This window comes from Bombus vancouverensis, chromosome 11 (assembly GCF_051014615.1).
Source record: "Bombus vancouverensis nearcticus chromosome 11, iyBomVanc1_principal, whole genome shotgun sequence".
Lineage (NCBI taxonomy): Eukaryota > Metazoa > Arthropoda > Insecta > Hymenoptera > Apidae > Bombus > Bombus vancouverensis.
In genome coordinates, this window is record NC_134921.1 from 4,319,387 (window position 1) to 4,452,797 (window position 133,411).

Consider the following 133,411-nt stretch of genomic DNA (forward strand, 5'->3'; position numbering starts at 1 on the left):
CGTTTGAAAATCTACAGTAACTACGCATATCCTTCTAAGTATCTGCGCATATCCTTCTAAGTATCTGCGCATATCCTTAATTAGTGTTAATGAACACGATGCAATTTAGAATCTTTTACTAAATAATATTGTTAAGAAAAAATCTTGCTTCTTTAGGTTTACAATCTACATACAATATATGTTTCAAATTGAGATCTTTCGATAAATTTCCCAATGTTTAAGACATGGAAAAGCGACAATGATGAAGACTATTTTAAGAACTAAGCTAATTTCTTTAAAATCAGAATTGAACTTTGACAGGAAATTTTAGAAAAATAAAGTAATGATATCGAAACAATATTATTTGATATATGTATAACTGTAACTATAATGTAAAAAATGCAGTAATGGAAACTGCACGTGAGAGGATGTTCGACAATTGTGAAAACATTGGCAGCTGTACCAACGAAGTTTCAGCAATTAATATTCGATGATCATCAATCATTTTCCGTTTTTCGAGTGAGCAAAGTGTGGGTCATTAAGAAGGGTGAAATTCCCTGATGAATTTAACACGCGCTACAGGTCTGTTTTTACAGAATGCCTAAGGAAACATTTCACGGACTACTTCCTCAGGCAATTAATCAATCTCCTCCTACATCGAGGAAATCTTTGTTTGATTTTCGTTTTTTGTCGTGACAGAAGCAATGCTTGTTCCCAGAAAAAGTTTACCTGACCCTACTCGACGACTCTAGCAGATATTTTTCAAAATTGCAATCTATTCTCCATTCGACAATTTTATTTATCATTCACACAAAAAATGTTGCTCCCACAAAATGCAAATCATACTACATTACCGCACTACAGCCGAAATTCTTCACTGGAACAACGATAAATCTATTCATTAAGAAAAATTCTAATCCCCTAAATTGCGGACTACACAACTATAATCTCTAATCTTCTTTTATGTTAAAAATCACACTTCACACAATCAGAATTCATTGATGCATCCTCCATGGAGTTTAGAAGGGTTTCCTAAACTCCACAACGCGGACAAAACTTCTCATCAGATACATTTCTCGTTGCAATAAATTCATTCTTCACGTCTATTGACCAAATTCCCCCTATTTTCCCGCATCCTGTGACCAAAGCGACCGAAGGCGAGTGCACTTTAACGTCAAATAAATATCACTCATCGCTGGAGCCGTTGGTTTGGAATGAAGGGACCGCGAAGCCTCACGTCTCGAACGACACGAGCAAACATTCATCGTGAAACCGCCCGCTCGTTCATGGCCGTGGAACACGTGCAGTCACACGGCAATAACTCTAAAATTTGATTGCACTGGGCATCGGGGTAGTCTTACCCCCAAGGCAACCATGGTAATAGGCGCTCAACCCTTGCATCAACACCCACGTGTACGCACACCAGCCTGTGGCGTCTCAAGGCAGCGCCACATCGTAAATAATGGCGAAAATTGTTGACCGCCTGCCTTTCGGCTTGGTTTAAGCGTTAAACAAAGGCCCACGGTGATGTCGGTCGCCGTATCTTTGATCTCTGTTTGCCAACGCATGCATCAGCCCGCGAGATAATCGGGAATAATTATTTGTTAGATAAATACGATCCCAGCCGGCGATAGGAAGCCAAATTTATGATGGACCGCTTGCACCGCTTGTAAATGACGCGAAGGGAACCAGCTCGCGCCGAATCTGCGCGATCCTCGCCTATAAAAAGTTCCGCGTGTTTAAGCGCGAGAGGGCAGGCACGATTTTTCAGATGTTGGCGTTTATCTGGCCCTCGTGTGCAGCCTCGATCAGCATCCGCTTGTTTATGGGACCACGGCTCGTCGCGATTTGAATTTCTAATTAATTCCAGCCTTGTTAATGATCTTTTTGGGAGAACTTGGTTAGAGGGTTAGAAACTGCAAGGTATGTGGCCGGGAAGGAGTGGTTTGAAAGGTTTTGAAAGTTGTAGGACGAATGGTAGTAATGGTTAATATCACTGTTTCCTTTCTCGAGGAATTTATGTACTTTTTGTAAGATAAATAGAGATTTTATAAATGTCTGCTACAGATTTAGATACTTAAATAGATAAACGAATATTAGATATATGATCGACATAATAATATCAATTAAAATAATTAGATAAAATTAAAAAAATGTAGTAATCTAAATTTAAAAAAAATTCAAAATGTAATAACTTGATGTAGATCTAATACGAATGCCATAGCTCACCTGTAATATTCTTGAGATATACATATGAATAATACCACATGTATCCTCTTATTACATCCTTTGCAATCGCTCTGATCCCCAATACAATACCCAATTCATCAAAGCTATAAAACTATGCTTATCTCGGAGTCATGCTAGTGGAAACATTATAGAACACCTCGTTATTTTCTCGATCGACATATCGTTTCTTAGATCGATCTAAACTATTCAAAACCACGATCTCGACCAATTACCGAGAACATTTCTAATTACACAGTTTTTATCTTGCTCGTATAGTATGAAAGCCACGGTACGTGAAATCTATGCGAGTAAGCGATGAAAACGTTGCGTGTTGATGCTTGCGTAACGACAGGTTAACCTCGATCAACCACCCTCCCCGATCGTGCCTCTTTCTTCATAGACGATCTTTAATTCTTCCCGCCGCACCGCGCGTAATTCTTTGGAACGCGATACACACAAGATACTTAAGTTCGCTTTTCACTTGCGTTCAAGGAGTTTCAAGATTATATTACCAACGTATAACGTCTCTAATATCTCGAATTTCTCATTAGATTTAACCACAATGTTTCTATTTGTAAATGAATTCATCTCATTTCAAAAACAATTAGTAAGCTGTTAAAGCTTAGTTAAGTTGCTATTGTCGTAATCACTAAATTGCGGATATTTACGCAAATTTATATTTTTATGAATATAAATAAAAAACTGAAACCTAAACAGAAAGTTATTTGAGCTATTAAATGTTACAAGCAGTAATTAATACTTTAGCAATACTATCCTTGTATATTATCTGCATTATCTGAATTTTCCTACCTTCAAATATCGCATAAATGCTTTTCATAAATGCTTTCACATAAAAATGCACTCTTTCAATCACAAAACAAACATTCGTATTCTTTGATAATCAAAAAGTTTTGATTGTGATTTTCACTTAAGCCTGTTTTTCCTCGGACACCGGTGGAAATCGAGCTTTAAACGATCGAGGACGTGATCCGCTCCCGTATACCTTGTGAAATGTAGATTGTGAAACATGCACGGGGATGCGTCTTTCTCACGGCTGGATCCTAAACCGCTCGAGCTACCTCGCAAGATATTGCAACTCTTACTGGCCTGTCCGTGTCTTAATTAATGCGCCAGGCTGTATATACCTTCACTGGTTCAGGTTTTCTACTGGACTAACAACGTTGTTTCATGGAACATTTAAAAAGCGAAGAGTGCGGGTTTTCAAAAGATCGATACGCTCTGGCGAGCCTTTGGCCGCGATCGTTCGGCTGTGGGAATGGTGGCAATAGAATTTCTTGTGCGAGAAATAAAATAAAATTTATATGATAGTTGTAAAATAGTTATAAAGGTATCACTAACTTTGGAATCTCATAATGTGTTATTTTAATATAAAGAGCTTGTCAATCGTACAATGTCTTTCTTTATACAGATTGTACCCCTTATTCCCTAAATATGTATTATAATTTCATATTAGACGAGATGTTGGTATTATTTTCGGTGTTCACGTTAAAATGAAACATTCTACGTTGAGAGAAACATGAAATTGTGCTGAAATTACGTTAGTCATTTCATCGATACAACACTTTTATGATTTTGCCGCTACAAATTTATGGCTTTGTGGTGAAATGCAATGAGTATCCTATTTAGATAACGAGTTGCATGATAATATCTTGAAATGAAACATCTTACAAGCTTCTTTATTTCCTTCAAAGAAAGGTCTTATTAATTTTGCTAAAAGTCAAAGAAACTATGCACATATAATATATAGGAAAAATTATTATATATCGCTTATATTGCAAAACATCATATCTTCTTTAATTACATACTTTCGTATCAAAATCGTACTACTCAACACTTGGCTTTAAATCGTCCTGTTCCACGATTGGCAAAACTTGTAAAAATTTCAAACCATTAAACTACAAAAGCAACACTTCATCTCCACCCTCTTTCCTCACGGTTTCAATCTCTTCTCGGCCAGCTGAAACCGTCAGCGGTATCCAAAGAAAGAAAACGAACGCGTTACTTTGCAAAGCGTTTACGGGTCGAAAAACAATCCGGTCTCGCGCGAATCTCCCGAAGTTTCACGCGTCCGGCCCGGTGCACCGTATCGTACATCAACGTCCCGCAAGAAGGTGGGCGGACGTCGCGTCAGCGTGCTGACGCCCCGCGAAATTGAATCTAAAGGGGTCCAGGGGGAGAGAAAAAGAGAAGGCTGGCCCCGGCGTTCCTTCCTTCGAGCGTTCCACGTTCGCTGCGGGGAGGTCGCAAATCATCACCTCGCTACGTTTACAACGTTAGATAGCCCAAGATTACGGTCGTTCGGTTTCAAGCCCGAGAAGACACCAGGAATTCTCTCCATCGCGTCTTGCCTCCCTCTTTTCGTCCCCTCTCCACCTCCTACCACGAGGTCCAGTCGAGCAACTGCTTATGGCGCCTTTCGTTGAAACCGATCCAACCGTGGTTGGTACTCGTGGATGCCCACTTACGCGAAACAATGCGGCTGCCTTCTTCCCTCGTCGTTATTTATCCGCCGGCGGAGGACTAATGAGCCCGTGATTACAGGGACCGTGCGAGAAGGGAACTTCTTGCGGCCGTTCGTGCGTCCCCGCTTGGTCTGTCGTCGCGGATCAGGCTCGTTGTTCGTCGCGAATGCATATTATCAAGCGCGACGCCCACGCGCGACTCAAGATTTCATTCGCGAGTACACACGAACGCGCATTGTTTCGCTCGAAGCCTGTTGGGCTTGATTGAGTGCTTAACGGTGACAGGGGTCGGCCCGAGCTCGGATCATTGAAATGCCTCGCGAGTATGCTCGATGATGCTACGTTCGCATCGCCATAGGTTGGAGGAGTATTTCACTTTGCTGAAAATTCAGCGGTGGCGATGGAGGATTAAAGAAAGATGAGAAATGGACATAGTACGGTTATGGTAAAATTCTATTAATCTTTACATCGTTAAAAAATGTTAAGATACGATTGACAGGAAACAGTAATGTTTAGATGAGATTTTCGAAGTGAGCGTAAGTATGTGACAAAGATGGAAATACATCAAGTAAGATTGACAATTTATAAATTGAAAATAAAAGAACATTGAAAAATAAATTGAAATTTCTTGTTACTTTTATTTTTTGAAAAATTTCAAGTTTGTTAAAAGGATTCCAAAAACGAAAGATATTAAAATTTTAATTATTCTATGCTGCACAAATTCGCGATTAATTTCATGCAGCTACTAGTTGCATACAGGTCTTGTTCGTTCATTAATTCCAAGCACAATCCATTTCTTCCTCAATTATCCCACCCTTCACGGAATCACAATGAACATCGCGTAGCTAGCTTTGCTCAATTTATATTCATTCACAAGTTTAGCTTCATTCACATAAAACTTCAACCTTCCATGCAACCCTGCATAAATTCTTAACCTCGTTCTTCCAAGAATCTTAATGTATATCTTACTGTAAATCTTCGTCCTACGTTCAAAGCCAAGTAACCGTCGGTTTCTAACATCACGCGACAATTCGCATGTGACAGGAGAAGGAGCCAAAACTTCGTATTCTGTTCGTTTATTCCCATAGGGCCTCGAACCCCATATAATATTCCAGTCCTGTATCTCCAACCTCTTCTACATGGCCGATGTCCTCAGAACTCCATGGTCACCTTTGCGGATGTTTCTTAAGTCGTTTCCATGTTTTTACACGATAAACGAAATTCTCATGACGTTGTGTATATTCCGTGGTTCATCCAAATGATGTCATTAGATATACTTAGGAAGAATTTTGTTGGCGTCCCTTTATAATAGTTGAACAGTTTCCCGAAACAAATACGAAAGCCAAGCGGATGACCGATCATTGGTCTTGCTTTTAAATTTATTTTTCACTTAAATATCGTAACCACGTGAGAATCTTTTATGATCTTTCTTATTGTGAGTTATTTCGCGGCAACTTTCCACGTGAAACTGGACACACTTTTATGGTAATCTTTCTTATGACTTTCTGGAAGAGAAGGATTAGGTATGAATGCTTGTGTTGGATTTGCAAGCCAGATATCGCAGCGAGTTGGGTAATCGAAGTTTCTTATCACTTTCACGATAGAAGATTGTGCAATAGTATGTAGCAAGTGAGAGTCATTTAGAGGAGATAAAATATATTGCAGATATTGAATTTTGAATGAACGTAGTACTTGTTAATAGAAGAAACTCAGATCTCCTTACATAAGATATACTAGATTCAATGTATAAATGTAAATTAATATGAGTAAACCACGAAGCGCTATTTCAACATGCGGTAAAGTGCAGTATACATTATTACAGTAAACCTTCATTTCAAGTGATTACTTTTCTTCTATCTATATATCTATGTATTCAAAAGCATTATAAAATTATTGCTCAAATTGTTACATAGAAAATTATAGCATTGGATGTTAAATAAAATTTAAAAAAAGTAATTTGGCCCATGAGGGGATCGAACCCGCGACCTTCGCGTTATTAGCACGACGCTCTAACCAACTGAGCTAATGGGCCGCTGCGATGTCTAGTGCGTTTCTACTTGTGATAAGTGGAATTGCACAAGTAAACTTTAATATAAGAAATATATTTTATAAAATGTTAATATTTTGTATATACAATAAAAACTACACTATGCTGTCTCTACAATTCTGTCAATCTCTGACTACAACTTGATACAGTAAATTCGCTGTTACAAAATGCACGGTTCTCATTGCCAAGTCAATGAGACAGATTCCTTCGTTGTTCTTCGCCCGTTATCCTATACCTTTGTATATAAGATGTTTCAAGGTAGTGGACTTTTTCCAGTTGCTCTCGGAAAAGCGTCAACATGCGCACCGATAAGTGCAGAGTCATTCGTTGACTCTGAGAAATATTTTATCCTTACATTAATGTCATCATCAGCACCAGAATACATAGAACACCATGAAATTAGAAAATAATAGAAAAAATCTATCGTAGTGTAAAAACAAATCTGAAGATACGTGACGTCGTTCAAGAGATAACTTGCCTTTTCAAATTTCGTGACCAAAATTCACAAGTATAACTATTCAAAATGCCGGCAGAACAGCCAATAGATATGTTAAATGACACCTTGGCAGAAATCGTTTACAGAACGAAAAATATGCCAAGGTTCAAAAGATTGGCACGCAGTACGCACTTTGATGTGAGAGAAGTTGAAGGTTAGAAATTCATTACGTCACAATTTTTCATGTTTTTTATTGGTCTGATTAATTTATTGGTAGCTTTGTCAATTATCCATCGTAAATGCGTGCAAATGCTGGGTCCAATAAGCAGATTAATATTTCGAAACATTTTCCACGCTAGTTTGGATTTCACAAAAAATATTCGTCATTTATTGATCGACAGAATGTTTTCCGTCGTCGACAAACGAAATGCCTTGCAGGTAAACAACTGTTTAAAAGTATTAAGTATCGATTAATTATTGTAAACTATAATTTAGATATACTCTGAACAATGGGTCGAAGGTCTGTCGGTGATTCTTCGCGGAACTTTAGACGAAAAAATTCATTTTGCTTATAGAGTATACAACCATCTTTCTACGCTCAACCAATATTATTCCCTTAATAAATTTTCTTACCGTCCTTCCCGAAATTCAATTCTAGGTGTACGATAACATGAGAACTCACAAATTAAAAAAGGAGCATATATTTCCTATGATGCGCGGATGTTTAATTAAATTGCAGAATGATGAAAACCCAGAAGAAGCTGTGAAGGTATAGTAATCTATATATGTTCAGGTATCGTACTAGAATGCTTTAATAATTGAATCACAAGAAAAATAGTATATTTTGCTATGCGAATTTCAATATCTTTTCCTTTTACCTTAAATTCTCAATAAATTCTCTCGATTCAATCCAATATTTGTAATATATTTTTCGTTTTATAGGACTTGATAGATTTGTTAATAAAAAAGCTAGACGTGGATCGCGATGGCGCGGTATCAGAGGAGGATTTCAAAACCGCCGTAAAAGAGAGAAATCAACTTCTTTTAGAATGCATGGGTCCAGTATTTCCTTCGAGAAACGCACGTCACGTGTTCCTGTCTACTTTTACAGATCGTGTAGGAAGATACTGACAATCTACGGAGCTATCCATACCGAAGAATAATTTCTTAAGAGGAAATACATCGTTTATGTATGTATCTTCCAATTCGTCGTAAGATTTTGTCAAGCATAATGCTCGTCGAGGAAAGCTAACAGTACATTCCGAAAGCGGAGAGGAAAATGTGCCAAATCAGACAGAAGATATCCGTCTAGGGCCTGTAAACGGTTCACTAAGTTTTCTAGACTGTCTGAACTGAATTTCTCACGATTCATCGAACGCGGAAAATTGACTTGCTGTTTCTTACAAACAATCGCTAATGGACCGCGATAATACCATCTCGTAATCGCATCAGATGCAAAGCGTGATGCAATCGTCGATAGGATGTGATTAATTGCTCAATTGAATTTCGTGAGTTCAATTTCCGTCCATCACGCATTATCGTTTCATTCTTATTCAAGTTGAAAAATACATATGATAATACGAACGCCGGCTTTTGCTGTGTAAATAGTTGCTTGAATATGCTAACGTCTCTTAATTATTATAATTTATATAACATTCTGCAAGCTGTATGAAATTTGTATTTAATAAATTTGTATCTTCTTAATTGTACATACTAGTAATGAAATAGTAGAGAATTGAGTAAAAAATTATAAAGTTCAAGATCTAGATGTAAAACATAAAATGTCTTAATTGCAGCTGTTATTAAAGCTGTTCCTTACTTTCTAAGTGAAAGAATCCTGGAATATTCAGAGATATTTAAGTTATTACATCATTAATCGCTTAGTATTTTCAATCTCTTTCCTTAGGCAGTGCCCACATTTCGCAGTCCGCAGTCCCCCCCCCCCCCACCACACGCACAATAGCAACCCCATAATCCGCCCTCGTATTCCCTCGATTAATAAAGACGGTTAGCAGGATGGTGAACGCGGTGAAATACAGATCTTTGCACAACTGGAGAGCAAACAGGGTGGCGTGCAAAAGCCGCAATTCTAGTCGCATTGGTGGATGTGTTACAAAAAAACATAATGAATGTTTGAGGATCGTAGACTGAGCGAATGGGCTGATCTGTGCGTCTCAAGCAGCTATAACAACAAATTAAACAAGAAAATCTCGAAGCTTTCGTCGAAACGTCCACCCTGCCTTTAGGCTCGATTCACAAAGCGTAGGCGTATGTATATATACACGTGTAAAACACCAACATGCACATGATCAAGCTGAGAGTCCTCCTTTTTCTTCCTTCTCTGCGTTTTCTACCTTCTCCTTCCTTCTAAAAGGGAAAAGGTGGAACGATATTCTGTAAAGAGTATAATAACGTGCGTATGAAAGGGCAGATCCTTTGTGGGTAGCCGACCGTGTCTTGAAAGGATCCACCAGGTCTGCACCATAGCACGGAAGACGGGGAAAGGAGGATCGTTCGAGATCGAGAGTTAGGGCACCAGCTGAGAAAACATGCCCGTGGCGTGTCGACAGCGAAATGTTCGTATTTGTGTCGGCATGGATGCGCTACATGTCCAAGTGGAGGGAAGATAGTGGTAGTCCAGGATGTTCGTAAATTCGTAGGTCGCGCACGCGGAAAGTGGCCATATGCATTGCTCTCCTCTGTGCTATATGTAGTTGTACAGCAGTTTGGAGAGTTCTATGGAATATTATAGTCAATTGTAGTGGAAACACTAAAAGTTACTTTTAATATATTTTTTCTTCTCAAAGTAATATTTATATTTAATACGAATATTCATACGATTGAATATTCCTCCAGTTTTTCCATTAATTAACGTATTTTAATTAGAGAAACAAAGAACGCTTTTCTAGGACGATCTTTTCATTTGACATCTTTTATTGAAATTAGCTAGCAATAGCTATGTGAATATAATTAAATAACGTATTATGTTACGCCACGAGGCTTACCACAGGCTGTATTTTCTAACCGTCGCTCGCGGTCCTACAACGTCGCAGACAGACCGTCTTATCTGCCCGCCGGATCATATATAATGTATCGACGAGAGCATAGTTGTCGCCAAGCAGCGAGCTCTAGAAACGTCGATTTTTAACCGTTACGTTTTCACACAAGAAGAGGCATACGTGATCATAGACGCGAGCGGTGGCGTGACCCGAGCAGAGTGGGGGTCGTCTTCCAAATGAGACAAAGGAATAATCGAAGGGCGTTCAGTTCCTTCTGACGAGTCTAACGTGACACTTTGACAAATCTGACGAGCAAACGAATTTATCTAGAGATATCGCAAAGTCGAGTCAAATTTCTGTAACATATTCATCATATTATTGTAAAATATATTATTCTATGTTAACCTGTTAATACAGTGTTACATTCATTAAACCACCTCTGTTATCTTAACCGAAACAGGGGAACGACTATTTCGCGGCGTTGATTAACATAATCGTAGCGAGAATTTACGCCTCTCGCTGACGCGTTTTCCTAGCGACCGCGTCTCTCCGCGAACGGTCGTAACATATTATAATATTCATATTAATAATAGTGATTGTTTTGACAGTATTAATAATATTAACAATTCCTAAAACATATGGATAATAATTACTAATTATAATAATCTATACTTATGAAGTATATATTCTGGAATTATATTATATAAAAAACAATTTCTTGCTTATGTTTCTCTAAAATTAATTTTATGTACCTTTATTATTTCTTAATTTTGTTTATTAGACATTCAATAATATAAAATTTCTACGCGTACGGAATTTCAATTCGACGCGCGGTTTAAGAGGTGCACCGGAATCTCCACCCATTAAAAGTTCGCGTAGTGACGCCATGATGAGGGGCATCAGTCAAATATCGAAAATCGGGCCGATAAGACGTATTGTTTTGCTCATGGTACGTAACGTAACCTAAGGTAACTTATTACATATTTAAGTGTTACTTCCCTTGTTATTTCGTTACCGAGTGTATTTTATTATATATTAGCTTCGCTTCATTAATACGCGTTTATTTGGTACTTTATGGAACATTATTATAACAAAATCAGTCACTCGACCTTTTTTCGTTCTTCGGTCATGAATGGTTTATTTGGTGGTCAGAATCCTACTTTCGAGACAAGATTCGAATGAGATTATTATTTTATATTAATATAATTGGTATCAACATTATAGGTTTGTCTTCAATTCTTGATTTTCTTGCATAGAGATTATTGCTGACATGGATGATATAAGGAGGTTAATGTAAGAACGTTATGGTGATTAACGAACAGCCTGATGCTTTTTCATGGAGGTTTAGTAACGTTAAATTTATTGTAATAAATTCAGATATACGTTTTCATTGGGGCATTGATAATATTTGGTGTACTTTTTCTATTTATTTCATGATATACATGCATGCATACATACATACATATGTCTGTCAAATCAGTCACACATCACACAATCACTTAATATGTAAGATAACTAATTATCATAAATAATTACATAGTTTATTAAAAATACCAAGATGAAGCTAGAAAAGATTCCAAGAACGTTTCTTTGCATTAATTTTAGTACTAATATTAATTAATTATCATTAATTCATTTTCTTATATTAAATAGACTAAACGTGTTATTTTATTGTTTCAATTTATATTGTGGAATTTTAAATATGTAATTTGAAAACAACTCGAGTAAGAAATTGAAATAACCTTTACATTTCCATTTACGTTTCGGTGACGTTTTGGTTGTAAATTGCCTAGTAACGTGGTTCGTAAATATTATACATAACCTTTTTCTACCATGGTTGGGAGGAAGCGCGATAACATGGATAAGGTTAGACGCGAGTTTGTGTGGTGTCATTACGCTCAAGCATATTTAGTTCGGGAATTTTTAATGTTTTACAAGTATTTTGCATATTTATATAAGCATTCATAAAACATTACGTAGTTTATTCTTACAAAATGTGCTTTTGTCTTTGGTAAGGAACAATCACGATATAATTTTTGCAAATCAATTCAATTACATCTATTAAACCTAACCTCTTCGACTATTTTAGTTTTATTTACAGAAAATTTTTGTGACCGCGCGCAATGCGATCAGTAGAGTCAGTGCTTCTTGTGCAATAAATTCTTAAATATTTTTCAGAGTGCAATAGCTCAATTAAATTATATAATTATTAATTATAATGATAAATGATATTAAAGCTTTTGTTCGTCGATTACAAAGTAAACCGAACGGACGAGCTTGTAGCCTTTTATTTTTCTTTTCTTTCATACATATCTTTTTTTGATATTCGTTTTCGGTATTAGAGTCAGTGTTTTCTCAAGAGGATAAAATCTCTCTAGGATACAAGAATATGTAAGTATCTCTATGTGTTATACTTCAATTAATTCCATTCTAAGAATAAATTATAACATTTCCCATTTTGTTTAATTTTATTGTTCTTCTATTGAAATGAAATGTAGAGAACCTACAATTTCAATATTAAATAATAAAGTAAATTGATTTCAAATCGTTATCAATGTTCCAATTTGTATTATTATTAGAATTTCAATTCTTACTATTACTACTAATGTTTCAAGTATAATAGACCTCTACCTTTCATTATCACTAATTTATTAAATGATCAATATTGTGCTTTGAAGAATAAATTATAATATTCCATGCGTCGTTATAGATTTTCTACAATCTCCACGTCTATAATGGGGTCCTATAGTTCTTACTCGATAAAGATCTTTGTGACGACTTCCTCTAGTCTCCTGTAGCACCGATAACATTATAATATAATATAAATGTTTGTTCCTCCGATCATTTTGTAGGATCCGAATCGGCATGGGGAGTGTTGTATTACGTAGAATTTTTTTGCGAGCATAATGACCCGTACTATTTATTATACCCGTGAGTAGTAACTAGTAGTAAATAATTCAGGGTATTTAGGGTTTATTAGCTCTTCCTGCACATTGCAGTTTTAACAATTAATCTGGATATACATACATATATTTGATTTGTGAGAATATATTGTTTATAAAATTAAATTATAAAATCAGTATAAATATTTGCAGAAGACAGACATCCATATGAATATATCAGTATGAATTAATGAATCACGAATATTTCAATTAAAGTAATAAATATTGAAGTAACCTCATTTCAGCATTTCATAGTGGAGGAGTAGTATGTCCTCCGACTTCGTTGCTATGAAAGCTGCAATTATTACATAGTCATAATGACGATACAGTACAATAAAAATTATTTATTATTAATTATTTGTCATGCATATACTTGCATATAAACTGCAATAGAATTTAAAATATAAAATATTACGATTCAATTATTTCTGTTGATTAGGTCATGAAACGATTTTTAAAAAATAATTCAGACAATGTATCGAAGAAATAAATACTTCTTTTAATATGATTAAACCGAGAAATAATACTTAAGAGAAGATATTTATTTCGATTTGAGGAAGATACACGGTATGTAACAATAAGTAAACCATAGCAGGGATTCACATTCTACATACGGTGAAATCACGACTTATGATATATTGCAACACGATCTCGAAGATAGACTATTTTGCCGACGACGGAAGCGTTTCTGCCTGGGACCGGAATAAATTATAATCAACGTCGGATGCGCGGAATAACCCAGATTTCTATGGAATATCTTTTCCACGAGGTGCACGCGCTGCACGATTCATTGCACACGTTCACGCTATTCATAAGACAGCATCTACGCTACGGGAATTAACCGTATATATATTGCGAAACTTCCAGAGCATGCTGGTTAGAACGTAACCAACCGCTCCGTTCAACTTTCAGTATCGCGTTTAATTACACGATTTACCATACGTAAATACTGCAAGGATGGCATGAAACAAATATGTCAGTTAGCGATAGCTTGTGAACTTTTAGATAAAATTAAATCAATCATGACGTAGATTCAGGAATGTATAATTGCTCGGTTATGTTATTACCAAGAGGTCGTCATTTTGTAATCTTTAGCAAAATAACCTAATAATGATTTATAACGTTTCGAGTGAAAGTGAGTCAATCAAAATTTAGATTCGGAGAGTGACGACTTTTCATTGCTTAATTATTTAATTACAAAGAAAAGGTCACGTTATATTTTTTATTAAAATAAGTAAGTATTTAGCAATAAGTAAATTTAATAGAACTAATGGTCTTCCAAAATACCCAATCTAAAAGAATTTTATTTGACTGCAGCTTCGATTACAGCTACTGCTGTTTCAAATCAGGGAAATTGACGTGTAATTATACATATAAAAAACCATTTTTTATGATCAAAAGTGTTGATCATACGACGGAAGTCGACAAGGTCGATCGAAAAAAGGGCATAAATTATAATCACATCCGGTTACGTGGAATGGTTGTGATTCGGACAGAACGTGATGAGATGACGACCGATTCGATTTGCGTGGCCCACGCCCACGCATCAAAGGAGCCGCCATCGTGATCCACGCCAAAGGATTACGAGAATATCTTACGAGCCTTTTTCCTTGGCGATAAATCCAACCTGGTGAATTCGTGGAGGGGCACGATCCATGTCAAATTCAATGCGTAGACCGCATTCACGTATTCATATGCGATCGGGGAGGGTTTAGGAAAGGTGAAAGATGAGGAAGGAGAAATAAAAATGTTTTGCTTCTTGTTCGCGCAACACGTGACCTCCTGGCCTTCGAATCCAGTCAAACGTGCAATTTGCGAAAATCGATTTTGTCTTGTGGAACATTTCGAGTATTTTTAAGGTACTTTATTAAAGATTAAAATCTTTAGAAGAAGAATCACAGTTTTTACAATGTTTGTGTAATAAGAAATAAGAATTTTGTGCTTCTATGGAAAAGAAAATTGGATGCAAGATATATTATATATGGAGAGTTCAAAGGAGAACCTTACAGGAAGTTTTGGGAAGCTAGAATTACAATTTTTGTGACACTTATGCAAATTTCCATTTCGACAGATAGAAAAATTTATTTAACACGTATTATTCCTTATTCTTAACTACAAAGCGGTACAATAATTTTGTGTAGTTATACTTGTCATTTATCGTATTATTGGTCTTGCAGGATCTTAGATATTTGGATGTAATTGATCTAAATTCTAATATTCGCAGCCTATATGAAATATTCATCTTTTTGCAATCCCAATTACCCACAGTAGTTCCAAAGTTCTAAAACAATCTGGAAATCTCGCAGGATGGCTCCTCCCACGAATTCTACAGAAATCGGGACTGCTTAATCGTGTAAATCGATAAATCAAGCATCCAGAAATTTATGATTGCCACGTATACAAACGTGGGGACACGCGTATGGTGGAAGCAGGCGAAAGGTCGGCCGCCGCGCCACCAATAAATTTAATTAAAGGATAGGGGAAAGCGTGGACCATGAACCGGCCGATCGTTCGCCAGATTGTTTAGTTGGCCAGAAAAATCACGGCCAGCTTTCGGTCTGCGTGTACATGAGATCCATAAATATCGATGCAGCCGTTATGCTCTAGCTGAGTCGCGACGGGTTGCACAATGTCTCGCGCGTGGAATGTTCAATGAAGCATGCAGATGCACGTACCACCGGTCCAAAGGGAGGAACGAGACTGTCGGGAGTCGGTCTGCTACTCTGAAGCAATAGAAGGGACTTGAAAACGACGAGGTCACCCGCTCGAACACGACACCGCGTTGTCGAAACAGCGGGATCTACTCGGCTGACACAACTGCCGGACAAATGGATTCAGGAAGATTCCGCTAACGAATCCGCTGATTTATCGTGGCGGACCCATTTCCTTGGTAGATTGTCAGTTTCCACGTACGGCGATCGGAGAGCAAGAATTATGGTCCACGGAAATACGAGAGCGGTTTGTTTCTGGTGCAACGGATGGTAAATACGGGTACACGGCCAGATTGGGAACAATGCCGAGGATTGTTGCCGGGATTAGGCGGTGATGAGTGTTTGCTGATAGAGAGACGGGATGAAGGAGTGGTTTGTTGCTACTGTTACAGGATAGAATGGATTACAGGAGCTTCGTAGATTTATTTCTCGGTTCTTCTGTAGTTTTTGTTATCTACTCTTTAGCTTTGTTGATTTTTCGGTTCTTACTTCTTATAACATTGTTTTTTTGTGAATAGAATCGAGTATCGAGAATTTATTACGTTCATTTTCCTGATATTTTGTGATTTTTATAGTTTATCCTTTAGTCTTTTTGCTTTCTGAACACCCATTTCTTATGGTATGGTTTTTAGGTGAATAGAATTGAGTATCGAGAATTAATGATATGCTCATAGATTGGTTATAATAATGTCTGAAAATTAATTATTGGATGTTGTTAAATATCTACATATTTTGTGACACACTGTATACCCTTAACAATGCTAAAGCACAAGGATTTTCATTTTAAATCTTACACGGAACTTCATCACTTCATTATATTTCCAGAAACACGTGTCTTTAAGCATCGGAAACTGCTCCTTTAACCCTTTAACAGGTCTCGAGCAAAAAACAGGGACGTTGAAGTTCCTTGTAAACGTTTCTCCCGAAAATAGTACTACGCTAGTCGGAGCAGGAGAGGGAGTTTCTCATTTCGCGTGGCACGGAGTTAATTAGCTCGGCGAAACGGGACGAAGGGAACGTCAGACAGGAACGATAGGATCTTTGAAAGGCGTGCTTCGGGTAACGCCCGCGACTTGCCACGCGACTAGACAGATTTCCAAGAGGAAGAGGGGAAACTGTCTGTCACGCGTGGCCTCATCTCGTCGTATAAAACACGCGTCGTGACGGACGACCACGTTAAACCATCCCGCGTCACTCAAACTGTTTGTTTCTGCGTTGGCCAGATTCAATTTTCTTCCGGACGTCTCACAAATCGAGCGACGACCGAAATTCGCACGGCAACTGCCTGCATTTCTGCCCCAGTGGCGTCGTTGGCGGTCTTCGTTTGAATTACAGGCTTATCGTGATATTGTTAATTCTCGAAACGTGTCTTTTAATGGTGGAATTAAATTCAGGTTCGTGAAAAGAATTCGGTTTATTTAAATTGGCGAGTTAGAGGATAATACAAGTTCAAAATCTACGTCTCGAGATATTTGAAAGAATAATATAATAGTTTCCGTATGTCATTAATATTGCCCATTGAAGAGTACTGTTCTACAATGTTAATCCAGATTTTTTTTCATAATTTTTCAATAATTAAAAAAGAACCTTTTTCAATCTTTTATCGATGCAACAATAAAAGAAACAATTTTCATATTATCAAATTTCCTGAGTGGAAATAAGATTAAATTTTAAGTAGCTGAAGTAATCGAAGTATTATCTTGATGTTATCTTGCATTTAACTTTTTCTATTATGCATTATCTTTTTCTATTATGATTATATTATGGTTATTAAATTACTTGATTTAACTTTGGATCAATATATATTATGCATTATCCAAAAATACATTCATGCAGCTGTTTGCACGGATATAAAAATGCAGTTAGATAAATGACTTTTGAGAGAGTTATATGATAAATATCTTAATTTGGGTGAAATATTAAACGTAACTCGAATTGAAAAGAGATAACGGAATTTAAAGAAACGCGACCTCAGATTACGCACCTGTCGAACAGGCTGGATGAACATGTTCAATTTTAATTCAAACTGTATTACATTGGCAGATCGGAATATTTATGAATGCATGTTTAAAGATAAAATCTTCCTTAAACACTTTGAAACTTCCGTTCTCGTTTCAGGTATACGAGAAGTTCTCCATACAAATTTCTACGAATCTCTCAAAACTCCATCGTTTCTCCAACGACACGTTCCTAATTAATTATCCGACGCAAATGAGCGAAGCAGTCGTTTCCTGTATTGGGTTCCATCAAGATAGCCGCGAATGTTTTCCTTCAAATATTTATCAAATCTGACCGGTCGTACAAAGGAAGATTAATAAGGGACTGAATAAAAGGCGCGTAAAAAATGAACGACCGATATCGTGGCGCCTTATTGAACGCTCACCCTTGAGATTCGATCGGCGTCAGCAGATAACCAGGTCAATTAATGAACGCGAGAAAGAAGAACGCGCGAGATTCGCCTCCGATACAAAGGCTTGCCAGCAGCAGCCTGTTCGAACGAGGCGCGCAAAACTTTCGAGACAAGCGGTATGAGATAATGGCGAAGCTACGCTGGATCCTTGGCTCAGGATCGAGCCATCGCCATAAACTATCTGTAGGTGTCGAGTTTGTCACGGTCATGCGAGACCGAGTTTTCAAAACAGGATTAGGCGTCGCATCGACCGGATCTCAGCGCCGTATCTCTTCAGACTGCGAAACGTGCATCGTCCATTTTTCAGCGACATCCTCTCGTCTCTTTTTCTCGTTGCTCGTTTCTTCGTCCTGTTTTCTTTCTTTTTTTCCCCTTCTTTTTCTTCATCCTACACTCTCCGCTACGATTCGTAGCCGTGGGTAACCGGAGGGATTATCCACATCCGGTCATTTCTGTCTAATTTTTTTTCCTTTCGCTACCCCTCTTTGGTGTCGAACGTCTACGGACATTCGAGGGATATCGAGAGCGGTTTAAACATCCATTGCACGACCATTCATTCACAAGGAGCGAGCTAGACTATGCTTCTTCACTGGCTTTTCGCATTGTTCCCTAGGGGAATCTTGGGAGAGATCGTAAGAACGATCTGATTCCAACTGCACCAGGATTCTCGGTTTTTTTATTTTCGTCTTTATGTGCTTGAAATTTTTTCTCTCGAGTGCCTGCTCTCGTACGATGCGCATTTCTGCGAACAGTACTCGGCGAGACGGTGGTGTGGTATATTTGAGGAAACTTTTGTTTGAGAAACGGAAGTTTTAAATCTATAATAAATGCTGCAACGAGGCGTTTGAATTGCTGGATCTCTGTTAATTATTTTTAAATTACGTCTACTATGTTTAAAAAATATTCAAAATAAGAAGTAATAATATAAAAGTATTTAAAAATATTGAAAAATATGTTGCGCAATGTTATCAATTTTTGTTCGAAATTATATTATAAAGAAAGTAGATTTCTAGAAACTATTATTTGCAGTAAAAATATCCCAAACAATCACTACATCGAAAAAGGTAAATTTATAGAGTAATTTCATCTTGATACTTAACCGTGAAGAAATTAAAAATATTATTTCTACTTTTTAAACCTTAATGTAGTTTTACAAAAATATCGTTCTTAAAAAGGACAAAGAAAAAAATATTAATTTATCTTTACACTCTCTGATGGATTAGCAGAATCTTATTTAATTTATTTTCTCATGAAATCCAACGATACTGCATAGTATCGTGTCAACTCGTTTTTCCTCGTTTCGTTGAACGTAAGCCGATGCTCGCAGGATGGCTCATTATCCTGTCAGGATACCCGCGGGGAAAATGACAGGTCTCCACAAAATAGGTCGCATAGCCGGCATGAAATTTAAAATACGGTAGGATTAGCATAATGACGGGGATAGAGAAGAAACATTTTGACTCGTCAAAAAGATACGGCTGACTTTATCCTCCGTCGATCCTCGACGTATAAGATCCAGCTGGTTTCGATGGACTTAGCCAATGTCGATGTTAACAACTTTCCGCGTAATATGGTGAAAGATAATCGTCGGTTCTTGTTCTTTTCGTTTTAATAGCAGTAATAACGATTGCATCGTTGCGCGATTATCATGAAGATTTGCATAGTGAGACGAGAAACTTCTTGTATAATAGAACGGGTTAAATAAATGCCAAGCTGTTTCTTTAACTTTTATCTTCTTCTGCAGTTATTACTTTTAGAAAGACAGATTTATCATTGAGAAATATATTAGAAATTGGTCAATGATTATCAGAAAATGATTATCAGAAAAAAAAGAAAGAGTCAAGAAATATAGAAACCATATCAAATTGAAAAATGGATAAAACGAAATAAATAAAAACCACAGATCAAGAGTGTTGCAAGCAATCTTAAAATTCAATAATCAGTTCTCACGAACTTTTATAAAATTCATTGATTTCTATTTTACTATAAGTATTCATGCAAAACTTTTTCGCTTTAATCTCCATTAAATTTGAGAACTTCCACTGTTATACTTCTTTTTACGGTACGTAGCTTCTTTCATCATTTTTGAATATTCGTAACGAGGGACGTTGAACTTTTCCTAGCAATGGCAACTGCTAACGAGCTTCTTGCTTGGAAATAAATGTTCTTAATTATTCCCAAGGAATCTCTTACTTAGAAGCTAGTATTCCTCCGTGTAATGCACAGCCGTGACCACCTGTGTTTTCGCCTCCGCAATATTCCGTCCGCCATTTACGATAAAGTACGTCGGGAAACCGAGTTTATCCATCATGCTGACGTGCGCCATTCTTCACGCTAAATACCAGAAGTGCGTTTGTGCTTTTCTCGTCGTCACCGGCTCTCTTCGGATCCGCGATGAAGCTGTAGGTACTTATATTAATCCAACTTGAACTTGATGGTAATTATATAAGGACGACAATAACCATTGGAGCGATCCTTTTGTTCACGTCCCATTAAGTCTTCCAAGCAAATTTCTCCTTTACATGAAAATAATAGACTTTAGCTAGCCTGCTGGAATATTTATTGGTGTATTTAGGAAATGTTGTTATATTATATTTTCTATGAAACCGGAAGGGTATTAATACATGCGGTTGGTTGCATCTGTTTGTTCTTTATGTTCTATGAAGCTTTCCTTATTGCAATATCGTAAACCATTGAACGATTTTTAAAATATTTTTGTCTGTCATAATTATTGAAATAATGTTTCTTGAAAAATTAATTTGACATATGAGCTTCCAATTCCACTTTGTGATTCATGTATTAGCGACGAAGAAACTGATTTTTCTTTTTTTTAAAAATGCTCCTTTTCTTTTTAGGATTTAATTTGGAACAAGTTTTATCAAAATCGAAATTTCTCGAAGAATTTTCAGAAATAACATCCACTCGCCTCTTCCGTTAAATTCGCATGGTTCCATAATCACATCCTAATTATAACAACCTATTTACGTACCAGCATATCGGTTACGAGAATTCCATTTCACCCACCCTTTACGTCGTTACTTTCTCACCACGACATCTCGTCTCTAATTGGCTTGACCCCGTGCAGCTGACCATTCTGCAGATGTAACCGTTTGAATTTGAATCCGGGAAGAAGGGAAAGAGAGGATCGTAGGAAAGCATAATTTTTCACTTTAACGACCGATGACCATCCGTGTCTCCTCCTTTCGAGAGTGAATGTACGACAGCGTGCACCCTTTGAATCCTCTTTCCTGCAATGGTCACACCTCCTCTTGCTTCTTTGCCGGCGCACGTACGCGCCACTAATGATGCGACGAATTTGCATATCAATCGCGATTTACCAACCTCCTCGCCTTACGGCACCGGTAATGGTTGTTTCGTATCGCTTCGTTGCGAACACGACCAGATCTCGCTTTCACCGTCTTTGACGTAGCAGTATGAAACCATAGCAAAAATAGGAACCATAAAAAAATGAAACTATAGACGTTATTCTATTCCTGCACGCAAACGTGTTTCAAACAATTTCGCTGCTTTATTATGGAACAATTTTGTAAATGTGGAATAGGTAAGTAGGAACTGTTTGTTGGTAGGAATTGAAAGAAAAATGTTGCAGAATCTGAAGAGCTTCTTGGAAAATTTTATAGTAATTCTATTTCCTATTTGTTTTCTTGTCTTCCATACGATAAGTTATACGGGATGAAAATTAAAATACTTAAACTTTTTCGATATAAATAGGATAATAACTTTTTATATTAAAATATATATGATTCCATTTGAAAAACGATCAAGATCTTAAAATCTGATAAAAATATGCCTTCCAAGAAGAATGTCATTTGCCATTGCATGTGCATCTTCAAGCATTGTCCTCTGAAGTTTTTCATATGACCATTAATAACAGAGATATTTAGGTACTCCATCCTGTATATTTACGATAGACCTGTAGGTTATCTTTATCAAAAGTTTCTCAATTTCGATCTTCTTAAAAATATTTTTTTTTGTTTTTTAAATTCTTAATTCGCCTATTTTTGCTATATATGTTACTGCCATATTGAATATTTTTTTTAAATCGTTCTATTGTTGTAGAATAATTTGGATTTAGAAAATTAAAGAATTTGGGATGTATTGGCAAAGAAGTACATGAATTTTCCCTGGGAATTATTTGTTAATTTTTCGTATTGAGTTACGAAATAGCGTCGGATTGCTACGAAATGTCAGTGGAAACTGCGGAAGAACGTTCAAAAAGTTAGATGGATAGATCCTCGCTCTGCGGGAAGGCGTCGGAGCGTCATTTGCCTCGAATAACTACACGACAGATGTTGAGTCGTTAGCGAGCCATTATACGAGTGTCGTCACGCGTTTCAAAACTCGACTTTCCATGTATCCCATGGAATCCACGAGCCTTCCACGCCGACAATGGAATCACGTCGTTTGCAAATATTCTTGTAAGGCCATTGTCGTCGTCGTTGTCGGTTCTAATGCAGCACGGACAATCGAATCAAAGAGGATCCGCCTTCACGATCCACCGCTTTCAAATTTTGATATTCAAAGTGTGTTTTGAAAATATTTTCTGCGCTGACTCATGAAGGTATAGCGGAGGTAGTTTTGTGAATACGACACTGTGTCTACATATTGTAAACCATTGACTGAGTTAAATTCGTTATTAACATATTTTTGTTGAAAATCGTGAGATTTTTAATTTCAGAATTTTCTTTTGTATAGTATTCATACAAGAATTGGCACACCGATATAGATTGGAAACACTGCATTTGCAAAGTCTGCACTATATCTGAAACAATTTGTTCACAATGCAATGGTTGAAAAACAAAAGAATTTAAGTCAATTTCTTCAGATCTAAGTCGGCGTTCTATTAATTATTGTTTATTTACTTTTTAGAGGTTTTCATGCAGATTCATATTTTTGTGAATGCAGCTTAAGGAATGAAATGTAAACACACTCGCTGATCGTTATAACGAGTGCCATACTTTGAATATTCTATATATTTTCCTGTATTTCATGCATGTTTTTTTAATTTTAAAACTATAAATGCATAAACATCAGAGTCTCTTTACGTAACATCTTCTTACGAACGTAACGTAAATACATTCCTATTATTCTAATAAAGTGGAAAAAGATCACTAAGATGATATATGTAACTTAATTTTTAGAAACCAATCGACTTGGAATATTCCAACTCTCAAGTACAAATTTATCATCCTGACAAACCAAATCTGCAACTCTGACTCTTATCTAACACTTTCCACCATATGATACATCACGAACATCGAAGCAAATCATAGTGAACGTGCAGCAGTACGAATTGGCGTTGATTTTGCATTAACTTTTGACCCGGCCGGGCCAGCGGCGCGGAAATGATCGATAATCGTTACGAGTATGGCCGATGAGTGTATACGTTTGCCGGATATCGGCTATACCTGGGTAGATATTTATCGATACGGATCGATAGGAGGCTTGTACATAAAAGATATCTTGATATTCTCGGTGAATCTTCGGCAACTTTGCCAAGCAACTGGTACCGCGTGGCTGAAGGCGATATAAAGCCCGCGAATTACTTGATTACAATACATGGGAATCGACTGGTCTATAACGGCGGTCGTTATTTAATACTCATTATTACGGCTGATTTGCCGCTGATCATAGTTACCGTGAATTACGAACGGATCAATTTCCGGACAACGATGAATCGCTGACAGGTGCGTGCTTAGAGATAAGTATTTATGGCTTGGAGGAGTGTAACGCGAGAGTTCATGGGATATTTGTGCCTGCTTGAAGCTGGTTCGATCTTTCATTACAGACGATGATCGAGTCTCGTCTAGTTTGCATACTTGGTCGTTGTAGATTTATCGACTTTTCAACACCAGACTACTTGTTCTCCTTATGCTCGTAACTAGGCTAGTTATTCGATGAAAATGAAACTGTATCGGTTTCCATCTATTATTAGAAAGTGAATGAAGTTTTAACTCTTTCACGGTGTAGAGAATGATGTGACGAGGAGAGAATAGCTTCGAAACTAATTATCTTTTTATTGTTAAAATTGCATATATGATGATGCTCTTGTGCACGAATTGACCAACTAATAATAACAGAGAATTATCAAGGTATAAGTTATAGCATATAGACTTCTGTTTTATGATCTTATCATTTTTCGCTAAATAGGATAATCGAACAGCTCGTAACTTGTAAAATATATTGGTCAAATTTCATTTACTTCGTCGCCAGACTCGTACCTGTTTTACAAGAACCTCGTAAAATTTCACTAACAATATTAAATCAATGGTGCAACACGAGTGAGATCGTAGTAAAATATATTCTTATACTTTCTGCTTCGTTACTAACAGCGCAGTCTACATTGACGATGTTGCATTCAAAGCATATATATATATTCAGAAATTTTAATAGATTTGCATCGACACTTTAGCCGAGGGGGAAATGACCGGTTTGGGTAAAACGATGCCGAGTTTACCATCACCTGATACGTGGTAAATAGGGGGCACGATGACGCAGGTGTCGGCTTCGTAGAGCGAGAATTCTTCGCGCGTGATCGTGTGACTTTATTAACTGATATTCCATTGAATAACCAAAAGGTCTGTACGCAAAATTGTACCTCTCGGTCGCAAATTTCAATAATAACTAATAATTTCCCAACTGACATGCGGTACAGTACCACACGCGTGTGTCCCCAGTCGTGTCAAAATTCCTATGTCTTCTCGTCATAACCGCCATCCAGAAAATTACACGGTGAATAACGACGAGAAACTGACAAAGAAAGATGAAACGCATACCTCGAATTTCTTTACGTCTTTAACACTCTGCTTCGAGAAGATGGATTTATATATTTTAATGCATGAAAATTAACAGCAATAAAGATGAAACGGCACGGCGACGGAACAGGTGTACGAAAAATTATTATCATTCCACCGAATGCAATCACCGTCACGATGCAAAATTACATCCTACCTTCTACTAATTCAATAAACCAATTATAAAAGAAGATACAACGAATACTTTCATCGTTGGGAACGAGCAATAAAGAACCTGGAGAACCATTAACCAACCGTTTGCTTGTAGCACGATACTCGATCGAGAATAATATGAGAAAGAAGAACCGATTGAATGTTCGACCGGCACGAAACGCTCGATATCTCGTCCATCGTGTAATTGCCGCAATAATATCTGTGATAATCCGCCATTAAGATCGGACGAGCGACTCGTGTGGCAAATTCCATGCTGACTTTCTCGCGTGGACGCGAAAGTCCGACGCAGAACGGTGCGCTCGTTCACGTGGGTCGCTCAATTTTTCGTCTACAAGCTGGCCAGGATGCGGTTTCCCGGGATTGCAGTCGGCTGCAATTACTTGCAGCCTGGCCGGTAAGCCGAGGCGGGACGACCCCTAACCCCTGGGCACTGTCTGCTGCCACGGAGGCTGCTGGTAATCACGTATCCTACCGTACCCTTCGTGCACGCCGCGCCGAGCGAAGGGAGAAAAGGGACAAGTTTGCGAAGGAAGGTGAAAGATGAGGAATGAACGAGGAAGGAACCTGAAAGGTCATGGAGGAGAGGGACGAGGCAGAGGAAATTGAAAGAGGGGAAGGAAATGAAATTGTTGGAGGGAATAGAGTAAGAATATAGAGGCGTTGGGGAAGAAGGGTGAAGATGCGAAATGTTTAGGGAAGTGGAGTTGTGGAATTGAAAAGAGAAATGTAAAGGTTGAAGGATAAAAATAATAAGAAAGATGATAATAAAAATCATCGTCGTCATATGTTACATCGAAAATTTTTCTTTCGATTGTTGTATGACTAAACAAAATCTGTTTCCAGTTTTATGGACTTGTAAATAATACATGGATCGTGACTAACGCGTTTGGTTTGAAAAATATCTATAATTGATAAACGTGTCTTTCGATGGAGGATGGTTTAATCTAATTTCCACTTATGCTTTTTGTCAAAAACATTGTTAGGCATCTTATTTTTCCAATAATTGAAGTAATATTTTTTGGTCCATATGAACATACAATATCAAACAATGAAATCCTATGGAATAATACAAAAGGAACAAGCAGTTTTTAACAGGGAAGTGAAATAACGAAGAGATTTTGAAGTTGAGGAACATAATTGAAGACGAAGGGAGAAACTGATAGGGAGGGTAAAAAAGGCTGTTAAAGGAGACTAAAAGAAGAAAGCAATTTATGCGTGCGCTACACGACGCAGCAACGTGCAATTTTATCACATGCTCGCGAGAATAATCGTGTTGGAATTGATACTGCGATCCATGGTACTTGCAGAATATAAATTAGAAGTAAGAATGTATCGCAAGTGATGGGTATGCAGTTTCGTGAAGTGGAAATGCAATAAGTTAATCTTGATGGGGCGAGTGAAAAAAACTGCTCACATTTCGCCTTTAACCACATTTCAGGTAAGACCAGTTTTAGTTTAATATAGAATTTTGACATTTTATATAAAATATTACACTAGCTGATGCAATATATTTTCCATCAGATTACAAGTCAGTATCTTTTCATCCTTTGGATTACCTTAATTAATCCAGTATCCTTTCGCCTGTAAACGTTTCTCTATGTACGCACTTGAACAATTAATTTATCCAATGCCCTTTCGAAGACAAGCAACAATTTTAATTAGTACTCTTTATATGCAGACATCCTGCACAATAATGCCGATAATTGCTTCACCCATACATCTTTTCATTTGAATGTGTCTTACATAACACTCATTTCAAGACTCAATTTAGATAGCAATCTCCATTTGAAAAGCATAGATATCAAATTACCCAACATCGCTGTATTCATAAATATTTTATACAATCCTGTGGGAGAAGAAACCAATGTTCCATGTTGTAAAAATTCTCTTTGTACTAAAAAATATTCTCTCCACACCCACGTTTGAAAAATTCTACGAAGTTAAATGTCATTTCTTCGCACGTTATCATCGGTTATTTCACGTAATAAGACCTTCCCTTCCCACGAACACTTTCAACATTGTAACGATTTACGTTTCCTGCTGGCACACGCGTGTAACACGAAATGACAAAGTCCGGGGAACCTACCGGGTTTGACCATCGACATTTATGACGCGGCCCAGTCGGAGAGGCAAAAGAAAAAGTAGTCATATGCGGTTTCGCGCCTCTGTCGTCCGCGATTCTTGTCTCTCCCATTCGGGTCAGGTAAATTTACGTCCGTGTGAACTTACGCGAGTGGTCCCGCAGGTCAGACGACTTCCTCATTGCCGTCTCGCGGTACCACGCAACGGAGATTCGTTATTGACAGCCGTCTCGTGTTTTTAAACTGTCACGCGTTATCAGTCGCGGCCATCGCTTGCGCGTTGACGGGCGATGTCCAATAAATTTTATTGAAACGACAAATGTTCAACATTATGCACGGTAGGTTTGTCTACTGGAAACGGAGGAGCATCGACGAAAGGAATTGTACGATAAAAGAAATGTTTAAAAGAGGTTTTTTACACCTACATTCATAAACATAATATCAAGCTGCTTTCATTTTGTTTGTACCCCTATTAGATAACGATCCGCAATGAAGGACAAAACTTTGTAAAGATCAAACAATTTGTAAGGATTATAGAAGAATTATGTGTTGATATTTACTTTTGCTAAACTTTATTGATGTTGTAGTATCATGGATGAGGGGCCTGAGGGGTGTTGTGCGGATTATAAACAAGCGGTTACTGTGCGTGTATGTAGTGAGGCTAAGACAAAAGACAAGGGGTTGATAGGGGACAATAAACGAATTAACAGCAGTGTGAGTTGAGATGTCAGAGAGTGCGGATTGCGTTGATGAGAGTCGTTGATTAATTATTCAGTTGTGTTAATTATTATACGTTTGCTGCGATTGATTCATGTTTAATAAACATTATTCTCTGTTCAATTAACACCTGTTCAATCTACTTATCATTAATAAACTAATTAAAGTAGTTATGATACTACAATATAATTTGTGATAAATAAGGGAACTTTCAGAAATCTGATCAAATTGAAATCATTTTTTATGATTATTAGCAACGTGAATGAAACTATTAATAAATAGAGTAGATAGATACTAAATCTGACGATGAAAAAGAAAATTAAAAGATATGATAAATAGAGATAATATGAAAATATTTAATTTTATTTGAAATAATTGATTTTATTATGATACGAAATATGATACAAGATAGCAGTTCTGAAAAGTTTTCCTAATTTTTCCATAAATTTCTCAATACTCCTGAACAAGGGTGTATATTCGATTCAGGATATTTTGATTCTAATTCATCACGCTCGATCATTTCGAAATTTAAGCTTCTCTATGTCGTTTCAATTTCTCGGAATCTACCCGAGGACCTCTTCTCGAAATGACATATTTTTCAATCTTAAACCCAGCTTCAAACCAGCCCCGAAATTATGATATCCGTTTCTTTTACTTTGAAAGAATTTAACGGGTGGCCCTCCTAAACGGGACAATAATGGTTATTTATGAAATCATTGAATAGCCGTTGGGTAGCCGGTGTCTTCGGCGTGGAACATTGCTCAATATAGCGGAAAAGGGACAGAAAGCATCAGCAGACATTGATCTCGAAAGAAAACTCAGGTTCCTCGACTATCCCGATGAAATGACAAGAAATTTGAAATGAGAATTGCAAACTTACGAGCCATCTTAGTATAAGCAGAAACCTTTTGATCTTTCGAGTGATTTTATGAAACGTCAAACGTTGCAGCTGTTTCACGGTGACTTTGTTCGATAGGTAATTCCAGCGATGATACAAGTGGATTGAGTTCTCGAGGCTCTTCTCTGAAAAAATCTGTACGTGCAACTGCGAGCTACATTGTCGATGGCCAAGAGATGAAACACAGGGTTGCTTGGTACCGGAAGATTATTCATTGGTAGCAGATAATGAATTACAAGGCACTGTGGGTGCCGTGAGATCGATCCTGTGCGCTTTTTTTCTTTTCCGAAAGCGATCGTTATGATCGAAATGGAACATACGATCATCTTTCGCGAATGAAAACGGCACAGTGTATACGCGATTAACGTCGTTTTAGTCTTCCCTTTGTTGTGCTTAAAGACTTCGCTTATATTTTATTCGCTTCCTGTCGTATCTTACGCCATTAAGTTTATGTTCTATAGAAAGTGATTAATCGGCTGATTATCTGCAATATGGTATACGAATGCTACATTAGGATGTTCCAGGAAATGTGCAACTGTGATCACTCTGTAAATTGTTGAAGAAACTTTCTTCGTTAATGACGATAATGTATATCATTCAATTGTACTTTCACTGTTCATTTCGTCTGACTAAAACACATCAGATAGGTATGTATGTAGTCGTTTCGATGTCCATTTCTAAAATCTTCAAGTGTGGATACTTACGTAATATTGGATATAGTATGTCAAAATTTCTGCAACTTTATAAATTATAGCATTACATCTTTAATAATAATCTAAAGCACTATAATTACAAGAATAATCTTGATTGAAAGTTGTACGCATTAAAATGGACGATAAGTTAACTGACGACATCTCTCAATCAAGAAGCAACGATCTTTCTGTCAGTGATGCGCAGAAACCTGGTGGATGGCTCTGAAACCTGATTGATTTATTCACTTTAGTGGCCGTGGCAGGTTCGGTGGCCGAGAGTCTGCTTATCGATTCAAGATCGCGCCCAGTTTGCCGGTGAAATTATCGTCGAAATTACAGTCAACGGTTAATTTATTAAACGCTCAAGTACATATGAAATTATTTCAATTACATCGGGCATTATTTTATGAATTATTCGGGAAATTATAGTCCTGGTCGCGGCTTTTAAATGCAACCCTCTCGAAACAGAAACGCGGCACCGAACGTACCACGATAATGATGATGATGATGCTGCCGTTGCTGCTTCTGATGAAGGTGGTAATCATGATTACAACGATGAGTACGCTTAATTGTACATAGTGCGTAATTATGGTAATAACCGAGGTCGCCTCGTGGTCTTCATAGGCGTCGTCGCGATTTTTCATCGAGAAATAGATATCGAATACGTCGAGAGAAGATTCGACGAGAACGGCCAAGCGACCAGTAATGATTTCTTGGAAATTGAATGTAATGGTGAGATCGCAATTATATACATTGTTTCCTGCGATTACTTTTATCTTTTTATCAAGCGAGCACACTTTATCAAACGAGATACTTATTTGCAGTATTCAAACATATCTTTATATAAGTTGAAATAACTCGAATGCTGCAAAAGAATTAATCTTTATCGTGGACTTGTTATCGAATTTTGCTTTTTTCTTTACACTTGATACAATTTCCTCTTTTCAATCATAGTATGTTATTAAATGATTTCAGGTAATAAAGAATACGATTTATTAATCATTATAAACTTCCTGTACTTGATTGTATTAACATATTCTGTATACGATTCATACATATACCGTATTCTACGTACTCTTCGTCATTTGTGTTCATAAATATAATAACATTTACTGTATATAGATAATTCATTAATTTCTCTAAACTTCTAGGTGCAACAGAAAATAACGATCAAAGAATCATTTGTTCTTTTTGGTGAATTATAAAGAATTATTATGTCAATTCTTCCATTTATTCTCAATTTATTATGCTAACTATCAATTTTATTCGCATTTAGTAACCAAGCTCTCCACCTCAACATACTTTTCCACCACACAATCTCGTGTGATCACGGTCGACTTTTCTCAAAGGATCATCTCCTCTGGAGGCTGCATTCGCCTGGAAGGCAGTCCGAGGTCAGGCATCGCAATAATGCCTCGCGGCTCCACAATAACGGCGGTATCATCTCGCGCTCCCATTACACCATTATAAATCATGCCTCCTCTCATTTTCGTGGTCCAAGGCCGGGCCTGACTCGACGTACTTGACGTGGAGGGTCAACAGGTCGCCAGGCCAGGTGAAACGTTTGGGAATCGCAAGTGCAACAGCATCGATGGGCCGTGTCGATTTGTTCTGCACCGTAACATACCTTTCGATGCACGTGGACCAGCATGAGATACCAAAACGATACGAACTCTCCGAGACTCGTGTTGTAAATCGAACTTCTCGTGGTCGTCGTGGCAAAAGTTATACTCGACGAACGACGGTGTAACGACGCGGCAATAACGAAAAGCTGCCACGTGAAATTGCGTAGAAGTGGGTCGACTGAATTTACTGGCGGTTCGCATTGGACCGCAGAAATTGCGTTGACCGTCTGCGACTGATAATAAACATAGGCAGCGTTGGATATCGATGGGAATAAATACACCATGGGTAACAGTCGTTATTGCACGCTTGAATATTTTAACGCGCCTCTGGGCATTCGCCGAACCGATCCCAGAAAATGGGTACATGCCTAATTTGCAATTGGGAAATTGTGTATTGGCTTTCAAGTTTCATTTGAACGATTGACGATGTACGTGAAATTTGTAACCATTTCTTGATTTATTGTTTTGTTTTTTGATAATTTGTTCTATGATTTTTGTAGAGCAAATTTTCAATTTTTGTTACATAATGATCTTTCACACTAGAAATGGTTTTGTAATATTATAATCTCCCGAATTTTACAAGAAATTTTTAGTAATGTTTTATCGAACTTATGATATCTGATACGTAATCACGTATTAAGAATTGGCTTAAATAATATTTAAATTCACGTTAGTTAAAATAAGAAATAGAGAAGAGTCCAATTGATTATTTTCGTTAATAAATTAAACAAGTTCCTGAATTAGAGATAGCACGACTGCTTGTGCGTGCACCCGGTTGCAGCTTCCAAGGGCGGTCCTCTACTACCAGATTCAACCTTCTAGAATCAAGAAACCCCATGAAGAATATAAATTCTAGTTCCAGAATTCTCATACCAAAGATTCCCAATCGATAACTATTAAAGGCAACTTCTCTGTAAGTCCGCGTGTCCACGCGCCCAGATAAGATCCAACTGGTCGTAAGCTTTTAATCGATGTTATCCTGTTAAAACAGAATTTATGAGATGTGTCTCCGATAAGTACTCACTCACACGTACACGCATATACCTGGTCAGTTTCACTTTTAATAGCAAGACTACGACTTAGAGGAGAATGTGTAATGGATTTTTAAACGTTACATGGGTTGTTAGTTAAAGTCTCGAATGGCGTATAACATTGAGAAAAGTTATCTAGTTTCTTGAGCGAGGAAATGAATTAAGAATTAAATAGCGATGCTTTTTAAGGCGTAAAAAGCGTTCAGTGATATTATCAACCGTAACGAACACGATATAAATCCTAGACCTGACTTTTCCCTTTTTTGTTTTTTTACTCACATCAAGATCAAGTTAAGGAACTGAAGCTTTGAAAAGATGGTCCATCGATAATGGTAGTCACGGCGTTTCTTACATCGGCGTCACGAGCGGCCAACTGAAAATTAACCGGCATAAAATTTTAATTAAGATTTCCTAATCCAAGCCGCCTCGCCCCACCAATTGTTAATTACAACGAAACGTTTAATAATATCGGCTTCGCGCCGAGATTTACACTTCGTGGTTGGGGCATGTTCCGTAAAATTTCAATCACCATAAAGTCTGCTGTTTGCCCGCGCTCGGGGAATCCCCCCGGTTTTCATGATTTTTACGAGCTGCCCAGGTAATTTCAGCGTCGCCCGGCCAGCCGCCGCGCCGCTTTAATCGAACCTATAATCTCATGGAATCGACTATTTCTGAATCTTGACCCCACTTCGAGCCATTCTGCACTCCGCCCTAATTTTCATCGGTGCCTGATCGATAAAGGAAAGCGAAAGAGGCATATTTGAAGGAAAGAAGAAACGAACTTTCGATCGAGTAATCTGCGAACAATCACGGGTGAAGTTTCTTGAAGATGTACCTTTCATACGGAATTACATTTTCTTTTATTTCGTTTTAACTTCTTTTATTTGTAGTATTGAGTACTTGATTCTACAATTAGAAGTGTATTGTGCATTCGTATTGGGTATTTTGATAACTTTAAAAATTTTTTAATTTGAAGACATTTTGGGAATTAAAATTTAAGATGTAGGTGAAATATTTTATACTAAATCTTGTGAATTTGTTATAGAAATATTTAACGAATAGATACATTTTATTTAGTTGAATTCTCCTTGCAACCACTTAAAATCATAAAAGAAGGAAGGTATCCATGTTAATTTTGTAACTATAAAATAAAATCATTGTTGTAGCAATTCAATCCTGTAATCGTAGAAAATACCTTTAATATCGGAATTCCACAAATAATGTAACTCTCAATATTGAAACTCACAAAAGTTTACAATCACAGCACAAAAGGAATCGTTTACAGAGGTATTCAATCTCATGTTAAGAGAAAAGATTGCCCCATGTTATCGCAAATTGGTTCGATTATGAAAATAATTTGATTTTCACAATTTACGCCGCAAAAATTTCTCTTGCTGCATTAATATTTCCCAAATTTAAGAGTCTAACCTTTCACGGTCACTTTCGATAAACACGCTACCAAATTTCACTTATTCCAATATACCAATCGCGTCTTACTCAATCCATACACTCACCTTCAGATCTTTCGGCATCTCCATCATGCCGATAGCCAAATAATTTCAGGCGGATCCTCTCGATCCTTGCACGTTTTACGGTCATTTCGCGGCGAGTACAGATTCAACGCCCTTTGCATGCTCTTTGGAGATATTTCAAGAATTGCATAAGCGTTGCGTAGAGGCGCGTGGGTAGTGTGCATCGCGTTGGTCGAGTGCATGTGGTCGGTCGGCCGGGGTCAGGCAGGTGCGTGCCATGGGGTCATGCAAGGGAACGTTCACTGTCACGTTGCGGATATCACGCTTGCTCGTCGACGTGTATACGCACTTTCACGCGTTGCTCCAACGAGATAGCCACCATTAAACAGCGGATGAAAAACCAGCGAAAAGAACATGGTTTGTTTAATTACCGAGCCGCCTTGATTATCGCATATTGATGAAGGCGTGCCGATTTGCTTTTAATTAAAGAAAATGGAGAACGTATGCTGTTTCTTTGGTGATGAGGAGCCGAGAGGTTTGGGTGGTATCCAGTGCAGTGTCCAATATATCGTTGCGTTTCTTTTGAGAGCTTTCTTGTCGATGTGGGTGTAACGAGTTAGTGCTTGGTTTGAATATTGGATGCGTGTTTAATGTTAGAATCTCAGATGTGATTGTTGTAAGGATTATTGCGTTCTAGTTTCTCGTTAGTTAGTTTAGTTAGAATTCGGTTTGATTGCGTCTGGGGATCTAAATAGTTGTACTTTTTAGGAATCGACACGATTATGTATGAATTTTAATTGATGTAAAGCATCGAAGAATATAAACAAGAAGTGTTTATATTTTATCGCTTAAAATCGTTATTTTTTATAACTTGATATTAAGTTACTCTAAAAAATACGCATAAAATGACAATATATCCAACATTTCAGTAAAAACCGATGACATACCACAGGTGTATATAATGTACAAAAAGTTAAAAATTCTCGGTCAATAAAGGAACTTTTATAGCATAAAACCGTATCGGTGGTAATTGCAATTTAAAACCAGTCTTAAAATTGGTGAGTGGTAGGCAATTTAAAAGCAATTTGAAAATTTCCGAGGTTCACGTTTGCATAAGAGAGAAAAGATTCAAGGTTCTTGAAATTACAACGGTGATAACCGGGTCCGTTGTATTCAGGCGCACCGATACACGAAACAGACGTAGCTCGATCTCTCCTTTGAGGCACAGCAAAAATATCGACCGCACTGAAAGTAATACATTTTTTATAACTCAATTACGGCACTCGTATGATTCTTCATTAATCAGATCCTTGGCAGTTTAATGTATTAACTTTTTCAAAGCAATGGTATTAAAAGGACTGTAAAATTAATCCAAGCAACAAACAATTAATTTGTATTCGATTTAAACAAAATGCGGATATATTTATTCGAGATATTTGTAATTTGTAACTCCTTTAAAGGCTGAATATTCAACAAGGCCAGCCGATTTGCTTGGAAGATTCTCAGACGTCTAAGAACGTTGCTCTTGAAACGTCATATTTGGAGTCTTCTAGAAAGAGTTTTGCTCGAGTCAGTTGACCGTACATTTTAATTACAACCGCGCGATCGGATGGTATGTTGGATAAATTTTAATAACCCGGTTGGTTGAGGATCAAGGCAACATTTTTCAATGGTAAGACAATCGTACGCGAAGCGAACCGTAATAACAGAAGCGAAGCATGCCCGAGTTCCACGCTCTTAATCATTAGTCTGCTTGTAAAAAACGAAGGAATCCCTTTGAAGGAACGTGCAACAGCGAACGTCCGGCTACCCTTATAGCCGCGAGTAAGGAATTAAATTAATATTAATCTGGAGCACATAGCCATCAAAATTCCGGGTTATGGATGGCGATCTGCATAATTTCAGATTTCACAGATGCCCCCTTTTTATTTCGGCAAATCCTGCCCTCTCTGTGTTTTACTTTGCGCAGACGAAAGAAGAAAATTCTCTTCTGTAGAGAATCTATATTTTCCGATTATATAAACCGATTACGCGGTTAATAAATTAAATTTTTACGTGTTTTATGAGTAATTTTTATTGGCATGTTTTTTGTAGAATTTTGAGAATATTATAAATCCGAAATGATAAAGATATTAGGGCATAATATTAGAGTAAAGGGACATCTTATTTCTTAAACCTGTCACCAGAGCGCGTAAGTTCCTGGTGCAGCTTATTATATTTTTCTTTTAATATAGGGCTACATGTACTTTATCCTTATGTTATCACCACTTTAAAAAAAAGCCCGACGAGTATTAATATTCATGACACGATGGACTACTTTGCAAGATCTATATACGTCATAAATTAAAGATACGGTTTGAATATATCAAGAAGATAGTAATATTAGAAGAAGATAAAGTAAATTAGAAATAAATTTTCTTCCCCCTCCCTTTAATAATATTACGAAGTTTGGAATTTATGATTATGATTCTAATCTAAAAGAATTTTCTTTCAGAAGGGTAAATTTATTTCAGTATTCTAATCAACGTTCAATATTTTTGTAAGATATTTTTAAATCTTAAAAATGTTAAATACAGGAATGTTAAAACATAGAGATAAATTACTCTTTTTCCTTTGCGAAGAAATAATTCTATTTGAAATTCTACGTGAAATTCCACTTGAAATTCTACTGCTTTAATAAATCCTTACAACAATGTGCAAAGAAGGGAACAGGAGAAACGTGCAATTAATCTTCCAGTACTTGTCTGAATTAACTCGTTCAGGCACGATACTGCCTGCGATACGGGAACGTTCCTCATACTGGAGCTCTCGGGCTCGTAGAATGTCAACGACTGGTCGCCTCTGTCTACGCGGCAGAGATTATAATTGCAGATCGATATTGGTGTTGTGGAACCCTGCGGCGACGAGATTTACAGACGAATTTCGCGTTCTCCAGTTTCCTACGCCTATCGGCGTTTACACCTGCGCCCCATCCTTCTTCGTTTTCCACGAAGAACACGCGCCTGCAATTCATTCTCGCGCGGCGATCGAGTTCTTGGTTTATCGCGGCCTGTATCGCCGTTAATTTATCGCCCGGTTTCCAGCCGCGGCATTAGAAAACGAGGAATCACGCCGCCACAAATCATCCCGCGGGGACAACGCGTTGTCGTCGTCGCGGCATTAAATGGATCAAATACGGCGGCTTCTCCGCTTTAACGTTGAGTTATCGTACCTGCGATAAAGCACATTTCGGTGGCTGCTTCTTGCATTCAAATCGAACACAATGAGCATCTTTCTTTTTGCAGAGATTCAGGTAGTCGATTGCAAATGTGGTCCATATGATACTTTTCTTTGGTTGTCAGCTCCAGATTTATTAGCCGATAAGCCGACACGTGATTTAGGGAAGAGTTTTTCTGCTTGTAATTGAAGCGTTAACCGAGTGGCAAAGAGTGATATAGTGTAGGAATATTTTTATCTGAAGACATTGAGTGATTGAATTGCTACTCATAAAATGAACTTTTGAAGAAATTAAGTTGGATAGTTGTACTCGTTCGGAAATGATAAATGTGTAATCGAGTATATGCTGAAAGAAAGGAAGATTTAGTTGAACGTTTTCTGTGTCTACTGTAAAATACTATTCTTAAATGCAATTTTTCAAGAACGATTTATGTTTTCTCTGATTTTATTTCTTCGAGGAATTTTAAACTTTTATAAGTTTATTTTAAAAGCAACGAAGGAAACATCAAATTAAATTCCAGTCACTTAGAAAACCTCCCTTAAAGTACCTCGAATAAGTTAAGATCGGAAACAGTCTCGACACGCAATTAATCTTCAAATCAGATACCCACGATAAGAAGAATCCACGTTTCTCCTGTTCTTTCGTTCTTTCTCCTACTTTCTCCATGTAACCTCAGAGAACACTAAACGATCGATACAACCTTATCTCGAAGATCGAGATTTTCCGGCTGAAATTCCTAACGAACCTTGCTTTGATCAGGCTCGTTCGTCGCCACCGATCCATGACTCGGGACCACCATCGGGGTTTAGTTCGTTTTTCGAGGCGATTGAAATCGATTCGAAGCATCGTCGGCCGATTTTCACGGACCTCGTGCTGACACCGTGGGAGAAATAAGCCGACTATTGTCACGGATACGTTGCCCTCGGCCGTGATTCCGCTCGCTCGATTCGGTAAGCCTCGATAGTCACGTAACGTACTTGTGGCGTGATAATCACGATTCCCAGGTCTGTGTCTCGAGATTCGAGCTCGATCGTTTCGTGTCTTCCCTTAATTGGAACGCTCAAACAGCACATCTGACTTCCAAGAACGAGACGCAACAGTTCCGAGGGCGTAAATCGAGCATTCGAAGTTAGGCGACTGTGTTAACGAGACCCGATTATATCTCATTCGATGAAATTTGTTCGAATCTGTGTAGGTATTGGGTCCAGATGGTGTCTGGTATACGATGTAGAATGTGGTCTTAACTAAGCAGGTTATTTTGGAATAGAAACTTGATTTTTAGTATTTATTTTTAGTATTTTTATTTAGTTAATGGATCGTAAATATTATTAAAGACGATGATACTAAAAGAGGCGTGAACTATTTGAGCTTTTAAATATATTATATTTATCAAATTCTAAAATAGAAAAACGTAATAACTTATTTTTGTACCTTAGACACACCACGTTATCAGTTCATAAATTTTTGTGCCCTCTTCTTTTCCTAAATCTTCAATGAAAAGGTCAGAGAAAGTTCCTAAGAAAGTTACTCGCAAAACCTCTTCATCAGAAGCAAAACCATAAGTTTAATTCAAAGAGTACCTCTAATCACGACTTCGAAAACTCGACGATTCTAATTACCAGTTATACTCGCTCCAAACTTAAAACTTCTGAACAACCCGCAATTGGAACGATATCACGCGTCCGCGAACGAATAACGATTATCAATCACATCACATTTAATAGATCGCCCACGCATCGCAACGCGAACTTCTTGGAATTGAATCACGATCATCAATTGCAAACACCAGGCTGAGAGAAACGTTGGTCCTCTTTTGTACCCCGGAGGATGGCACTCTATTGTATCCGGTCGCTTGCGCGTTATATCACCGGCGCTCGTGGATCCGAACGAGAGTCCTACATCGCATAAAGTCACGTCCGCAGGCCACCCGCCTGCGATGCTGGACCAACTGCTGCCCACTCGTGTTCACCGGACCGAGTCGTGACTTTAACTTTTCTCGCGAAAAGTTCAAACCGGTCAACGAATCGACCCCGTTCGCGCGGCCGATTGCGTTCCACGTGAAATGCTATTTGCCCGCGGAACTCTCTGTGTCTTGCCCGTCGGTTGAACGGACAGAGAAATGTTTCGAGGACGATAAAACAATGTGGGTTGATTTGTATTCGGGGATTCGTAGTTGGATGGAAGTCAGCGGTTCTCGTGGTAATATCGAGTAGAACAATTTGGTTCGAGTTAGGTCTTAGTGAAATTTATTTTCAAATAGGTGAATAGAATTTTGGAGTTTCGAGATTCGATAGATTGTATAGCGGGAAAGTTGGATTATAATATCGTAGACTGGGGATATAATTCCTGTAGAGAACATACTGGTGGATTAGTTAGTATGAAAGTCGTTAATAGACTGCGGATTTCTATGCATTTATGGGAAAATTAAATAATAGACAGGATACGCATGATATATCTATTACTCTAATCTAGTTATTAATTACGATACATACATGTAGATTAGTATCTTTCTTTGGATATCAGAGGTTGGCTGTGGAATTACCAGATTGTTTAAAAGCTTGAATCTTGTATAGAGTCTAGGTTTATTGTAGATTATTTTTTATTTTCACGATCAAAGAATTAATAACAGTCAAAAGTAAAATCTCTTTATAGTGCAAAGATACTCCGCCTTGGGAAATTATTAAAAAATATTCCTTGCATAATTTTTATTGAAGTAACGTATCCTAAAGTAATAAGTGTAATATACGTAAACATCGCTGTATTTTAACGCTGACTCTCTTAAAGCTTCAACACAGATATTTTTCATGATGAAAATTCGAAAGGAGAATCTTCGCCATAATGAAAAGAAACATAATCTTGGAAAATTATTAAAAGAAACGTTACCGAAACAACAAAGTGCAGTTATATTACAACATCGCAGCGACACCAGGGAATCACTTATTCTCCTGTAAATTCCCAATCCGTCAGTGCGCATTGTAGCGTCCGAAAGTTTCACGGAAATATATTCACCCTTAAAATTTCAATATACAGACGAGTGTGCGCGTTACGAGGCATTCAACCACGATGGGATATCGCGTCGGTTGGAAATAAAATGATAGGGACGCGTGCAGAGGAAGGTTCGGTGCCTGGGCAAACGAGCTCCAAAACTCCTCCTTCCTCCTTGAATAAGAACCATCGAATCCGATTTCTTTTTTGCAGATTCCGCGTTGCGTGTTCATAATGTTCCACGAGCTGTCTTCGCTCGGTCGTGTCGACCAATTTCAAGATCTTGAGTGTCGTTTGTCGAGCATCGCAGCGTGAACTCGTCTACATGCTTGCGAATCTCTCGTTTCTCCGTCACCAGAACGAATAAAAGAGGCGGAGAACCTCATAACCTGACGAATTAATCGCGGTTGTACGCAACCGTATCTTGGCACGAACATGCGACGCCCTTTCTCGTGCGCAAGTTTACGGAGTCATCGCGGTCCCTGTGCTCGCAATTTCACGTAAACGCGTCTCAGCTTCCTTCTCTGGCCGCGCCTTGTTAGCGTAACCCCGTATAATGAGGCGTAAATTGCCATGGTGAATCCTCGCGACGATGGAACCCACCGACCAGTGGCGTAACTTTCAACGAAATCGAGATATATTCTTACAATCTTAAAAACGAAATTAAAAAAATTGATAAAAAATAGAGTTGATCCGTTTGATCTTCGAGAGACTCTTCTGTGTACTAGTTTACGATTTCTACGTTAAATTCCTTTTTTGTAAAATTACGAAAGGCCACAATTTCATCGTGTAGACTCTTTAATTATTTCACGTTTCGTTTCATTCGTTTATTCTTTGCCTCGGAGGAGATACGGTAAATTACGGAATGTAAAATTCTTAGCGGAAGATGAAGGCGCGGCGCGAAAGTTGCGCGCATTATCCAATTTCGCCGATTTATAACGAGACAAACGAGATTGCCGTGTGCCAGATGTCACGACACAACGTGGCGATCGGTCTGAGGAGGCGGCGATACTTTGATGCAAACTGGCCTCGAGTGTTTCTCGTGTCACGCACGTGCTCTCGTGACTTTTTTACACGAACAATCTTCTCGACCATTTTGAAATTTTACTTAAAAGGCAACTAAAATGTTGTATAAGAATGCTGAATTTTTAAGAATAATTTTACCCATTGGAGAAAATATATATACTATTAAACTACGAAGTAAAGTTTCATAAATCAAAATTCAAAAATGGTAACTTTAGTTCTCCGATAAAATAGTCAGGCGACCTTAAGACACGATTTTAAAGTTATCCAAAAATTCGCTTGTGTGTCACAAATTACCCAATTCGCTCCGTGCAAATTTACCTCGACTCTCCTTCGTAATTGAAATTTTACGACCACTCTATAGCAAATATCCTCGGGAGACTCTTAAGCGTGTCGAGTTAAAAGGGTCATAAACGATCTTAAAGATCATTTTAAAGCGTGTGTCAGTCCGCGCGTGATCACGACTTTTGCGAAATTTCATCGTCGTTTAGTGGGTCATGCGGGAGAGTGCGGGACTCGAATTCCGGAAATCGTCGAAAAAACATGGAGCCGCAAGGGAGAAATCGGGCTTCCTCGTGGCATGCGTGCGAATCTCGGGTAGCTTGGAAATAATTTTAGAGAAACACGACTCGCAAATTAACCCGGCACCTCTCGCGTGATTCGGACGTTACCTTAATGGCCGATTGGTCACGCACCACGAACGTGCCACGACGACGATTTATAATGCCACGTCTTAATCGTGACCCGCAAATTATCACTTTGCCAATTTACCCAGCGGACGGTCGATTGTTCGCTGAACAATGGGGCTTCGCTCTTTGCAACCTGCTTCTTCGTCAAAATGATCGTTTGAGGACAGCACTCGGCCAACATGGTCACGAACTTCCAGAGTTTCGTGAAATGGAAATTGGCTCGTGATAGCAAAGGAACGGCGCGTTACCTCTGTGTATTTTTGATCAAATTTTAACTTTGTTTCTTTTTACGAGTAGAATTTGTTTGGTTTCTTGCAGAAGGATACAATTTGTTGATGCTTTATGTGGTTATACTTAGTTGGTATCGTTAAAATTTGCAATAAATTAAAAGGTGCGTAGTCTAGACACAGACTTGAAGTGTAATGCAACAAAGAAGGAACTGATCTTTCAAATTTTTTAATAAAATTCTAAGTTCGCGAGCGATTCCCTATAAAATATTCGATTCCAGGTTCGCACACTGAATGATAATTCGGTAATTCGCAACTCGATAATTCGATAATACGATAATAAATAACGCCAATAATATTTCGAAAATAAGAGTATCACTACCAGCGTTGGACTAAATAAATCACTATGGATCAACGGGGTCTATAATCATCACATCGAACGTTGATTCTGCTAGAAGTTTCCGATATCGAAAAGCAGGGCTGTTCTTCACGGAATCAAAGGTGGTATGTCGGTGCCCGGAGCGAGAACCTGCAACGGCAACAAGTAACCTGGCAAGATGTTGGCTACCCTATGCATACAGAATGCTGCTACCAAGCAGCCGGGAGGGAAGAATTTATTATGTGATCTAATTTAAAGCCGCGTGATATATGAACGTTAGCTTCGCCTTTTCACATAACTTCGGCACCGACCGAGCTTTACGATTCCTTGACTCGGCCCGCGAGGCTTTCGACCACTTTCCAGCCTCATCGAATCTCGCGTTTCAACCTCGTATTTCCATAGAAACGCAGCTCAATTTTAAATTATGAAACATTTATCACCATCGAAGAACTTGTGCCTTCGAAGAATGTGTTCACGATTTGCCACAGGAGTGACACGATTAGGAAAAGTGAACATTTTGTGGCATATCGAAGTGAAAAAGTTATTACTGAATGGATCATTTAGTAATGGAACTATCTTCTTTTAAAATTTGGATGACAATCTTCGAGTTTTAGGAGTCTCTAATAAAATGTTCTTTATGTACATTGTTTACTATTAAAACATTAAATCTACTTTTGAATCGTGACTTCTTGCGGAAATATCATATTTCGACTAGGTAGAGTAATAACATTTCCATTACTAAAGATAATTAATTTCTCTGGTATCTCAAGATTGAAGATTTGTTAAAGGCGTCGATTTTTCAACAGGGAATATACTATGTTCGTTCCTATTTTGATTTGTAAATGTCGATAATTAATTGTAACCAATACTGGAGATGTATGTGTCTTATTTGTAATATCGTATCACAAAAGATTGTGCTCTCGTTTTCTGATTCGAGTAAACCTGTACTTCTTCTGCTATTCAACTTTTTAACGACGAACAATACACGCAAGCACGATTCTCGTACCTGTTAAGTGAAATCTCGAAGAAACGTGTAATTTTTCGCGTCGATTTCGTATGTATTAATGCATTTTGCGCTTTCTGTTTATACAAGAAGGCAACAACTTTTGATTTCGTAAAAGAAAAATGTTACTCTGCCTGAGGTGTATCGAACCTCGATATTCATTTTAATTTCATTCGTATATTCGCGAATCCCGCAGCGAGATCGGGCAATTCCGAAAATTTGCGGGCTGGCTCCGCGAAATTCGTGCATGAAGATGTAACTATGGCCGCTGGGTGGAAGAACCGCGTTCGACCGATGCATTCCTGCTGGCGACGCGGCCGGAAACATTGCGTAATTGCCCTGTGCACCTGAGCACTCGACTGTAGCTGGTCGAAAGAAGGCAGCGCATCCCCCTCGGAGCAAACGAGCTACATAAATTTTCCTGGGACCAGTGTTTACAACGCGTAATTAGCCAGAACTCGAAAAATCTGGTAACAGGGGCGTTGTTTCTCCCGTCCTTCGCACAATACGAAAGCTATCGGTTCGAAGCGATGAAACGGATGGTGGTAGGAAACGGGGTAACATCGCGGAACACACAGGATGAATTCCGATCTGTCGGATTCTGCTCGATCTTCCACTCGCTTGATTACAAATCGATATCAATAGTTCATGGAAACTACTGAACATCTCTAGTGTGGAATCTATTTGTTGGTATTTACGTTCTTCGCGGAGGGTGTCTTTTTATGCACTTTTTAAGAGATTGTGGTAGGAATGGAAAATAAGGTATGTGAAAGCATATGTGATGACTTTTATGATGTAAAGTGTAAGGTGCTTTAATATTATTTTATGTTGGATTTCGATAATCAAAGTGGGAATTTATTTATATAATTTTTATGGAGTAATATATTTGATGTGTATATTTACGATTGAATACAATCCTGTTTATCAGTTGAAATATTGGTTCGTTATTAAGATTAGATCAAAAGTTGAACTATGCGACAATATGTATATCTCAATATAGATGACTAATATGGTGAAAAGCAATTTGTATAAAGTTATCAATACACGTATACAAGTTCCAGTTTTTAACTTTCTTTTGACCACAACTGTATATTCCGTAACTTGTATAGCGTGGAGCTGCCCATGCAATTACAGAAGCGAACAATTAACGTTGGAGTTTGAAGATCTCCATCTCGATGACGCAGCTTGCCTGTTACGATGCGAAACCAACGTTGGCGGAGCTCAATAAAAATATCACGATAATCGCCGCACAACTCGAAGCTCCCTCTAAACGCATGCTGGTGAATGCTTGGGTAATTTGCTTTGGAACGGCATACTGTTCGGAACGCCGTGGATGGACGGACTCAAAAAGTAATTTTACGCACTGTTTACACTGGCCTCGGTACGCAAGCGTGCAAGGGAAGAGGAGTCGCGCACCGAAGATCCAAGAAGCTATCAACGTAAATCAATAACGGGAGCACTTTGGCGGCGCATCGGCCAGCTGCTGCTGCTCACCGCCTGGCATTCCATTGGCTATTGCTTTTTCGAGGCTTCTACTTTACAAGGAATCACATCGACGACGCTGTAAATAATAATTCTCGTGTAACCACAGGCTTCAACCCGTAGCCTTTATACTTTCACCAATTAACCAACGTTTTGCGAGACACGCTAACCCCTTGTTCAGAGAACATCGTATGCTGGTACTTCTCGACAATGGACCATCAAGGAGACTCGGTTCTGTTACAAGCCCACGAACTTTTATCGACCAGACGAGTAAACTTTGTTACATTATGCATGCGACAGGGGAATCATTTTGGGGACGTTCCAGTAGAAAGTTCGAAATTTTTGGAAGTAGTTAACGAGACAGAACCTCGGATATCACGCTATATTACCTGGCATACTTTTGGAAGATTTTGGGAAATACCGCTATTTTAATTGTACAGAATCTTAGCATGCAAATTGCGAGTTAAGGTAGAGCTGGTTTCATCGCTATTGAAGTCTCGAGGAACATCAGGAGGATGGTAATATACGGATATTTAGAAAATGTCGGTCTATCTCTGACAAATTGATTCTGTTGCTTTTGCTTTTATGTATTTTTCATTGTTCGGAATCGCAACACCTGCGCGATAAACAGAGCACCACGTGATACTTCATTAAGCCGGAATTACGCCAGCTGAAACGTCAACGAATCAAACGCGATCCCTCGAATCGGATTGCGCTCGTTTCAATGCAGAGTATCGCAAAGGGAAGCCAACGAGAGCACGCGCACGCTCTTTTTCTCTGCTACAAAACACCGATGAGAAACAAGAATGCGAATAAGAAGGATCCAACGGGTTGGATAATGGAAGATCAGGGGGAAGAAGCATTGAAAACTGATATTGAAATTACGTTAATCGATAACCATAAAGCATAAGCCGGGACATACGAGTGTGACGCCGGGCGTAATTTATCTTTCGTATCCGCGCGAATATATTCAGTGATTTCGCATGCTGGTTCTCACGTCCAGCTGTGCAAAGAACAGCAGCAAACGAGATCGGGCAAAAATGATTTAGCTACGACAGCCGCGCGGGGCCCGATAAATTGTGGCTCGATTTTCTTTGCGCTGGCAATCATAACTCGCGATAAAATACGAGACTTTTTATACTACTCGGTTTGACATCGTTCAACCACACTGGGTTCTGCCTATGCGAACTTGCCGCTGCTTTCCTCTTATAGTTCCTAATCGTTCTTTTGTCCATCTTATTGTTCGTATCGAAACTATGCGTTGCTTTTGAAAGAAATATAGCGTAGTCGTAAAGTCGGACAAAGTATAATAGTCGAGGGGATGAAATACTATACTTGTTGAAAATTTAAGTCCATATTTCCGTGTCTCTGAATACAAAACTATCGTTGTTTTCTTACAGAGAGGATTGAACATCATATGTTCAACATTTTATTGGAAGCTGTATTTCTCAAGCTTGATGCTTCAATATATTTGACTACAGATAACTTCAAGAAGCTTTCCACACATTTCTTGCATAAATACTTGAGTGCATATAGCCAATATTCTAACACGCAACTTCAGAGAAATTAAAAAGTCGAAGGCAGGGGATTTAGAAACTTAACCAGAATCGCACGAAAAATATTTCTTATTTTTACTTCGACTTACGTTGATACGTACAGCCGGGAGTAAATAAGAGGACAGGTAATGGAACAGGTATTAGTGAAAATACGGTTTGTTTATACAAAAACGTAAATATTAATTTCAATTATTTACTTAATAATCTATGCACTATAAATAAAATTTAAGTAGTATATATTAAGTAAAATTAAGGTATATAACACTAGTTCGATCAAACTTCATCGATGCCTACTCTTACTACTTATCCTTTTATTTCTGTATCTGAAATTATACATGCGACAATAGATCGACAATACAATTATTAGAATAATAAATTCCCTTGCATTCTTCAGAAGTGTTTATTATTTAAATTTCATTCGCACGCATGCATCTTTTCGGCAAGAAAATCGCCAGTTATTCTCTGTTCATTACGTCAGTTTTACGACTTTTGCGGAAGAGCAAACAGCCCGAACCTCCTGTAACATTGGTGTAAAGTGCAACGCGTTGCATTTAGAGTTACAGGGATCGGCTGCATTAAAATTCTTGGCGATAGGATGGAAGCGGAGACGGCGGAGGAAAGCTAGTAAGTCGCAATCGACACGATGGAAGCGTACGAATGGTGATTTCTTCGTGGTCGTATACTTATTGACAGGTACGGCACAGCGTTACACGGTGTCGTACGTGTAAGATGGCCGGCGCGAAATCCACGATAAAATCAGCAAGCGCTTTGCGTTCATACGTGATGTCACATAAAGATGCTAATGCCATGGTATTATCATGTCGAAACGGGCTATCGCTTACTGTGTTTAAAGCCGTCATTACTCTCTGACAACAGCCACCGCGAGAGTAGTCGGCGAGATTATTGCCATTTCACGAAAATCCTGTTCGCACGTAACCACAGCTGTCGTGGACAATTCAAACAAGCCGCGTAAAATGACGTAGAATTATCCTACGTGTGCCGGCGCAGGAATTCGTGAACATGCCGAGGCGACAGGTCGTCGAGCAACGCGAAATGTACTTAGGAGCGTAATTACCGTAATTATGCGTATATGTTGCGACCAACGAGTACACTTCCCCCGTAATAATGGTATTTCAACGTTGCTGGACGTTGCACGCGGCTTGCATGTACAATTAACTAGAATGTAATTTACCCGTTGTTTCTGCTAACGCGCGAGCTACACGTTGGAAGAAAGCACTATTTAGCCAAGTTGAAATTGGTTCCTTTGTCATTAAGCTGGCTACGATATTATTGATAGTTTCTAACTGATTTGATTATTTGATTATTAGGATTTTGGTTACGATGTTTCTGTGTATGTCAGCGAAAGTGTAAAATTTGCTAAATGTATATAATGCTTAGTCAATATATGCATTACGTAAGATTTCGAATGTGCATATTATTCGTAGCCAAGATATATTTGTTTACAAGATATTGTAGTAGGTATACTTCTGCTAATAAAAGTTTGAATTTCATTACTCGTCAAAGATGAATAATCGCAATATAAATACACTTGCTCATCAAATTAATATGTACGTACATTGACTGGTAAGTTGGCAGATATTTATTAAGGTAATATATTTACTCGGTCGCAATGTTGTATCTGATGTTCGCTTCTAGTGAATAACCCACGAAATCCAATTTTCACTACACACGATAATACAGTTTACAAAATTTCTCTCTCAAATATCGGTTTATTAAAACGTGTCGACAGTCATACATTTTCATAATAATCTTTCACAGAGAATTCATCATATTCGATCACGATTAATCGAAAAATCAACGACGTGCTAATACATTGATCATTATACACGTCAGTAACAAAAATCGAAATTCTAAACGAGATCGTTCCGCAACACCCTGATCTGCGAGCAACCTATTTTATGCACGCAAAGTCCATCAATTTCTGGACCCATAATACTTTGCTATATTTAAATTCCGGAGGCCCCAGCTAGCCGCTCGACACCTGTTGAAACGCGTGCACCGCGTTCTCCTGTCGTTAGCCAATATCGCAGAAACAAATTGCTAGGCGTTGGTCTACACGAGCAATGCCTGTGTGGCGTACCTTGGCGAAGATTGATACAACGTTGGATGGAAACGTTGGCGACTCTTGCGCGCCAACGTTAATCCGCGTGGGTGAGCTTTACGACTCTTTTTACGTTTTGGACGTTCATCGGGGAGGTTGGAATGGACATTTTGTTGTCTGGCGTGTGCTCGAGTGTAACGATCGCGGTCGACCAAACGGAGGAACGTTATCGAGCCACGGGGTTCATGCAGAAAGGATCTCCGAAGCTCAACGAATTGTCCAGCGAGCGAAAAAAATTGAACAGTCCGACGCGAGTGTAATTGGGACAGGTATAAATCTCGTTCAGGGACAATAGTTTTTCTGGCCTCAGTGTATTTACAATGCATCTTGGTATCTGCAGCTGCCGCGTACGTCTCATTAATTAAGCCTCTCCGTTTCACCATCCCATCGTTCCTTTCTGTTTCTTCCTTCTTCTTCTTCTTCTTCTCGTTTGGTTCTTCATCGTCTTCTTCTTCTTCTTCTCGTTTGGTTCTTCTTCGTCTTCTTCTTCTTCGTTTCACCGACAAGGAACGTACAGACTCTCCGCCTACACCGAACCCACTGTTCACCAATACGTTCGAGCAGTCCCTTTACAGGCTGCTCTCGATCGGCCCGTGATGCTGCAAGACCCTTAGCCCTCCGTATCTTCCTTCGGATTAATTAAAAAATTCCTTTAAACTCGCGATACACGTGGAAGACAATTATCAAGTGGAATGGTGCTTCTGGTAGAGCGTGTTTTGTAATCGTCGCTTATTCTTTGTGTCGCGCGTGTTGCGTGAGGCGTAGGTGAGAAGTTAGCGTTTTTGGGGAGTTGAATATAAAAATCATGTGAATAGGTATAACGGCAGGTATTTAAAGCTTATAAAATTGAAATCCTTTAGAAAATTAAAATACATTTTCACTCATTGGATTTCTTATACAAATTTCCTCCTGGAATCTCTATATTATATATTATGTAGGATATTAATAATTACATTATTCCAAGAAATTTGCTAGATTTTCTCTTCCTGTCGTTACGAAGAAGCAGAGAAAAAGTGTCTAAAAGATAAATTTTGTAAAATTGCTTCGATACTTAAAGAGGCAACCACCGCAGGATAGCGAAAGTAACACGTGGTCAGGTAAGATTACAACGAAACCGAAAGAACTTGTTAATCCCGTTCGGAGGTGCACAGAGCCCAGAGCAAATTCGAGATTAAATTCATCAAAATCCAATTCTGAGCGAGTCCCCTTCAGGCTGCATTACACGAATGAATAATGCATAAGTAGCGTGCAACGTCTTGTCCTACTCTTCTCCTCATCATTCACCGGAGGTCATCTTGACGTCGACTGATTAGACTTAGCGGGATGCTTTTAGGAGGCACTATCTTGTCAGCTTTAGCGGGGGTGTGTATCATAATCTGAAAGTAAAAAAAAAAGAAAGAAAAAAATAAAAAGAAATATATGGAAGAAATCTAGAGTAGAACGGTTTATGACAAAACGAAATGAATCCAAGCGTCTACTGGTAGATTCGAAGTGAGTGATTGTAATTATGAAACAGTAGCAAGACTGCAAATCGAGTCGCTCGCGGCTCGAAGAAGCTGATGCTTTTCTACAAGGATTATTCCTCCTTAGGCGAATGCCTGCAATTCGGAAGTTAAGCACACTGACTGCAGATTGCCTGCACGTGGTTGATCACGTTACAAGTATTTACTGCTCCCCTGTCTTTTTCCCGAATATTAAAAACAAATTAAGCGATCCTCCCACCGTGCTTAACTTTCTTGCGCTGCTCTTTAGTGCCCGGTTTTCTCCGAAAATCTGAAAAACGTTAATCTATATACTGTTTGGTGTGCGGTCAAATTTTCTATATATTTCGACATTCGCTTCTTGGCTCGTTTGTAAATTAGTCATGTTATTTATTTTAGATTTCATTATTTATCAAAATGTTTAGCATTTAATGACTTTTGGGGAAGAAATTTGATAAAATATACTCTTCTTACTTTTAGGCATTCTATAAATAAGTCACACAGGAGCTAAATTGATCTACTTAATTTTTTCACTTTCAGCGTTAAAGCACATAATTGGTATTCAATTCTTCAGAAATCAAGCAATTAATCTTGATTCTATACGGATAACTCAAATAGTTCGAGATAGCTTTTAATAAACTTTTAATAACCTTTCAATTTTTCATCTACACAATTTTAATCTAAACTATTCCCATACCTAACTCTTGATTTATTCGATTCTAGTCCATAGAATTTTAAAATCCTCTTCATAATATATCACCACTCTTCCCAAAATACTCAAACATTCCTATAAGATTAAACCTACGTATGCGCATCATCCCTCCAAATGCTACGAATGCTTTCATCAAGCCAATCGAATAGCAACACACAATGTTCTCTTGAACGATGCCAATTGCCCTCGTCGACAACTTGTACCTCAAAACACAGTGATTTTCGCCAGGACAGTAATTGGCGCAGCACGCGTCCATCGAAATGACCGGATTCAAGAAGGCGCTCGTTTCAGGAAGGCGAAGAGGCGTTTGCTTTCGTTTGGAGGATCGAGAGGCGCTCGTGGGTGCCCCTTTGCTCTTTCTTCGGTTGAAGAGCCGAATCAGCGTGGATTGTATGCAAATTGCGGTAGCGGCTACTTGAGGCTGGTGCATTTAAACGGCTGGTGGAAGGGCAGCAGCTCGTTTCTGCCCTGGCAGAGGCCCGCAGTGTCCCTGAATAAAACATCTCTCGCGAGGAATTCCAGCCTGTGTGCGCCGCGAGGGTGAAGAGAAAGAAAGACGACGCAGACGCTCGCGGGTTCCTCCACGGCGAGTCGTAGTTGTTAAGTACACGTCGCACCAGCTGATGCTAATTAAAATGAGACTCACTTTGGCTGCTTGTTCTCTCGGTTCCCTTTCGCCCGTTTCGTTCCTTCTTTCTCTCTCTTCTTCGCTGCTTTCATCTCTCTGCTCGCGCCTCTGTTCTACCGTGTCTGGCCTTTCTCCTTCGTAGTCGTTCACGTCTCTCTGCCTTTTCTGAGTCGCTCTCCCATCGGGGCCACGTTCTCTGCCTCACGGCTAGGAATATAAAGATCCTACTTAGCCGTTATTACGGAACCACCTCTACGTGGGCAGACCATTCCGTGCCATTCCTTCTTTTTCCCTTTGCGTGGCTCGCGATTCGCAGGTTCGCGCCACGCGAGAGGCTTTACGGTAGCTTGGGAGGTGCTTACAAGTGGCATTGAAAAGCTCTTTGAACTTGGCTAAGCGATGTGTGTTGAATGTTTAATTCGTAGCCAGAGTATTGAGGAAATATTGATCTTTGGAAGAGTGTTATTTGTAATATTCCCTTATAATTTCGAAACCTAAACCTAGGTTAGAAATTCATCCGAATCTCCACGCTACTAATCTTTTATACAATAGCCTACAGATATCAAGGTTCAGAAGGCGCCACATGTTAGACTCTCCCGTCGTTTTTCAAAACAACAAAACCACTGAAAGATTGAATATATTTGAAGTTAGAAAGTATGGAGGGACGCACCCCGTATTGCTCAAAGTCTGTACTGACGTCACATTTGCTTATAATCTCCGGTAATTAATTGATAGCAAATAAACTTGATATATATAAAAAAATATTTTTAAAGTACAAAGCATGTTTTAGCGTGCAAATAAAATGCTTATTATACAATGTAATGTATTTCTGAATGTAAAAGTAATATATAAAATCTCTATTGAACTGTGAAGTCCTTCCTTGAATAGTTAACCATAATATCCACAACATTACAATAATACTTCCCCATTGATTATAGCCCATAAAAAGGAACGAAGATAATTATCTCTTCCTGGCCTTGATAAATTTCTGAAGAGGTTTAGTTGCTTTGTAACGAGTTAAAGTGTGAACACTGTAATAAGCAGTGGAAATAATAAACCGCTTGATGAATATTTAATATACAAAAATTATCCAAGATATATTTCTTTGTATTTTAATAACTGCATGTCAGACCATAAAGTGTGTTAGAACAAGCTTGAATGACTCGGTTAATGCGGATCGTTTGAAAAATCTGAAGGGCAGGTGTAGCTTATTGGCAGTCAGGTTGATTCTTGTACCTTTTACGACTGGAAAACGAGGCTCTCGCGTGATGTCGAACGTTGAACGAGACAAGTACGTAAAACAACAAATTGGTCTTGGAACATGCATGGTTACTCGGAATCACCAAGTCTATAATATAATTGAATATGTTCACTGACATATTATTAGACCTAAGAGAACTCGCGATTTTCTTTATTAGATCTATTAATATCTGAGATCTACTATATTATATTAATATACCAGATCTATTAAGATCTATTAATACATTAAATTCATTCTTTTTTAATTTCAACACATTCTAAGATAACACAAGAAGAAGCTCAATGCCTACAACAAGTATTTGCACATACCTTTATTTTCCAAAGAAGTGTATTTTTATTAGGTTTTATATTCCATTTTCATATCACATTTTTCTAGTCATATGTAAGTGCCGCTAAATAATATGAAATGTCATATACTTGGAATTAAATGATTAGCGCGCAAATAGCACTGCATGTACACAACGCTTCAAAAAATCAAGCTAGTCAATTAAAATGAAAAACCAAAACGTTGGTCAAAGTACCTGAAAGAAGAAGTTAATCCATCGATCTTGCCCGCATCTGCTTCTCCAAAAAACTACCACGAAGCTCCGTAAAGAAAATTAATCGCATTCGCGAGGCACGGTTGTAGAATCAGGATCGATCGACCTGTCCCTTTGCCGTTAATCCTTTGCGATCGACATCGATCAAAGGCTAAGAATGAGACAGCGAGTGAGACTCGTTGCTATTCATCATCTACGTCCCGATAATCGATCAAAATCTTTCTCTCGACGCGCGATATCTCGCCGATCGTCGATTCGATTTCTGTTGGACGCGGTCACTATGCGCGGTAGCGCCGCGCCGCCATTGTCGTCCGCGCTGTATCCTTGCACTTAGTTTAGCATAATTGACGGAGGTACGAACCGCCGAAAATACTATCATTCACCGATCTACCGGTGGCTCGGTTGACATAACCGCTTATTAGCGAGCGAAGTGCACGGCAATGCGTCTTTCTCCGGGGACCAATGTGACTGACAGACACGACGCCCGTTAGCGAGCGTCCACGTCACCGTGGATTAATATTTTTCACGCGTGATCGCGCCCCGGGATGTCTTCATGCGTTCAGAATAACGGTCCAGCTCGCTGTGTATTGTCGATGCTACCTTTTTTATTCTCCGCCTTCGCCAATTTCTAACCGTGACTCGCGGTTTTGCCCCCTCGAACATTCGCGGCTATGCGACTTCCCCACCCTCCAGCGTATAAAAGGGCGTTCTTCTTATTTCAAAGGCATTGTTCTGCTAATTTTAATTAGGCACGAGCCGCACGGTATACCCGTTTTAATTCGCCCATCCTGGATGGAACGGCGGAATTGGAAGCCGTGGTATTGTTCCCTGGGATCTTGATTTTGCTCCTCGTTGCTCGGGCTGGATTTATGGAGTTTGATATTAAAGTTTTTGTTAGGAGACTCCTTGATTTGTGAAGTTATCGGGTGGAAGAAGTGCAACTATTCTTGCGGGAAGATAAGGGAAATTAATTGTTGGTAGAGGGAATGAGGCGAATGGGGATGTGCTGGTAAGATAATTAGAAAACCTTATTTAGAGGTGCTTGAAGTATTGATTATGCCGTATATTGTAACAGTAGGTTGGTATGGGCATTATTCATCGTGATCGCTAAAGAATTTTTTAAGAATTATTATTAATACCTTAATGTACAATTTTTTTTTTATCTTTTCACTTTATACTTTAATCGATCAATGATGCACAACTTTTTTTCGTGGAATTGCTTCTTCGCTATATAATAATATATCTTTTTATAATTCCAGTGCTATACACCTTACAATTCAATTTAATATAATAAGATGCAAAATGCGTGGCAGGAAGTGAAACAAGAAAGCAAGTGTTTCTGTAAAAAAAAAGATGATTGGTTCGTGTCTCACGGGCATAAGCGTTAAGGGATTAAGAATTTTCTTTTTTTAAAAAAAGACCTTGTAAAATAACAGCTTGTTTGTATCCTTCGGTAAATTGGGGGATGTTTTAACGAAAAGACGTAGGAGCCGAAACTGATCGAAGAACCGCACCAGGTTTAATTGGATCCCAGATTAACTTATTCGAAAAACAGAGCATTCGTCGCTTTGCCTTGCAATTATGTATTAAACATTCTGACAGGATGATTAACGAGCGCGAGCAATTTCGATACGAAGAAGATATCGATTACGTATCTGAAGTATCAAAAACAAAAGACGAATTCCTCGATCGATCAATGCCCAAGCATCTCATTTTCACCCGATCGATCACTACTTCCTGTCTCCATCTCACGCTTGATAAAGACTCGCGATATTGCGATGCACGGTCGATTATCCGGTCCGCTCCACAGCTATCTTCCTTTCGATTGGATCGACCGATCCAACATATGTCTGGTCGCTGTGGTAATCTCGATAGAAATGGTATTTTTGTATACGATTATCGGAATTTTATTAGACAATGCAATGATAAACTGGAATAAAAAGTTTGAAAAAAAGGAACAGTAAGAGTGCATCAGGTTCATTAATTATAATACTGACGGGGAATATTACGCTCACCCCCATCCTCGTTTAAATTTTTGATCCACTCGATGGCTATCTAAATTGACCGCGATACGAAACACAGTGCATCCTGGATCGAACAGTTTCACACTGTTCCTTTTTTTCGGCGGCATCATTAATTAGTCGGCCAGGCATATATTTAGGCGTTCGCCAAGTGTCAGGTGCATAGGTACTTACGAGCATTGCATTATGCCCATTATGTCTATCTCTTGGTGCGATCTAAACGATCAGTAAAGCGATTTTTGTTGATTCTTTTTATTATATACTTGTTCCAATTTATTAAGTACATGGCTCATTAAGAATGATACATTTTACACGCTAAATTGATCTAATCACGTGTGAAATACCTACTGATGGTATTCGTAGATTGCAGGAAGGAAGAGTAATAAAAGATTTTATGCTTATTTTCGTACATATAAAGTTGTTCTTAAGATCTTGAAATTATTATTTTAGACATTTTTGATTTTTATTTCGTAACCTTTCTATTTGTATGAATTTCCAAATTCTTATTTCGTTGTTTTATAAAATGAATATAGAGATGACAAAGATCATCGACTTTTCAAATATTTTTAAGAAAATAGTTCTTCTAAAATACTCTTGTGATAACGAATAACGTATTTTATAAAATTATTTATAATAATCGTCTCTTCTTGGAGCCATTTATTTTTAAGGAAATTTACAAACTCCCTTTATCAAAAGAAACTACGACTAAACTCCAAACTTAAATTCAAGAAAACATAAAGTTTTCGATCGAATTTTTCAAATGTGTCCATTCATTTCCAAACGAAATTTGCAAATTCTATCGCAAGATGAATACAGTAATATCCGACTTCACCAAACTCAAATCCTAAATCCAAGAACACACCCAACGGTCATCCTTAAACACATTGATTGCCGTACAAGACACTCAGCATTAAATCATTAAACCGTCGTATCTCGCGCAGCATCCCTTGCAATCCTCTTGATATTCCGGAGCAATGGTGGAAGACAACATTTTCGTCGAATGTTGGAGTGTTTCAGATCTGACAAATCCTCCCCTGGGTGGTGGCAGCGTAGAGCCATTCGGCTTAATGTATGCCGTCCGAATGGAAACTCCTTAGCGCCTAAAATCGTCTTATCGACGATCGATAGCCGATCGATATTCCGCGGCGGGTAGATGGGATCGCAGAGGGGCCGAAAAGCGCGCAGATCAGAGATCCCATCGCGCCTGATGGGGTGAGAGGGGAGGGAGATAAAGAGCGGTCCTATTGTTCTTCCACAGGGCCACGCCTCGTGTCTGTAATTACAGACAGGTCGCTTCGAGGGAGCCCTTTGATGTCCGCGCCCGAATAAGCGCGCCCTTCGCACAAAAGGAAGGACCCCGTAGGATCTCGTCCACGATCGATCCTAGACGAAACCGAGGGGGCCGGCGTCGATCGATTCGAAATTAGAGATTCGCGATAGAGTTGCCGATCTAGGATGCGTTTTCTGCGCTTGGCATAGGCGTAGAGTGTAATAGACGTATATTGCTTGTGAATAAATTTGTCCTGTTTGATAAGTTCAGTGAAAAGATAGCGTTACTGGTGGAAAAACGTAAATTGAAAACATGGAGCGATAGGTATTGATGTAGCCAAATTCAGATTTGTAAATGTGTATATTACTTGTTACCTAAAAGTTTGAAGTTTGTTTATCAGTGAAACACTCTCAAATAGAGAACTCTACTTTCATGAAATTGAAATAGCTTAGCTTTTAACATGACATTTGTCCATTTGTCGTACCATATCGTGATTCCATGATAAATTTCTCTTCTCAATTTTCGTGGAAATGTATGTTCTGTCGGAGTATTTGGACCAACAGAATAATAACCGAGTTGTATAACATTTATATGAGAGTCATATAGTAAGTAAAGAGTACAAGGTTCCAACAAATCGACCTTAGCGGGTGTCTGTCCCATTTCTGCTTTATTAAAACCGACATTGTAGAAACATGTTAATTTTCGAAACAAACTTATCTTCATCTCGAGAGAAAGACGTTTCTATGGTGTAAGGAGTGACACTTTAATCAAAGATCCGTTGCATCCGAGATTCGTGCTTAGATTAGACTTTATCGCGAATCTTTAATTTAAGTCGATCGATCTTCGGGCCAGTATCTCGTTCGTCTCGAAGATCGATCTCTCGCATACTCTCCGTGCTCATTTTACCTGATCCCGTCGCAAATGGGTACGGCCGATAACATTTTACTCTTTCAAACGCTATCGAATAAGGAATTTTTAATTTCAGAAATTGGCGGGTTAATAGTTTCACATTAGGCACGCTTTAAGCGGTCTCTTTATCGAGAACTTTTAATCTTCGATCGATCTTTGCTCGTTCCCTTTGATCCCCTCAGACTAATCACTCTAATGATTCTGTAGTTTCTGTCATAACAGAAGCTTCATTAACTCCTCTTGGCAAAAATAGTTTTCCCATTACATCGTTCTATCCCTTCAGAAATAGCGTATAAAATAATCTCTCGATCTTCTCATTATTTATACGAATTCCCGAGTTTATTATTCCATAAACTGTAACTTGTTACCCTCTTCCACTTGTAGCGGCACAGGAGTCAAAGGACGACGCGAATCGAGAGCGTCTCATGTTGTTGTTTTGCCTCAGGACATTGACATAGCCTTGACGCAGAAACGTAATGATAAATAAACTTCGGGTAAAACAGTGTTGCCGCTACATGCAACCGTCGAATGAAGACGAATTCAAATTTTCCGACTCTCTCCGACGGGTATAAATAAACTACGGACGCGATCGCGAACGAGACAGTCTCTATAAGTTAATAACCAGTTATCAATCAGTTATCAGTTAGTCGCGCGACATAGTATCTCCGAGAATCTAACAGTATCTCACGAGTATCTACGGAGTTACGCGACGAGCATTAACGAATATTTATCCGCGATTTTATTTTGCGATTTATACTTTGTACTAACGACTCACGTATACAAGCTGTACATTAATTTATTATTCTAAATATATTCGACGGTTTCAACAACGAGCAATCTCGTCCTTTAAACCTCACGTAACAACCATCCTCTACACATAAACCTCTACACATTATTAACAAATCCTGTATCCGCCTTCCATAAAATTAAAAACCAATTCCATTTTCACAGCTGTCTTTCCAAGGCACCAAAGGCACCCAAATTTATCTCTTCGCGCGAAATTCTATTTCACGTCCTCCCACACCGTCTCGTAAAATATCCAAAAAGAACACGGGGGAAAAGTGGCGCTTCGCAAGGCTCGACTTTCTTCACGAAAGCAACTTTCACCGGTGACCGTGTAATCCATCTGCTTCAGATTATTTTCCAATAATCGTACAATTGTTACGGCGAATAAATTTCAAGCGTTTGTTCCCGGCCAGTTTGAATTATGTGACGTAAACGATGTGTTTTCACGTGCACGAAGCACCGTCGGAAAATTAGAACGGCTCCCAAACAAAGCGTTCTTGTGCTTTATGGTGACAACTAATCGTAGCTGCGGTCCAGCAGCGAGGTGAAATGGCATACCTGCTCCGCTCGAATCATAAGTTTTTCGGCGTAAGTCAGTTGGCATAGGCGTAACCGGTGCCGGAGGTAGAAGTTATGTGCTAGGAAAGTGGTGGGTACCCAAAAGTATCGTCGTGTTATACGCGTTAAAGCGTGGCGAGGCGTTTCCAGCCACACAATGGCCCAGAAGTTGCTCGAGGAATCCTCCTCGTAACTCAGACGCCGTGATCGAAAACGAGTTAAAAATACGGAGCGTTCGCTTTCGGTGATTTTCACCTAACATCTGTGATTCGTTTCTTAGCTCTTTGAAAATTTGATTGGTCGAGAGATTGCATTCGCTAGTAATAGATTCGACAGTGTTCTTTGACCATCTGGTGAAGAATGATCCATTTTGGCTTTGTTGGTTATTTCTATTGCTTTAGCGTAGTAAATTTTTAAGTAATATACACCATTTCGTTATTAGAGAGTATAATTGTTTTTTTAATTGTTAGGTGTTTTTATTGTATAACAACGGTAAAAGGTTTAGTGTTTCTTTTTCTTGAACAGGTGTTTTGCATAAATAAAATGAAGACGTCTAAAATGTTAAACTTGATATACGTCTTTGCCCTATTCACTGGCAAGATTGATGACATATTTCGATAGAATCGCCCTGTCAGAAATCTACTTTATATTAATAACTACGTTCACTTAGGTATCGCAAGAAATGCACAAAGAACACCACTTAACATGCAAAAAATGTAACACCTTGCGTCTCGTATTCTATGAACCCTTTCAATCTTTCTCAACATCTTCGAAATAAAAACCGTCCATTTCGTTTAACACGTTTTTAATCTTTTTATGTCCCAACCCGATACGTGGACATCTTTCACGAGCAAATAAAGTTACCATGCTTGGTCGCTTCGTCTATACGATGAAACACGATCGAGAATACCTTGGAAGGCAAGGTAATGGCATAATCTACGATGGAACGTGGCTTGAAAGGTATCGGATTACCTTGACCTACCGTTCCAGACTTCTCTATATATCGAGCAATAACCAGTAGCCGTTAGAGGATTATCACCGAGACGAATCTTGCGCTAAAAACTCATTCCAGCAACAAGGCCGGTGGCTAGTACAATGAAAAAAAACATATCCGCTCGCAATCACTTTGGTTCGCTTGCTTTTGATCGGAGACCGCCAATATGCAGTCGACTATCGCCGCTAGACACACTACACGGACTAATAGGCGCGTCTCCAATTTCAGTCGATAGTTTTTTGCGATCGTAAACGCGTCCCAGATTAACTTTCGCTCGTCCGTGTAGCGCAAACCTAATTAAGAGTCAGTCGTATAACGCGTGCCCTGTGACCTTGAATCGGCTTCTAAGTAGAGAACGGAACGAACTGTCACGAGAGAACGAATTTCTTCTTGTTACGCGTATTAACCCCTGGCATTAACTCCGGTTGACCAAATATTCGACGATCTGTGTGTAAAATTTTTCTGAAAGGGCCACGAAATTTCGTAACAATTTTAAGTTTAGAATTTAAATTTTTGTCGTGATAATTAGATGACATACTTCCAACGTTTCATAAATAAAGCACAATGTGCTAACAAAAACATGACTGAAATCCGAAGAACCACAAATACATAATGCATACAATATAGTTTGTAAAATGCTTGTTGGTGTTTTAATGTAAAGAATTTGTTGAGGAATCCATTTTTATTTCATGCAATTTATCGAAGTAATTTGGGGTATTTACTACGTTACTCTATACATAACGGTGGGGGGTGTTATAGATTTTTTAAGCACAGAAGTTACTTTTCTCAATAAATTGTAAATATTTGTTAACAGTGATCTGTGGAAGGTAAAGTATAGAATGTAAGATAATAACTGGTTGTGGTTTGGGATTGATACGATTAAATGTCGAAAAGCGAAAGCTTTAAGCGAAAGCGCCGGGCTAATGTTTCGGGACTTCAACGCCCGCAATAACAGTGTCACAGTAGTATAACTATATGATATGCCCATTACACAGATGTCGATTGGGAAACCTTTCTCTATTCGGTATTCTTCATTACCAATTAACATCTGCACCTGAATTTACTATTTAGCAAATTCGTTGTTTAATTTATCGAAGACATCCTGCAAAAGAAATACGAAAGAAGAAAATTATTGCGAAATACGTTTAGGTGAGATACTACAATGGTATACTTAATACAAATGATGAGGAAACAAATTATACCCACAAATTAATTTAAGAAAAAATTCACTATATCTTGCACAAATTTACACACGGTACATATATAGGACGGTATTATTTTTTTCCTAAATATTGCTACACATTTATGTAAAAAGAGAGATTGGTTGACTTGTTCCGAAATTGTGGCACGACTCGTAGCTGTCAGTGAGGATTGCTGGTGGGGTGGTTTTAAGATTGGCCCGACCTTTTTGGCTGGATGGAATCATAAAGATCGGCGATCGCGAATGTAATGGCATTCCCTGCTGAGCATGCCTCGTCGTAATCTGTGGGAAACCGGGGTCCTGACCCTACCACGGACGGACGTGATTTTGTGAGTGCATGGTCCTCGCGATACACGGTTTCTTTTCACAAAAACCACGGCAGGAATTGTTTCGCAAAACATCACAGCTAATAAAATATTACCACCGCTGCAATAACCATCGTTTCCTTTTATTGCAATCAGGACCTAGAGAAGCAATAATATCATTAACGAAGACTTTTGGAGTTTAGAATAATAGAAATTGGTGGAAATGATAGATAAATATGAAGAATAACAATTGATATAATTGTTACGCGATTAATGATTTTTTAAATTCAGTATCTATAAAATAGGAAGTATTTTTAAATCGAACTATACTGTAAGAGCCAATCGAGAACGTGTATTAGATTTAAAAAAAAAACTTTACCGTGTGCTCACAAGTAATAGTAATGATTCTTGATGATTATGGGAGAACATAGATTACACGTCTTGAAGAATTCATAGATTACTGGGTGTTAAAATAGTACAGAACTCTTCACTGCAAATCTCGATTCGATGTAATCGATGGTGCTAGAAGAGGCACTTAAAAAAGAATTCTTTAAATTGCAATAATTAACTGTTCCCAAAGTGCATACTCTGAAAGGGTTGTGTTTAGTAATTTCGAGCAATAAGCAATAATTTGAACAATTTTTAATTTTACCGTTCTTTACTGGAACGATGGATCTTCCTCCTTAGTTGCTGAACCGCTTGCATGTAATGTAATCAAGTGTCCTTTCTTAATTACCCAAATCTGATATCCCTATAATTCCAATTAGCCTCTGAATTGATTACGTAAGGCATATTCCGCCAATTAAGGCGCGATCTATAGGAACGTGTATCGGTGGCTGGCCGTTCTTTAAGGATGTTTTATTACGGCGGCAGAAAAAGAGAGAGTCAAAGGTATGCAAATGAGGTATTTTCGTACGGCACTTATCCTTTTCGGCTCGCGTAATTTTCTGATTTTTCGAACATTATGGCTACATGGATGTTTACGTCGTGAAATTCGTGTACACTCGAAATTTGCACCCGTTCCAAATATTTTCTACTGTCACTAGCAAATCATACTTTAGAATATAGCAAAAATTCATTATTTTACTGCTTGCTCTGAAAATAGTGAAAACCGTAATAAATCATAAATAGATATGTTACTTTTAAACAGTAATTTGACATTGCGTATATGTTTCCGAATATCTTTTAATTTGTTATGTTTGGTTATGTTTTTGGAGTTATTAAATTTGATCACTGTTAAGTTATTATGAGTTGCTATGATAGTAAGAATAATTTGCAATTAAATAATAACAAATGTTCTATAAAGCGAATTGAGAACCTCTGTCATGGTCAAAGAAGCCTAATTGAAAGTCAGTCAAAAGTGCCTACCATGTCCGCTCGCATGTGCAACAGCTTCTATCTTCGGCCAGTGATTCGGCAGTACCTTCATTAATCGCAACATGGACCTCCACCAGAGAGCGGCGCATTTGATGACGTTGTGACCTCCCTGTGCAAAATGATTTCTTTAATGAAAACACGATTGAACGCGATAGCAGATGGTAGAAGTTGATTGCTTCGCAAATTTCGACGTTATGTCTGTTTCCTATAGAATTAATAGTGGCTTTGACAAACTATTCTTTTCACAGATTTAATATAAAAATCGAAGAATCCTACTATCAATGAAATAATATTTCCTACAGTTCATTATGCAATCTAATATCTTCATCCATTAATATTTTCAATTTATCTCGGAGAGAAAAACGTAGCTGAATTTTATTATTTTCTCAAGGCAATTTGCACATCTATTAAAAAGCCATTGTGCTGTCTTACGAGAAATGAATATCTCGCACCTGTAACAGAAAGTCGCGTGTTACAATGAAAACCATAGTGATTCAGCAAAGCATCGACAACGTCGGATAATTTTCTTCATCATACCATATTCAGATACATGATTTCTACCTGAGTATCGGCGAATTGAATGATAATCGCATCGAAGTTATTTTGCAAATTTGACACAAAGTGATTGATGATCAAACGCGCGTCTGGATTCCTTGTTCGTAAAATAAAATTCCGTCTGCATATTTGCATAACGAAATCTTGACGCACGATCATCTTCCGAAAGACATTTGTTATAGCTATCTCTGTTTATTAACACAGACCTCCTCGGTCTTTGGAAAATAAGACATTTTCGTGTCGCTTGATTGCTATTAAATTATGATTCATTAGCGATGGGACTCGATTCGTGTAATGTCCTGGTCGCGCTCGAATATAATGAATAGGCAATTCTGCAGATGGTTTGGAACGTTCTCGACGGCGAACGGAACGCTAAGATCCTCCTGGTGACGAGGAGAACGATGATGATCGTCTTATAATTATATGCGCGCGCGTGGATTCTGGTTTCAAAGACTGGTGAACACCGAAGAACAGCGATTTTGCTTTGCATAGAGAAGTAGCATCTGTCTTCAGTGATGCTCAAACGTGAACAATAAAATTAATCCATTATATTCATCTAGAATATTAAATCTTAATTATACTGCATCCTTCAGTTAGAGTAAACGCAGTCCAGCCATTAGGTTACCTAATGAACGTTATCACAAGAAATGCTTGTTTGATAATTCTACAGGAAGATGTATCAATTAATGTTTTTCCTACGTTATTTTCAGTTCAGTTTAATACCCAAAAATGAAAGAAATTTCAATTATACGTCTTGAAATTACGAAGAATCCGGTTTCGTAATGGATTCGTGATTAATTAATAATGATAATGCCACGTTGACGACTCGTCATTCTGGACAATTGTACGTTCCAAAGGTACGCCTTTATGACTGTGTACTGTAATTTCGGGATCGTACGACATCGAGATTTTCAAGTATCGAACGCGAACCAGCACTATAATAACGTATGCTTGCAAGCAACGATGCATCAGCGGTAATGCAGTAATAATGTAAGGCATGAAGCTTGGTCGCGAAACATTTCATCGAAACACGCTTTATGATTGTGCACCTGCCTCGCAATGGAACGTGAAAAGAATCCGTCCTGTTCTCGCTGTGCAACCAATATGACGTAATTTCATCGGTTTATCGAGGATTTACCGATGTAGCCTCGATGGTGCATGATTTCAATGCCGCAATTAAGAGTACCGTATTTTGAATGTGTTTCTTTAACTTGAATATTCTGTATGTATCTCAAAAAATCCATTGGATTGGGATAATAAGCGCCAAAATTATTTTCTTGTTGAGTTAGGAGAATACCAAATAACACGATATTTTAAAGTCTTTAATTTCTAAATCAAAATACGGGGTGTATTAAATTTTTGTTATGAGTGAGGAATTCCATACTTTTTATAGGACTAGGATTATTTAAAATTGTATTTTAAATTCTTATATGAATTTTGATAAAATAAAGAATGTTGAGACGAGAATTTAAAATAAATGGAATCAGAATTTATTACAACTGTCTTTTGTCATTCTGTCTGGTGCTGGTCGTTATTTCGTTCAATTTGATGTAAAAGAAATGTCAACGCAAATTCAATTAATCAATTATAAAAATATGAACATCGTATTGATATTTATACAGTTAAATTTTCGTTTAAAAGTTACGAAAAGGATTGAATTAAAAAAAAAGTTTCTAAACAAATTAATTGAAATTGATCGAAATTTACATAATGAAAATTAAGATTTACTATATTCTTCTCGCAAAATGAATCCCTACAATTTCAATATAAATAATATTGCAAACTAGCTAGCAATTGTGAGAACCTCTGCGTACCGTAGCGTAGGTAAGCATCGCGCTTCGTGTGGTCCACATTGTCCGTGGTCAAATTACATGGAACGGAGTGCTTCTAATGGCAGTTCTCGTTCTTCTGGAGAACCAGAGAGGGACCAAGGCACTCGCCACGACAGAGAACGGAGCACACAAACTCAAGCGAAAGAGGAGAAGACGCTAGAAAGAGTCTGAAACAAGGAAGATCGGAGTTACATGTTCTAAGATAAAAGAAGAGAGAAAAAGGGAGCAGAGAGGGTTCTTCGTTCGATCTCTGAAGAAGAACAGAGACAGAAAACGAAAGAAAAGAGGAGGCAGAGAGCCGGTAATGCTTGGAGTTCGCTTTGGTCTCGCCTCGACCCCGCTTCTGCCACGCGACGACCGTGAAGGAACCGACAGAAACACCTGCCCGCTTCGTTGACATGCAAGGAAAATTTTCTGAAGCAAAGACGCCCGCGAAAACAATGTACGAAATAACGCAACACAGCCTGAAGCTGTTTATGGCAATCTTTAATCGTCTCGATTACGAAGCCGAAGATTCTTTCATACCAGGTTAAGATTGTTCTCTGTCCGCTTGCGTAAGGGAGATTTCGAGCATCATAAAATAATAATTCTAATGTAACATTTGATATTTAGCACTGGAACAGTTTCAGGCGTTTCGAGATTGATTTTATTCAGTGGATACCATTTGTACAATTTAATGGTAGTTGTTACAATTAAATAAACTAATAATAGAAGCTTGTTTGTTTGAACGTATTGTACAATAGAAATTCATTGATACTCCCATTTTATATAATCTTTCGTATAATAGAACTTTACGTTGAGATACATATGTTCAATGAATAGGTGTTCACTTTAGTAGAGCGCTAATTGAAATTTGGAGAAGATGGAATAAACTAAGGTGAAGTAAAGTCTTTTTGGAAGCTTAATCTTTTTAAAATATTTCCGAAAACTTCATATATATATCGTGTATGTTTGTTGTGTATATGAATAACCTACCTATTGAATGTAGGATGGAATTCGTATTGATGGAGTCCAAGTTTCGTTGGAAGATAAAAAGAACATGCGAAAATGTCAAAGAGAGATGTGAAAATGATGAATAACCACAGACTATTTTCGAGAACTGCCACTTAAAAAGTTATGGACAACATAGTATGTAATGTAAGATAAAAGTTGCTGGATGGTTTGACTACGAGATTTTCTGAATTATTGGGACAGATCGGACTTTTCATTTGCGCTTCCCAAACTCAATTTAACTTTGTTACAGTGATCCGTGAAAGTAGAAACTATTTCGAATTGAAACTCGATAAAATTATAGAACAGAGTCGAACTCGTTGTTTTTATCACGGAAGTTGATAGTTTTCGTTAGATTCCGTGATTACTCTTCTGAATCGAACTAAAGAATCGTTTCAGTGGAAGGAATCACGGACGGTTCCATACATATTCGATATTAGCGAGAACGAAACCGATCGACAGTATCCTGCGATGCATTTGGTCGAAAGAAACACGACGAAACCATTGGACTCGTAAAAACTGTTGTTATCCATTCATTATAAGCGTGATTTTGCGTGGTATATTAACCTAATACGATTTTCAGGGTGGTCTGTGTAACAACTGCGATTTCGAACAGTAACCATACCCCGGTGGTCGAACATAAGAACATGCGAAAGAGACATATCCATGAATAATTCATTTCTTATCTGGCTTTTTTCGCCAGGTCCATTCTGACTCAAGAAAAAACCTGTCAAAAATTTATTAATAAATTTTTTATCTCACAGGTGGAACTGACTCTTTAATTGATTAACTAAGTTCGTTTTGTATTTGTTGCATATTTTGAAGCTGATACCTTATTGTGCTATACCACAGTTTCTGTGCGGTCTGTTTGGAAGTCCGTTCAGACAGATGTACGGAAGTCCGTTCTTTCGAGTAAGGGCAGAATGTATTGTTCGAATGTGACAGAAAAAAAAGAGAAACAGAGAAAAGAGAAAGTCTGTACCAATTTAATAATTACATCAAAAACACTAAAATGTTTTCAAACAATTTAATAAATATCTCATGCCTGAACAAAATGCATTCATATTAGTTTTCCATCGAGTCTTTCGACATTTGGTTCTTATCTTTATGCATTAAAAATAATTATTAAAGATCAATCCAGAATTATATCAAAAAATGAAAAACATTCATTCGTTCATACACATACAAAAATTTCAGATTGTTATATCGTGAATAATCATTGCTAACGAATTATCCGGATGTAATTGAACTTTCTACAATTAAAAACAGTGCTCCCATATTCGGATTCACATAAAAGAAAATACCTTTTATTTTGATCTTATCCGGTTTAGGAATCGCAACGTGTTACGCGTACCAAACATTTTGAATTGTTTCTTTTGATTGCATTAACGGGTGAGTGATGCCGATTAAAATTAAACGAACCGATATCAGCCGTGGCGATCGTCAAACGAAAACCGCCCGTTACACGCGACGATACCCTCTTTTGTAATCGGCACGTAGTAATCCGTAGCAAGATAAATCGGCCTTTTAATTAAAACCAATGGCACAGCGGGGGTATTACCAGCTATACAAAACATGCACTTACGTCGTTATCGAGTTTACATTTACTCGATATCGCATGCTGATCATAAAATGAAACCTTGTGTTCCATATCTGTTGCTTCAACAAATTGTAAGGCTGTGTTTTTCAGTTCATCTCCTGTACGAAACATGTAAAACATCGAATTTACACACAGTGTTAAAATATTTATAATTTATTTAATTTTCGTTCATTGTTATTTACCCAAGAATTAATTAAAATTTTATTCTTTATTTTCAATCTGATAACGTTCTTTCCACAACACTCGTGTTTTGGTTTAATGTTATTTCTATAGTCCTTCCAATGTTTGATCACCATTTTTTTTTCACTCATAAATTGTTTTAACTACATCATATATGCGTTATTTGAAATTGAATTAAATTCGATTAAACATGAGATATCTCGCATCGAGGTAAAGTATCGGGAAAATACGTAGAATATGAAATATAAACGCAAACAAACGAATACGATTGAGTTAGGGCATGGTAGTGAAAAATATTTGGATAGTCAAATTTCTGCTAGAAATTTTTCCATGCTGAAAATCCCCCAACCCTGGAACAGGATAAATTTGAATATGCAAAAATTCACCTGCAATAAAACTGACAAAAACTGTCTTAACTGTTACGTACTACGTATTTCTTACCAGTAAACAAGTAAAAATTTTTCAATGGAACTAGGTCCTTGTAAAAATGGTATAATTATGTTTCAAGCATGAGAATCACAAAAGGAGTACAAAAAATAAAAGGAAATGTAGTAACGAGATACTGCATTCCCTACATAGTAGCTTGCAAAATACAATTCCACGTAAAACTGTAGTTTCACGTAATGAGATTCAAAAATGTTTCATATAACACGCATAATATATTCATAAATGGTTGTTTACAAATGTTCGAATAGCTTAGTCGGCTACTGTAGATTGTTCAAAAATTGCTCATAATTGGACTTTTAAAATATTAAGGAGAAAAAATTCACGGAATATGCATAAAATATACATAATATGAAAAAATATATGAAATAACCGAAACGGAATACTCATTATAATATTTAACAGATAAAGTAAATTTCTGCGTAGAATAGCTTTTATAAAAATATTATTTCGCATAAATATCCACTATCTATTCATAATCAAATTTGATGAATTATAAGGGAAATTGCGTATTGTTAACTTAATTGAAAAATTCTTTTGACTCAAATAATTCTATCTTACTCTACTATCTGAAGTGATATTGGAGGACTCACGTCTAATGTTCATCGCATCTAAGCACCCTGCGCTTCAGTATCGTTTTCCAAGAACACAGTCCGTCACAGGATACTCTGAAATTACTCTGTCCTTTCCCTTTCTGCCCCTCGTTCACGGTTCGATCGTCTGCCCGTGCTTACTCGGTTAATAGGGCGCATTAATTTTGTAATTAAATCGTCGTAGATAATAACAGAGCACTGTGGCGGGCATCCCGATCAGGCTCGCAGTCCCAAGTCATGACGAGATTATTAAGAGCCAATTACTGAGCGTTTTATTGGCGGATAGAACGCGCCACGAGTTTCGCCTGGACGTCGATTACCGCCCTCTACTTACCTCGACAGTGATTTATCGTGACGCGAACTTTCCTGCCAAGGAATTGCTTCTTTATCGGGCTAATCGATCGTAGAATTTTATTAGGAAAACGTGAAATTCGTTCCCTTCTTCTGTCACCTCATTGAACGTCTCGATCAGGTCCTGTCTCATCTTCATCGTTAAATTGTTACGGCTGCCACGACGTAAATGCTGAAAGATGTTCCGAGGTTTTGACGTTATGATCGTGCTTGTTGAAGTTGTATCAAAATTCTTTTTTTGTGCAGCAATGTTTTATTTAATTACGGTTAACGATTACCTACTCCTTTTTATCGTTGATTGCTCGTATTTATGGGAACTTTTTTATGGGAAGATTTCATTGTGAAGTAATTGAGGCAGTATGTAATTGCTTGAATATACTCGTAGAAAGTTAATATTATACCACTTCGTATTATAAAAATTCAATTACATTAAGTTATTAGTTAAAAATAGTACAAAAATTTGTAGAAATTTCAACAAATTATAAAATCAATAACTAACTATAGACCGTTCTGCAAAATTAATTACACTTTCTTGTGTCTCAAATGAGTCAAATTTTTTATTGCACGAGTATAAAGAAATTTAGTTGAGTATGTGAAATCGCTAGTAAAAGATGAATGCAAATTTCGTACTGATAAAAGTCCTTTGATTAAATCCCTTTGTGTTATAAAAAAATTAAATTCTTGAAACAATCGTGTCAAAAATTCAATCTACGCTAAATCGACAATTTGAACGAAAACAGTCCAGCTTTGCCTTTCACCGTTTCTATCGCGAGGATCTATCGAAGTTCCAGCTGGTTTGCTTGACAGCGCCAGAATACGGGATTCAATTGCGACAGTCGACCGATTCGACCGGTGATTCGAGGATAGTAAAAATAATGGACGTCTCATTACTGAACTTCCCGTGATATCGTTGAGGAAATTTACGAGGCAGACGTGTTCGATCGATCGATGCAGATGCATTTGACGCCTGGAGTTCGACCAGCGTTCCGATTCCCATGATCTCCCTCGATCGACGATCTCCGATCATTAATCGTCTTGTTTCGCAACCTTGTTGCAACGATCTTCTAGCCGTGTTCGCGATAGCTACGCGATCCTTGAAGTGGATGATTCTTGATACAAGAAGTCTCTTACACCAACTTGCTGTTGTAGAGAAAATAAACGTCGATTTACGATATTTTTCACATTCAACGTCGGATAACATCAAATAATTACGCTGAACTATTCATCCTGGAGATGAATTAGCATCGTTGATAGAGAAATTTAAGTTTCGGTTTATTGAAAAGACGAGTTTCCATTTTCGCGCCAATGAATGAAGGAGAATTTTTCAAGCTGAGAATTAATTGCGACATTTTACACCTGCCTTCATGGCGTTCTCGGAAATTGGATACCATACGCCTTTCCTGGGCAACTTTAATCCAAATGGTTTCCATTGCAACCACGAACAATGTAAAGCATTCCGCAAAAGCTTGGAACGCGAATTCAGGACAGAAGGTGAAAATAATATCTACGTTGGATGTAACAAAGTATTACAATGAATTTTGAAATATGGATCACTGTCAGAAGAGATTTAATATACTGCTTTTGCAAACAACCTCTACTCTTAATTATACCGATGCAAATGAGATGCAGTATAAAGTGTATACACATACATTTTAGCCACATACGTTGTACCTTTATGACTTCGAAATAAATTTGAGAGTTTTCTACTTTGTCGATAAATAACATAACCATGAAGGCTTAAAAATCAATTTATGACTTCCTTGACATAGCTTTAATTATTATCTTAAGTGCTACTAACATGGTCATGATAACTTTACTATTTTTCATATGACCTCGAGCTTCAATGGCATAACCTCGATGACTACGTGAAATTTTTAAACGGCCTTAATGATCCGAGAGCAATGACACCTCATATACCAATGATCTATCAATGCCAGTAATGCTGCGAAAATTTATTTGCAATGACTAAATTTCTATTAATGATATCTATTTTAAGTTGAAATATTGAATTTTCCACATATTATTATAGCGTGATATTAATATCACTTAACTCGGCTTAAACATCGCTTTAAAATTCTATTTAAGTATTCCTACAGAATAACCAAACTCGTTGTATATTATGAGATACTATCAATCTTTAACGTATGTGATACATATATGTAATGTATGCGTGATGAAAAAGTGAGGAAACATTGTGTACTTTAATTGCAGCAAGAAAAAATACCAAAAACGAGAAAATTACTCGAATAACCCTATGGACCATCAAGTTTGAAACTCCACGACTGATTTTTTGGCGTACGTTATACACTTGCGCAATTAGGCGAAGTTGGAATAAATAGCATGGCATCAAAGGGCGGTCTGAAAAGGTGCAAAACTACACCCCGTAATTACAGCTATTAAACGCGAGACTGCTGCGAATCCTGTGGAATTAAGCTGGATTTTATAAATTGCCTTAATCATGTTATGCCGTGTATTCCCTCCGTGGCTGCGCGAAGCCAAAACGAGTTGACGATCAACAGGTGATCAGGAAATTTCGCTTTTAATTAAGTGGCTGGTAATTACGAGCACACCTATCTGCTGCGAGGAAAGTAAATTGATGGCACTTGCTCGGCAGAAGTTGCTTCGTATACTTAATCGGATTCCTGACATTGATTCCGCACTTATTAACTCTTTACCAACGTGTACAAGCCATGAATTCGAAGGAGCTTATCGACCAGTTTGTCAAATATATTTCTCAAAGGAAGTTATGATATTATACTGTGGAAAGTATCACGCGCAAACGAGGTTCGAGATTATTATCATCGTAGTCTGACAATTCGATGATACATCAATGATTTAATCACTGGTGCGTTAATTATTCAACGATATTTATACCATGAATATGCAACAGGTATATGAAATTCTAGGAGAAAACATTCTTTAGTTTAATACAAAGTCACCTATATTATGGATAGTCGTTACAGAAAATAAGAACTGTCGGTTGTTTAAGAGAATTCTAATTATGTACTACATTTTAAGAAAGTTCTATAAACTTTTACTTATATGTCTGAAATGTTACAATAATTAAAAAATAAGCCGAATATTTTTCAACGAATTTCTATTAATACACCAAACTCAAAATCTTAAAAACGTGGCTTATTTTCTGATGTCTTGTTTGTGATACATTAATGGTCTGAAAAATCTGAAGTTTCTAATAAGAATCCTGGTTCTTACGTTTTTTAATTATTGAAAGATATAGAATTAGAATGAGTTGAAACATTGCATTTGTGGACGAATACAGTGTCTCATTTTCTAATAAATTGATGACAAAGAATTTCTAATTGAGATGATTAAGATTAATTTATTTAATATTTTCTGATAATCCCATTCTTGACAAAATTATTGAAAGACGAATTTCGAAACCTTCACAGAGGTAAAATTTCGAGGAAAAAAAGAGGAGAAAAATTCAACATTCCCCAACGTGAGCGAAACTCCATTCCTTGGCGAAGGGAACCCGCAAAAAGTGAATCCATGGAACAGCTGGGGAACAAGAGACGGAATATTTTCAGGTGATCGGTGTACAGTAACAAGAAGGACAATTAATTTTAATTGTCTTGTCCGAACAGAGTGTAGGTACGTGTGGCACGGCGAAAACGGGCAGAATATTTCCCGGCAGGTCCATTAAAAGTCGCTGCTTGTAATTGCACCGCCTTCCAAGGGCCGATGCTTTCCTTTCTCGTTCGCTTCCCCTCGGGCTTCTTCAGATTTAAGTACTCTACCGGCATGTCGCTCGGCCACGCTCACGTACTTCACTCCTGTGCGTGGTCGTATCGCGTTCCACGTGCTCCAATTATTAAAACCCCACAGAGGATCCGGATGTTTCTCCACTGCCCAGAATACTTACTAATTGCGAGCTTTTAATCTCGTGCGCTAAGTAACTCTGGTAACGATGGTTAAATTAACGAATTTTAAGTGGAATTTTAAAAATAACAAGTGCTTGATGGAAAATTTATAATGGAAGTTGGTATAACGTAAATGAAAAAAGCATATGAAGGCTTTAAATATTTAAACGTGTTTTTATGCGATAACAGATTTGGTATGGTTCTCATGATTACGAATTTGTACATACATCTTGTGGTCCAAAATATTTTTGTACCTTTAAACATACATTTAATGACTCGTAGTCAATTTTAAACAAAAATTTTAGTAAGTTTTAAGACAAAGGAAGAAGAATTGATACGGTACAATCTGCTAAGAAATAATACTTGTATTAACACATTTTATGTTCTCTATACATACTGAACTTTAATTTAGTGAAGGAAATTGTGGAAAATAGCAATTTCTTCGAAATCACCTCTAATGTATCGATGAATAAAATTCTGTGCTACTTAAGCGGGATATTAGAATACTTGTGCAATATGTCAAGAACTTTGAGTAACCTCAAATAAAGAATACTGTTGAAAGTATTAAAAGGTGTCAATGTAAACGCCATATAAAGAAAAGAAGCATCCACCTACGGCAAAGATTGATGTCTGAATTAGGTTTGCTGATCGTTACTCCTTCAGTTATACGCACAAGGTGGGTTTCTCGTGTGTCAACAGTTAGAGGTAGGAAAAAGCTGTATTTATGTAGGAAACGTGACTCAACCGAGGTGTCTTTCACTTGGCGAGTACGCGATAACGAGGCCGGAAGCATGGTATGCCGATTTCACGAAATCCTTCAAAACTGATCTCTTTAGAACGTGCCAGAACATCAGAATGAAGCGTTAGGGACTATTCGACATATATATCGTCAACAATGAACGCTAATGATTATCTCTGAACGTGTCAATACCGTATTTTGTACACAAACGTTGCTATACAATCGGATACCCTGGTGTCATGAGAGAAAAGAGGAACTAAAACATGTTACTTCTGTTCGTTTCGACACGCATGAGCTGGAATGCATGGCGAGGATTATGCCAGGATTCGATGGAAGTCAATAGTGAGGCAAACACCAAAAGAAGCTGATGCGAAATTATTATGATGATATGAGAAGATATTAACACGTGCTTCGTCGATATCGAGCAAAGTATCAAAACTCAGGCGTAGGTGTGTATGAGAATTAAAATGTAGATAACGTGGATATTTCATAGTTGGTTACAATATTTGTGAATCGGTAAAAAATTCGATAAATTTGATGCACCGTTGATATTCTGTTCTGCTTACTAAAAATATTCAGAACTTCGACGCACTGTTATAAGTCTTCAAGATCTTCGCATAATTTCAATGAAACAAATAAGATTTAAACAATGATTCTGATTTGAGTTACCAGAAATTCTTTGTAACGTGAAATATCATCGGAGATTTATAATAATCGACCCGTTCTGTTTATAAAATTACAGTGTACTTTGAGAATACTATTATGGATGTTAATAGTTAAAGTGTCATTTGAATTTAACTTCTGGCAATGGTTGGAATCTTTAACAAGCGTAGCAATGTTACGAATTAATGGAGCATACGGAAAACAAAGTCAGATAAGTGATAAAACCGAGATGATAACGGAAGGGACACCAAAAGTACCTGCAGCAAGTGATGGATGGATGTCGTAGATCCAACATGGAGGACACGGACAACCAGAAACGATGTAAGACGCGAGGAATGGTTACGATGAAAAATTGTTTGTACAGGGCAGGTGTTTTCTCGTGGAGATTCTTAAGGAATATCGTTGTCCTACGGCATTCTTCGTGACCACCCATCCGTCATCTCGGACACCTTTCGGACTTGGAACAAGTTAGTTGTTTTCGCAGGATAGAAGATAAAAATATTTCGTGACACCTATAGAAATTTTACGACTCCATTAAGGCTCAATTCTATTTCTCTCAAAAGTCGATATCTGACTTCAGACTTCATTTGGAATAAAAGAAAGGTGACAAGCGGTTTGAAAATGACTTCTGATCGATAATGAAACTTTAAATGCCACTAAATTTCGTATAGATACTCTATAGTTAACATTTTCGAGATTAATTTCCTATAAAACTCTATTTAGCCCCTTAGAAATATTCGTTTACGACTTCGAAAAGGCAGTATCTAATGACAACGACCATTCGAACTAAATTATCTATACGCTGTTTACGAGCCAATCAACTCGAATGGAAGCAACATAAAGGTATAATTTACAACTAATCCTTATGGAATGGTCGAAATTAGTATGCAGAGGAGCAAGCTGTCCGAAAAAGCAAGCTTTTATGATTTTTCCCTGATCCTTATCTCAGTCAGTGAACGGTGTCCGTGATGATTGGTCGTCCAACGTTTCGACGTGGACGTTTAAGGGTTCAGCTCGAAAACGAGCAGTGTTACAACGGTTCTTCCGCGTCATCCATTCCACCCCCTGCTGCAGCACCCTTCAGTCCGACGATAACGATCAACGCGTTCAAATTATTCCACGTGCCAGTCATAATTTTCGAATTAAAGGTACGCCAGTTAGGTTACGTGTGATTTCGACGATGAAAAAGAGAAGCGTGCAGTGATGTACGATGACCGTCCTGCGTGGAAGGAGGAAAGACCAAAATGGAGAAAAAAATATGAAAAACTTAATTGGTCAGGCGAATTTACATAATTGGCGTAGATCTCGCGACGAGACGTTGCTTCATTCCTCGTTGCTCCCAGCGATCTCATCAACGACGTCCGGGATAATTACGAACGACGAGGTGGACATTTTTATAAAGGACACGAATATGCCACTTGGTCCACGAGGAAACCGGGACACGCTGTTTTCGCGCGCTTAAAAACACCTGCGAACAGACCTTGGTTAATTACGGATACGTAAAGTCCTGAAAATGTGGAAGCCGTTCTTTTTATGGCGAGTGTTTTCAGGATAAATTTCCAAGCTAACGGAGATCGTTTGTGGCGAAGCGAATTGTGGGATGTGGCCTGTATTCATTACACTTTAGCGAAAAAATTCTGCGCTTCCCCCCCGAACAAAGAGAAAATTTACGCGAAACCGATGTCTCTGCAACATATGTTGGCTCATAAAAATATTTGGAAATTTACCACAGAAGCGTTTCATAAAACGTTTTGAGATTTCATTAGCGCTGTAATGAGACTCGACTGTTCAATTTTTATATTGGGCAAATTTGCAACAAATCTGAGAATATATACGAAAATTACAGGGTATATTTATCTGTTATGAACATATATATATGTAGTAAAAAAGTAATACACAGTATAAATAACTATCTTAAACGTATAATGAGTAATAAAAACGTATAAAAATGGCTTCAGTGTATATTGAGATTTATTCATGTAATGGATAATTAATTGTTGAAATGTTTTTATAACCTTTGTAAAATATATTCTATATATTTTGTCAGATTTGTTTCAAACTTTACCAATACGATCATTAACAATCGAGTTTCATTATTGCAATATTAATGAAATTAAAAAATATCACATATAACATGAAAAGTGTCTACAAATGTTCGAATTCTTTCGTGAGCCTATGTATCTCAAATGAAAAAGGTCGAAGCAATTTCTGCCTCTCACAACAGTTAAAAATGTTCGCATCTCTAGCAGAAGAAGAGGTTCTAGCGTAAAACTATTTACAATGTAAATATCACATTTCACGTTCGCCTCCCATTCGTTCACGACAATTTACCGCGTCGCACGTCGAGATGAGATATTCCAACGAGGCGTTTAGTATGCCCCGACAAACCGATCCCACCGTTTCCTCGTCGTTATATTACGGCGCGATACATTGCTTCCCGAGGGAAGCTGAGGCAGGAGGTCTGCACGCGTCTCGCAGGAAGCGTTCCAAGTAAAACAAAACCCACGGAACCGTTCGAACGTCGGACGATTTCTCATGCGGTCACAATGGAAGGGTTGAATGCTCGTACAATAGAGGTACAAGCCACACGGCTAGTTTACACGTGGATAATTCAGCCGCGATAGTGATCTTCCATCGTTGATTAATTATCGAAAGTTGACGGAGAATCCAGCCTTTGGAAATGCGACACGGCTACCACCTACGACTAAGAGCGGTTTATCGTGTTAAAATTGCCCCCTCGCGACACTTCTTTTTTGTTATTTTTCTTCAGTTTTTTGGTATAATATAAGTGATACTTCTCATCGAAGGCTTGGTGATTTTTTAAAGGAATTTCTTAGTGTTGTTTAGTAGTGATGATTTCTTTGAATCTTCTTCTGAGAGAACCATTTTCTTTTACATCATTTTAAGTTTTTAAATATTCCTTCACATGCTTGTTTAATAACTTTTTGGACATTTCTGAGTACGCTTTGAAAAATTTTTCTTTGAAAGATTATTTTTTACAGCTTTTTCAAGTATTTTTTCTTTTAAAAGCTTTTTTTAAATATTTGGTACACTTATCATTTACTTGTACTACTTTGCCACTTACGACGTCTTTCACTCTTTAATAGTACATAATTACATATTTTACAAATTTTTTAAGTCTACGAGCCTGCTATCTACTAATTCAACAATTAGTTAGCTTCTTTTACTCTTAGAGAAGGCATAAACCTAAAAGTTCCACCTTCCAGTATTCTTGAGTCAAACAGAACGAAACGATATTCATCAACTGATATTTAGAAAGCTCTTAGTTATGTAAAAACAATTATACGATAGAACTTTTCAAATAAAAAAGAAAAAACAAGTTTCGTCATATGATATCAAAAAGCTACTGCTTGTATAAGAATACGATACGATAATATCTCGCAATATTCGATGACCCTGCAAATACCACATTTGAATCATATCGATTTGCAGCTTTAAAAATAGTCAATGACGTTGATGATCGTCTCGTGTACGAACCAATCGGTCCTTTAATTAGAGACGGACGAGTGGAAGGAGGATGTTAATTATTCGCGTCGTTTCTGACAGACAAATGATACCTGTCAATCTTTGTTGGGACCGACATCACTGGGGAAAATATAATTGCTCGGCGTGTAATTGTTATTCGAACGTAGTAACATGAAATAGTCGGACACCCCGCTGTTTGGTAATAACTTCTCCTCCTCCAAAGAAATCTTTCGGCTTGGCAATTTAAGAAAGTCTCGCAGGTAGGACGGAATCTAGAAATCTTTGACTGTTCGTCTGTCGGAATAAATTAGATTCAACCAGAAATATGATACCTCGGCCGTTCTATTCCCGTAGACTGTGTCGAAATTTTTAACTTTTCTGGTTCTTTAACGTCAGTCCACACGATTAACTGTGTATCGAAGCGAATTGTTATCTTCGATCTAATTCACTTTCCACCTAGAAAGTAATCTTGAGCATTGTATTCAAGACTAGTAAATTATTTTTCCGTGGGCAATAGCTTTGAATATTATATATTTATAGAGAGAAGCCTTTGAATGGATTATTCTTGGCCCAAGTAGAACGAATTTATAAGTTTGTATAATTAAAAATACGAGTATTAAGTTTATTTTCACGAAATAAGTTTATTCTTAAAATCTTCGATGGATCGAATAAATCCGTGCTGTCGAAATTAATGAATAATTTCGCATATACTGATTAATACCAATAGATTATTTAATATGTAATTTGAAAATATAATAAGCCACGGTGAGTTATTGAATATTGGACAATTATAAATTACAGTAAAGCTTCATTTCATAAATTTCTCATCAAAATCATATCAATTTAGGTATATACAGCCTCCACCGACAAAAAGAAAGCACATAATAAGAAAAATTCCTAATAGCCAACCAATAGAGCTCACCAACGAACTCTCCAATCTAACACGAAGCTAGAACGAACCAAGCTTCTCTCTTGATGAACGAAACACCGCTATCCTATCGCAACCACGAGATCAGATAAAGAACTCCTCGAGTTGGAAGACCGTAAAATCGATTTCCAGTAACGCAACACAATGCATCGTACCGCAATAGTGTTGCATCCTCCGATTCGCATCCTCCGGTTTCGATGTTCGTTTTTGAACCTCTGGCGTCTTTCAGTGAAGTCGATCGTCTGCACGGTTTCCTTATAGGTAACTACTGCGCTACTGCCAGAAGAGTGATTGCAACAATTAACGCGAGAAGCTGACTTCTCATTCGTGCACGGCCAGTGTGTACTGTTGCCCGATTTAACGATCGTGACTGCCTTGCATGTGGCTCGTGTCAGTCTGATTGACACCACGTCGGCTTACGTAAAGATCCGACAGCGGGGATCTCTCCGAAATAATAAGCAGGCTCGATTTGAAATCGAGTTCACCGGGCTGGTAATGGTACCCATACCCTACCGTGACCAACTCCTTTGTGTACCTTTAATAAAGTGCGTTTACACGGTCTGGTTAAGTTTAGGGAGATGGGAGAAATCGAGGTTAATTGGAGATAATTAATTTAATTGGAGTCGAAGAAGGGGGCGATGTTCGTGTTGATTTTTTGGCGAGAATAGGTGTGATACTAGTTCATGGTGATTTTACCTAGTAAATAGTACACTCATTGTTAAATTTGTTCTTGATCAGTTTATTAAAAATTGTTAAGTACTGGTAAAGAGTTTTAACTCTTCTCTGATAAAATAGAATCACAAAAGGTTTATGCCAATTTATGCAAGGGATATTTTTGTACCACGTGTAAGTGTCACTGGTTGTTCTAGTTTGTTTCTACAAGATTATAATAGCACATTCTCTAAAAATAAAATAAATATGTAGCAGGAATTGGAGCCAGTAATTTGTAGTCCATTCACTGAAATTGAAATTAGTAAGAAATTTACAAATATAATGAATTCACTTTTTACAGCTGAGCACTTTGAAATGAAATCGAGACAAACATTGTCAATCTGAATTGAAATTATAATTTCATATTTTTATTAACTATGCTAAGGAAATATTCGTGAGCCTACGTTTATAGGGCATCTTGTTTTTTCTTTTATATTCATAATTGCTACAATATTTACATTTATACTATTATATTCTCCGAACACTTATACTAATGCATATCTTTAATTCTGAACAATTTCTTTTCGACAATTTAATTATAAAAGATGTTTTGATCAATTTTGATTGAAAATTTCTGCATTCTCTTAACTTAAATCATCTTCAAAAGGTCTGGAAACATCAGATCCTACATCCAGTAGATTGACGGAAGGTTGATTTGGGTCAATATTTCGTGGTAAACCGGTGGTAATTAGTGGCCAACCAGAAGGTTATTTACTCTTTGAGGCTGGCTAAATTACATCGGCTATTTAACCACCCCGTCAATCGGTCCATGGATCGCAACCGCCATCGGTTGTCCCTCTATATACTCGAGGACCGATACCAGCGACCTGATTTAAGGCACGTATTCGCGGAATACTTTGGCGTATGTCGTTGAAACTTCTTGTCACAGCTTGCAGCCACTTTCGTAATTTAGTATCCGGTAGCCCGGTCATTTGATATTCAAATTTGTTTTTCAGCAGCCGATTAATTTCGCGGCAACGGCGTGAAAAATGTCACGTCGATTAAACATTGGGCGGTGCAACGGTACTGACTAAAAGAGAATAATTGTTCGCGGATTGGAAAATCATTTTGCCATGTTTAAATTAGTATTGGTTACATTAGTTATATGGAAAGGTTGAGAGACTTGTTAAAGTAATTTACAAAATTAAAATTTCTATTATATCTCTATGTTTATCTGCTTTACATTTAGAGTCAAACTATATTCGGTCATAATCGAATTCAAGCTTTAAGTAAAGAAACAATCATTCAAACAGCTATGATTTGATGCTGAGTCGTATTAACTTTACAAAAAGGTTTATCCTTATGAAATTTTCAATGATTTCACCGTTTAAAATCTACTAAACTATTAAACTTCCATATTCGATGATCATCAAATTCAGTTCCAAATAGAGGAAAAATCGTTCAAACGATCACAATGTGCACTGAATCATTATTTTAACAGCGGAATGTACCAAAAATTCCACCATTCAGATTATTCCACTAAACTATCAAACTTCTGTACTCAACGATCGCCAAAAGTCGGTGGTCCGAAATAAAAGGACAGCGGCTGAAACGGTGACGGTCTGGCGCGGAATCGTTAATTTCTCGAGGATTTACAGCAGCACTGATGGAACACAGCGCCGGGCCAAGAGAGACAATCGGCTGGCTGTTCGCATCAATTAAATCTCTCCCTCGGCGAGCGAGCCTCTCGCTTTGTAATCGAAACGACGCGACGGCGGCCAGAAATTAAGCCCGTATTTTCGATAAGGCCCCGACATAATTCAGGACGTAGCAGGTTTATGGGTGACATTTCGCTAGGGAGACGGACCGCCGACGAAGGAAGAGAAAAGCGTATACGGTGGTTTGGTGAAGAGGAGAGAAGGTACCACGACGTGGCTACCTCGATCGATCGGATCCCTTCGTGTTTCTAGGAGTATGTAAGGGGATCCAAGATAGCGGGCTAAAAGCATATTAAATAACCTTTAATTCAATTAAGGAACACACTTAACATGCCGGCAAAAAATCGCCTTCTCGGTGCAGCCGCGAAGTAATTACCTGCGACGCTGATCCTCTTCAGGGAACACGAGAGATATTTCTCTCCGCTTCTTCGTACTCTTTTACCTTTTTTTCATTCTTTATATCTTCTCTTTTCTACCTCTTTCTTTGTTTCCCTACTTTTTCCATGTTTGTTTTATTTGTTGGTTTGGTTTATTCGAGTTCTACTAGTTCCAGAGGATCTACTTTTTAACCCCTTATAGCTAAATTTCTGGTGTAATTCTTGTGTGGGTTGGTGGTTCTTTGGTGTCCCGAGATCCTCGCTGTACCGCCTACTGGCCATAAATCCGGGTTTTTGCGCGATTTGTTTCTGATTGGTTCCGGTGGGAAGGCATTGGGGGATCAAAAAAGCGTTGTAACTCGTTTAATTAACGTTAATAGGGAAATTTCGTAATTTTGAGACTTAAATTTGCATATCTATCGGTATAATCACTACTAACTTCATCTCTGTTACCGCTTTAATTTTCTATTCTATCTTTTCAAGTTGAAATTTTCTCGATATCGATTGCATACATGTATCGTTCTACCGATACTTAAAATTTCATTACCATTCAATAGAAATGTGGTTAGTGTTACGAACTGGTACGAATTTTTAGATTAATCTATTTAGAATTAACTATATCACTTATTATTGGATTGCGGATATTTATCCTAATTCATATTTTCACCAATACAATCAAAAATCTGGCACTTACATAAAAATTATTTTATTTATTAAGTATTACAAAGGCTATTACAGTATTACTATACTTTGAATATTTTAAACGTTCTCGCAGATTATCTGCATTCTATGTATTTTTACATCTCTAAATTTTTCATAAATACGTAATAGCCGTTAACTTACTTTCTAATTTTCTATTTCTTCTTTCACGTAAACTAAATCTCCATTATTCTTGACTAATGTTTAAAGTTTTACTGTGATCCGATAGAAATGTCAAAACTACAAACTTGCCCATGATACAAAGCAGCAATTAATCGATTTACCTAAATCTCGGTGTAATAATCTCAGCGTGGTTCTCTACGTCGGTTAGCATCGAAAATTGGATCGGTCAATCAAGCGGAGCCACGAATTAGTCGCGTTCCCTTGATTCACTGAGCTTCGTCCATTAAGCAATGACATCGAGATGCAGGTTCTCCAGGCGAGGGAAGCAGTTCTGATTGATTCCCGCGGGAAAAGCCGGGAGCGGCATCGCCGATAGATCGTTGCATTATTCCGAGACCCTGTTCAATTAGCGTCAACAGGAGAATGTTGCGCGTTGCGCTGCAGGACCCTGCGTCGTTCGAGAATAAATAATGAAGGAAAATAAAATTTTAACTGGTCGCGTAAGAGGCTTAATAGCGACCGATATAAAAAAGACGATTTTATTGGACCCGATCGCGAACAACCAGGGGAGGGAACAGAAGCTGCGTGGATCCTTCGAATCGGCCTTAATTGGCCTTCAAAGCGGAATCGCCTGGCAACTCTGTTCGACTTTACAACTAACTTAATAGTAACATGAACAACGGGAGAAGAAGAGAAATATTTCGATGAGGAATAAAGTCGAAGACAGAATTTTGCTCGTGAATGTGTAATTTTTGATTAGGAATTTTTCACAAATTTGTATGGGGGAGGGGGCATTAAGATGAAAGATAAAGGAGAATTATATTAGTAAAACTAATATAGAAATAGAAATAGACGGAGCGGAGAACTTTGTGGAATTTTGTGTATGGAATTTTAGACCACTTTCGGGAAATCATTCTGTGACATCAATGTTTCAAAAGAGAAATAGGAATTTTCAAACAAGGTTCAAGAAAAAATGTCAAGAAGGAATGTTAAGAATGCGAAACTTTAACGAGATTCGTCGAAAAAGAAATGCACGAAAAAAATTGAGGGAGTCATGCACAGTTAGAAAGTTTAACACATTCAATGCAACATACAAAATCAAAGGCGATCCCTAGAGACGAAAATCAGCTTTTCTATAACGTGTACCTAGGTACACGTTATCAAAGGTAGGTGTATCCACAATAAAATATACATTCCCATGAAACCTACAATCATGAAGGAAACGTAATAAAACTTAATTACATTCAAGTAATGGAAAATTCAATAGGATATTCTAGTCCAGACAGATTCAACAAAAAGTCGTTCTTAAAAAGGAATCATATTATAATAATAATATAAAAATAATTGCATAAATAAACGTACTAACTTAATGAAAAAGATTCATAATTATACTGAAAGGAAAGAGCAATAACTTCTGAAACAAAACTGTCTTCGAAACCTTAATTGGAAGCAACACATACAACACATAGCAATACATAGTAATGCATACAATAGTACACGTAATAAAAACTTAATTCAATGAAATAATTATTCACGAGGTAATAAAATATCTCTCCGAAGCAAAAACCTCTGTGAAAGCATATCCCGGTTTATACAATACCCACCCTAATTACACTGGGGTAATCAATTCAAACAGCAGACTGTGCCCATTAACCGCACACTCAAATCGAACCCCGGTATTCTTAATCTAAAAAAAAGTATAGTGGAGGTGAAGAAGGGAGGGTGGCTGAAAACAGGAGGAGAAGCAATCCCCTACGTGCCATATCTGGGATTTAGGAACGTGTCCAGCGCAGGTTACTCGCAGCAGGTGGTACCCCTGGCAGGTTGACGGCTGGATAACCGAGCATCCGGTTAACCAGCGGCCATGGAAGCGCGTAACTCAGCGGGCGCCATTAGCGCTATCTCGTTCGCGAATAAAAATGCTGGACGATCGAACTGCGTGAATCACCAGCCGGCTGAAAAACATGGAAAGAAAGAAAGAAGCGTTCAGCAATCTTTCGACTGACGCTCACAAAATGAACCCTGCTTCTGTCCTCTTTTTTATTTTTTCCCCTCCTTCTCTCTCTCTCTCTTTCTCTCTCTCTCTCTCTCTCTCTCTCTCTCTGCTTCTGAAAGATCGTTTTCCAGGAAGGTTGACAGTCGGCTCGCAAAAGTGGCTGTTTCACGCTGAATTATCTGCGAACTCAACTTCCTGTCTGTTCAAGTTTCTGAAGTTTCGATAGACGAGCTGCTTGAACACGTAGCTTCTGACAACGGGGGATTGGAGGGAGTAGCTCGAATTCAGAAGTTGAAATTATACGAGTTTCGCTGGGAGGGCAGAGGGTGTTATAGTTTGTGCGAGTGATTAGTTTTGGGGAAAGGGAGATGAGTTTCAAAACCGAGGAAACGTTCGGAGTAATTGGAATTTCAAATGAAAAAAGACGAACTGGAAGATTTATTATATTTTCAAACATTTCTGACAATATCTTGCTACTCGAAACTACATGCTGAGAGAAATATTTGAGTGGGAAAGTTGTATTTTTGTAGTTCTATGTTCTTCAAGACATTTTGATGTTGCACAAAATGCAAATAAAATGATTTTTCCTTCGTCATTCTTTGTCTTTACGGTTCAAGTTCATTTAACTGATATTTTATTTCATTCGTCTAAAAAAGTTACAACAATAATTCAGAATAGGCGAATCTTTTTCTGATATTAAAATTCTTTGGACTATGAGATATCAACCAAAATGAGAGACATTAAAGCAACTGAAATTATACGAACACCCGCTAGACTACAATAATCCTGATGAGTCTGTGGTCGACATACGGCTCTCTACATCTCGTTTTTACACGGCAAGAAGTATATTTCCGGTCACGGATGAAGAAACGCCGATAGCAGCGAGACCCGTGGGATATGAAGAACATGGTCAGTGAAGGGAGACGATAGTCACCGCAATGCTCGCGTTTATCTCGATGGAAACACACTCGGGTCCATTCGATTCTCCTTTTTATTTCTCTCTTCCGTTCATGAGAATCCATTCGTGTTTGCACGTGTAAAGTAAACAGGAAGAAAGTAAATGTAGCCACGTGAAATAACACTTTTTACCATGAGATACTTATGTGGTTGTAAATGTAAAAACATGTAATGGATAATTTATCGATTTCCTGATAATTGACTCCCATATTGCAAACTTTCCTTATGCTCGTAAAATCAGCTTTCAGGCTTGGAAAATTAATATATTTAATACTTATCAACCGTGATTCAAATTTTGCTGACTTTTTAAGAACTTTCTTACTTTTTAATTAAAAATTGCAATTTCAAGATTACGAAAATAGTTCAAAAGTATTCTAATACTGCAAGTTATAGAAATATTCGCACGCTTCTGATTGTCGACTTCGAAGGAATACTATTCTTCTACGATGCAAATATCAAAATTTTTATCAATGATGATATATGTCGATATAACTAAACTTAATTATTATTTTCACTCATGAGAATTTTGATGATGATACGAATACTTTTGTGTCGCACTGTATATAATCTCATTCAAGAACTTTTTGCAAAATTCTCTATCTTTAAACTTCATCAATATGAAGTAAATACTTAGATTATTCCAAAACTATTTCATGTACGTCGATCCTTCTAGAATTAGCCGACTCTACGAATTCTCTGGAGTCTAAAACTTAGCGCCTCGATCCACTAATACAACTCACTGGTACCATCAACTTACACAAACACCAATCAACTTACGCCGCTAGCAAACTGAACTAGAATTAGAGTTTGAAATCCATATCAAGGACGGTGCAATTTAATCATCAGTCGCCGAAATTACCCTGTAGACTATTCGTATAATAGTTTATCCTGAAAACGATACAGTCGACGAGTAGCGTATACAAAAGGCAACACGAGGTGCATCGACAAAGGGTAGAACACAACGATGTAGAAACTTCCGGGTGAGTAAGTCGAGCGAAGTCAGCGGGCATATCTCCGTCCGACTTTATTGGATAACCCCGCGTCGCGTATGGAAATTTCGACATGTCGCGGGCAGAACAATGGGAATACAAGGTCCGGCCGGATGTCGTTGCTACGTTCATGAATCGAAACACACAGAGAGAGAGAGAGAGAGAGAGAAAGACGTTGGCGCATGAATACGCGAAATCGAGGTAGCCGCGAATAATTTTCATAAATTTCGTCCAACCGGCCTCGTAAACATCGAATCGGGAATGCAGCAGCCCGATAACCGCGCGCCAGTTATTCCATCCGCCAACCAAACTCGTACATACGTCTTTTTCGCCGATTTATTAGATTATTGCGGCCGTCGAAATTCCTCTGCAGCCGCAGGATGTACCATTCTAATGACTCGTTGTACGTGTACAATGTTGGTCAACAGGCAAAAAGCTTGATGACATCGTTATCCAGAAAATCTTCCATCAGTTTTGCTCCCTTAGATCTTGTGTTGGATGGTGTGCGTATATTTACGATCGATTGCACCGGTGGCTCGAGATGTATTACTACGATGTAATAGAGGTTTTCAAGAGAGCCTGTAAATCCTTATATCGTGAATATTCTCACTTTTGACAGAAACAGCTATGGAATTGGAAATAGGTAATTTGTTGATATACAAAAGGAATGAAAAAAAGAGAGAAAACACATCTACGGAACTCTCTGTCGATAAATTTTGTGACGAAAAAAGATTGTGAATTGATGCACAATAGAGTGACAAACGGGAAGAGGATACACGAAACATTTTTTAAACACTTTTAAATAGCAATTTAATTCTTTCACGGTGTAGTGTGAAAAAACTGGAACGAATCACTAAATATGGTGATTTTAAAATTAATATTTACGTCCTACAAAAAAGTTGAAAGTACATAGTGTACCAGAAGCACAAGAAATATTAACCAAATGGGCGACAAAATTGTCTATAAAAAGCTACTAGCCGGAACTCGAACGATTTATAAAGACAGCGCGGAACAGATGGTCAAATCCCGAAGCACGGTTTCATAACTGGATTAGGGGAGGTGCAAAATGCTTCCTGAAACCTCGAGCTAAATCTTCGAAATGCCGTGACTGGTTGCTGTTCTCGATCGCGTACGATCATGCCTGGGAGCCACTGTACATTGTCGATCCTTCAAGATGTTCTCTCGTTGCACACACTCTCTTCGTGCAACAGCGTTTCTTCCTCTTTGGTCGGGCGCTCGCGCACGCCATCCGATTTATTGACACGATCCTGCCCGATTCCCCTAGGGATGGTGAAACCATACGCCTCGATATCATCTTATATGCAGACGAAGCGGCGACGCTCGCGAAAATGGGATATTGTATGAAAAATCGGTGAATACGCGATCGGCCAGCCTACGCCGGAGACCGTCAATTTTTCGTTCGTTCCTCGTTTTGCATTATTTACGCGTGTCTGTTTATTTCCATTCGTTCCCTTATTCAACAGTCCCATGGACATGCTAAGTGGTCGCCATAAACATGACCGGGATTATCGTCGGTCTTGGTGAAAGTTTTCGTGGGAGTCCCATTGTTGCAGATTCCACTTATTTTTCTCTTTGCTGTACATTTTGCAGCTTGCATTTAACTTTATAGAAATTGTTGCTTTCGTGGTAAGCGTATTATCGTCGGTTATTAGAAAATAATCCTAACAGAAGTTTTTTAGTATAAAATATAAAAAAGTGTCTTTCGGGAAAATACAGATTATATTGCTAATTATTGAAATATTCCATCTTGTCGTGTAAACTCCTTGCTTATGGTCTTCATTGGTCTATTAATCAGATTATTCTGCAATAAGGAAGTCCTATAATCACGCAGGTTGATCAAATTTGTTCATCAAAGGTACAGTTTGAAAGAGTAAGTTTTCAAGCAAATAGATTGTCTCAAATTGATATAAATACGAAGATCCGCAAATAAAGTGGTTATTATGTTTGAGAAATTGAAAATCTGAAAATGTCGAGTTAACATATTGCTGCATTCATAGATTCTACTCAACCTTCCCACAGAAACTAGTAACTCCTCCGTAACTTTTATCTTTAAAAAAAGCTATAATTTATCAATGAAATACACGTTTTGGCCTTCATAAAGGCAGAACCTACTCGTACGGAGAAGAAGGTATAATCTGGCTTGTATCCGCGTTTCCGTCGCGATGCAACTTGATTCAGTCGCGTATATTTATTACGGTTGTCGGTTTCTATGCATACGGGCACCTCCAAGGGAGACTTACAACCCCAGTAACTCACGCAACGTCGGAATACTTTCTATCAGTCGATGTAACTACAACGTTGCTGGACAAGCTGATATCGTAATTGTATCGTAGATAAGGTTACTCAGTGACCTGGCAACAATTTGCTTATCCTGATGGCGCGAGTTCATGCGGAAAGCTTGTTAAGAAGCGTTTCATCGACAGAATCGACGGGATCAATAAATTGCCTGGGATCGTTGCAACGGATTGAAACCGTTCTGGGTGGCCGGTAATTCGAGCCTCGATAGCTCACTCCAATTAGCGTTGTTGCAAGACTCAGTTCTCGAGGAAGTGGTTCAGATAATTTAGGATTAATCGAAGTTAGCACTGTGGCTCGAGGTATTGGATTTCGGAGTGGTGGTTGTGAAACTATTGGACTTTAGAAATGTAGTATACTTAGTATACTAGAAACTTGCACGATATTTGTGTAAACTTTTCAAATTGCTCGATACTTGATTACCCTAATTAATTAATGGAATAGTTACTTGCGCAGTAAACGTTTATTGAAGCACTAAGAAATAGAAACTTTATGTCATGCAAAAGCATCTAGACGGCTAGAGTATTGAACTAATATATTCTACTCGTAATATTTGCACTAATGGCTATTTTAAAATATTTAACTTGCTTCTTTCAAGTTCAATCTACACTACTGTCAGTATTTTCTCGAAAGCTGTTGCCAAACTATAACTACGAAATCTAGAATTCTACTATAAATTCGGCATTTCAATTTCTTACGATCCTCCATCCCATTTTCATCCCTACGCTAAGAAAACTTCCCCTTGATCCAAAGTTAAAGATCTCATGATCAACAAATATCTTGCGAAGATCAACTTCGTAAGGTCGAGTATCACTTTGCACCTGCATCCTACACTCGGTTTTACGCTCGTTTCTTAACGCAACGATATTCGTCGCGATAAGGCAACTCTTTCTGTCGCCTCCGATAAATTTTTCAATTTCGTGAAAACACAAATAGATATCGAGATAAACAAGGAACTCGAAGAAATTCGAAATGACGGAGAGGAAGGCGTAATGAGGTGGCAGCCGGAGGGTGGATTTTAATCAAGAATCGATACATAACACCGATTCGTGGGTTGGCTACCGCGGACTACGCAGCATCGAGCCTAATAAGGCAACGTCTATTGGAGCCTCGCCTCAGGTGGCAGCGGGCTCAATTATCGGCCGGCATGAGCCGCCATTAGATAACGAGCCGGCAGATGCGCCACTTCGCGGGCTTCGTTCGTCCCTTCTGAAAAGGATTCGTTGTTTACGAGCGAGGAGATGTCTGCTTCCTTCCACTGGCTTCGTTCCTGATGCTCCTCTCTTCTCAACGATCGCTGCCGGGCACCGTTAAGGAACTTTACGTAACACTTTCGGTGGAGCAGTGAATGGTTGCTTCTCGATGGAAGGATGGAGAAGTTTCAAATCGTTCGATCGGCTATTGGCGGTTAAGTTGAAAGATGGCGGAAGAAACAGAGATCGATTTATTTATTGAACCGTAAAGTGTGATGTAAGAGTGTCGGAATTGGCAGAAGGAGATGGTATACAGTGTGAGGTATAAACTGTATAAATGTAAGGAATATATTTGTGGGCTGGATTGGATATTGTTTCCGTCTTTGAATGGTGATTATTTATCCGTCTTTTAGTATCGTTGCAACAGAAGAAAGCAGTCAATTCTTTTGTGAATTTTTAATAAAAGCTTTTAAACGTTGCTTAATCGCAGTTTTCTCTACCAGCTTACTTACTGCAGAATTTTTATATAAATGAGAATTTCTTCAGAATATATGACACACACAGACATAAACGTCAAATTATACTGTAGCAATAATTTCCAACCTGAACGTATAAGAAAGGATATGTAAATGTCTCTACAGTCTCGTCAACAAATTTTATTATACAACATCATTGAACAAATATGATTAACAATGTATCCTCACGATATCGTTGTAAAACATCAAAAAATTTATTCAGCAATATCGTTCGACAGATGTGACCATTTATGCTTTCAACTTGCATGACGCAAAATTCTGTACAAAGCTTTTCAAAAACCTTTTTCGTAGCACCTGACCATCCATACAATCCACCCGTAAAACGAAGAACGTATTAATACAGCATCAGTCACTGTTATTCCCGATTTGCCTGTAGGAAGGTACATCCACCCGTTAACACCGCATTCATGCTAATCTGCACTGCCGCCCCTCGAAAATCGCAAGTTCGTGGAACGATGCTGGCATGACATTCAGCATTTCCTTTTTATTACAATCGGCGATCCCCATCGACACGATGAATTCCATCGAAGTCACTCCTCCCTTGTGTCCTAGGGCTATTCAAGACAACCTTCCCTCTCTCTTTCCCCTTGGAACTCGATACAAACCACACCGTGAAACATTATTTCGGTGCTCGTGAGTCGTCTTCTAGACCCGTACAAATTGATTCGTAACGTTTCGCGTCGTTGACACGCTATTATGAAGAATCACACCTACGAGACTTTGTAGATGAAAGTTTCCTCTACCACGGCCGCTTTCACGCGTTTCACGACCTTCGACAGAGCCAACGAACCATCGGATCGTGATTTGCGCTTTCTTCCTTTCCTTTCGAATAGCGAGCAGACCAAGCAGAGGGGAAAGAAGAAAGAAAAAGGACGAAAACGTTTGGAAGTCTTTGGAAGTTGTTCCAATGAACTTTGGCGTCATCGAACGCGAATTTTTCGAGTCGGTAAAAGTAGGAGCACAATTATTACTACGGTCGACGTATCCTTAATCATAGTCTGTCGTTCCTCTCAGGGCTGTTAATTAATCATACACGCACAACGAACCACACCAGGCCAAGTAGAAATAAAAACGCGTGGAAAAGCGTACAATTTAACCAGTTGACGGGGACGCTTAATTGCCGACTGTCCTGGTGAAAAAGTCCGCTTGAAATAATTAGCGAGCTTCGTTGTGCGGGTCGGTCTTGTTTTTTCGCGCGAATCCCTTTATATTTTTGAACGTAACGCTCGCATGATAAACGTAGTTCTTTAACCGCATAAACGGAGAACTTTATGTTACAGAATTAAGGGAGTATTTTGTGCTTTGTGCAAGTAACTTCTATATAATATGGTCATTAAATTCTTTGAAAAAGACTGTTTTATGAGAATTTGTATTATATGAAGAACTAGGACGAGAAATAAGGTTAAGTTCCAAAAATTAATACAAGTACTTACACTATTTTTGTTTTATTTACACATACGACATTTATTGGTTTTGATTTATTGGTATATAATCTATTGGTATTGGTTTGGTATTTATTAGTTTAAAAAAATATATGTTTCATAGGTATTTCCTTTTATCAGTAATCGTTCATATTTTTTAAAAAATCCTTAAAACGATGATAAATATATTTGATTTAGTATCTCGAAAATTATTCGAACTAGAGGAATTCTTCTATTGCATTCATGTGAATAGACAAATTTGATCTTAATGGAAATAAGTGGATTTGAAGAATATCCATTTATTTAAGTAATATACTGTACGGTATTAATTTTTCTTTGATTTTTCTCGTGAAATATACAATATATTTATTGTTTTTTGATATTGATTATGAATAGATCCTCTCTCAATTCTTTTCGATCGTATCGTAAGAATACCACCTTATAAGAACATTGTTTATATTCATCGTGTAAATGAAAAAGTAGAATTTTCGATGTCCGGCGAAACCAATTTCTTTCGAAGAGATTATTGCGTTCTGCTTATGGGACAGTGGCCACATCAAGGATCGGTGGTATCGATCGTCACAGGCTGAACGAGTAATTTCGATCCGAGGGTACAATAACGAGGAGATAAATCGCGCGGTCCTCCTAAATCATCGACCGATTTGAAGTCCGTAGATTAGGCAGCCGTTCATTTCACCGATGATTAACCCTCACTGCCATGGTTCTCCCCCTCGATGTACTTAAATCGTCTTCGGACTTTCATTTTGTTATAACCATGCAACTTTTCGTCGCCAACGTGATGCAATGTCGTGAGACCGATTATCAATCACGGGCAAAAATATGGTGAAAAGAAATTAAGCCGCAACCCCGGTGAGCGCGCAGTTATAATAAAGATGAATCACCGGTGAATAATCTCACATTTATAAGTAATAAATTCACCGGGCAATTTGCATGCTTGCGTGTAAATGTAGACATTACTTTCCCTCTCGAGGGCCACCTGCGGCATAATTTGTTCAAGCGTTTGCGAGTATTTTTACATTGCAAGGCATTATGTCGCGGAGCAAACGGGGAAGTAAAAATAAAAGCCGCGACGAGCGTACAACATCCACAGTGGGGGCCTTATAAGCCTGAATTACCTTATGAAATTTTCATGGAACGTGTCTACCTACCGACTAAAAATTGGGACAAACCAGAGTAACGGGACTTGGAGTAATTTTACACGATCGCTTTCTTTGTAAAATACGAGTATTCTGAATTACGTTTATTTCTTTCGTGGGATGGATGTAGGGAGCTAATTAGAAATGTTTCTACATTATTGTTCTTTTTATTTTATTTATTTAAAGTCGCATAGTCCTCTGAGAATTATTAGCCGCTACCATAGTATATAGTTGTATCTCATAGACTTATACAATACTATGTTAGGCTCGGCTACTATTCAGTAATCGTAGATGTGTACGATATTTACATCGTTAAAATGTCTTCTTTCTTATTTAAGGTCGGCTTAAAATATGAGATGCTATGTTGTCGTTCTGTCGTTATCTATTTTTCTCTTATTTTGTTTGGTCGTTGCTCCCACCATTTTAACTTCTATTTTAACTCATATACAATTCGCTTTCTCCAAAAAAAAGATTCGCCATAGCGATATGACCAAGAACTCGTTTACACCTGCGACTTTATCATGCCTGAACACCCTCTAAAAGAAATAAAGAAGCAGAAAGAAGCAGAAGCTTAAAATACAAGAAGAGATAAGGGTACGAAGTAACAAAGACGAGATTCTAAGGTAACATTTCCAAGCGAGAACGATCGAATCATTACGAATCTCAGAGTGAAATTATCATTCCATCGTAATGCGGGCTTATTACGCGGGCCATGTGTAATGCTATCCGCGGCGGTTAGTGCGTCAAATGTGGCTTTGTTGTGTGATTAATGCCCTCCTCGTAGCTGACACCTCGCGGAGTTTAATTGCACCTTATTCCGTATGAATATGGATGCCTGCCTCCCGGGCCACGAGGCCCGCAGAAGTGGCAGCAACAGCAGCAACGTAGCACACATGAGAAGAGAGAACACGGTGAGGAACCACCAGAAGAAGAGGGGGGACACTGGTAGGCCGCGAGCAGGATAAAAAATGCAATTACGATTTTGAAAAATGGGCCAGGCCGTGACGGGAACGAGCAGCCTTGGCGACCGGTTCCAGGTTTAGGACCCGGTGGATCCAAGCGTTCCTAGATTAGATCCGCTTGATCCTTGCCCGTTTGATATTCAGTCGACGTTCGCGCGAAATCTCGACGTCTATTGATCGTTTAATTCGATACTAATTAATTTTTATAGACTGCCACTAGCGAGTAGATTGGTCGATAGATTGTCTAAAGAAATGTTTCTTTAAAGGTTGATAGTGAATGTTAAAGTAGATGATATCTTGTATAATGTGAATGGTAGGACTACGTGTGTGAAGGAAATTGGTAGATCGTAGATTTTTAGATCTTTTTGGATTCTTTGAAGTTTCTTACCTTTTAGATTTGTGAATCCTTGACATTTTCTAAATATTAAATAACTTAACTGCGGATCTTAATTCAAATTCATATTTCCACGAATACGACCACAGAAATAAGATTTAACAATACACAGAAATTTGTTTGAATCTTTAAATATTACAAAATACTGTAGTTTAGATATTTCATATATCCTTGCATTTTCAAATTTCGTACAAATGCACCCGCAGTCCATGAAAGGTATATCAAACCTATAAAATGAATTATGATTCCAGATTTAATTTTAAAAAGCATAGTAACAGAGTACCAAATACTTATAACAGTACAATAAACTAATAAATGTTTAGAAAATGTTATTAGGAAGTAGGTTTCGTGTTTGTAGCTTTATTACCCTTAGCGATCGAGCTTGCTCGATTCATTCTCGTTCGTCCGTTCCTGAATCGATACTAGGAGATTTCGCTTTTTTACTCGCACGTAACGATGCAAGATCTGCCGGAAATGGCTAGCACAAACTGTAGCTACTACAATGATTCTTCGAGACGTAAGACCAGGTTGTGCGTTATCACACGATCATCGCTGTCTTCACTATGTAACGCCCGGCAGCACGTACGGCCGCTTACAAAACCTGTTCTCTTACTCGTTATCTTTAAAGTGAAACCGAGCAAGAAAGCGATTTATGTATTCAGCCACGTCAAACGCCATTGACATTCTCAGATTTTCAATAAGAAACACACTCGCCCCCTTTTACTCTGGCTTCAGTGGCTTCTTTTAAATAGCATCTTTAAAATTGATTCGATATCTTGATAAAGTTCTACCGGTTGTGGCTTGCACCAGGTTGCAGATATAGTCGAAAGGCGATGCAATGAATAATAAATACGAATGTGAAAGTAATCTGATTTTTAAGTCGTGAATGATAAATTACTCTATTTAGTATTAAAATATTTTCTTTTTGAGCGACCTCGAGTTTTATTTTATCACATTTCCTGCTATTTTCTCAATAATTATTTTCCTCTGTCTCGTATATACAATTTTCTCCTATTCCTTATTAAGTTATGAACAATTTCCTATGAAAGTCACTTTCCTATCATAAGATAAAAATCTACTAACACACGAATAGTCTGAAATGAGACTTCTGACGCGGCGAAAATACAAAGCAGTTAAAAGATCAGGTTGATTACGCGTCTTTATTTGTATCGTGCTTTTTTCCATGTAATTGAATCTTATCTACCATCTTGGCGAGGATAGTAGGGCCCATGCTCGTAGCTTCCGTTCATTCATTAGTACTGGCATCGCGGCAGCCCGCAACGCTCATATGTTGTCGGTGAAATGATTCTCTTTCAGGCCGTGATTCATGTTCAGAAGAGAACGGCGAGAATGACAGATGAAGAACGCGACACGGTATGAAATATCGCCACCACACGAAATCAATTTACAGCCGGGATGAAAAAGGACGATGGCCTTGTTCCGGGGATCGTTCGATATTGATGCCGCCTCGTGAAACTCTTTCTTTATATCGTATTGAATAACACAGCCAAACAAATGTTATATACTTTATCGTTTTTATGTCGTTATCATGTAATTATCATCTTTTTTGTGGGATCTTTAAAAAGGAGCAAAAATCATACAATTGCAATTCTTTGTTAAACTTTCAATTGGAAATAGTTTATTGCAAGATTACTAAAATTATAATTATTTATTTTAGATTTTAAATTTTCACGACTACATACTAATAGTTACCCGGGTTACGATCGTGTTTTTTAAATCTGCTCCGAAGAGATAAAATGGAACGTTCCCGAAATGTTGGAACAAAGCACAACATATTGTTGTTACAAACACGATCAAAACCCGAAGGATCACAAATATGTCACATAACTATTTATGTTACTTAAATTAGTAAAGAATTAGAAAAAAAATTTTCAATATCAAAATTAAAAAGCTGTTAACGTAAAATGTGAACTGTTCTGTCAGAGGTTGCGAAGTACAATATGCAATTGTCGAATATCAATATTTTCAAATATAAACGGCCGTTATAGTTATCACGATCATTAATCCGAGGTCAATTAAATTCCTCATCGCGGGAAATATTTATGGAACCACTGGACGTTGGTCAGGTGTTTATTAGAAACAAGCTTAATCGTTTGTAATACTTGTTAGTATCATCGTTCTTTCTAATTTATTGGACATTAACGATATCTCATCCCGTTGCTGGCCAATAATTATCGCGAGAGCTTTTGTTTCGATATACCACTGAAAGCATTTAGCACCTATACCTGCGCCATATTCACCTACCAATCTATGCCCAATCATCTGGCGAATGAAAACCATAAAAATCTGCGTGCCAGCGTAATCATCGATAAAGACCTAATTACAATCCGTGCCAATCCATAAAGTTCGCTAATAACAGACTATAGTCTTGGAATTGCTCGAATTATTATGAACGCAACCAACAATCGAATTTTCTCTACGTGGGGCAGCGTGTAATTTCAAAAGTACGACTCCTTCGTGAAATTAAAGTTATTAAGTTTAATGAAACTTTCGAAGATTATTGCTGTTGCCGACATTTCGTACTACTGGAAGCTTATTAAACGTTTAATTGGACCAGCTCACAGTACGATCACGTTTCGAGTTAAGAAAAATCGAAAGTTCATGGCAACGAGCAGGAACTTTGTTCCTTAAAAGAAAGGGAATTTTTTCTGTATATTTTTGGGAAGGTAATTTGTTATTGTTGTTATTGTTATTTAAAGTCACACCAAGTGCTAAGTTCATTAGTGACCATTTTTACGTCGAACAACATGTATCATGGTGGTATATCCATACAAGGTTCTGTTACTCTAAGATCCAAAGACCTTTGTTTTCGGCACTAAGATTTGATAGTTTAATACCTCATTGCATACACGCAGAGTGTGTAATAAGGAAAAATAATTTTGGAGCAGATACAATTTGGTATCGTAAGTTATAAATTAATTTAACACATTGTAGATAGATGAAGAAGTATTGTAGGACTCGTATTCCATCGTTGGCAATATCTTTATAATGCCAATCAGGAGTAGTTGTAACTTAATAATTGGTCACAACATGTTAACAGCGAGAAAGGTATGTGATTTAAAAGAAAGAGGAGTTTACTCTATGTCATCAAAAATAGTTCATTGATTAAAAATCAAATTATTCCAAGTACTATATACAAATTCGACGAAAGGGGAATTTTATTATTTCGTCGACTATGTGAAGTTTCAATAGATGACAGAATCCTTATCGAAGCTTTCAATTACAAAGTTAGTTTCTACAAATATAGAAGCCTGGAATCGCATGACACTGCGTAAATTTCAGTTCCTTTTACATCATACTTCAAACCGTCAAGCAGATGGTACTTCGCGTAAACTCGAACTTCTCCGTTACTAAGTTTCCACCACAACGCTACGCAACATATTATCTCCGTCAAAGGCAGAATATTTCCCAGCTGCTCACCCAACACGACGCGTGAATTCTCCTAATGATAACTCGAATTTCGTCCAAGCAGCTTTACGAAAACGAGTTTACGGTAGTCGAAGCTACTAACGGCTACCTGCATTCGCAATCGTGATCAACTCCACCATGCTCACAACTGCAATTCGTTCCACGTTACATACCCGTGTCGAGTAATCATTAAACAGCGTGCATACTCGCGTTCCCCCGACTTAATTGAATTTACACTCTGCCGTAGTCTCAATAAAAGTTGACAGCACGAAGCCTTAACGCGCGAACGCCGTCTCGAAGCTTCTCAGTCCTGTTTCCACATCTTGATAATTTATGCGCGGCCGAACACCGCGAAAGGGGATCTCCATGAACGGCCAATAACTAGAAACGAGCTGTCGTAGATCAAAGATATACATACATGGGGGCCGGACCGTCTGTCGGAGAAAAGGGAGACCTACGGTCAGAAAATGGCGAATCACCGTTGCTGTGGCAGCGCGCTTAATTTCCAATTAATTTCACGAGCCACGAAAAAATATAGGAACAAGCCGCGACTAACACCGACCGCTCGTGTTGCTATTCATCACAAAGACCTCTGCACGCCGCTGTGTGGCATTAGCATTTATGTTTCGCAAATGCGACAACTTTACGAGTGCTTAAATTGAAGATTCAGATGGGACGACGTCGTAAGATGAGTACATGACTTTAGATTCGCACGAAGAGCAAATTGGTAAAGATGTTGGAAGTTGAAAATGTTGTACGTTAGATATTGAAATGTTTGGGGTCGTTATACGAAATTAATGAGTGTTTAATCGTTGCTGAAGAATTTGTAACCTCGGTGCGTATCTTAGGTCATTTTTCATCGAACCATATCTTTTTATCGGTAGAAGATTTTTCAAGTTTAAAGAAGATACGAGAGAAGCGTTATGGATATGCCCGATTTTTCGTTTCAAATTCTATGCTGAAGATTTTCTTCAATGATTAAGAGTTCTTTTCTTCATTGAAACGAAAGTGAGATTAAGATATAAAGAATTCGATGATCGCAACAAGTATAAGAAGAATGGATAAGATGATATTGAGATGAGAATTAATTCATCTACCTTGGAAGAATTGGAAGTCTTTAATATTACAATCTACAGCAATATTTATTACAGTGTCTATTTAATTTTTAAAATATCATGTCATACATCGATTTGTTTGGGACTTACAGAACTATTATAAATATAATGTCCACTGACTACATTGAGTACATACGTTCTTTTCACGTTTCAGTTTGATAAAAACTGCGAACTTTCTGAAATAATTTTTTCATATCCACACTTGGCATCAGTATAACAACATATATATCTTCTAAACTAGTTTTCTAAAAATCACTTTTACGACACATTGCACAGATCAATTTTGTAATAAATATTCCTTTCGTTTCTGTATTACAAATGCATCTCGTACGAATTACGACTCAGAGACGAATGTAGGTAGTTATTTTATGCGGATCCAACTATTAAAAACTGACAATGTAAAGCAATAATCGCGCGCGAATTTCGGAGGATCTTCCGAATGGCAGAACAAGAGAATTCGCAGCGCGAATTCGACGGCTATAAAGGTAGATTTACGGCGTTGCACCACGGGGAAGATGGAAGAATGTGTATCTGGCCTGGTCGTAGTGTTTATTCCACTTAATAGCCTTTAACGACATCTGAAATTACCCTCATATTTCATAGTCGAATAAACAATTATAATTATAATGCCAAGCTTCGTGCTGCCATCAGTTGAAACGAAGTCATTCCTTTCCAGTTGCGGAGGCGGGCATTTCTGCATTCCTGTATGCCCATTTTTTTATTGTAGCATTCGAATTTTTAGATATGCGTATACCGCGAAACAACGTATAACCGTGACTTCTATGGATGCTAAATATGTAGCATCACCGAAAACGAGAAATTTATTTTATGAAATATTCGTTTAATCGGTAAAATTCTCCGGCAATAAAATTGAATTTATACTTAAAGTATAATAATCAGTGCCTTCTATATTTCTTATAAGTGGCATTTATAAAATTCTTTCCAATTCTTTCAATGTTGTTTTCAGTGTCTTAAAATAACGAAATCTATCCTATATAAGAGCCTTATTTCATAGAGAAATGGTATGTAAACCGCAGCCCAACTTCGCAGAAAAGCGGTCTGTAAGAAACAGCCCAACTTCATAGAGAAACTGCCTGTAAGAAACAACCCAACTTCACCCTCGCAAGAAACATGAAGGTGTAGGACCATCGAGTCTCTCCACCTCCAGAGAAGAAATCTCATCTCGCCTCTCATTAAATCATCCTTGAGAGAACACGTTCCCAGATCGAGGCAGAAATTAATTCATTAAAAAGAGCAATTCTATCGACGCATCGAGCATACACGCGGGAATCACTTTGGTGTTTCCCACGCGTTTCATCACGGCTATACCGATACCTATATTCTCCTACTACCGGGGGAATACGATAAACTGCGGTGATCCACGAATTCTAAGGACTGGTACCTGGTTTTCACGATATCGCGGCCACGAATGCCCTCGGAATTTGTTCAGAATTCGCATTAAAGCTGGTGTAGAAGCGGCTTCCAGTGACTGGTAGACCCAAAGCGGACGGCCACCGAAGAAGATACTTCGATAATGGTGCAAGCATGTTTATGGTTATTTCATTATGTTGAGATCGTTTTGCCCCTCGTGTTGCAACGAACAGGAGGCCTGGTTGGGAGGTCGATTTTGAGAGACCGGTGAACTGATAGAGATCACGATGCTGTGGCTCGATATCGGTACCGAACGAAATCGATAATCTTCGGTCCCGCGTGGAACTTAATGAAGTGGTGGTGGCCACCCTTGGAAAAAATCGCTTTCTTCAATTACGCCCGTGGCTGACCGCAACCGCGCGCATGCATAACTTCGATTACACTGCGAGACGTCTTACTCCGACAGGGAGGTCCTACTCGTGTGCTTTTCAGAGGAGATTTGATGGACATGTGGTACTCGTGTTTGTAAAGATGGACCGTGAGATGCTTCTCCTCGTCGATCGCTTCTGGTACTCCTAACTTCGTCAACTTTTAATTGCAAAATATCGTATATTGAATACACTTTTCGCATCTTCAAAATTCTCCAAAAAGTTCAATTTCACCACGGAACAAATTAAATTGCATGCTCTGGAAAATTTCCAATTAAAACTCAGACTTTATCTACCCTGCTATCATCGTATTATACAACGTTTTATATCTTCAAAAGCCACTTGTATTCTCCACTGGGAGATCCTCGCGTAAGCGCAACCTCTTCCTGTATTTCAATTAAACCATTAACCACGAGCCTCAGCGATTCCCTAGCCCTTTATAAAAGAGACTTTCCGATCGATACCGGTCGCATCGAACGAGATCGTTCAGTTTATTATTATCTCTCGCGGCAAACAGGTGATCGCGCGACGATACTATGTCCGACAAGAAGTTTCACGCTGATGATAGTAATGTCGTGAAACCGATGAGACCGAAACGTGGTAACGGGAAATGATGGTGGCTCGATCCGATTTTGCTCGGTCGATCGAAGATAGCCAAGGCATAGCCGGCGGTCAAAGGCGTCTGCAAAAATGCCGACACGCGGCCTCATCGACATCACCTGTTTGACGGGTCAATTTCATCGGGAACTTGGATGCCGAGGTCTCTTTTAGTGGCGTCACCTTCACTTGATCGGCAGTTTAATGCAATACGTTAATTAAAACGCTGTCTCTATCAAGCTCGCGAGCTTAATTACGATCACGGACAAAAAGAGTCTCCGCGGGAGAGCACCGTTTCGTAATGGCTACTCGATCATTTCGTTCGCGTATTCAGTGAAAAATTCGTTGATCTACGATCCACTCGATAATTGCAACTTGTTCAAGGCCGCTGGGAAGAGAATTTGCACGGATGTCGGAGTAAAATATTCGTTTACCGCGGTAAAATTAGTTTCGGGGTACCTACAGAGATATATGAATATGTACTTATTCCGTGGACGATAAAGTACTTGGAATACTTATAAAAAGGATTCTTTTTAACGTATTTTTACTTCTAGTTTTGCTTACAATTCTCCTTGAGGTTTCTTTTCGTAGATAATTTGGTTACTATTTGGAAATTATTTGGAATTTTTCTTTGACTCTTTAAATACCGCTGTGCTCAACGAGCGACGACATGCATCCATCGTGTAATATTCAGCTTTGTTATTTTTTTGCATTTGGAGAGAATCATTTATGAAAGTACATATTTTACCCGCACATATAAAATTAGATATGTTTAGTACAAAATCATCAGCATATACTTTTGTCAGATCCTATTATTCAGCAAACATTTTGATAATAATTCAGAACGCATCTCTTTTAATATCTTAAACTGAAAAATTTTAAAAATTAAAGAAATTACAATTTCTTAAGACAAAAATAGTCCACATTTCTACGTTTTCCGATGTACAATTTTCGTTTTGTTTTTTATATACGCCAATCATCCTGAATACGGACTGATCAAAAATTACTGGCCGTATTTCAGGGCCAAATGAAACGATCGGCACGTTAAATATTTATACGCGATGGCGTACACGGGCGGAGGGCTGGCTGAATCGAATCTGAAATTCGATAATGCCTTACTCAGAACGGTCCTGTATTCGCCCGGAAGCCGCGAATTATGCCGTGAGTCCGGTCGAGCGACTCACGCGTTACGTATTATCCTGTGTATCACGTGCAAAGCCGCACTGCAGGTGATATTCTGTGTGGTCCATCGTGTGTACATTTCGCGGACGTTCTGGTAATCTCGTGGCGCGAGCGAGTACTCGCGCGTGCTACAACATTGATATCGTTCGCGCCGATTGTAATTCGCACGCGAATGTCGACTCGATGGATACGATTCGCAAAACAATGCAGAGGATACATTTTCTCGCACAATTTCTAATATTTTTATATAACGTTGTTGACTGTGCTAATAGGAAAATCAGGTTACGGAGCGTTAACTGAAAAAGATATTTTATATAAATAAAATAAAGGTTAATTAGAAGAAGGTTCTGTAATGTTTAGAGAATCTTTTCAAGTGCAAAAAGTATCGTACTTTATCTCCATCTTATCCAGATTTTTAGAATGAAAATTTTACACTTTCTTTCAGTTAAATATTGTCTACTAGTACTTTCAAAATGTAAAAATTTGGGAAGATAACAAAGAACATTCATTGAAAATTAAAATAATACTGAGTTTTAACATAAATTTGTCCTGTTTTTAGATTTATTATATGAACGCTGAAAATAGAACGTATACACATCGCAATCTAATACCTAATTTTTACATATCGGCCAAACCAAATTTTCTTCGAACTATCCAACTATATTTATTGGAAGTAGGAAGAAACGAAGTTTCTACTTTTAAAGAAATAACATGGAGAGTCTGTGTAACATCGTTTTCATAGTCGTTAATGGTACGGATTAAGCGATAGCAATAAAAGAAATAACTTCAGATACACACTACACTATTTCGTCTGTTTCCCTTATCGAGACCAAACCAGTTAAGTTTGTATCTTTAGGGTTATCGTCGGAAAGAACAGTCTTCGATTCGTCCTTCGCAATCGAACAATCAGCAAGATTGCGATAATGGCGACCAAGTATTTTCACTTAAATCAAACGAGTGTTTCACGATCGTGCTCCAGATTGTTGTACACTCCCACAAAACTGGAACACTTACCCTCGACTTTCAATCTTTTTATCGCGTTTTATTTTAAATCCTATTTCTTTGAAACTTTTTCTCAATTTAAATTTTAGAGATTTTTAAGTCAATGATCTAAAATATAGACCTTTAAAGATATTTATTTCTATTTTCTTTTTTTTTTTTTTAGTAAGATGGTGTCTTTTATCTTTTAAGTAGAATTGGATATTATGGTTTTACTTTGCTAATTCTTTAAAATTTCGTGAGCCAGTGTAATTTAAAAAGTTCGCTGAAAATATTGCATCAACGACACGAAAAATCTTTAATTCGAGAAAACTATGGTGACAGTTGAGTCCTAGTAGAGAAATATAATTTTTTGAAAAACATGTATTTGTTCTACCCCGACCATCGTTTAATTCCATAAAAAGATGTAAAGGTCGTGAGAGACGCAAAGGTAGTAAAATTGAGCTGCATTCTCGAAATTAACGAGGAAACATAAACAGTGATTTTTAATTAGCACGTCTATAAAAGAAGGCAAAGGAACGAACCATCGTGATACAAGCAAATTGAACACTGAAATCGCATATTTCCTACGAACATTTTAGTCTGCAGGCACTGTTTGATAATTAATTCCAACGATATCGATAAAATTCGTTGAATACATTCCGCTTCTATCTCAAAAATTCCGCGAAAAAGCATTCTACAGAAGCAACTTAAACCAACATATCGCACAACTAATTACTAACAGCCATGGTAATTTCGAAAGAGCATCGTGTGTGGCAGCGTGCATTCATCGTGTCGCTATCTTCGCTTTAAAGTAGAAATTTACCGCTAATAATAGTCTTCGATGCGACAATAAATAAGATAATCGCGAGGCAGAGTCTAGCTCACCGCAAATACGCGGAACCTTGTAGATACATACATATATACGCATTTATATGAGTGAGAATATTTAACGATCTAATTATAGCAATCTTATTCATGTCTGTATCGATGTTCTTTAACGAATTTTTGATTTTACATATTGTTACTCCTGTGGACCTTAATTGTTTGATATCAATCATGCGCCGTTTGCTCAATAACAGATATTTGTTCCAATTTTTAAAAGTACGTGCGTGAAGGTAAGCTGTTTAAAAATTAATTTGTATTGGAATTAAAACTTTTAACCACCTATTTTATTTCGAAATTAATTATATTCTGAAATAATGGAAAAGGTTTGAATGAAAAGTTCGAATATTACACAACTATATTTACATCAAATAAGTTGATATATAAGCGACGTACAGTAGGAAAGATTTTTAATTATAGATTAAGAAGCATCCACTGAATGTGATATTTATTATGCGATATATTTGTTGATAGAAATTATTCAAAGAGAAACGAGCGAAGAATTTTCAAATTAATTCAAAAGCAGAATAAATAGATGCCAAGATGAAGCAGACAAGCTAAGAATTCAATTACAGAAAAAGAATTACATGAAATTAGAAGAAATAAAAAAAAAAATCATCACTAATGAACTAATTCCTTTTAGCAATTGCGGCGTGCTCAAATAAACTGAATATACAATTATAGAGTAAAGTTGCCTACCAATAGGGTGGTCTTGAGTTCATTATCGACATAGCGTAATTCAACCTGGAATATCAGCGAGACTAGTCGTAAAAACGGCGAGAAATAAGAAGGAAATAAAAGGATTAAGACCTACATATAACCAGTTCCCAGAAGGTGGTACGCGGAGGACGAGGTTCACGTAAAATCTCACCCTGTGGGAGTTCATAAACCCCTCGAGCCAGTCGAGATAAACCAATAAAGCAGTGCGATAGTCGGCGAAGCAGGTGCAACGTGGGCGGTGAGTTACCGTGCGGGTCACAGGTCACCGTGAGCCCAGCATCTCTGGCAATCCTTCTCACACACTCTCTGCACGCTCCCCTTTCACCTTCGCCTCTCTCTCCGTTCTCGTGGTCTCGCTTTCTTTCTCGTAACATCCTTCTAACGACGAGGTCCCGCAGAAAACACGGATTGGTTCGCCTTGGATCTAGCGATGGGAGCAAGGTGTACTGGAATTCGAGTCAAGCTTTTTGCTTATGGGAGTATCAAATATTAATAATTAAATATTAAAAGTTAGTGGATTCTGTTACTTTGCTTGTATATTTATCTTAAATGTGTGAAAGTAAATGGAGAATAATTGTTTTGGAGGTAGAATCAAATTTTCATACGATTTTGTTTCCGTTTATATTTTAGTTTACAATATTTTTATTTTTACTTTACTTCGTATTTTATTTTGCGTTATTCAATATTTTTTATTAAGGTTAACGGGGCGACATATTAAAATTTATTTACTACAAATTTATAATAATTAGATTTAATTAAATCCCTTGAATTTTCTATTGCACAAAATTAATTATGCTGTACGTTTATTAAATTTTACGGTTTCGCTATTAAAGAAACTGTATAATTATATTCTTAATTCTGAATCTTTTAGATTTATCATTAGTTTTGTAATTCCTACCCGGATCTTCAAACTTTAAAACAGTATAAAGGAAACTTAAAGAAGGTTGTACAGAATGTAATAAAATTCATTCATCCATATGGTACATTCCAATAAACTTCAGTTTCCAGTATCGCCGAGGTATCGACATATAGAAAAAATCTTAACTGTGCAGGTGGACAGAAATCTCCGTCGTTTGCATCTTCGAAGATCTCCCCGATTCTGGAAGCAATCGATATTTTATTACCTGTGGAATGTGTACGGTATGGGTATCGATAAATTTGATTGAAAATTCTGAGGAAATCGCATGAAATGCCCATCGCTAGATGCAACGAGATACAAGAGGGTTGCACACTGCGGCAATGTGCTACGAACCTCTGGCCACGCGGTACTTTATCGAGAAGCACTGTAGAGACTCGAAGGCAATTTACGTTGCAAAGTTTTTTGGTGTAAAAGCCGGACCGGTAAGGTAGTGACAGGTACAACTGGTTCTTTTCGTGCTTTCTTCCGTGGAAGACGCGACACGGGTGGTTGTTAATAAAACGCGCGATATTTTCTGAAATTTTATTTCATATCGATAAATGTAAATATGTACGCATCGAAATTTTTCAGATTTAATGAAATATTGAATTGTTCGATACTGAGCGTAACGTTCTTCTATATTGTGATTTTTTTTAATTAGAGTCTTATGGTAGTTGACAAATGGCAAATAAAATCTGAAATGTAAAAAATATTTTATATTCTAAAATATAGTGTAATATTCTATATTAATTTATTTGAAATATAATTATATCTCAATTTCAATAAGTAAATTAATAACTGCTTATGGATGGTTGAAATAGAGTAATTAACATCTTAAAACCGTTTTATTACGTAGATATGTACTTTACAACGAAACGTTTTATTAGTAAAACGATTCCATAAATCAATGCTCTGCAACAGGAATTTATTGGACATCCCTCAAATTTATTAGAGATTTTTTCATCTTGCTAGACACAAAATTCTCAAAACACCGTTTCACAAAAGAATCTGTCTAGTTTCTGGAACTCGCATTCCTAATTAACGTTTGTCCTAAGTAATGTCCAGTCCGTTTAATTCAATTTTAGCACAATTAACCGAGCCGTTTCAATCGAGACAGATGAAAGTAAATATCAGCGATAACGATCTGCGAGATATAAATCGACCATGACGATTCGATTGCCGATGTTGCAGGATCTCCGTGTTCCCAACAGACTAAATTAACTCCGAGCAATCGTACTCGAGCTCTCCGATTGGAAAAAGGGTATACGAGAATCGTAAGATTCCTAGATGCCAAAGATAACTTTACATCTGCCGGTCGATTGCGATAATTAGGCTCGCCGTGGAGATTGATCGAAAGTCGCATTCAACTTCAATGGATCGGATCATTACCTAATTAAGCGGATGGCCGTGCACACGGTTGCCCGCCCTTATTACGCGAATTAATTAACTCGACGTTGCAGTACGTGGCTCCCGTATCTTCGGCTTGTTAGACACTTAGATGTAACGAACAATCCTGATGTTTGTCGAAAAAGTCGGTCTTGTGCAAATTTCGCGGGACTGGTTGAAAATCGACCAACTTTAGGCTGATTAGCTGGATCCATGGGCTATCGAACGAGAGTAAAACGAAGGATACGAATCGTTCCTTATATCGATACAGAATATGAAGATTTTTTTAATAAAATATACTTTAAACATATGCAAACTTCTAAACATTCAATTTTTGCCGTAAACAAAATTAATGTTTATACTCTTCTACAGACTCCGTATCTGTATTTTTATTATTACATATAGTCAATAAAATATATGAATCTTTTAGGAGCCAAACTGATCAGCTTCGCCTTTTATTCGCTTCTTCATTTCATCCACATAAGGACATGGTTTATATTTAATTTTAGAGGATTTGTAAACTTAAAAAGCAATGTCTGTAACGTCATTTTTCTGTATTTTTCAATTTATTACGGTGAGCATGTGGCTCCTAAGTTGTTCATGTAATAATTTAAGAAAATAAATTAAAAAAGGATAGGAATAATATTTAAATTTCTTGCCGCAAACGTATTTTTTAACTATAAAACTAACTGCGAATTTTTAATATGAATTTGTATATAAGAATCTAATTTGAATGAGAACATTTATTCTTTTTTGTGCCGGAATAGGTATGCGTAGACATTAATTATCTTCAAGCATTGACAATCATATGTAAATTAGAATAATATCAGCCAGAAGAAACAGTAACAAAACCAAATTGTCAAGGCGCAGCTGGCGACGCGCGATAACTGCGAACACCCCCAAAGAAGACAGACCGTCTTGGCGCGGAACAATTTATTCCTCGATGGCTGGAGCTGTTTCTCGTACTCGCGGGTAAATTGAAATTTTTTCCCCGCGCACCCGTTGAACTCCCGGGTAATTACGGACGAATTTTAGAGCCATTATGCGGCCCGGTCCATTCAAAACTTCGTATCCGTACACGCTTTGATCCACCAGAGGAACAAGACTGAAAATAATTACGAAGAATCACGGCGTGCGGGCCGGAAAGCGGCGGTAAATCGTCTTTCCTCCCCCTATAGCGACCAGATTCACTCATGGCCCCGTTCAGAATCGCCTAATGAATTTAAAATGACCATACGCGGTTTTTCGTCGCGTGCCCGACCGGCCCCTCTTCCCAGACAAAAACACACTGCCACAAAATTTCGGACGACACCCGTGCATAAAAATGCAAATCTCATTGTCGGGTTCGCGCGCGAGCCTCCTGTCTACACGGTGCCTCGGTTTTTTCTCCACGCTACCGTCCCGCCATTTCGCCTTTTTTCGACTACGCGCCATTATGCCCTGCTTTTCACTGGGCTCCAATCTCGACTAAATTCACTTTTAATGACCGGGGCCAGCAACGGCGTCACGTGAAAATTTAATTTGCACCGATGAAATCGGTAATTCGTCGTGACCAACGAATAGGAAAAACGGTGGACCCCGAAACTGTTTACCTATGGAAGTTTCAAATTTGGGGTGGGAGAGAAAAACGTGAACAAGTTTAGAAGGTTTGGAAATTTAGACACACGTTAGTAATAAATTATACATTTCTATGCATTTTAAAAGTGAAAAAATGTACCGAGTGCATATACCTAATACGCAAATATAGATAGGTATCTATATAAAGTATTTGAAGTATAGTACTCCTTATAACACTCGAGGATGAAATGAATCTCTGCTTAGATTCCATATGTTTAATTATGTTCATGATCTGCATAAACGTTTGCAGTCTAGATGTTTGTGAAAACTCTAGGAAAATATATTTCGGTTTCGTTCAAGATAAGTATAGGGTTTAAGTGCAATAGATAAGGATGTATTTTATCGAATATATTTTTCAGGACAAAAGATCTTCTCTTTTAAGACAGCAATTTATTTGAAAATGAAATTTCCATTAATCCTGACAAGAGAATTATGTTCAGTACATTTTGTATTACTCATAACTCAACAACGGCGTGGCAAGGGCTAAAATGATATGAGCAAGTAAAATGTACACCATTTCCATGATATTCAATGATACTAGAATTTAATTACAATCAGTGCTCCCACTCAAAAGGTGGGTAAAGTAGCAAACAATAAAAACTACAGAAAGTTAGAAAAATACAATGAAAGGAACAGCTTCAGTAAAAATGAGTCAAACGAGTAGTTGATTCTCTCTCCCTATCAGGGTTTCCTAGGGTGAAGTAGCTCAAGGAACAAAATCGCAACGACCGTAAAACATGAAAGACGACGAGATGCGTAATTGATTTAATTCGAGCCCGAGGGACAACAGCTGTTGCAAACAAACTTTTCATTTTGCCATCTGTATTCATGGAAGCGGTCGATCTCTGGGGAACGTTAATCAACCGTTCGGGGAAGAGAGAAGAAGGACACGAAGCCTTCTCTTCTGCCAAAGTTTTCAACATTTTCTCCTGTCCGAGAAGGACTCGAAGAGGCTCCAGAACGCTGACATTCTTCTTCTCCTCGTTCGGAGAGTTGGAGGATTTCTTTCGCACGCGTAATTCGTGCACTGAAATTGCCACCGCTCTAATTCCAGGGTAATTGCTCTCTTCTGTTCCCTGAAAGCCACCGGAGTTCCCTTTGCATTCCGTTAAAACTGCGCGACCAATTAAACGCGAGCATCGGACTAACATGGGGATGAGGCCTCGAAAACTGTAAGGGAAGAAACTCTAATTGAGACGTAGCTATTTGAGGGAATTCGGGGCAACCGACTATTACCGCGGCCAAATGCACTTATAATCGACCGATTTTAATTATCGCGTGGTGAACTCCACAGAGCCGCCCCGCGATTTATCATCTAGCGGGCAACGTGTGATTCGCAACGTTCGGTCTCGTACCGCTCCGACTTTGTGCGATCGTTCTTCATCCGTCGCTCTGGGTGTCATTAAACTGACCCCCTGGCCGAAACACTTTGACGGTTATACTTTTATCTCTTGGTGAAGATGAGGGTTTTTTTTTTATTTATATATATGATTTTTGGTGTCTGAATGGGCTCTACAAAGTGCTTCTTTTTGCTATCTTTTTAGTTCTGGAATATCTTTCTGGTGCATTTGTCCTGTCATAAATACACCAGAAAGAAAATTGCTGTTGCAATTTCCTTTTTTATGTCGTTGCATTGCTTGTTGTACTAATGTAACATCTTTTTTATTTATTAATGTAGTGTGGATTCTTTCATTGATGCGATCTCAACATTTTAGCGTTTTTATTTTTCCGCTGCGTTCTGTATTATTGGAATCTCTTTTTCACATGTTCTTTCGCTGTTACCTTTAGTTACCGAGGCTGTCTTTTTAATATCCTTTTATACTGTTCTCTTTTTCGTATTGCTGCAATTAATTCTTCGGTGTTCTCTTAAAATTGTGTAAGTGATGAAATTTATCTTTCTGTGAAAGCGAGGAGGAAATTGAAATTTCCCGTCTTTAAAATTGACCTTTGAAATTCAACATTATGAATTGTTTTTTCAAGTGTAAAAAAGCACAGGAAGGTGGACTCTGTCTATATCAGGTTATCGGGACTAGGAAGTTGTATTTAATAGCGTAGAGGAGCTTTAGATACTTCGATAATCAAAGAAAAATTGAAAACTCAGGGATTGAATTTTGAATTAAAGAATACTTAACCTGAAGGACCTTCAAAGGTCACGCCTTTCTTTTTCCGTTTTTCTTCCCCTTTTTTTGCGCTTATTGCCACATAAAATTACAATCTTGCTTATTTATAATAACATAATAATCAGCAGAGACCTAATGCCTTAAGAATTGAACACTTGCAGTCTCTATATGACAATATACATAATAACGCAAGGATCGTAGCTTATGGGAATTACAGGAAATAGTAACTGTATTATATCTTTGTAGTGATAAAGTCTAAAGTGCGCTACTCTACTTTCATATTCGAGTCCACAATTTTTAAATGAGATGCGTATAAAGATATGAAGATATATTGAGAAAAAATTTTTATTAAGTTTAGATCGTGATCTGCACGTATTATATGCTGCATCATTTAAATAGATAATCCAGCGTTGAAATTTATCTACATTTGTGATCAAAGTTCTATGCTCAGAATCATTTTCAAGCGCATAGAGATCTGTGGTTGCGTAAGGTCTTCTTTAGAAGAGGAAGCAACCGAGAGATCGCTGCGATCGGCTCGTAACCGACTGAAGGATCATTTATCTATGTAACTCATTTTGGCAACTTCCTCTTGAGTCAGTCGTATCGAGAACAGAATGGACGTCTGGCGAGCGGAATCCGCTCGGTAGGATCCGCGCGACGCTGTAGAAATTATACGGTTTCGAACTGTGTGCCGCGGCGGGCTCGGACAAGAGGAAAAGGCGAGAGGAGAGGGGGAGGGCGAGGGACAGTGATAAATCACAAATTGCACGAACTCGTTGCGGCCGAAGACAAATTGGCTTCGCAGTCATGAGCTACGCAGCGGGTAATAATATAATTATAGGACTGCCAGCCTCTTTCGACGTTTCAGTTTCAACTTCTTGCCTTCCCTTGCCTCTCTACGCGAGACACCGCGGATCGCGTAAGCGCACTTGATTTACGATCGCCGGTTCCTTCTTATCGTTTCCTCTTTTTTCCATTTTTCGCTTTCTTTTTTAATTCTTTGGACTGTTGTTCATGGCCCGGTGTTACGTAGATGGATTTCAATAACATCGGCACGGTACTCGATAGCAACTGCTTACGAAGAGAAACGAGTTGCACGTGACACGTTTCTCCAGTTTGTAATAAACGGAACCAGTTGTAATTGTTCGAAACCAGTCAGTGGACTTTGATTACTACTGACAAAACAAATTCGCCCATTCGGTGACAAAGTGTTTAGGATACGTCCTGATATTCTAATTCGATCATCGTGAAATCGATTGGAAAATGGCATTGTGAACAGTTTAATCGGGAGATGAAGAGAAAGTGAGGACAGATAGGATTGAAAGAACATTGATATTTCGGTAGCTGCTTGAATGTTGTAAATTTTTAGTCTTGGATTTTGCTATAAAAATTTTCTATAGAAATACCTTTTTTCATGTTTGCATTGAAACTTTTCTGCTAAATTTAATTGTGATAAAAAAAGGGGGATATTTTGTATGCTAAATGGATGTGATTCTTCAACTATGGAACCTTTTACTTGAAAGAAGATTTTAGAAAAGTAAAGAGTAGATTAACGAAATTAATATTTAGAACGAACTAAAACATTTCTTTTGCTTCTTGAAATTTGGATCCAAATATCTCGTCTATACAAATTTTAACCATCACGAATTTAATTACACTGCTACTCTACATAAAAAACATTTTTACAGGTGGTTTCATGAAAGAGAAACACTCTAACTGTGAAGATCAGAAGCGTAATCGGTGGTGGAGTCCACGCACGACGCAAAAAGGGAACTTTTTTGCCGCGGCCAGAGCACGCCAACTCCGTTGCAATTTCCATTCCCAGCAAATGATCCGTGGCAAGAAATCTCTGTTGATCTCTCTGGAGCCGGCGGATAAAGAAATTAAAAAGTTTGCTCGTAATCTGGGAAAGCAAGAAGAATGGACGCAAGACGGAAGAAGGAGGGTTTCTACGTGGACCAAGGAGAAGTGGACATGACCGAAGATTGCCACACAGGAGGCTGCGTAGATAAGGGCTGCATGCAAAAGTGGATCATTACACGGGCATAAAGGCGAGGCAGCCAGGGCTAGGGCAATAAATACTTCAATCAGTGGCCTCTAAGGCGTCAGTTAGCATCGCGGCGGTGCGTCGGAGACAGCAGCGCAGCGGCGGCTTCGCAAAGAGCCTGAATCCTTCCACTTTGGTCCCATTCGACTAAAGTATGCCCGCCCTCTCTGACAGCCAGCTGCAGCCGTTCGCCAAACAGGCACCCCTTTGTCGTCGATCTGCATAACTCTCGCGCGTCAGGCCAAACGCCACTTTTGACGACGCGGAAACGCTCTATTTTCAGTCAACTTTAGTTCTGGAGAACCATTAAAACTTCTAGTTATGGGGTTGGGTCTCCTAAACCAGATTCCTCGCTTTGTGCTTCTTTTGCATTTTTGAATTTTTCAATTTTTTAGAATTTATTCTTTTTCTAAATATTATAATAAATACTTTATTTCAGATACTTGAGATATTTTTTATTTTTGGTATAATCTTACACTTTTAATTTCTCGTAGATGATATAATAATTCGTTCGCATCCACCGTAGTCTATTGCAATCTATTTATTACACCTACGATGTGCTACAATAAATATGAATGTCTCTTTTTATTATTAGTAACTATTCTCAATAGGTGTTATGAAATTTAGCAAAAAATTTTATTACTCAAAAATGTAACTAAAAAGCCGGTATACTTATCCATGAATTGATAATGTACTCCTCGTAAACCTATGCATAACCCACCTTATTAAAAATTACATAACAGTACTGCGTCGTCGTCGTCTAAATCAAATTATGATATCTACATACATTATCAAGCTGCCTATTTTACTTAAACAGCGTTGAGTGAAAGGAATCTTTCCTATTTCGAGTTAATCTGAACATTGCAAAGAAAATGCCATGCGCGATTAACATAGCAACTCCCACAAAAACCCGCTACAAGTTAGCAAACTGTAACTTGTCTTACAACATATTCTTCCATCAAACGTAAACTTCCACCGCTAGCCTCTAGCTAGCTGTAGTTTATCGTCGGATATATCTTGTGTAAAAGCTACCACGCGCGTTCCCTTCATTAACGGTAGCATTTATCCAACCATTCAGCGTTCGCACCAATTATCTCCATAACCACTGGTCGAACAGCATTAACAAATTAATCGTACATAAGAAACACGCCCTGCGTTTCTAGGAACAATCCTCTATCTTGTCGTATGCCGACAAGCATTCAAGCGATAATTGCACTTACGCAAGAGCCTATCGAGTTGAATCCAAAGCGATAGGTCTGGAAACCACATCTCGCTAGCTACGGCGTTACAAGTTAAACTCTACGATAGGAAATCGCGATCGAGCAAGAGACTATCGAAACTCCAATCCATTGGAGCACCGCTGACGAGATACGTATCAGCGTCGATCACTCGCGTGACCGCGAAGATAGTCCAGGCCAACCGATAAATCACGTCAATTATGTATTGTTTATGATCCATTGCGGGTCTCCGGGAATCCCGAGATTCGATCGAATCGCTTGGCACCTACGGCTCATAGCGTAGAAAGGCTCGATGTTTGATACGGTAGCGGTCAAACGCAGAAGGTTTAGTTCTACGTTGTCAGACCCGCTGATAATTGGGTGAGCAAAGCGACACGACTCCCTTCGAGAGCACACCGGTGGATCCAGTGGATCGCGTTGGTCCAGGAGAGGACCCAGGGCCGTCGTAAAGAGTGGCTGCCACCATCGGGCCATCAGGAGCCCTCAGTCAGGGCCTCGTCTGAACAATAAATCTGGCCGTTCGGTGGGTAATTGGGTTCACTCGGTAAGATCAATCCGATACTGTCTGCCTCGTGTCCGTCTGTCCATCCATTCGCCGCTTTTGCCTTCTCCTCTCTTTCCATCCGTTCTCCGTCTGTTCACCGTCGCCGGTTCTCGCGCACGCTGCTCTCTCCCTCTCTTCTAAAGTCCCTCGCCGCCCAAACCACGTAAAACGTTCGAATGCCGACTCGAAGAATTCCAGCCGGCTGTCACTGCTCGTTTCTCGCGATTGTTTAATTATTTTTATTGCTCCCTGGCAATGGGCTTGAAAACAAGTCAGCCTCCTGTATCGTGCTTTCATTGCGATTAGAGGACGTTGCCTCAACGACAAGGTTTAACGAGTTTGCCCGGTTTTTAGGGGACTTCCGATGGATCTCTTCTCTCTCTCTCTCTCTCTCTTTCTCGATGGTGGCTCGCTTAAAGTTTCGTGTTAGTGTGAATGGTTTAAAACGCTCGTTCGAATATACAGTATGTCGTTACTACAGTAACAACGTTGGAATTGTAGCAAGTTTGCGGTGGTACACACAGGATATAAGATACGTGGGATTGTTCGCTCAGAAAGATCAGCGAGACGCGTGTTCTGCAAAAGGCAGGCACAAAGATCCGACGCGAGTCGCTTGTTATGCGCCGCTTTCATTCGAATCGAGCGAAGATCGTGTCGTATGCAAAAACGTCGAATTTCCAAGGTTCTCTCTCTTCAAGGGCCTCGCGGCCACTGGAGACTTTCGCAAAGACCTGCCGATCTGTGGGAGTCAGTTCGAGTCTGGCTATAAATCTGAATAATAAATGAGTCTCGACGGCCTCTAAGAAGTCTCCGACTCAGCGAGAAGACGTTGCTGAGGGTTTAAAAGATGAATTTACGAGTATACCGCTCATGAAGACCGGCCATGAAATAAAAAACACCGTTCACTATCTTCCTCTTTTTTGCCGGATAAAAAATTCACGGAATAAGGGGAAGATATCCGCCAGTTACGTGGAACATCCTGACCTATTTCGTTTCCCGCGAAATCTTCCTTCTTTGAAAAAAGATCATATTGAATATTCTTGTTGTAATATTCTTAATTAAAAATCGTTATCTTTGTTGCTTATCACGTGTAAATTTTCAGCCATAAAATTCTTTCTAAGATCAAATTAGACATTTATTAAAGGCATTGACGAAGTTAATTCTTGTTAAGTTTGAAGACCAGATTATTAAATTACTCTGAATATTTATTTCAGTTATTTATGTTATTTGAATTTATCTATAAGTTATCCATGGTTCGTTGAATTATTCTAGTTTATCAGAGGTGATCTATTTGATGCATCTAATTAACCTAAATAGTGGATAGACGCGCTTAATAAAATTAATTTTTCTAACACGTCTAATTCAAAAAAGTCAGCTAATTCATAGGATATGTTTTAATTACTTAAACATCTCTATTTATCTGGTCGAACTAATTTCCTGATATTATGAGATTTGTTCAAACCATTCAGATCAACATCAACCCATTTCTCTACTAAAAGAACAGTTTCGGCGTGTCGAAGAGACTACAGTTTTACGGATTGTATTGCTTCGTTATCTAAATTTTTCTCTCTCCTTATGTGTTCTTACCATGTAACCGATGCCGAGAAACCGAGTGATCGTCATTTTAAAGAATTCTTTGGATTCCTACGAGCTCAACGAAAGGCTTTCCCTTGAAAGGTTCCTGAAATTGTAAATCCATCCTGGAACCACGTGGTCGTCCGTAGCGAGAAACCACGCCGACACCTGCCTTTGTCCGAATGGGCGTGGAAAGGTGTACGAAATTTATTTATACTCACGAACCTCCCTAATGAATTTTCGTCCACGGTGTGAAATTTCGTCGATTCCGTAATTGGCTCATCTATCTTCCCCGTGTAAAATCGGCAAAGCCAAAAAGCAAAGAGCGGCCTCGATCCTCCTCTAGAGAGACTCTTCCCCCTTGACCCTCGTAGATCGTAATTAACCCCTTTGCTGGAAGTGTAAAAATATTGGACTCTCTCGAAAAGAAAAAATTGCCTCGTGGCCACGTGTAATTTCGAGAAACTCATCAGCTCTCCGGTCCACTAGTGACGTAATCCTTCCTCCGATTCTAACAAACTTTCACGAATTAATTACCGCTGGAATGTTAATTAAATGTACGTTCATTTAGGATAGGGATATCAATTATAACGTGCGTTCAATTGCATCAAAGCAATCTGTGCCGGCTGTATAAGATTACATTTTTTTTAATTGAAAAATTCATTATGGTTGGTAAAATCGGAACCACCATATAGATTCTTTATGTCTTTCGTAAGTTACGGTGAAAAGTATCAGAAAGTATGGGTTAATGAACGATATGTATTCTCCAAAAATTTGTATATCGATTCTTTAGTAATGTACCCATGCTATTACCGTTCTATTAAGTAATATAATTGCCCGTTCCTTTCGATTTATATCAATATAACTTTACTATTCGTAAAAGTATGTCTGTTAATTGAAGTGTTGTTGAAATCGTAATAAATTATGTCGTAAGTTCTCTAATAGACGGATATGATTTTTGAGTAAGATTCCCAATCTTTCATTTTTTTACCTTTTTTATAAATGCATATTCGGTTTCGAAGCGCTACATATATCAATACTATTATACTAATTAAATCTGAAGGGGATACTAAAAGGCATTCAATACTATCTCAAACAAAAAATAAGGTAAATTGAGATTCATTGTATTTAAATCATAATACAAACAAACCACTTAATTTTTTATATAATCTACGTAAAGAATGCTTCAAACAGACATTTTATATTATACAAGTTAACATATTTTTCCCTTACTTCAATATCTACCAAACCTAGATAAATACGCGATGCTTCCACATTTCCCTACTTCTTCGTACCAAAAGAATATTTATAGGAATCGTTATCATTCCTCCTTCATATCGCTCATAAACATTCACCTCGACCCTTACGTCCTCCTCTCCACATACATATTATACTCCCAAATTTCCATAGAATCAACCATTTTTTTTCTGAACACGATTTCCTACCGAACCGCGAATCAATTGGAATTCACCGATAACATGGAGGATCGATCGTCCCTGAAGTTCTCACGAGGGCCGTCCCGGAAAGTGTCGCGCGTATGTTACGTGCACAGAACGTCGATGACACTTATGATGAGGCGTATCAAGATGGAGAGCACGCAACGAACAAGCGAAACGCCGTGCGAAGCCTCAAACGGCGCGAAGAAAGCAACAACCTGGCAAGGTGTATAAATATGATGAAACCAGCGATATGGCGGCTAAGGGTGTTGCTGATCGTGCGGCATGGGGCTCCTGAAGCCGAGCACCAGCTCACTTTTGTCTCTCGCCGACAACGGTTACCCACGTAACTCACGTCACCGGACTGCGATTAGATCTTCAGACTTTCTTTCATATCTTTTTCTTTCTCCTCCCTTCCTCTTTGTTGGTTCTACCGAGACTTTTCTGTGAGCCAGGAAATGCCGACAACTCGGTTTCGTATGCCACGCTGATCGTTCGTGCTTGTAGATATTCATAAACTATCGATGGTCTTGTAATGCATCGTCAACAAGCGGATTGTAATACCCTGGAGGTGAATTCGAGCTCGTATTTTGAAATCCAAGTTTCAAAGGATGTGTATTGTGTAGGGAAAATTAGAATCGAAGGAGCTATTGACGATAGATGAATTATGAAGAATGATAAGAAGATTTTAGGGGTGGTAGTAGATGAGAATTATTGTTTCATTAAATGTTAATCTTCCCAAGCATAAATTTATTGAATTAAAGGAATGTAATTATTTTTTATTCTTTCGATAGAAATAATGTAACGCACGTATGCTTAGAGATATTTGTTTACAATAATATCGATGGTATTTTTTTATATCTATCTGCCAATTATTCTGTCAATCATCATCCAAGATATTTTTTTATCGAGAACAATAGCTTCTTATTTACAAACATCTTTCTATAACCCTACTCTAATCCTACTAATTAATACGAAGTAATATTTTAGAAGTAGATAGTCATCAAAATATTCCTAGTGCAATCTGATAACATCTTTATCTCATTATTATTAAAACGTCTCTTCATAACATACCTGGTCAATCAAAAGAATTAGAGATTTCATTAGAAATGGCTTGTTTTATCGATAGTAAATACAATTATATAGCTCCCAATCCGGAAGGATGGATATATTATATACACAGTATATATAAGAGATATATCAAATAATACGTATTCGTTTAATTTAACTCATTTAGTCGTATCGCAAAATGATAACCAAGCGTGACATTCGATTCGGCCAAAGAAAATGTAACGATAATATTAGCAATGGTAATTGGCGCGACGATTGTAGCAGTTCTCGTTAACTTCTTTTCGATTAATACGAGGTGAGCATTAAATTGGACGATGTTTATCGATATCGTAACGCAATAAAAGAAAAACGAATTTTGTGTGTTTGCACAGTGCTAGGATAGCTGTGAGGCGCTTTTTTGTAAAATCAGCGTAATATCGTTGACTCGTGTATTCAGATATCGTGGTTTTGCTCTTTAGGGATCATTAACCTCGGCTCTCGCGGCTAATTCAAATTACGATTCTCTGGCAGGTCCACTGTGTTTCTGCTCATCAAAATATCTGGACACATGGTAGGATCGCGACCTGAGCTCAGCAAGACCACGAGCTGGACCCGGCAAAAAGTTCGAATTAACTTTTACTGCGGGAAAAAGCGAGTCGGGTTATTTTGCGCGCTGCATGCCTTCTCTGTGAGACATTCGCGACCGCCGGACAGAGCCGTTTTTCTCCGTTTCCTTCGATAGACAAGCCACAAGGGGAAATTGTATTATGTATATAACGATGAAGAAAGTTGAATGGTATTTTTAAACTGAAAAATTGTAGATGAATCGAAGAAGAAAGAAGATTATCCATTTTATTTTTTCCCCTCCTTTTTTTACGTTGAGGAACGTTTGAATCGTTCAGATGCCACATTATTCAAATACTTTTTATTTTGTACATTCTGGTCAGTATCCTTCCCTTTCCCTCGATTTTTCGGAATACATTCTCTTTCAACATTTTCATTCAGATGAGAATAAATATATGTAATCGATTATTAAAAACTGGTCCTTAATCGGACCACTTGTTCAGGAGCTACGTTAATCAACTCTATAAATTGTAAAGTATATAAAAGTAACGGTTATAAAACGTGGTACTTTCCAAGTTTTCTTTAAAATTTACCATTGTTTACGTCATCTTCTTGTGATGAATGAATTGATGGAAGTGGTTTACTTGTTTCTTGAAAACCAAATGTTAATTATATTCTTATGTAACAAAATTAAAAAAAACATTTTCGAAAGAAGAAAACTCTTCCTTTAATCCTCAAAAGGCAGAACTCCCCGATTTCTGACTTATTTTCCTTTATTTTACAATGAAGCATCAGGTTTCATATTTCCATTTCATTCATTTTCGTAATATGAGAGTACTATTAAATGATATGAAGCTTAATACAATTGAACTCAATTAATTGTTATATACATACTGTAATAAATCGAAAGGTGTACGGAAACTTTCTGTAGCCAATGTATCTCATAAATCTTAAACCACCACTCCACACTCTTAATCATAACAAATTCTAGCATAGTAAAAAATTCCTCCCCAAATTTCCAACCTTTTTATTAAATGTCTGAAGATAAAGCATTAAAGCAAAACTTTCTTACGATCGAAACGCGAAGCAGGACGTTTGGTTCGCTTCCTTGAACGTCTCCAAGAGGCCGCCACGGGACTGCAGGAGTCCAGTGGTCATTTCGTGGAATGCAATGGATCCCCTTCCATTTCCATCCGTTGTACGGGTTCCCCCACCAACAAATACCCGTACACGCGTGGCACGCTCTCCACACGTGGATCGTGCGTTCTTCTGGTCGTTCGTACTCGGTAATTCTCGGATTTGTTCGTGAACCGATGCCTACCACGTGTTCCGATCCTGCGGAGCAAGTCCCACGCGCTCGCCCCGTGCGATTCTCTCTCGAGAAACGGTGAGGGTGAGGCACAGCACCGCGTCGTGCAATTAAGGCGAACTTGTTAAACACGCAACCGCTATGAGTAGCATTAATTGCGTTCGTGTATCTACTCTTCTTTTGTTAGAGCACTGTATGCTGGTATTATACTTCCTGCGGATCTAGCTGATTTTAATTTATCGCCACGAGTATCCTGGAAGGTGTACTCGAACGGGAGAAATTAAAATTTAGAGAAGAGGGCGTAGAAAGATGCAAGGATGTTTAAATTATCTTAATTGAAAATATCTTTTTTGCGATTTGTTGAATATGATTTAACACGTTGACTGCCTTACGAATTTTGTATATCTTGCCCTGGGAGCCGTAATAGATTGACATATGCTACACCATAGTAAAATATCGTATCGCTATTTCATTTTTGCAAAATATTATATTTGCGCGCGTTTCCTGGCAAATCATTCGCATTATTGAGAAATTTTTAGCCCATAAAGTTTATCTTGTTTTAATCTTTATGGCATGTTGCGGATGATGAAATTTTTTACAAGCGCAAATTTTTCAAAAGATATTTTGAAGACATCGAAACTTGGAATTGCATTAGGTATATTAAAATATGTAATTATGGACTAAGTAATATGCGAGGGAAAGTATAATAATCATTTTTATATTAATAAATAAGGCAAGCAACGCGACAATTATTTAACTGTTAGTGTCATATTTTGACGAATAGCAATTATTGTATAAATGTTTATATTGTTTTTACATACTTGATGTAGTAACATTGATTAACAAATGAGTTGGCGTATGCTAGAAATAGCAAATGTTAGACTGTGTGGATTATTTCATGCATGCCGGATATATCCGGCGTTAGCTGGAACAGGGTTACAAATGTAATAATGTGGTTCATCGATGGCCACCGTGACGGCCAACGTATTAATAGAGTTAAAACGTGAAATGTGGCAAATTTATTTCAGGTATTTTGTTTGTATTTTTGTTTGTGTTACTATACGAATTTCTTTCATATAATGGTGTAATTACAGAAAAATAGGCGTAGCAAGATGTTAGAATATCCAAATTAAGATGTCTTACTTCCATTGTGATTTGAAAGATTTTATTGTAAAATCGGACTTTATTTCGAATACTTTCTTCAAATTTCATTAGATCATAGTAAAGAATTTTGAAATAGATTAGGCATATCATAAAAGTACTAACTTGATATATTACTACAATTAGTAAATTATTTTGTATAATTTAATGTATAGCTATACGTTACTTATGACACAATACGATTTAGCAAATTGGAAATACTTGAAGAAAAGAGTGATGAAGAAGTCTGACGACTCTGGACAATGAATGCTTATCGGTTTTTAAGTGGAAATTCTGTATTCGGTAGTTTATAAGACTCGAAAAAGACAGGCAGTTCATCATATCCTTAGAAGCAATTATGAGCCCTCCTCCTTTGCTGAAACCAGAAGGTCTAATTGGACGCGCTGTATATCCTATTAATTTTCCTTGTGCCGGTCCATTTGACTAATGAATGCTGGTAGTTGAAGTTCAAGGAGATAACCTTGAATCTTCAAGAGGAGAGCAATCAAATACATAAATGAATATTACTCGATAAATCACAGGAATATAGGTTTATTCCTCCTAGAGGATATTTTAATGCTTTTTATGATCTCTATTCAAAAAACAGGAAGCAAATATTATCTATCCTCCATAATATTCACCCTAGTTACAACACCAATTTTTTTTCTCCTACCTATCAATTTCCCTAAACTCAGCTTAAGGTAATGTTAATAAAAATCACATTTAAACGAGTCAAAAATTGTGTAACAATCGAGGTTAAAGTATCAGCTAAATAGGGAGGAAAGAAAAACAAGATATTTATATAGAATATAGAGTATAAAAATCCATTTGCTAGGTCGTAACACACGCCGTGAATGGTAGGGTTGTTCTTTTTCGAACTTTTTTCCGCGAATTACTCTGTAATAGCATGGCATTCGTAATTTCGCTCGGTTATTACAATCAATTTCGGTGATTCGGTGAACGGGAGAGAGTGGGAGAAACACGGCACGGTCCGTATAGTCGCAGTCCATAAAACGCTGCAACCGATGTAATTACCCTGGCCGACGCAGTTTTAGAGCATCGAAACTATAGTGGCGTAATTGGCCACGGAATTACGAAAAATAACGGTTGTTGGAGCTAGATCGTAAAATTGGGCTAACGAGGAGAGCGGCGAGCCAGCATTCGTAGCACGCTATAAAAAAGGGAGCCACGAGTGTGGCTAAATGCGACGGATATCCACGAGGATGCAGGTTATTATGTGTTTAATTTTCGACCACACACACGGCTGGTTACTTTGTACTGTTTCTGAGAAAACAAGCTGTGCAAATACTTGGCGTATAATTTCACGGAAAGGGCGACAAAGTACTTTTAATTATCACGAAAAGAAAATTATAATCATGGTGGGTGAAGTCTGCTATTGAAAGTACTCCATTCGAATTATCAATGATGATGCTATTTGAATATCATTCACGAGAACCGAGGAAGATTTTTTTTCGGGAATGATTTAATTTTTTTATGATCTTCTTATTGAAAGCTAAACTATCATGAATTATGCGTGTACAAAAAAAGAATGTAATATACAGGGTGGTTGATAACTGATGGTACAAGCGGAAAGGAGGTGATACTACGTGAAAAAAGAAGTCGAAAATATAGAATAAAAAAATTTTTTTTTTAATTTTTTTTTAAATTTTCCCATCGAGACAACGATCTACAGTAAGATCCGTTATAACGAGACGTGATAAAGTGCACGCGTACCGAGCGAAAATTCAACGTCTATTTTCTCGAAAACAAAGCCTCAAACGAAAAATTTTTATTCTATATTTTCGACTTCTTTTTTCGCGTAGAATCGCCCCCTTTCCGCTTGTACCACCACTTACCAACCACCCTGTATAATAAAGTGAAAACATTCTGATCTATTTCATCTAGTAGGCGTTGATATTACAAAAGAAACTACTTTGATTTATTCGATTGATGCAAAATGATACTTGAATGATACACGAAACGAGGAAGACGAGCTCATAATTCGCTGGAAAAAGAATTGCTACTTTTCTGAGAAATCATCATTTATTATACAATTTATTAAGAATTTGTGGAGATCAAAACATTAATTTTCATTCTCCTCTTGGAATATTTCCTTAAGAATTGCAATGAATGGATATTAAAAATAGAAATTTTATGGAATAGGTATTAAGAATTGATGAAGTTGTTAAAAAGAGATAAGTGTACATATTACATGGGATATCTGAACAAAAATGTCTGTTTCCTGTACATATGTCGCTGTTGCGACATGGGATCAATTGTGATAACTGCAGGATCACAGCAGGTGAAGAATTTCATAAGAAGCTAACTGTATTACATAACAGGATTTCTTTTCCTTGAAATGCATTCCGGAAGCTGTATGCTCCAGAGTATGAAAAGAATTATTCCTACCTGTGATGCGTTTTTAAAATGATGCCTTGTGTCCGTTATAAAAAGGCGTTGCTTCCGGTTCGAAGATTTACAGTTTTCACATTCTTCTAGATTTCGTGATGTGTACAGGAAATTGTATTAAACATATTACTTAGAGACAGTTTATACAGAAATGTTATACATTTTTCGCATTTCTATGAATTGGTAGAATTTTTATGATGGCTATAAAGAAGGAGAATATATATGTGAATATATCGAGAAAATATATTGCTATATCCGTTGTAATTGTTTAAGACGTAGTCTTTCAATCGCTATTGTTTTCTTATTAATTTTTATAAAAGATTTGAAACTTATATTTAATACATTTCTAAATGAGAACCACTAACATAAGTTCGATTCGACACCTAACGGAGAGCGCTTGAAGCTTTAGAGCATGCTACATCTTCTTTAAACCTACAGTAGATAATAATCTATAGTTAGAAAAAATGCGTGTAAGTTTACAAACGAGCTACAGAAATAGAGATGATATTCAATGCTTTTTCAAGTTGACGATCGAATCGTATTCGAGTCCTATGTTTTGAGGATCACCAACTTTATCACAGACGAAGTACAGGAAAGGTTCTGTATGTCGTCAGTGATCAGGTCTATCCTATCAGTCCTTAGTCAATGTACTTGTATCTAGAAATACTAAATTACTAACAGATGATAAAAGATTTCGTCTAGATAAAATATAATTATCTTAATTCCTATTTATTCCTATTTATTTCTAAAATATCACTTTTCCAGCTATTATCAATTAGAATACCAAATTCTAATTCTACTTGTAATTACACTTAATTATCCTTGGAATAAGTACATATCGAGATATATATAAAACATCTACATTAATTTTATAGCGTATGTCTTATCTATGTTCAGTATCCGTAGTTCTAATTCCAACCACTACTAGCGCTACAATCGTGTTCTATCCTGAATCGATAAAATTGAAAATGACACTAACATGGAAAGGTGTTTTAAACCTAGAACGAATAAGGCAAAAAGTATATTGGATGCTAGACCTATCTTGTACCTTATCTATGAAATATATTTAATTTCATTTACAATAAGACGTCAATCTATTTCGTAACACTTATTAAACATTGAAATATATTAAACCACACCATAACTATAGTTATCTAATCTTTTTATAAAATATTTATACAAACAAAAAGGATCATACTTTGATTATACTTCGTAATATCTAAAAATTGTATTGATCTACTGTATATTTATATTTTTGAACAATTAATCATATTCAATGCGTAACACGCCTCTTTAAAACGAGGCTCATCTAATAACATCTGTCACAACGAGTTAAACTATTTGCCATGTGCGTCACCGACCCACCGGACGTTATTAACAGACAATTATTGTCTATAGGAACAAACGTTGGAACCTACCATTGCGAGCGGATCCCGGCTTTTTAAGGACAAAACTTTTCCCACCTCGACCGCATTCTGCCAGGTGTTGAGGCATCCATGGGAATTGTGCTGATAACTCATCGCGCATTCTCACGGTGGTCCAACACACGATGTCGTATGCAAATGCGTAATTATTTCTCGTTAAATATAAATTAAAGTCGCATCGTGCTACCTGCTGGTTCAAAAACACACTTCTCGCTTCTTTATGGTCCTCGAACGAGCAGAATTAATTGAAGCAATCGTAAACATTAAAAAAAAAAAAAAAAAACAGAAAATGTGACCATAATAATTAAAATTTAACCAGTTAATAGCGTAATAAAATTACGTGAAATTTTTGAAACAATAGGGTTCAAAATGATTAAGAATTATCACCAAGATTTGTTGCATTTTTTAAAGAAATTCAGATATAAAACTACATAGTTTCAGCGTTTGATACCTAATAAATTTTAATAATACTATCTTTGACAGTACAATATTTCATCGTAAAACTTAAATTTTAAATAAAATTTTGATTAAACTCCGATAGCTATTTCCAAATAGCCCGGGTTCGTAGCTTTGTATCATTTTTTACGAATCAGTTAAAAAATGCATGTAATTGATTTCAAATAGTTTTATAAGTTTCACTATTTTACCGACGCCTGTAGATAGCAAAAACAAAGTTGCTTTTGTATCTGAACTGAAACATTCCCATAACGATAGCCTCGCAATCATGCACATGTCATGTGTATGGTGGAAGCACCTGGTATCGAATTCTCATGGCGAACGATTTCAATATAATAGCACACCGGCGATACTTTAATGATCGAAGATCTGCCATGATAGCCTATTAATAATATTTAATTCAGTATCGAACATCTAAGCTCGTTAATTTCTTTCTCTGTGGAAAAACAGGATTATCATAGAAAATAGTACTCTAATTATCGAGTAAAGAGCAAGACCTCGCGTCTTTAGATGCAAATGCATGTGCCAGTTAAGCAAACTGCAGAATATTCCGGCATATTTTGCATAATCCTAAATTTAACAATAACAAGTCCGCTCTGCCAGCTGTTGTACGCATCCTGTATGTCGAGAAAGATTAACCTACTCTTGAAAAATACGAGGGCACGTAGAATCACTTCGCTCTTTGAGCACGGATGCATAGAATACTCTTCGTCTATATAATAATTTCACCGCAGCTTATTCTCCGAGAATATTCCAGAAATATTAGATTGCATTGCATTTATGTGTAATATGAAAAAAAAAAAAAAAACAATGGTTACTTAGATCTGAAATGACTCTCATTCAGCTCAACTGGACTCTGGACTCTGATTCGCAAACAGTGTCGTAACATAAAAATTCGTTCAGTTTTCATAATTTTCAGAAGTTTTCTAAATTTTTATTTGAAATCTATCCCTAACTATACAACAATAGTATGACTTGGTTTTATTAGCTACCAAAATAAACCCGCTATTTGAATATAAAGTTGTAATATAATGTCTGCATTTGATGTAATATAGACAGATGGAACAGACAATGCACATAGTATGACGAGCGAAATTTCATTGACCGCCTTCGATAGAAAGCTCGATAGTTAAGACGCTGTCGTCTCGTTATATACCATCTCGAAGAAACGAAAAATGAAACTTAACACGTGCGATCTAAATATTTCTTTTACCGATTTTACTCCGAGTTTGTACATAAAGAAGAAATCCCTCGATTTGCAAAAGTTACGTAACATGGATCTACTTACTAAACTCCTCCGATTCATTACATTCTGCCCCAATCTCGTTCTTTTCATTCCTTCATTCTTCACTTATTTCCAAAATATCATAAAAACGTCGAAAACCGGAACAAAAACTCGTTCTCGCTCGTCTTTGCTCGGAATCCCTCGGTGTTTCGATAGCACACGCTTCCTCCTCGGTGCATACGTAAGAAACACGTATCAAGACGCACACGTGCTCGTTCGCATCTGTCGTACATTACATCTGCAAATTTCACGATCCCACGACCCCCAGGGATCATCAGCCTGGACGACTCTCGAAACCAGCGAATAAAGGAAGAAAGGGCAGAGAAGAAGAAAAGAATAGAAAGAAATGATTACCTCGTGTCCCCCTATTTCTTACGTCACGTGAGTTTTCGTGGCACATGCTCGTGACGTCATGCCATGCACACGTCATGTGGCGTGACGTCGATTGACCGAAGGGGGCCACGAAATCTCGAGCACATCTGCACGCTGTGTATGTGTGTGGGTCGTGGATCGAGGGGAAAGAAATCACAACTCGAAGGAGAAGCGGTAAGAAGAAGGAACAGGAGAGATGGTGCGAGGAGAATGAAGTGGAATTGCGCGGGGCGCACACGCGAGGGGTGCACACGTGGGAAAACGGCACGCGTTCCTCTTTTGGCCCGGTGTCACTTACACCTGGAATTTTTCGGGCATTTATCAGCACGGTCTCCGATGCGTGCTGGGATTCCTTCGTGTGACTTCGCGTGGCGGCCTCGAGAATCGATCAAAGAGACGATTATTACGGACTGCGAGGGGCCATTCAAAATGCTAAGTCCTTTAGTTTTGTTTCTTCTTCGACTTCTTTTTCTCTTTTTTTTTTTCTTCTTGTTCGACGGGAGGAAATTTGATTTGATAGGGGTTTCGGAAAATTCGAGGTAACTGAATTTATGCTTGGATAGCAGAATTGAAACGTGGTTTAATTTTTCGTATTAGTTTTGGTAGTAACGTCTGGTAAAGATATATGTGTATTAAATATTAAAGAACAAAGTAGATACTATTGGTTCTAACAATTGCTGAAAGACCCACACGTGATAAACAAATGGAAGTTAACCTAAGTTCTTGACTTACGAAATGTTCGATTGAAACAATATTTAATTTTCTTACTTCTCTGTATACAGAGTAAATAAAAAAGGACACAATTTGTGAAATTTTGGAATTAAAATATCTTTATAGTATGAGGAGAAGCAACTACTCTTTGGTCTCAAACGATGTCTGTAGGCATCACTATACAACACTAACAGTTAAGACACATGGCATCTCAAGTATGGCGTCTATCATCAAGGCGTTAATAAACAGCGAAGAAGATTCTTAAAAAGAAACAATCAAGCGACAACGTTCCAGACAAATGTCATTAACCCTTTTAGACTACTACCACCTCTTCATAATAAAACACCGTTCAATCACATTTTCTTGCGTTTACATTTTACATTTCAATATCTTAAATTCACAATGATTTTTCGGATAAAACACAAAATCCTAGGAAACGAAGGTTGAAGGGGCAGAGAAAATTTTTAGCGGACCATATGTAACCTGGAAAGCAATTTATTCGAATCGTAGCAAGTAGTAGCAGGTGCACGGAAACGCCTTCGGATTTCCAAGTGAAGGTAGCGCGAAATCACCTCGAGAAATCCCACGAAACTTAGTAGAATCTCAACGTTTCTGCCATATGTTGTCCAGAAACAGATAACGACACGAAATCGTTTCGGTCCGCTGATCGACGCAAGAAAGCACGACATCGCAGCTGCATGTGGAAGAAAATCGATACAAGGACTTCGGTAGGCCGTAGAGAAACGTAGGCAGGTGACGTTGGTCGCGTGCCAGGCGATCCCCTTCCTTTCACTACCGGCAAGAAATGTATTTTGCGTAACCATTGTGCATGTACCCTTCTTCGTTCATGGTTTGTGGTCCTCTTAACGTAGGGTCGAAGAAGGCCGCGACACCCTTCTTGGACGAATGTTGTTAAGGGATTTCTCTACAGGTCGGAATAAGAGGTAAGGATCCAAAGCCTGGGTAGATAGCGCGTGCATCTTGAAATGATCCGTGTATCCCGCTAAGATTGACTTTTGTCACGATTTCTGGCAGTACCCAAGCTTGTTGTCGAGGTTAGAGATTTTTTTGTTGGGTTGTTTAAATGGTATGTTTCCTTTAAAAGCATAGGAAGTTTATAAGGATGTATATTTGTTGTAATTAATATAAAATTGTTATCATGGACTGGAAGACGTGATAGTTTTTATACGTAATAAAGCTTGAGGGTCATTATTAACGATAATATGAAATTAGAAAATTGATTGCTACGATTATATCTATATTAATTATCTATATTATTATCTATATTAATTATCTTATATCTATATTAAATATCTATATTAATATTAATTTCATGTAAATAATAAATTCATTGTCAATTCTAAATGGAAAAATTATTTATGAACTTATAATGACACCTATATCTTCTATATTAAAGATGACAAAATTTTTAATAATTTATTTCTAATAAATTTTTCGCGCGTTTCTGTTATCCCTGTCCTGAATCGTGGTACAAAAATACATAATTAAAAACGTTTTCCTAGAATTTTACATAATCGAATCAGGTCAACCACGTCTTCCTCGTGCGTCATCAGTTTCTTCGCTCCAGCTGCATTCCGCAAATCAATAAATCTATTGCAGGCAGACTTCTGGCGCGTGCCGTTATTTTTGGGAGCCGAAGGCCATTTCAAATCGAAGATTGCTATAAGAAGGACCCCTACGATTCCTACTGGACTGATGCATTGTTCAATGCCTCAGACTCGAAGCACGAGAATATTTCTTCCAGCTGATGCAACCATCTTTGTTAGTATCGAATTACATAAAAAAATATGAAGTATAAATTTTCTGACATTTCAAAGACATAAAGATTTATGAGAATTTTCCATTCAGAAGTATCTTGTATTAAGTTAATCACCTACTCATCTTTCTATTCCAAGAGAAAAGGTTTGGGCTACTATTGGGTTTCCGAAAGTTACGATAATCACAGTGGTATGCCGTAAGACTTGTTAATTCCTTGCTTTTTGACGCAGAGATTATTCAAAAGTAATTCCTGAACTTAGCATTGATTCTTGTTGAAAATTAATTATATTAGGGTATTGAAGATGCTGAAAATATTGAATTGAAAGATGTTAAAGATAAAATTTTGAACTATGCGCAATATTAAAGAGGAAAACTATTAATAACTTCCGTATGTATAAAGTAACGATGAATTAGTTTAGAGTGTACCAAGGCAGTCTGCTATTTTTAAACTTATTAGAATGAAGGAATATTCTATACTGCAGAAAAGTTCACTGCAAGAATATTCTACGCCGCAAGAAAGTTTACTCGTAACATAGCTGTACCATTAATACTATATTCTTCGCCGTACTCTCTTCGCTCCAATTAGACCTTCGTGTTCCAAAGAAGACTTCGCAACATCGAATAATGCACAGCACCGAAATAAACGAAGCTGCTAAGACCTAACCCAAAGCAATAGAAAGGCTACGCTCGTTTCTTTTTTTTTTTTTTTCTTCTTCAAACGAAGCAGCCTTCTCGCATAAACTAAAGCGTAGACAATACCTCTGTTCTCGCTGCGAGACAAGCAGCGGCGATTTCTGCGGGCCTAGTAGCCGGTTTACTTACGTGAACTAACTCGTCTAAAGTGACAAATTTCACCGAAGGTGCCGTGTCCCCCGATGGGACGTCCTGGAAAATTTGCATAGAGCTGCTTTTCGAGGAACGGGACCTGTCGATCGCCGCTTCAACGAACGAGCTATTGTTGAAACGTCGTGTTACATCATCGTGGACAGCAGATGCTTGCACAAGGAACCATTCGACCTGGACATCGTGCTTTTTAATTGCTGCCTCGGCTGATCCTTCAACGCCTTGAAATTCAGAGGAATAAAGGATATAATTCTCTCTTAACTATGGCCTGCGAAACCTTGCGGATATTTAAAGTTTGTACTAGGATGCGTGGTAGATTGTTTCGTAGGTAAATTATAGTATTACATGAGGAACTGTTGGAAATCAAGCTAGATCAGTCGTTAATGGTAGCTTATTTGTGTCTTAGGAATAGAGATTGCTGAATATAGAATTTCCCAGGGAACACATTTAAGGGCGATTAAACGGAAGAGGGCAATGTATACTTGGATTATGATTCATTAAGAATAAAGTATGATGTGTGTAAAATAATTAAAAAATATATATATAGAGAGCAGCTATGAAATTATTCAAATCAAAGGGAGGAATTATATAGAAAATTGGATCTCAAGACGTTTCTACATTAAGAAAGCGAAGCAGCGCAGAAAGTCATTGAGTGATCCGACAAAGAGTCTACAGGGCCATAAATATCTAAAATCCACGAGAAATGAATATTTTATCCAAATATGTATGCATTTACATTAATGGAAATTAATAACATAAAATTGTAAATAATAACATAAACTCCAGCAACACAGACTTCCGATTGTACGAAGAATCTGCTACTTTATCCAAAGATATCTCTTCAATAAGAAGTCACATAAACTGTACTATCCCTAAAAAGCTGCAACCCGAAAAAGAAAATCTACTTTCAAATCACAAACTTCCATTTCCTAAGGAGATTCGTCTAATCCTAAGACAACACATCTGTCCAAATCCGTTCTGGCGTAAATTAACCCTCCCTGCTTTCAACATAGGACGCAAGAATCTTCATCGTGCAACTAGTTGCGAAGGTTTATTGCGACATCTTGATCATTGGCGTTTGGCTGAGCAAACAGGGGCCCGACGAAGCTGCCAATTTTGAGCAACAAAAAGGCAGACCATGGGCCCGTCGTGTAGAGGAGCCCAGGCGCCGATATCGGGAACCCAAAGCCGAACACGTCCGAAGAGATGGACGAAGACTGCCGAGAAGGATGGTGGGAACGCGTGGCGCGGTGTGTTCTCACCAGCTTTCTCTCTCTCTCTGGAGACGCATGACTGCGAGGAGCGCATCCACGAGGACCAAGGTTGTGCGCGTCGCCGCTCTCGTTGGCGCTCTCCTGTGACCAGGTCGTAGCTGACGTCGCTGTAGCAACCTGCGGTGAGGTTGCGAGTCGACCTCGCTGAAATCACGGCAGACGACAACTTGCTTCGAAAGCTGGCCCAACGTGATATTCCTCGCTGCTTTCGCCAAGTCCTTTGTCTCTTGCTTGTGCAATCTACTGTTCATGACTTTTCAGCTGAGGATTTACAGGAATGCTAGAGATGCTCAGCTATGTCGTGCTATGCTAAGTTTAAAGATATTTCCTTCAATACAATGGCTCACCAAAGTGTTCTAACATTCGCCACAGAACTTTGTTATGGATATATTATGTGCATCATGTGAAATTTTTTAAATTTCGTTAACACGGTAGATACACTATTGCGATCATAATAGTAAAATTTGAAATCAATCTGAAGATTTATATAGAAATTACAAGACATTTAATGCAGATGTATATTAATGAAAAATTAGTAGACAGTTAAATATTAGTCTTCAACATACAATTAGCGCTAAGAATAGTCTCGCATATTGGGTTATTAATTAATGTAGTTAATAATTGACTGTTCCAATACCTTGGTGATAATTGCAAGGTGAATGCTTCCAACTAATATCTCGCGTCTTTTATATGTGTACATTTTCAGATCCATTTCAAATGTTACCAATATAATCATGATAGGCGTATCTTATTGTAGAGATAATGAGATTTTAAAATGCATTGTGTAACATATTAACGCATATTCTAAGACCGTTCAGATGCTTTCGTGAGCCACTATTATATTATAGAGAAAAGGGAAGAATTATAAAATAAGAAGTATACATATGCACCACGTAATTTTACAAAATGGAATTTATTATATTTAAAAAATGTTATTATAATATTGTTGATCCATTACAAAACTTCTTTTAGGAAATATCATTTACGAAACTTCATAAATTTATATCTTCGAATGTAACGAATCGGTTCTTCT

At 37.9% G+C, this 133,411-nt stretch overlaps 1 protein-coding gene, 1 long non-coding RNA gene and 1 other non-coding gene across 3 annotated transcripts; 2 read left to right on the plus strand and 1 right to left on the minus strand.

Moving 5' to 3' along the window:
* Positions 1–6,649: 6,649 nt before the first annotated feature.
* On the minus strand, positions 6,650–6,723 carry TRNAI-AAU (transfer RNA isoleucine (anticodon AAU)). The gene has a single exon. It is a non-coding gene; the product is annotated as a tRNA-Ile (tRNA).
* A 537-nt stretch (positions 6,724–7,260) lies between these two features.
* On the plus strand, positions 7,261–8,702 carry LOC117161045 (calaxin). Its single transcript, XM_033342250.2, has 5 exons — positions 7,261–7,388; positions 7,452–7,612; positions 7,670–7,750; positions 7,833–7,943; positions 8,117–8,702. The coding sequence occupies exons 1-5, from the start codon at positions 7,262–7,264 to the stop codon at positions 8,303–8,305; spliced, it is 669 nt and encodes a 222-aa protein (XP_033198141.1). The 5' UTR covers position 7,261; the 3' UTR covers positions 8,306–8,702.
* Positions 8,703–11,877: 3,175 nt separating this feature from the next.
* LOC143303344 (uncharacterized) lies at positions 11,878–113,409 on the plus strand. Its single transcript, XR_013059528.1, has 2 exons — positions 11,878–12,564; positions 112,611–113,409. It is a non-coding gene; the product is annotated as an uncharacterized LOC143303344 (long non-coding RNA).
* The last annotated feature ends 20,002 nt before the right edge of the window (positions 113,410–133,411 follow it).

Bases quoted from the DNA above. Each gene is read 5' to 3' on its own strand.
- LOC117161045 (XM_033342250.2), top strand. From the start codon at position 7,262: ATGCCGGCAGAACAGCCAATAGATATGTTAAATGACACCTTGGCAGAA. The intron at 7,389-7,451 runs GTTAGAAATTCA...ATTTATTGGTAG, and splicing joins TGATGTGAGAGAAGTTGAAG to CTTTGTCAATTATCCATCGT. The intron at 7,944-8,116 runs GTATAGTAATCT...TTCGTTTTATAG, and splicing joins ACCCAGAAGAAGCTGTGAAG to GACTTGATAGATTTGTTAAT.